Source organism: Nomascus leucogenys, unplaced genomic scaffold (assembly GCF_006542625.1).
Source record: "Nomascus leucogenys isolate Asia unplaced genomic scaffold, Asia_NLE_v1 Super-Scaffold_258, whole genome shotgun sequence".
NCBI classification, from domain to species: domain Eukaryota; kingdom Metazoa; phylum Chordata; class Mammalia; order Primates; family Hylobatidae; genus Nomascus; species Nomascus leucogenys.
The window spans coordinates 4,162,144-4,271,604 of NW_022095769.1; the positions used below are offsets into that span (position 1 = coordinate 4,162,144).

Sequence of the window (109,461 nt, forward strand, 5' to 3'; positions counted from 1 at the left end):
CTGGTACGCGCCTATAATCCCAGCTACTAGGGAGACTGAGGCAGGAGAATCACTTGAACCCAGCAGGCAGAGATTGCAGTGAGCCGAGATCATGCCACTGCACTCCAGCGGGGGTGACACAGCAAGACTCCGTCTCAAGAAAAAATAATAATAATAATAATTAACACCAATCCTACCCAAACTCTTTCAGAAAATAGAAAAGAACGTTGCTTAATCATTTTAAGAAGTATTTACTCTGACACCAAAACCAAAGGAAGCATACACAAAAAAGGAGAAAACTGCCAAACACTACCCATCATAAATAAAGATGCAAAATCCTTAACAAAATATTAGCAAATAGAATTAATCAACATATGAGAATTACACAACATGACGAAGTGGGGTTTATTCCAAGGATAAATAGCTGATTTTGTATTTGAAAATTAATCAATGTAGTCTACTGTAATAAAAGGCTAAAAGAAAAAAATGTCAATTTCAGAAAAAAGTATTTGACAAGATTCAACACCAACTCATAATAAAATTCAGATAAAATAGGTATAGGGGGCCAGGTGCAGTGGCTCACACCTGTAATCCCAGCACTTTGGGAGACCAAGGCGGGTGGATCACGAGGTCAGGAGTTCAAGACCAGCCTGGCCAAGATGGTGAAACCCTGCTCTACTAAAACTACAAAAGTTAGCCAGGCACGGCCGGGCGCAGTGGCTCATGCCTGTAATCCCAGCACTTTGGGAGGCTGAGGCAGGCAGATCGTGAGGTCAGGAGATCGAGACCATCCTGGCTAACACAGTGAAACCCCGTCTCTACTGAAAATACAAAAAAAAAATTAGCCGGGCTTGGTGGGGGGTGCCTGTAGTCTCAGCTACTCAGGAGGCTGAGGCAGGAGAATGGTGTGAACCCAGGAGGCGGAGCTTGCAGTGAGCCAAGATTGCGCCACTGCACTCCAGCCTGGGCTACAGAGTGAGACTCTGTCTCAAAAAAAAAAAAAAAAAAAAAAAAGCCAGGCACAGTGGCAGGCACCTGTAATCCCAGCTACTCGGGAGGCTGAGGCAGTAGAATTGCTTGAACCTGGGTGGCAGAAGTTGCTGTGAGCTGAGATTGTGCCACTGCACTCTAGCCTGGGCGACAGACCAAGACTTCATCTCAAAGAAAAAAAAAGTATGAAAGGTATATGGGGAGAATTTCCTCAATTTGATTAAAAAAAAAAAAAAACGCCAAAAAATTAGTTAACATTATAAAGTGCTGGGATTACAGGCATGAGCCACTGCACCCAGCAGTCTTTTGTTTTTGAGACAGAGTCTCAGTCTGCTGCCAGGATGGAACGCAGCAGCGCTGGAATGCTGAAGGGGGCCTGCCCCTCCACACCTGTGGGTATTTCTCGCAAGGTGGAGATGAGAGACTGAGAAAAGAAATAAGACACAGAGAAAGTATAGAGGAATAAAAGTGGGCCCAGTGGACCGGCGCTAAGCAAGCAAGGGCCTGCATGGGCACTGGTCTCTGAGTTCCCTCAGTATTTATTGATCACTATCTCTACCATCTCGGCGAGGGGGATGTGGCAGGACTATAGGGTAATCATGGGTAAGGGTCAGCAGGAAAACGTGAGCAAAAGACTGTGTCATAATAAGTTTAAGGAAAGGTGCTGTGCCTTGATGTGCACATAGGCCAGATTTACGTTTGGCTTCACACAAGCATCTCAGTGCAGTAAAGAGGAGCACTGCCGCCAGCATGTCTCACCTCCATCCATAAGGTGGTTTTCTCCTATCTCAGTAAATAGAATGTATGATCGGGTTTTACACTGAAACATTCCATTCCCAGGGATGAGCAGGAGACAGATGCCTTCCTCTCAACTGCAAAGAGGCCTTCCTTTTTCACTAATCATCCTCAGCACAGACCCTTTATGGGTGTCGGGCTGGGGGACGATCAGGTCTTTCCCTTCCCATGAGGCCATATCTCAGGCTGTCTCGGGGGAAACCTTGGACAATACCCAGGCTTTCTTGGGCAGAGGTCCCTGTGGCCTTCCGCAGTGCATTGTGTCTCTGGGTACTCAAGACTGGAGAATGGTGATGACTTTTACCAAGCACACTGCCTGCAGACAGATTTTTACCAAGGCACATCCTGCACAGCCCTAAATCCATTAAACCTTGAGTCAATATAGCACATGTTTCCGCAAGCACAGGGTTGAGGCTAGGGTTACAGATTAACAGCATCTCAAGGCTTTCGGGGGACCTGCCCCGATAATCACGTAGGTTCTTTTCTATTTTTCCTAAGCATCGGCCGGCTTGAGAAATAAAGGGACAGAGTACAAAAGAGAAATTTTAAAGCTGGGTGTCCGGGGGAGACATCACACGTTGGTAGGATCCATGATGACCGACAAGCCACAAAAACCAGCATTTTTATTAGGGATTTTCAAAAGGGGAGGGAGTGTGCGAATAGGTGTGGGTGACAGACATCAAGTACTTAACAGGGTAATAGAATATCACAAGGCAAGTGGAGGCAGGGCGAGATCACAGGACCACAGGACCGAGGCAAAATTAAAATTGCTAATGAAGTTTAGGGCACTATTGTCATTGATAACATCTTATCAGGAGACAGGGTTTTGAGATCAACCAGTCTGACCAAAATTTATTAGGTGGGAATTTCCTCTTCCTAATAAGCCTGGGAGCGCTATGGGAGACTGGAGTATATTTCATCTCTGCAGTTTCAACCATAAGAGACAGGTGCACCTGGGGGGACTGTTTATAAGCCTATACCTCCAGGCACGTATTCTCTTCCTCAGGGACGTTCCATGCTGAGAAAAAGAATTCAGCGATATTTCTCCCATTGCTTTTGAAAGAAGAGAAATAGGCTTTATTCTGCCCAGCTCACCAGCGGTCAGAGTTGAAGGTTATCTCTCTTGTTTCCTAAACATTGCTGTTATCTTGTTCTTTTTTCAAGGTGCTCAGATTTCATATTGTTTAAACACACATGTTCTACAATTTGTGCAGTTACTGCAATTATTACAGGGTCCTGAGACGACATACATCCTCCTCGATTGACAGGATTAAGAGATTAAAGACAGGTTGGTTGGGCGCGGTGGCTCATGCCTGTAATCCCAGCACTTTTGGAGGCCAAGGCGGGTGGATCACGAGGTCAGGAGATCGAGACCATCCTGGCGAACACGGTGAAACCCCATCTCTGCTAAAAATACAAAAAATTAGCTGGGCATGGTGGCGGGCGCTTGTAGTCCCAGCTACTCAGGAGGCTGAGGCAGGAGAATGGCCTGAACCCGGGAGGTGGAGCTTGCAGTGAGCCGAGATTGTGCCACTGCACTCCAGCCTGGGCGACAGAGTGAGACTCCCTCTCAAAAAAAACAACAAAAAAAAAATAAAAACACAAACAAAAAATAAAGACAGGCATAGGAAATCACAAGGGTATTGATTGGGGAAATGATAAGTGTCCTTGAAATCTTTACAATTTATGTTTAGAGATTGCAGTAAAGACAAGCATAAGAAATTACAAAAGTATTAATTTGGGGAACTAATAAATGTCCATAAAATCTTCACAATCCACGTTCTTCTGTCATGGCTTCAGCCGGTCCCTCCATTTGGGGTCCCTGACTTCCCACAACACAAGGCAGCAGAATTTTTCTTGGTACCGATCAAAATAGAGTTTCTTATGTCTTCCTCTTTCTACATAGACACGGTAACAGTCTGATCTCTATTTCTTTCCCCCACAGAATGCAGTGGCATGATCATGGCTCACTGCAACCTTGACCTCCGTGGGCTCAGGTGATCCTCCTATCTCAGCCTTCGGGTGCATGCCACTACCCTCAGCTAATTTTTTGTAGATATGGGGTTTCGCCATGTTGCCCAGGTTGGTTTCAAACTCCTGAGCTCAACTGATTTCTTCAGCCTCCCAAAGTGCTAGGATTACAGGCATGAGTCACCATGGCCAGTCCTTGAATGGTTTTAAAGTGTTATTCTTATCTGAATATTTGTTTTAAACAATAGTATTTAAACTTACAGGAAAGGCTAAATATAAACCTCTGCATGTTAACCCTATATACATTTTCTATGCTGTCACTTACATTTTTGAATGTACTGCTTTAAACTTCAAAACAAGCAGTCTCTCCCAGGTCTCCCATCACCTTCTGAAATCCTAACTTATATTAACTAATATAAAGCTACAAATTATGTTAGTTGGGTGGCTAGGAACAAAGAATGTGCCATAAAAATAAGGCAAATGTGAATGTGTACATCAGTTTGCTAAGTTTTTTGCCACTGTTCAGCCTCTTAAATTGTGGTAGCAGCTATTGTTCACATTGATTTGTATATATCTGTAGTACAAGGAAGCATTTCTAAAGGACCTTGCTCATTGTTTTGCACAAAATAGCCACTTAATATTTGTTGAATGAATTGCTGGCACTATCTCTGGTATTTTTTTATTTATTTATGTATTTATTTTTGATACAGAGTCTCATTCTGTCGCCCAGGCTGAAGTGCAGTGGCATGATCTTGGCTCACTGCCACCTCCCGGGTTCAAGCGATTCTCATGCCTCAGCTTCCCTAGTAGCTGGGACTACAGGCATGCCCCATCATGCCTGGCTAATTTATATATATATATATATATTTTTTTTTTTTTTAGCAGAGATGGGGTTTCACCAAGTTGGCCAGGCTGGTCTTGAACTCCTGACCTCAAATGATCCGCCCGCCTTGGCCTCCCAAAGTGTTGGGATTACAGGGGTGAGCCACCCTGCCCAGCCTATCTGTGGTATTTTTAGTGTGATGTCTAGAACTTCATATACTTTTTTGGATTACTTTAATTGTAAGGCTGTATCCAAACTGATGAAATGCTCTCAGAGGTAACTATCTGGAGAAGTGACTTAACTGATGCATTAAAAGAAATGACTGGCATGGAATAAGGATTAAAATATATTAATCCAAAACATTTAAAATTGCATTAATGTTTTAACAGCCTAAAGCAAAACTAATAAATCACATAAAAAAATCTCCCACGCTGTTGTTCTTAGTAGTTTACATTGTGCTACACTTTTGCATGCATATGCATGCAACTTCTATTCTGTTTTTAAACTTTGCATTATATATACATTCTTCCATATTATATGATCTTCATAAAACTTGTCAGTTAAATGGCTGCATAAAAAAGCACGCGGTTCAGGGACCATTATGCTGTTCCCTCATTCCTTTTGTTATTAATGGAATATAGCAAAGAACATCTTCTGTACTATTATTTATTTGTCAAGAATAGGGCCAGGCACAGTGGCTCAGGTCTGTAATCCCAGCACTTTGGGAGGCCGAGGCGGGCGGATCTCTTGAGGTCAGGAGTTCCTGACCAGCCTGGGCAACATGGCGAAACCTAAATGTCTCTACTAAACATGTCTCTACTAAAAATATAAAAATTAATGGGGCGTGGTGGTGCACACCTGTGGTCCCAGCTACTCCAGAGGCTCAGGTGAGAGTATCACCAGAGCCCAGGAAGTTGAGGCTGCAGTGAGCTGTGATCGCACTACTGCACTCCAGCCTGGGCAACAGAGGGAGACCCTGTGAAAAAAAAAAAAAAAAAAAAAAATTCCCAGGAGTACAGTTACAAGGTCAAAGGATAAGGTACACATTTAAAAACAAATTTTCTATCTTTCTTCTCCTGAGATAACAAAATACAGCAGGGTATGAATAACTCTTCATACATTACTCTCCAAGGTTGTTAATCCCTATCCTTGGCTGCACCTGAAAAGAGCAGGAGCTGGCAGGTAACCCGATCTCCTCCACCAGGTGAGTCCCCGATGGAGGTGTCAGCTACAAGACCAGGAGCAGAGCGATCCTCGGGCTTTGCTGGAACCATTGGCGTGGGAATGCTGTCTCTTCCCTCGCCCAAGAGACGCCAAATTCCCAGCGGGCAGCGGACTCGGTTCTAACCTTCCTCGCCCCAGCCTCTAGGAGCGCTCTGCACGCAGTAGGCGTCTAATAAATGCAATCGGCCCTGCTTAGACAAAAGCTCTCCTTAAGTGGACCGGACACTAAGCCCCTCCAGGTGCCAGCGTTGTCGCCCCCGCCGCCACTTTGCTCCCTGCCCGCTCCCTCCCCGCGTTCCGCGTGGGACCCTCAGCGGCACCGCACCCACTCCCTAACGGCCGGTGCCCGCCCGGGGCACCGTGGGTACCCTGCGCGCGCCCGCTGGCCCCGCCCGGCCCGGCCCCAACGGCCCCAACTCCTGTCTCCTCCCAGCCCCCCGGAGCCGAGCAGTGGCGGCAGCAGCCCCAAGTCCCGGTTCCCTCAGACAAAAGGGCGGGTGGAGGAGGAGTAGCCGAGCCCAGAGTCCTGCTCCGGCGCCGCCGAGCACCGCCCGCCTCAGCCGACCAGCCCCGTTGGCTACTGGGCCTAGCTGAGACGAGAGGAGGGAAAGGCCGCGGAGGCGGCGGGGGCGCAAGCGGCCGGCTACCGCCTAGTTGTGCTGCCCTGAGCAAGAAAGGAGAAGTGGGAGGAGCGGGGAGCTCGGTGTCCTGCGTCCTCCGCGGCTCAGGGCGACGACGCTCGCCACATCCGGGACCCTCCGGCCGTGGCGGTCGCAGCTCGGGCCTCAGCCCCTGCCGTTGTGGTGACTCCGCCGCGCCTCGCCGTCGCCCCTGTCCCCGTCCCGCCGGCCGCCCCGCCACCCCCGCCGCCAGGAACATGTCCAACCCGGGAAGCCGGAGGAACGGGCCAGTCAAACTGCGCCTGACAAGTGAGGGGGAGCGCCGGGCCGGGCTGGGCAGCCGCAGGGTGGGCGAGCTGGCGGGGGGGTACCTGTTGACTTGGGAAGGGCCAGGATCGCGATCAATGGTGAGTTGGCGGTCGGAGGAGTAGGAAGGCCTAGTTCAGGGAGAGTAATTGGAAAACCACTCCTCCGGTTTGGACATTCTTTAAAAAGCCGAGGATGACTTGGGGAGGGAGGCTGGTCTTTTGCGGAGCGGAGGATACACAGGTTCGCATTGCAGGCAGATTTCAGGCCGGAAAGTCTTGGTCAAGGAGCCCGACGCTGCCTCCCGGGGCTCGGGGAGCAGCCCCTGGGCTACCGCCCAGGTGGGCTCGTGAAGGGGATGAAGAGCTCCCGTGGCGAGGATTATTGAATCCGGTTGCTGACTGCGCGCAGTAAACACTCCTTAATAACGGGAGGGTGTGCGTGTGTGTTCCCGGGTTGTTACCTTGCACACCCACTTATGCCCGCGTGCAAAACCTTTACTCCCCGCCTCCGGTCACCGCTGCCGGGGCCGCACACCTTAAGCTCACGTCTCTCTGAGGAGAGGAGACTGAGGTTGACTTTTCCCGTGTGCCTGTCTGATCCGACGGCTCGGGCTCATTGTGCACTGTGTTTTGGAAGTGTCTGATTGTAGGGTGGCATGTTTGGGGTTGTACCTTGTAGGCCGCAGAACTTGTGTCGCTTCTAACTCCAGACCTGCTTTAAAAACACACTTTTGGGGGGGTAGGGGGTACTTTTCTAACTATGTGCTCATACAAACTTTAGAGCAAACTTTCTCTTACTCTACCCACCCTCCCCCTTCCTTTTTCTAGATGGAAAATAATGTCCGGAGGGGTTGCTAGATAGAAGACTACACTTACAAAGTGTTTATGATTCCAGGTGCATGAAATCTTTAACATTACAGGTACATTTTTTGCTTACAGTGCCATCTTTGGTATTCTTACATGGACACGTCACCCCCATTTTAGGAAAACTTGTATTTGGTTTGAAAAGGAATTGAAATCGACGTTATCCTACCTTCACCACTTACCCCTGATAAATTGTCCACGTTTATATTCGGATGAGTGGTGAGAAAGGTAATTTTCCGTAGAAGATTAGTGTGTGCGTGCACGTGTACGAATGAACTGTAATTATGTTTGCCCATACTAGACTTTGAGATTTATTTGGGCTAATTTTGTAGTTGAATGCCTGTGTGTCACATCCCAGTACAGCTAGATGAAAACTTGCAGTGAATTTGGTATTTGACAATTTAGCTTGAATGTATGTTGGCTGCAATTTAAATAATATATTACCTTCATGACAGTTTTGCTTTCCCTAGGGAAAAATGCAGGGAATCATTAACGGAGTGGTTCTTAATGGAAAACCTGGATTGGAGGATACGTGTATTTCCCCCCACTCCCCCCCATTCAATGTCCTTATATTGGGAGAAGTCAATGGAAACCTTTTGAGGGGATCTTTGTTGCTTTAGAGTTTATCTGTTGCTATCTGGAATCAGTGATCGTCGAAAGAACATGCGATCCCAGGTGTGCAGAAAGTATCAGAAATAAGCTGTTTTCATTTACTTCCCTCTAGGCTATGTAGAGAAAATGAGGGAAAAAATAGGGATTTTGATTTTCTGCAGATAAAATGAGTTGAGGTTTTTAGTATGACTCAGTAGATTTTAAAGTGTTTATCTGTGGTTTCCGTACTGCCTATGATACATTATAAAAATTTATAAGTAAAGTTTGTTAAGAGGAAAGATTATGCTTATATTTTAGGGGAAGAGGGAATATTGAACTACATTTGTAGAGTGATTTTGTTTCAGGTTTTTCTGAGGATTTTTTAAATACCCTGTGTCCACTTAATAGGAAAAACAGTTTGAGGTACTCTGAGTTTCTTACAACTGTTTGTCTCTGAATAGTTTTCTCTTAAAATTTGACAAGTGTTAAAAACATTGTCCTTCCTCCTTTGGTTACAGTGGAGTCTTCTGTTTTGCCAGGAAAGTGAACATTTTTTTTTCATTTTTGTTCATCATTTACAAATTAGATGGTATATATTTTAGCAAATAGATCTCAAGAGCTGGATTTAATTAGCAGCTTTTTAGGACATAAACATTAAAGGGTTAGATGGAAAAGATTGTTTTGACTGACTGGATAAATGACAGGGCTGTGTTTGATGTGCGTCCAGGAATTGGTCTGGAGCTGGTGCCCAACTTCTCAGTCCGTCTTGAGAAGCCAAATAAAATATTTAACCTAGCCCTCATTTTGTTTAAAAAAAAAAAAAAAAAGTTGATTCTTTGTAAAGACCTAGAAATGTTTGGCATACCTTTAGACTAAGTGTTTAACAGTTCATTTAGATCTGGGTTCCCTATTAGAGGAAAAAAAATCACTTAAAAAAAGACAGATCCCACAGTGAATTTGTATTTGGTTTGCAATACACTTGGGCTATAAGATGTTTTAAAATTATTGTTCTTTGCTTTAAGTTAGTACCATATCAGTATTTTAAATTTATAGAGTACCTTTGATTTCAAGATGCTGTATAAATTTTAGTTACTTGGTAATAACCTTATTGCGGAATTGCCCTTTTACTGAACGGTATAAACATTTCCTGCATGGTGACACACACACACACACACACACACACACACACACACACACAGTCTCACACACTCATACACTGTCTTTCTGAAGAAGAGGAAATATTTGAACCATGAGATCTCTGCCAACAATTGATATTAGACCTTTTCACATATTATTCTTAAAGCCAGAATCAGTGAATTGTTTGGTATTTGTCAATGCTAATAAGGTGGGACTAATTTAATCATTTGATCTCAAATTTTAGATTCCTCAGGCAATTGGGGGTTAGAACCCAATTTCATCCATCAAGCTACTTCTGTTCTTTGTGACACATTAACATATGATCGTTAAAATGGGCTGTATGGTAACACTATCAACTTCAATTAATATTTCTAGAACAAATTGATTATAAAATATATAATTTCTATATCATTATACCTATAGGACTGTCAGATACAGGCTTTTCTTACAATGACTTGGATAGAAAAATATTCTTTACAGTAAAACTTTAGGGTAAAATTTTTAGACCATTATTGTTTTTGAAAACCAAAGGCTGCAAAAAGCAGTTTAGTGTAATTTCTAATATTTTAAATTCTTAGGTATGGAGAAGTAGAATAAGATTACTCCTTCAGAACATTTATTTCAGACCTTTTTATAAATTTAATGTTTTTGTATGCTGCTTCTCATATTACTAATTTCAAAGCCCTTGGCAATAAGGAGGTTAACCTTGTCTATAATGTAAGGAAATTTAACTTTAAAAATTTCCCTTTAGATATGCTAGCGTCTTAATCTTGTTTCACTACATATTTTATTGATTCAAGGCCTTAAAAATTATAGCTTTATTCTATTACACAGGTTTTTAAGTATGCCTATACACCATAATGACATTATTTATTTATTTATTTATTTATTTATTTATTTATTTATTTGAGATGGAATTTCGCTCTTGGCTGGAGTGCAATGGTGCGATCTCAGCTCACTGCAACCTGTGCCTCACGGGTTCAAGTGATTCTCCTGTCTCAGCCTCCTGAGTTGCTGGGACTACATGCGCATGGCGCCATGCCCGGCTAATTTTTTGTATTTTTAGTAGAGATGGGTTTCACTGTGTTAGCCAGGATGGTCTCTATCTCCTGACCTCGTGATCCGCCAGCCTCCCAAAATGCTGGGATTACAGGCGTGAGCCACCACGCCCAGCCAAGAAAGTTTTTTAAATGCAAAGTTCTCTAGCCACTTTGTATTTACCGCTAGATGTCTCACTAACTTCAGGAAATCTGATAGCTTTTGACCACATTAGAGTAACTTGGCTCTCAATTAAATCTTTGTAGAATAATATAATCAGGTTAAATTCAAACCTATTTTTTAAATTAAGATATTGAACTTGTATTTTTGATTATTGTGTTATTTAACAGAAAGGAAACATAAAAGGCTGTGACTTTCCTACTTAATTAAGGATCTGGGAGCCACATTTTGTATGGAAAAAGTTTTTCTTTTATTTTTTTATTTCAGTAGGTTTTGAGGGAACAGATGGTATTTGATTACATGAATAAGCACTTTAGTGGTGATTTCTGAGATTTTGGTGGACGCATCACCCAAGCAGTGTACACAGTACCCAGTGTGTAGTCTTTTATCCCTCACTACCCCCACCCTTTCCCCCAGTCCCTGTAGTCCAGTGTATCATTCTTATGCCTTTGCATCCTCATAGCCTAGCTCCCACATGTGACTGAGAAAATACGATGTTAGGTTTTTCATTCTTGAGTTACTTCACTTAGAATAATGGTCTCCGATTTTATCCAGGTTGCTGTGAATGCCATTATTTCTTTTTATGGCTGAATAGTATTCCATGGTGTGTATATATATGTGTGTGTGTGTGTGTGTGTGTGTACATACCACATTTTCTTTATCCACTCATTGACTGATAGGTATTTGGGCTGGTTCCATATTTTTGCAATTGCAAATTGTGCTGCTATAAACATGCGTGTGCAAGTATCTTTTTTGTATAATGACTTCTTTTCCTCTGGGTAGGTACCCAGTAGTGGGATTGCTGGATCAAGTGGTAGATCTACTTTTAGTTCTTTAAGGAATCTCCACACTGTTTTCCTTAGTGGTTCTACTAGTTTACATTACCACCAGCAGTGTAAAAGTGTTCCCTTTTCACTGCATCCATGCCAACATCTGTTATTTTTTTATTTTTTGACTATGGCCATTCTTGCAGGAGTGAGGTGGCATCGCATTGTAGTTCTGATTTGCATTTCCCTGATACTTAGTGATGTTGAGCATTTTTCCATAAGCTTGTTGGCCTATCTTGGTTGGCATATCTTCTTTTGAGAATTGTCTATTCATATCCTTAACCCACTTTTTGATGGAATTGTTTGTTTGGTTTTTTTTCTTGCTGATTTGTTTGCTTACTTTGTAGATTCTGGATATTAGTCCTTTGTCAGATGTTTTTCTTAATCCTTAATTTTTTTTCCCCCCGAGATACGGTCTTGCTTTGTCAACCAGAGTGGAGTGCAGTGGCATGATCATGGCTCACTGCAGCCTCAGCCTCCCAGGCTCAAGTGATCCTCCCACCTCAGCCTCCTGAGTAGCTGAGACTACAGACTTATGCCACCACCCTTGGCTAACTTTTAAATTTTTTTGTAGAGGTGGGGTCTTACTATGTTGCCCAGGCTGGTCTCAAACTCCTGGGCTCAAGTGATCCTTTCGCCTCAGCCTCCCAAAGTGCTGGGATTACAGGCATGAGCCACTGTGCCTGGCTAATTTTTAATTCTTTTTATTTTAATTTTTTAAAAAAGCAAGAAACCAGCAGAGAGACTTAATTCTTCAACTAGTTTAATAACACCCAAAGGGAAAGTATAGAAATGTGATTTTTTGTTTTTGCTTATAAACATAAATTTATATGTTTAAGTAGTAGAGTAGAAATAACAAGATAGAGTAAATCCTTCCCAGGAGGAAATACTTCATGAATTGAGGGTGGAGGTAAAAACATTCTTCCATTGAACACGTTTATAAATGGTTAGGTGTTATTGAAATACTATGCATAGCACTCAGCTTCAAGAACAATATAGTCAAACAGATTTAATACCCTAACTTACCAAGTTTCTTTGAAACATAACCCTTAAGTTTTGGTCTTCCTTTATTATTTGAAGGTGATAGATCACAGAATCCTAGAATTGGGGAACTGATACGTGATTTGTCTGTCCTTGAAACTTGGCAAATTAGTATCTTAAAAAAATTAGCATTGATACCAACATGCAAAATTTCTCCAGTCACCAACACTTAACGCTGTTTTGTTCTAGTATTTTCAGCTGTCCACAGGAAATCTACTCTATCCTAATATGTTTAACATGTGAAGTGCCATTTTTGTCTAACATTTTTAGTTCTACCTTTTAAATTTTTGTCAAAAAAATCATTTTCATTATTGCTTTGGGCCGAAAACTGTATTGTCATCTTTGATACAAGTTTCTTATTGATTTGTATTAGATCTTTCAGAATAGCTCTCTTAATTTTCATTTCCTTTCCCTTTCCATATGACTTTCCTTGTTCAGGGTCTTTTCGTTCTACTGTTGGATGATTACAACAGCTTCATATATGGTCGCCTCTAATCTTTCTTTCTCCTAGTGGCCTTGAATACCACTGATAGAAAAATATGACTGTAATTACAGCCATGCTCAAGAACTTAAATGGCTCCCTGTTATCTACCTCAATCAGTCCAAGCCCTAGTGTGTGATTTCTAAGCTTCTCTTACTGGATCATTCATATTTCCAACAGTATTTACTTTTACACCTTAGCACAAGCTCTTTGGTTAGACTCTTCAGTCTTTTAAATAACTGTATTGTCATACCCTCCTTGGCGCTCTTCCTGTTGCTAGGGAAGTCCTCCTTCTCCTGTATGTTCTTTAAAGCAGCAGTCCCCAACCTTTTCGGCACAGGGACCAGTTTTGTGCAAGACAGTTTTTCCAAGGATGTGGGGAGCAGGGGATGTGTTGGGATGAAACTGTTCCATCTCAGACCATCAGGCATTAGATTCTTGTAAGGAGCGCACAACCTAGATCCCTTGCATGCACAGTTCACAATAGGGTTCCAGCTCCTATGAGCATCTAATGCTGCCACTGATCTGACAGAAGGTGGAGCTCAGGCTGTAATGCTTGCTCTCTTGCTGCTCACCTCCTGCTGTGTGGCACAGTTGTAACAGGCCACAAACCTGTACCGGCCCATGGTCCAGGGGTTGGAGACCCCTGCTTTAAAGCTCAGATGAGTTCCCCTCTCTCCTAAAGCCCTTTCTTTACTGTTCAGATTCACGTTGTTCTCCTGATTCTCTGAGCTCTTACTTGTACTCACTGTTGAACCACGTAGTAAATGAGAGGTGAAATACAGCATAGTGGTTAAGATCATGAAGTCGAGAGCCAGACGGGTTTAGCATCTATACTTTAGACCCTGGCTCTGCCACTTACTACTGTGTGACCTCGGGCTACTTAATTGACCCCCTTGTGCCTTAGTTTCCTCATCAGTAAAATAGGGAAAATAATAATATCTACCTTAGAGGGTTATTGTAAGGATTAAGGATGAATGTAAAGTATTTAGAATAGTACCTAACATAGTGATATAAGTGTTTGCATTATAATCAGTATCACTAAGCACTTGTTTATTCTCAGATATTTTTGTTTCTGGTTTTTTTTTTTTTTTTCTGTGTATAGTATTTTTTATGTTTCCACTTAGATAGTAAGCTCTTTTAAGGCAGAGTGTTACATCTTTTGTTTCGGTCTCATTTTTCCTGGCAGTTATTCAGCAAAACCCATTTGTTAATTTGATTTCTCTGTAGCCTGTGTTCCTGTATGAAAACCTTTAATAAGCTCTCCTTTAAATGAACTACTGAGGGAGACGTTTGGAAAGAAAAAGCCATGAATGGTTATAAGAATTCACCTTCCTAGGGTCAGAGGGCTGGTAACAAGTTACAAAACCTTCCACATTATGAAGTAATCTCTAGATTTTGGTAGTTTAAACTGGGAATATTTTGAGACACAAATGAGAAAAAATAAAGTTTTGGTGTTTTATATAGAAATAACTTTTAGTCTTTTTTTAAAAAATGGACTATTCATTTATAGCTGTTAAACTTTTTTTTAAATAATGGAATAATCTTTTGTAGCAAATGGAATGTTTGTATAATCTTCTATCTCACATGTCATATTATTAATTTTAAAAAATCTTTTTTCATAGGACTTCCTGATCCATTTGCTAAGGTGACAGTTGATGGATCTGGGCAATGCCATTCTACAGATACTGTGAAGAATATGCTCGATCCAAAGTGGAATCAGCATTATGACCTGTAGGTTTACACGATTAGCTTGAAATGAAACATACAATTAATATTACTTGATATAGTCTTTGAAAAGAATCGTGGGAAATGATCTGAGTTTCATCTATGGTATAATTTGGCCTTCACAAAAGGTAAAGAAAAGCCCAGTGGGAATGTGCTTTGGTTTATAGACAGATTTTGAAAGATGAGATATCCCTAAAATGCTATGAGGAAAAAAATGAAACTGGCTCACAGTAGAGCAGTCCCCCCCACTTTTTTCAATTAAATAAAGGTATTAATTCACCACTTTAGACCAATTATAAAACCAGAAATCAGAATTTGGTTTGCACTGAATAGACATTCTTTTTGCCTTTATGTAGATGGTTTCTTTCTTTTAAATTTTATTTTAATCATAGGAGTATATGCACCTTTTTAAAAAGGCAAATGATACTATAAAGGTTTTATGGAAAACAGCAAGGTCCCTGCTCTTTTCTCATTCCTGATTCCCATCCTCAAGGAAACTGCTTTAATAACTTTGGCTGTTTATTCTGGTATTTTCATCTGTTTCTAGATATGTTCCTTATTTTATACCATCACAGTTTTCTGTTTTTAGTTTTACGTAATTTTTTTTTTTCTTTGAGACAGAGTCTTGCACTGTCACCCAGGCTGGAGTGTAGTGGCACCATCTTGGCTCACTGCAATCTCTGCCTCTTGGGTTCAAGCAAGTCTCCTGCCTCAGCCTCCTGAGTAGCTGGGAATGCAGATGCCCACCACCATGCCCAGCTAATTTTTGTATTTTTAGTAGAGACAGAATTTCACCATGTTGGCTAGGCTCGTCTCGAACCCCTGACCTCAAGTGATCTGCCTGCCTCGGCCTCCGAAAGTGCTAGGATTACAGATGTGAGCCACTGCACCCAGCCTAGTTTTAGATATTTTCGAATTTCCTACATAGAAGATAATTCAGCTTTATTTTTTATTAAAAACTCTTTTAAAATTAGAGACAGTCTCACTCTGTTGCTCAGGCTGGAGTGCAGTGGCATAATCATAGCTCACTGCAGCCTCAAACTCCTGGACTCAACTGATCCTCCCACCTCACCCTCCTGAGTAGCTGTAACTACAGGTGCATACCACCATGCCGAACTAATTTTTTTTTTTTTTTTGGTAATTTTCTGTAGAGATGGGGTCTTGCTATGTCGCCCAGTCTGGTCTTGAATTCCTAGGCTCAAGTGATTCTCCCTCCTTCGCCTCCCAAAGTATTTGGATTACAGGCATGGGGTACGATGCCCAGCCCAGTGGTTCAGCTTTTAAAATTGGCATTTGTCATCCCCATTCCCATGACACTCACAAGCCCCTTCCTTTCTTTAGTCTTCCAATATAATTATAGGAACCTTTTTGGTTAAACCATTGTTTCATGTTTACATTATTATGATTATGTAAATATCCATAGTTGGGTCACATGGGTACAAGAATTATATTTTCTTTCTTGACAGCTTTTGTTTTTTCTGAAGTTAGTAGCTACTTTTCCCTTTTGTTTAGTTTTCTATTTATCTCCTAGCTAGAAATGAGAAAATACATGTCATAATCCTCAAGCTCTCCTACAGAACTAAAGATCTTTTCTCCATATATTCAGTTCTGTCAGTATTCCATTGGCTTTGTTTCTTCTTGGAGATACCCCTCCTGGGGGTCTGTGTTCTCTTTCTTCAGTCTGGTGTGATGGTTCTCTAAGACCTTCTGTGCAGTTGTTCTGGGACTTGCCTTTAATGTTATGTTGGCAATTTCCTTTGTCTCTTCTAGGTTTAGTGACTTCCTGTTTTTTGTTTACTCTCTTGATTTGGTGAACTCTATCTTCTGTTGTTATTTTGAGAAATAATACAAAGATGGGAAGAAAGTTGAGATCTTATCAGAAAATGTATTTTGGTTTCTTTTCTGTCGGTATGGTTTGAGTACAGGCTTCTAGATGAAATAGCACTTTATCTCCAAATGTTGAATGCATTGTTCCATTATCTTCTAGATTTAGATCCATACTGTTGAGTAGCAATATAATGTAAGCCACAAATGGGAGCTCATCTGTAATTTTAAATTTCCTAGTATCCACATTAAGATAAGTAAAAAGAAAGATGACATTAAGCATAATAAACTGGGCATGGTGGCTTGCACCTGTAATCCAGCTACTCGGGAGGCTGAGGTGGGAGGATAACTTGAGGCCAGGAGTTTGTGACCACACTGGGCAACATAGCGAGACCCATAATATAATATAGTTATATTATGCATAATAAGCATAATATATTTTATTTAATTCAATATATCAAACATATTTTCAACATGACAGTATAAAAATATTGAGCTACTTACATGTTTATGTATATATACATATTTACTATGTCTTTGAAAAATCAGTGGTTTTCTCATTTTATGTTAAGAAAAAATCAGTGGTTTCTTTTGCAGCTTGCCTCAATGTGGACTAGCCACATTTGAAGTACTCAAAGGTCCCATGTGGTTGGTGGATACCATTTTGGACAGTGTAGGTTCAGAGTATTGCTGATGGCATCCTGATTTTGATCTGTCATGACTGTTGTTTTCTACTGGAAGTTTCTTTATTCCTCTGTCACTTGTTATTTTCCTTTAAAAAAATTGTAGCCCCCCTAGTGGGTATGAAGTTGTACCTCGTCATGGTTTGGAAGTGCATTTCCCTCATGACTTATGATGTTGAACATCTTTGCATGTGTTTATTATGTTTTATCTTATGGTTAATATTAATTGGCTTCCTTCCTTCCTTCCCCCTCAAAAAGAATTTTTCTCTTTTCTTCCCTCTGTTGCCCAGGCTGGAGTGTACTCGGCTCGCTGCAAACTCCCTGCCTCTGGCTCCCATGATTCCCCTGCCTTGGCCTGCGAGCTGCCTGGGATTGCGGCCACGCGCCACCACCCCTGCCTGGTTTTTTGCCCTTTGGCTGGAAGCGGGGTTTCGCCATGCTGGCCAGGCTGGTCTCCAGCTCCTGACCTCGAGTGGTCTGCCCGCCTCGGCCTCCCGAGGTGCTGGGACTGCAGACGGAGTCTCGCTCACTCGGTGCTCGGTGTTGCCCGGGCTGGAGTGCGGTGGCGTGGTCTTGGCTCGCTGCAGCCTCCGCCTCCCAGCCGCCTGCCTTGGCCTCCCAGGGTGCTAGGATTGCAGCCTCTGCCTGGCCACCGCCCCATCTGGGAGGTGGGGAGCGTCTCTGTCTGTCCGCCCATCGTCTGGGAGGTGAGGAGCGCCTCTGCCCGCCTGCCCTGTCTGGGAAGTGAGGAGTGCCTCTGCCTGGCCGCCCCATCTGGGAAGTGAGGAGTGCCTCTGCCTGGCCGGGCAAGCCCCCCAGGTCTGGAGGCTGAGCTGAGGTTTCCTCCGTGGTTGGAGACAGTTTAACCTCTGTAGTAGGCTCTGTAGTTATGCTAAGCTCCGCCTCTGCCCGGCCGCCACCCCGACTGGGAAGTGAGGAGCGTCTCTGCCTGGCCGCCCATCATCTGGGATGAAGTGAGGAGCGCCTCTGCCTGGCCGCCCCGTCTGGGAAGTGAGGAGCGCCTCTGCCCGGCCGCCCCATCTGGGAAGCAGTGAGCGTCTCTGCCCAGCCGCCCTGTCTGGGAAGTGAGGAGCGTCTCTGCCCGGCCGCCCCGTATGGGAAGTGAGGAGCGCCTCTGCCCGGCCACCCCGTCTGGGATGTGAAGGGCGCCCCTGCCCAGCCACCACCCCATCTGGGAAGTGAGGAGTGCCTCTGCCCGGCTGCCCCGTCTGGGAAGAAGTGAGGAGCGCCTCTGCCCGCCTGCCCTGTCTGGGAAGTGAGGAGTGCCTCTGCCTGGCCGCCCCATCTGGGAAGTGAGGAGCGCCTCTGCCTGGCCGGGCAAGCCCCCCAGGTCTGGAGGCTGAGCTGAGGTTTCCTCCGTGGTTGGAGACAGTTTAACCTCTGTAGTAGGCTCTGTAGTTATGCTAAGCTCCAGGTCCAGAGGTTGAACTGTGGCTTCAGTCAGGTGTGAATACTGAGACTGACCCTTGTCTGAAGGTGGAAGTGTCACCTCAGGGTGTTCTGGAGAAAGAGCTGTAGTCATCAGGGCTGTAGAAGGTTCAACCTCTGTTGTGGATTCTGGAGTGATTTTAATCCTAGATCCAAAGGTTGAACTGTAGCTTCGGTCAGGTGTGAATGCTGAGTCTGAACCTGGTCTGGATGTGGAAGTGTCACCTTAAGATGATTTGGAGGAACTATAGTCCTCTTCAGGGGCGTAGAATGTTCAACCTCCATAGTGGGTTCTGGAGTGATGGTAAGTCCCAGGTCCAAAGGTTGAACTGTAATGCTGGCTGACATTGGATGCTGAGCTTGATCCTGACCTGGTGTTGAAATTGTTACCTCTTGATATACTTCAAGTTCGAGTACAACTTAGGAGGCTGAGTTGGGGTCTCCTGCATGGTTGGAGAAAGTTCAACCTCTGTCGTGGATTCTGGAATGATGGTAAGTCCCAGGTCCAAAGGTTGAACAGTGACACTGGGCAATGTTGAATGCTGAGCTGGATCCTGGCCTGGTGTTGGGACTGTCACCTCATAATGAGCTGGAGGTTGAGCAGCAAATTCCTTAGGTGGCTCTGGAAGCTGAACTGGGACCATTTGCTGCCTTGAAGGTTCTACCTCCTTAGGGGACTCTGGAGCCTGAACTGTGGCCTCCTGCTGGGTCAAAGAAGGTTCTGCCTCCATAGGGGGCTCTGGAATCTGAGCTGGAACCTCCTGCTGAGTTACAGGTGGTTCTACCCCCTGAGGGAACTCTGGAGGCAAAGATGGGGCCATCTGCTGGGTTGGAGAGGGTTCTATCACCATAGCGGGGTCTGAAGACTGAGCAGGGACCGCCTGCTGGACTGGAGAGGACTCTACCTCTTTAGGTGGCTTTAAAAGCCGAGTTGGGGCCTGCTGTAGGACTGGAGATGGTTTGACCTTCTCAGGTGGCTCTGATGGCTGAGCTGGTATCTCCCACTGTGGTGGAGGACTGACCTCTTCAGTGGACTTCCGAGGATGACCTGAGGCTTCCTGCTGGGTTGCAGATGGTTCAACCTCCTTAGGGGGCACTAGTGGCTCAGCTGGGAACCCTTGCTGGACTGGAGAAGGTTCTGCCTCCTTAGGGGGATCTAGAGTCTGAGCTGTGACCTCTTGGTGGACTGGAGATTCAGTCTTTTCAGGAGAATGCAGAGGTGGGGTAGGGAGATCAGGCTGGGCTAGAGAAAAGTCAGCCTGTTCAGTGGGAATAGGAGGGTTGTCCTGTTGGACTGGAGAAGGTTCTTCCCCCATAGTGACTGCTGTAGGTTTGGTAAGCTCCCTATCTAGATCTAGATATGACACATCTAGAGGTGAACCTATTGCTTTATCATTCAGTGAACTTCCAAAGTCTGAGGAGAGCTGAGTTGGAGGCTGAGTTGTGGGCTCTTTATGGACTGGAGGAAGTTCATAATTTTCAGGTCTACTTGGCTGCTGAATTATAATGTCTTGCTGGTCTTTCAAATGTTGAAACTGCTCAGGGGACATTAAGGGCTGAGCTGGGGCCTCCTGCTGGGTTAGAGAAGACTCACCCTCCTCAGCAGTCTGTGGATGCTCAGCTGCAGCCTCCTGCTGAGAGAGGTTCTCATTATTAATAGGTTCCAGAGATTGAACTGAAGTCTCCGATTGAATTGCTAAAGATCCAACTCTTCTGATCACTCTGGAGGCAGAGTTGGGCCCCCGTGCTGGATGGTGGGAGGTTCTACATTACCTGGACCTGAGAGCTGAGCTGTAGCCTCCTGGTGGACTGGAGAAGTTTCCACCTCTGCACTAGGCTCTGTTGCTATGGTGAGCTGTATGTCTGGAGGCTTAACAGAGACATTGGGAAAATCTGAATGCTGAGTCTGACGGTGACCTGGAGGTGAAACTGGGACTTCACGATGTTCTGGAGGCTGACCTGGGGCATCCTGCTGGACTGGAGAAGATTCAACCTCCCCAGAAGACTCAGAAGGCTGAGCTGGCTGCTCCTGCTCACTGGGAGAAAGTTCAGGCTCCATGGGAGGACCTGGTGGCTCAGTTGGGGCCTCCTCTTGGGTTGCAGAAGGTTCCACCTCCTCTGGAGGCTGAATTGGGGCCTCCTTCTGGGCTTGTGAAGATTCTGTCACATTTTTGGGCTCTGAAGTCATGGTGACCTCCACATCTGAAGGTTTAACTGTAATTTAGGGCATGTTATAATGAGCTATGGTACCTTTAGTTATGTCACCTTTATTAGGCTCTGATAGGTCCAGATCTGCTCCATGTTACCAGGGCAATCTTATAATCCCACCCAAGCACCCCTCCCCTCCCCTTAGTGAGGAAGGATTTGGGCTGCAGGCCGGGGTGGTCCCAGGACTCCAGTGGCCTGCTGTGGTGTGGTGGGGTGGGGTCAGGTGGGGGCGCGGCAGAGCTTCCCAAGGAAGTCACGGGACCTCGCCTTGGGATCTTCAGAAGTGCTAGTTCACTTCTGGCAGCCTGAATTCTTCCTCCTCCAAGGTGAAATCCAAGAATACTCTTCCTTCCAGGGAGAGAAACTGACCTTCAAAATGGGCACCAGTTAGGGTGGCAGGCAGGACGCACATTACAGTCATTTATTCCAAAATGTTGCCGTTTTCGCTAAACTGTTGCATGTTTGATAATTAATTCACCACCCTGTTAGGTAGGGGCTACCAGGGAATAAGCGAGGACTTCAAATTTTCTGTAGGAGGGGTGTTGGGGGTGGGCAATTCAGTCTGGGAAAGGTTTTAATCCGAGTGAAGAGCCCTTTTTTTTTTTTTTCGATCAAAGATTTTTATTGATTCTTCTGCCAAACACAACTGATTTCCATCTACAATTACTTTTTAAGGTAAGAGTCAACTGAACAAAGAGCTGGGGCTTTGGGCTCTGGAATGTGATTACACACTGAGAAATGCAGGACCTCAGGGTGGGGTCTAGTCAGGCTGGCCGCAGCAGGGCACGAACCTGCCTCACTGGGCCTTCTCCAAGAACGCTCTGCAGCACCTGACACACTGCTGGTACACCGTCTCAAAGTCAGTCATTCCCATAATAGGGATCTTTAATAATAAGTTATTTTTGTGGATCATAGCTCCCAAGTAGTTCAATTTTAGTTTTGCAGGTTTTAACTTGATTACTTTTTCTATTCAAATCTCTCAGATTGCTTTCATCCATACATAGTATATAATCAAACGTGGCAAAATCTTCTTTGGTAATCTGCTGGGCAACGTGGCTCATGGGAATGCCGTGCCTCTTCATGCAGCTCTGCCCTCGGTAGTCGGGGGGTTCCCTATCTCATACCCGGAAGTCGCCGCGCTGTCTACCCTCTAATTCTCTGAGATGTTTTGATCGGTTACAAGTTTTCTGAAAACTGCTTCTGCAATGGGTGATCGACAGATGTTACCCAGCCACACAAACAGCATGGATTTCGTAGCCTGTTCCGCCATCTTCCCGCGCGCAGAGGCGGTGAAGAGCCCTTTGCACTAGCCTGGGAGGAGGCTGAACTGTCATCCTGCCTTAACACAGCCATTACCCTAGAAGTTACAGTGCCACCCTTCAGAGATCTACCCTGTGTGCACACATGGAGAAGAGGCTTAGGTTGTTAAAGTCAGCATGTTAAATAATTTCCTGAAATGCGACTATAACTAGAACCCAGCTGACTTCCCCCACAGCCATTCTTACCTATTTTATTACTGTCTGGCACAATTATCAGCATGTAAACTCCAAGAAGGTGCTTCATCTTATCGCAGTGCCTAGCACAGGCATAGGGTGCATAGCGATGGTATTAAAATTGAAGGGGGGCTGTGCACAGTGGCTCACAATGACTCTTTAACAGCTGAAAACATACACTTTTATATTCAATAAAAACATTGCTTTTGAAAAGCAAAATAACATATCTCACAAAAACTATTAAATATTAAAGGTTTCACAGAATTCTACATGTGGTATTTAAATATATTTCTGTTATCTTCCTCAACTGATGATTGCGGGCACAATACCCATAATCAGCATCCCTAATCTGATATTAAGGTCTATTGGCAGGACATTTTTTTTTTCCTTAAAAAGCACCTCTGGCTGGGCATGGTGGCTCATGCCTGTAATCCCAGCACATTGGGAGGCCAAGGCAGGAGGATCACGAGGTCAGGAGTCAGAGACCAGCCTGCCCAACGTGGTGAAACCCCGTCTCTAATTAAAAATATAAAAAATTAGCAGGGCATGGTGAAGGGCACCTGCAATCCCAGCTACTCAGGAGGCGGAAACAGGAGAATAGCTTGAACCCAGGAGGCAGAGGTTGCAGTGAGCCAAGACCACACCACTGTACTTCTGCCTGGGTGACGAACGAAACTCGGTCTCAAAAAACAAAAACAGGGCTGGGTGCGGTGGCTCACGCCTGTAATCCCAGCACTTTGGGAGGCTGAGGCGGGTGGATCATGAGGTCAGGAGATCGAGACCATCCTGGCTAACACAGTGAAACCCCATCTCTATTAAAAATACAAAAAAATTAGCCTGGCGTGGTGGCGGGCACCTGTAGTCCCAGCTACTCGGGAGGCTGAGGCAGGAGAATGGCGTGAACCTGGGAGGCGGAGCTTGCAGTGAGCTGAGATTGCGCCACTATACTCCAGCCTGGGCGACTGAGCAAGACTTTGTCAAAAAAAAAAAAAAGAAAAGAAACCACCTCCTATGTCCTAAACAATTATAAAAGTAACTCCAAGTAATTATATGTCATTACCATGCTGTTTTAAGCACTCTGAGGTCAGAATGTGTTTTTTTGTTTTTGAGACAGATTCACTTTGGTGCCTAGGCTGGCGTGCAGTGGTGCAATCTCAGCTCACTGCAACCTCCACCTCCTGGGTTCAAGCAATTCTCATGCCTCAGCCTCCTGAGTAGCTGGGATTACAGGCACCCGCCACCACCCCCGACTGATTTTTTGTATTTTAGCAGAGACAGGGTTTCACCATATTGCCCAGGGTGGTCTCAAACTCCTGAGGCTCAGGCAATCTGCTCATCTCGGCCTCCAAAAGTGCTAGGATTACAGATATGAGTCACTGTGCCCGGCCCAGAGTGTGGTTTTAATTGGTGTTTGTATTCTCAGATCCCAGGTGTGAGCAGGCACTAAGTGTTGGTTTATCAGAAAGTAAGTTATACTTATTAAAATTATTTCAGGCCGGGCATGGCTCATGTCTGCAATCCCAGCACTTTGGGGGGCCGAGGTGGGCAGACTGCCTGAGGTCAGAAGTTTGAGACCAGCCTGGCTAACATGGTGAAACCCCATCTCTATGAAAAAAAAAATATATATATATATATATAAACTAGCCAGGCACAGTGGCACACGCCTGTAGTCCCAGCTACCTGGGAGGCTGAGGCAGGAGAATTGCTTGAACCCAGGAGGCAGGGGGTGCAGTGAGCTGAGGTTGCGCCACTGCACTCCAGCCTGGGCGACGGAGCAAGACTCTGTCTACAAAAAAAAAAATCATTTCAAATCTAAAAAGATAGTGACAAATGATTCTGGTATGTTTCCTTTCAGATATAAGAAGAAAAAAAGGTATATTTCCTTACATAATTAACAATTAGGTATAATTTGTATAGAACTTTTTCTTAGTTTCGATGCAACCTTTTACCTATTTCACTGGCTTCTGAGTATTCTGAGAAGTGCCCACACTACAGTTTACTTGCAAAACCTTTCCCCTGACACAAGCCGTTCCTTATTTTATTTATACTTTTTATTTTTTATAAGCGACAGGGTGTCACTGTGTTGCCCAGGCTGGTCTTGAACTCCTGGGCTTCAAGCAATCCACCCACCCTGGTCTCCCAAAGTGCTGGAATTACAGATGTCAGCCACTGCACCCGGCCCCATTTCTTATATCTCTTTAATCTGACCATTACTGTGACCTGCACACAATGAGGGTACATGAGTGGTCAAAGAGGACAACTTAAGCCTTCTGCCTTCTTTAAACAGGCAGATAAAGACATATGAGTGCTCTCTCAGGTCAAGGATAATGTACCTACTGGACAGATATAAAAATGACAGAACTTGGCCAGGCGCAGTGGCTCAAGCCTGTAGTCCCAGTACTTTGGGACGCTAAGGTAGGTAGATTACTTGAGCTCAGGAGTTTGAGACCAGCGTGGGTGACAGCAAAATCCCATCTCTACCAAAAAATACAAAAATTAACAGGGCATGGTGGCATGAGCCTATAGTCCCATCTATATGGAGGGCTAAGGTGGGAGGATCGCTTGAGCCTGGGAGGCGGTGGTTTCAGTGAGCTGAGATGGCACCACTGCACTCCAGCCAGGGTGACAGAGAGAGACCCTGTCTCAAAAAGTAAAATAAAAATGATAGAACACTGCAACTTGGGCCTTAAACTCAGCAGAAAGTTAACTCTATTTGTAAATGTTTTTTCTTCTTAAAAAACTGGCTGGGGGCGATGGCTCATGCCTGTAATCCCACCACTTTGGGAGGCCGAGATGGGTGGATCTCCTGAGGTCAGTAGTTTGAGACAAGCCTGGCCAACATGATGAAACCTTGTCTCTACTAAAAATACAAAAATTAGCCAGGCATGATGGTGCGTGCCTGTAATCTCAGCTACTCGGGAGGCTGAGGCAGGAGAATTGCTTGAAACCGGGAGGCGGAGGTTGTGCTGAGCCGAGACCACGCCACTGCACTGCAGCCTTGGTGCGGTGGCTCACACCTGTAATTCCCAGCACTTTGAGACGCCCAGGCGAGCGGATCACGACGTCAGGAGATCGAGACCATCCTGGCTAACACGGTGAAACCCCATCTCTACTAAAAACACAAAAAAATTAGTCTGGGCACAGTGGGTCACGCCTGTAATCTCAGCACTTTGGGAGGCCGAGGCAGGCAGATCATGAGGTCAGCAGATTGAGACTATCCTGGCTAACACGGTGAAACCCCATTTCTAATAAAAATACAAAAAAAAAAAAAAAAATTAGCCGGGCATGGTGGCCGGCACCTGTAGTCCCAGCTACTCGGGAGGCTGAGGCAGGAGATTGGCGTGAACCCAGGAGGTGGAGCTTGCAGTGAGCTGAGATCGCACCACTGCACTCCAGCCTGGGCGAGACAGTGAGACTCCATCTCAAAAAACAAAACAAAAAAACAGAAAAACTTATATGTGAGTTATAAAAAACATAGTTCCTGGGCTGGGCGTGGTGGCTCATGCCTATAATCCCAGCACTTTGGGAGGCCGAGGTGGGTGGATCATGAGGTCAGGAGATCGAGACCATCCTGGCTAACAAGGTGAAACCCCGTCTCTACTAAAAAAAAAAAAAAAAAATTAGCTGGTCGTGGTGGCGGGCGCCTGTAATCCCAGCTACTCAGGAGGCTGAGGCAAGAGAATGGCATGAACCAGGGAGACAGAGCTTGCAGTGAGCCAAGATTATGCCACTGCACTCCAGTCTGGGCAACAGAGTGAGACTCCGTCTCAAAAAACAAAACAAAACAAAACTTAGTTCCAAAGCTCTTTATAGTTGTGATTCCAAAATCTTAAAAGCTAATGTGAAAACCAATAGTTTTCTTGTAAGTTTCTGGCAAATTTGTTTAGTGGAAAAACTTGCCCTAAGTTACCATGAGGACCCCACTTCAAGATCTTATATATGATATCTATGCTATGTACCATATCATGCTTCTATAAAATTTTTTTTTTCAATTCAAATTTCTAGGCACACTTGGCACAAAGGTTCTGGATAAAGAATTTTTACTATTACTTCAACACAAAACTTTACACTTAATATAGGAGAACCCTAATTTACCATGATTCATAACTTACCTAATAAGCCAAATAATATTTCCAAAAGACTAATCACATAGGGGCCAGGAGAGGTGGCTCTCACCTGTAATCCCAGCACTCTGAGAGGCTGAGGTGGGCAGATCATGAGGTCAGAAGATGGAGATCATCCTGGCTAACATGGTGAAACCTCGTCTCTACTGTTTAAATTTACTGACTTATTTTTTTTGAGACAGAGTATTGCTCTGTTGCCCAGGCTGGAGTGCAGTGGCGCAATCTCGGCTGCAACTTCCGCCTCCCGGGTTCATGCCATTCTCGTGCCTCAGCCTCCCAAGTAGCTGGGACTACAGGTGCCCGCCACCACGCCCGGCTAAATTTTTTTTGTATTTTTAGTAGGGATGGGGTTTCACCGTGTTAGCCAGGATGGCCTCCATCTCCTGACCTTGTGATCCGCCCACCTGGGTCTCCCAAATGCTGGGATTACAGGTGTGAGCCACGGTACCCGGCCAACCCTGTCTCTACTAAAACTACAAAAAATTAGCCTGCAGTCACAGCTACTCGGGAGGCTGAGGCAGGAGAATCGTGTGAACCCACGAGGTAGAGGTTGCACTGAGCTGAAATCGTGCTACTGCACTCCTGCCTGGGCAACAGAGCAAGACTCCGTCTCAAAAAAAAAAAAAAAAAAAAAAAGAATCACATAAAGCAAAACACAAATGAATTAATCTAAAGCACAAGACCTAATTCTGCAAACCATTATTTTGATTGCAATGTTTTCTTACCAATAGTTTGAGTAGGTTTAACTGAACCAGGCTTGTTTTCCTGATGGAGACTCTCTGAATTTCTAATGACAAGAGGTTTGGCAGTGGGAGCTGTAGATTTATCATTGGTCTCTCCTGTCCAACGGAGAGTGAACTGCAACGTAGTTCCCTGAGAAAATGTTTTGAATGGAGGCAGGCTCTAAAAACTAAAAAATATGCAAAAACTGGAGACTCAGATAATGAATTCAAATAAATTGTAGAAATTTAAAAAAAAATTCATTATAAGTCAATGTGGATTTGCCTTAATAGATTTGTCTTGAAAATCCAAAAGCTGACTGAGATGGCTAGGCAAACAAAAGTATGGAAGAGACACTGTAGAACTTGAATTGGAGAGCACAGGCTGTCTAAAAGAGGCAACCACTGATCACCAACAGGTGAATTGTTGCCATGTAAAAACATTGGTCCAACACAGACAGATTTTCAGATTTTTCCAAATACGTCAGAAATCAAAGTTCTCACGGGAAAATTTCCCATTTAGGTTGTTGCTAACCAGTTCAAAATGTCTTTTTTTTTGAGATGGAGTTTCACTCTTGTCGCCCAGGCTGGTGTGCAACTGGTGTGGTCTCAGCTCACTGCAACCTCCCTCTCCCAGGTTCAAGTGATTGTCCTGTCTCAGCATCGAATGGAGATCGGGTAGGAGGCACCCGCGGCACTGGGCTCTAGCGGAAAGGTGATACACTCCCAGCTCCGGGGGCAGACAGCTCCTCTCCACCACATCTTGTTCTCATTCTGCGCCCCTGACATCAGCCGCCGCCGGAATCTCCTTGTTGTGCCTCCAACCCGCGAGGTGGGGGGCGAGGTGGGCCAGGACCTGGTCCCCGCCCCCGAACATCTCCCTCTGGGTCAGTAAAAATCTCAGCCTCAAGGACCAGGTGGGGGGAATCAGACCCTAGAATCCGCCCCAAACTTTGGGGCGGGGGAAGGAGGGAAGCCCAGGAGATTGCGGTCCCCCCTCCTCTGTCCCCGCAGCTTCCTCCCCACCCCCCCCCCCCCCCACCACCACCACCAAACTCGGAAACCAAACCCAGCTCGCTAACCGGCGCGGGCAGAGGACAGCAGCTCCCAGGCTCCCGAAGCTTCCCACATCTGGAGGATGACGACCCTCCCCTGCCCACATCTGGAGGGCGTCCAGCTGCGAGCCAGCGGGGCACAGCTCTCTTCTCCTGGCCTGGATCCCACCCCCCACCCAGGAGGACTGAGGTGTGTGTACGCAGGTGGGGTAAGCCCGGGTTACCGAGGAGACCTGCTCGCGTCTCTGCTCCCACTCTGGTGCCCCCCTCCCCTCCCTGGCAGCCCCCCTCTCATCCGCCCACCCTCCGGGCTCACTTCTCCGACTCACCTGGCGGTGGGTCCTCTTCCCCCCCGACCCTCGGCAATGCGGCCCGTCCCCCTTCCGACCCCGCGCCTGGCCGTCGTGCCCCGAAGGATATGGGTTACAGACCGTGCGGAGACACCAGCTCCGCGGGCGGCCGTCCTGGCTCAAGTAGAAGAAAACCACCGGGGCCAGCGCCGGGTACGGCAGCCCCTCCGCCTCGGAGTCCGCGCTGCCCGGGTCCTTTTCTGCTGACCCCGGCCCCGGCCGGCCCCCGGCCCCCGACAGGTCGTTGAGCCGCATGAAGCTCCGGGGCTGTCCCGACTCCTCGGCACCCGCTCCATCCTCCTCCTCGTCCATCCTCTGGCCAGCCGGGGCCCTGGGCGGTCCGGAGAGGGGCAAGCGGCGCCCCTCCGAGGAGGTGTCCTCACGCAAGCCGGGGGCCCCGGCGGGGGGACATCTGGGGGGCTCTAGGGCGCAAGCTGAGCCCCCAGGAGGGCCAGTTCAGCCCAGCTCCCCCTGCCCGCAGGGGCATGCTGCCCGCGGGGCGCCGGGGCGCAGGGAAACCCCGCCCGGCGCGAGTCCCGCTTCCCCTGCGCCCCTGGGGCTCCCCGGGCCAGCCGGCCGGCTCCCCCTCACTTTGTTCCGGCTTCTTTGCTTCGCGCCCAGGCTCCGGTTGCCGGATTCGGCGCTACCTTCGGCGAAACCGCCCCGAGAGGGCGAGCGAAAAGGGGGGCAGCGGCGGAGGGCGGGGGGTCCGGGGAGGGGCGCCCCCTCTTCCCGCGGCACAGCTGGAACCGGATCTAAGGGGTCAGCATCGTCCCGAATCCGCGCCAGGCGGAGGGGGAGGGGAGGAGGGATCTGTTTAGGGGTGGGCTTGGAGGGGGTGGGGGCGGCTCCTTCCCCCGCCCCGCGGCGGGCTCACTGTCCGGGAGGCGCGGGGAGACAGTGGGGGGCAGTCCCGGGCGGGAATGGAGGCGGAGGTGCCGCCGCCGCAGCCGCCGCGGTGGCTGCCGCTGCCGTAGCTGTCGCCGGCGCCACTGCTTCCTCCTCCGGCCGAGACGCAGAGCGAGCCAGCGAAAGCGGCTGCGAAGAGCGCGGCGCACACCACAGCTGGATCCCTCACCCCAACTTCAAGCCTCCGCCCCGCCCCCAGACAGCCCCTCAGCCAATCGCCGGACGCCGCCGGCCCCGGGCGAGCCGCGCGCCCATTGGCCCTTCGCCGTGGCAGTACGGGCGGGAGCGCAGGGAGAGAACCACAGCTGGAATCCGATTCCCACCCCAAAACCCAGGACCGCCCCTCTCCCCTCCTCTTGCCCCTGGGTCCGCTCCCCAAGGCTGAAGCCAATCAGACTGCTGCCCAGACCGAACCCACTTTCCTATTGGCCGTTGTGGTCTTTGGGACTCCCGTGGAGGGAGCCCGAAGAATCAGAGTATTCGGCGTGGGGTCCTGGCGTAGGGCTGCAGGCCCCAGGCATCCTTTGTCCACGACCCCTGATTTGGGCAGCAGCCGGAGGGCGGAGCTCAGCTCTGGGCGGGCTTGGGGAAGGAGACAGGCGGCACGGGGGTGAGGGTTGTGACCAGGGAGTCCCAGAGCGAAATCTCAGGTCTCCATCTAGTTAATCTCCCACCCTGGAGTTGAGCTTGGCTGCGGGACTGGGGAAGGGAAGGAGCGGAGCTGGATGTCCTGAGGGTGGGGCTTCAGGCTGGAGGGGCCCATTCTCGGAGAAACGGGCGGAGCTCGAGAAAGGCTAGGGTAGGCATGGTCTGGGCGTGGCCTCCACAAATCTCTTGGGCTTATTGGTCATGCTCCCTAGTCCAATTCAGAGACTTCGACCCTGACCTCGTAACCCTAACCCGCTGGACCTGACCTCACGTTGACGCTCCTGGGCTTCATCCCCTTGCACCTAGGGACCTTTTGAAGGGCGTGGACTCCACGCAGGGCCTTCGTGCTTGAACACGTGGCCCCAGGCAGGTCGCGCTGGACCGCAGAGCCGGGATCCCCAGGAGGGGCTGTGGAACAGAGCGAGGACCCCTAAGAAGGAACCTGTGGGGGTCTCGAGTGTGTGGGAGGGGGCGGAAGCACAGAGCTGGGCTTTATCGACTCGACCTTCAAAGTCCCCACCACCGCCACCCCCAACTTCGTGCCTCAGTTTCTCTTAAGTCCCTATGTGGCTTAGGGAAAGAGCGTCCGCGGAACTGGAACTTCGCGGGTCTGCCGCCTTCACTCACCTTCACCCTACCGGCAGCGGGCCCTCGTGGGTTTGTGTTTTCCACGCGCGCACACGCACGCGCAGACCCCGGCCCTTGCCCTGCCTACCTCCCCGAGTTCTGGGGCTCAGTCGGCTCTAGCTCTCTCCTGCCGCCGGCGCCACTCCAGAAAGCTGTGGGTACCCGGGAGCGGAGCGCCGCGGGTGTGCTGGGCGCCGGTGGAGGGGGGAACAGCGAGGATTAGACGCCAGGAAGCACTTCCCCAACATCTGCGAGAGGTAGACACGGCGGAACCCAGTGGGTCAGTCAGTTCCCTATCCGGAGATTTTGGGGCGCTTGCGCTACTGCGGAGAGCCGGAGGGATGGGCGGGATGACCTCCATCATCACCACCCCTCACGTTGCTGAGGCCATCACCCCTGGCCGTTGTTCACTCTCCTAAGACTGCGCCACCCACGCAGCCCCTGCGCACCTCCCGCCACCGCAGAAGGTTGGGGTCGTCTCAGTTCCCGCCCCGGCCAATGCGGGGAGGGGATGGGGGAAGTGGCAGAGTGGCTGCTGCGCCGTCGTCTCCCTGGTTGCCCTTTCGCCGAATCCATGCACCGAGTTGTGCAAACGAGGCCGGGCGGGCTCATTTGCATTTTATGCTAATGAGCAGATCCCCTAAGTGCCTTTTTTTCCTGGCGGGAGTCTCTGCTCTCATTCTGAGTATGCGGCGCCTGAGTCTTGAACCCCGTGCCGTCTTCTGGGAGAGGGGGGCTATTTATGGTTGTTCCGCGCGTCTGACACCTTCTTCCCTCTCCAGAGGCCGCAGTCTGCCGGGTCGGCCTGCCCTTCCCGCCAGGATAGAGGCCCTGGGGCTGGCGCGAGAAGTAGGGACACTTGTCACCCCTTCTTTGCAGAGGGGAAAATGAGGGCAGAGAGGCTGGCCCAGCCCAACGATCAGGTCCCCTGGTGGTCAGCAGGCCCCACACCCTCATCCATCATCTCGGCCACCCCTGGGCTCTGGACTGAACTCTGTTCTAGAACATGCCCTAAAGGAGGGCAGGCACAAACGCACCATCTGGATAAACTGAGATCCACATGCACTTCCCTGGGTTCAGGACCTAGGGGAGACTGGCCATGCAAGACAGGATCTGATCCGTGTACTCGGCATGTTGGGGCTGATGGCCAGTCGGAGATGCTTACCCTTAGCCTGAGTGCCAGAGAGGAGGCAGAGGCAGGACCCACAGGGAAGGCAAAGAAGACCTGAAACCATCTTTATTTAACTCCAGCCCTCCAAGCCTCAGCTCTGACATCACCTCCTCAGAGTGGCCTTCTTTCCAGCAAGTATTTCAATGTCACTTAAGTGCCAAGGTGCTTAGGATACAGCACTGAGCCAGACACAAGTCTGGAACTTCACAGCACTTAGCCCGGGCTGGGATTATATGTTTGTGTTTGCAGTAATGAAATGATCGTCTCCCCATCTAGGCTCTGTGTTCCCAGAGGGGCTATGTTCATTTTGCTCACTAGGGCCTTGTCTAGTGTCGGGCACAAAGTCGTTAAGTGAATGAATGACCTCAGGCAGGGAAAGGGAAACAAAGGGACAAGAAATTCCTTTCTTTGGGCCTCAGTTTCCCAACAAAGACAGTAAGCCTAACTAAGAGCTTTTGTGGGTTTGAGGAAGAACCCCCCCCATATATACCCTGCTCAGCCAGCCCCTCCAGCCCCCTCCAGCCCTGCCTTTACCCCTCCCTCACAGCCCATCTGGCTCCCTGCGGAGCTAAGATAATCTTCCCATCTGTGATACCCTTTGCTCAGGGATGATTATCCCATTTAGTCACCTTAACAGCCCTGAGAGCTGGGTGGGTGGCCCCCCACCTTTCAGATAAGGAAGGGGGGTGCTCAGAATGATGAAGTTACTTAAGTGGCTGCCCAAACAGTATGGCCCTGTCTCCAGTGACCCTGGCCCACAGGTGTTCCGCTGGTAGAACCGGGTGCACAATCAAGACGGACCAGCAAAGGGGAAAGGATGCTGCAGGAACTCTTATAATCCTGCTTCTGAGTGAGATTTATGTGGGACCCTGCCCCCTTTAGAAATTCAAGCACTCCTGGGAGAACTAACCCTTTAAGGAGGTAACTCCTTCTTCCCAACCCATTTACAGAATCCCATCATCTCATCCCAGGAGGGAGAGAGGAGCTGCCGAGCAGAAAGCAGACTGGCTGCAGGGACAGAACACACCAAGGGCACCCTCCCCCACAGCTGCGCCTGGACCTCCTGTGAGAAGAGGAAGACTTAGGGGTCTTTATTGTAACCTCAAGACCCCAGAGAGAACCAGAAGTGCTGAGGGGTCGCAGGCAGGTCTCTTACCCTCTCTGGGCCTCGAATATTTATCCATACGAGGCTGAAGGTAGCTGCCTCACAACTCATTCATGAGGGTCAACGGGACAACAGTGGCAAGAGGGCTTGGCACACTGCCCAGCCTGTTCCAAAGCCAGGGCTGGGGCTGCCAAAAAGGCCACCTGTGCTTCACCATGCTCCATCCTCCCTCCCTTCCACCTCCCCAGGCCAGGCTCCACTTGTCCAGCTCTCTGACTTCCTGGCAAGGTTGAGTGGGCTCCAGCTAGGAAGGGGCCAGCTGACCTTGTTGGCCGGAGCACTAATCCCCTCCAGATGGGCCGGTGGCTTGCACTGAGGGCCTGGCTGCCCAGACAGAGCTGACTCTGGCCCCAGTGACCATGTGTGGCTATGTGTGACCGTGTGAAGGGAGCAACTCCATCCAGTCTCCCGGTTCCTTCCTGCTTCACTCCTCCCCACTGCTGACATCCCCCACAAGCAGTGGCCCCATGAAGGCCTTCTTGTCTCCAGTAGCCTCTTTTGGCTCTCTGTGTTGCTTAGCTGGGGGGCTGAGGATGCCTGGCTCAGCCGATTCCCAAAGGCCTCAGAGGGACAGCTCCTCCCCCTGCTTCCCCCACCACCTGTCAGCCCCATCACTCTGCACCTGCCCTTCCCAAAGCATGTGTACCAGTCCCCATCTCTCAACCCAGTGAAGCTAGATGGGGTTTCTGGAGCCTGGGAAGATGTATGTGTCAAGGACAGGACTCAGGAGCATTTCCCAACATTTAGGGGAAAGGATGAGGTCACAGGAAGGCTTTCTCTGCAGCAAGAAGGACTCAGATAGATTTGGGGAAGGACTTCCAACCCAACAGATGTTCCAAACGAAAGAGAACTCTTTCTTTGGACCAGCTTGTATGAAAGCAGACGAATGGACAACATGACCTCCTGCAAGGAGGCCTTGCTTCCATCCTTTCGAGGCTGGGGCTAGATGGATACCCCAAAAGAAATGTCTTAGTCGTGACAGTAGCAGCTCCACAATGCACCAGGGCATATGCAAAGTCACCATTCTGTGAAATATAAAAGCTCATATAAAGCATCTCTGCCCCCTTTCCAGCTCAACACAAGGAGACAATGGGGAGGGGAGGGCAGGTTCCCTTCTTAACCTCTTTCTGAGGGCAAGGATTGGGCTTTCGCCCTCCTGGGCCAGTCCACACCCCCATGCCCACCCCTGGGCATCTTTACGTGGTTTTAGTCCCCTGACCTCAGTTCAGGGGACTAAATTCATTCAGGCTACAATGACCATGGAAGGGAGAGGGGCAGTCTGCTGACCCCTGGAAGATGAAGGAGAAATGGGAGAAGGCAGAGGGGTCAGGTGGGGGCTGCCAGAGGAAGCGGCCCTGAGCTGCTGGTTCCCAGGCTGAAGCCTGAAGCCCCTCCCTCATAAGCAAAGCTGAGGCCCTCAGGTTACCACGGGACACTGTTAAGTTTATTCTAGGGTGAGTGGGTGCCCAAGGGGGGCAGTGAGTATGGCCGAGGTCACCTGGTGGCGGGGTGCTCAGGGATGGCCACAGGTTCTATAGGGCCCTGCAGGGCCTGAGTCTCTAGTAGGTTGGGATGCTTCACCTTCTGCCCCAGCCCAAGGGGGTTGGGGCAGTCATGGATGTAGCAGTTTTCGTAATTCGCAGGGATCAGTGATGGGCATTGAGCAGGCTTGATTCTCACACACATATGCAGTGGCCTGGTCTTCCAACCGTCGGAGGGTACTCAGGAAAGGCAGCTGGCAGGACAGGAAGCTCAAGGGGTCCCCATCAGCCAGAATCAGCACCTAGAGCAGCAGCAGAGCAGGGAGAGTCACCTGCTGGGGTGGGGTCACCTGCCCATTGGCAAGGCCCACTGGGAAATTCCCACTTCCCAACATTCCAAGGGGAAGGAGATGTTGAGGAGCTGAGGATGGGAGGGGGCAGCTCTGGGGAGGTGGCAGGTTGGGCTCACAGGGACGGGTACCTTGTTAGGAATGTAGACAGAGTGGACGCACCGCACCAGAGCCTTGGTGTCCTTGGCCTGGCGGTCTCCACAGATCACGATCTGACCGGAATAGAAAGGTCACTCCGGTGTGTCAGGGGAGGGAGGGCTGAGCCCTAGACCACCAGGGCTTCCCCATCCTCCCTCCGCCCCACCCTATATCCCTAAGAAGGAACAGGGACTCATCTCAGCTGCCAGGATGAGTTAATGCTTGGCAAGTGGGAGCACACACACACTCACACATGAGAATACCGAAGTGGAAATGTCATACATATACACAATGTTACAGATACAAACACGGGGAGACACACACCCAGAAGACCCAGAGCACACAGAGACCCATCCAGACAGACACAGAGTAGTCGCACACGCACACACACACACACAGTAGATGCCCACACAGAGGCAGATACCACACACACAAACACCAGACACACACGCATGCAGGCAGACACAGAGGCAAACCTGCAGATGGGGCATCCACATGCAGACAGACAAACACACATAACGAACACTCACACCAGCATCCCCCTCAAAGGTAGGTGCATAGACACACACCTCCAGGGTCACACACACCCAGAAGTACACACACACCAATAACACAGTACGGACAGAAGCAATTACACTGACACCAAGACGTACAGAGAAACACTTCATCAGCCACCACGGACTCATGTTAACTTCTGCCTCCCTGTCTGACAGACGCCTCCACGCACCTGCACACACACAGACCTGAGCTCTGGGGACAGCCCAGGAACCCCACCCCCTGTTCCCATCTGCCATCGCAGCCCCAGCTTCCCTCCCACCTGAGGTCCCAGCCCAGATGCCCTCACCCCCCACCTGCTTGAGGGTCTGCTGCTGGGCTGAGAAGGCGTGGACCATCTCGGGCAATGCCACCGGGACACGGCGCATGTGCTCAGAGAAGGCGGTCAATAGGCACACACACTTGTCCATCCAGTCCTTGTGGCCCATGGAGCTGGAGCAGGTTGTGGGCTGACACGGAATTGGCGCTGGGCTCTGCGCCATCCTGGTCTGCAGCACACAGGGAGGCAGGGGGTAGGGGTAAGGGTGGGTCACTGAGTCCCAGGACCCTGCCCAGGACTGTATCCAGGGCCACTTGGGGGATGGGACAGAGAAAAGGCCCTGCCCATCCCACCCCTTCCCCACTCTGGGTGTGGATGCCGCTCCAGCAGTTATCAGTACTTTGCTCTCTTTTTTATGGCACCCTCCACTCTACCTGTCCTAGCCTCAACTGTTGGGTCTCCAGGCTCCCCCCTCGCTTCTGATACCTCTGTCCAGCCACCCAGCTGCTCAAGCTAGAGCGGCATCATCTTGTCCCCTTCCTCTCCCTCTCCCTCCACTTCTAATCCATCTGTGAGTCTTGCCAGGGCTGCGGCCAGAAGAGATCCAAATCCCACCATGTCTCCCCATCTCATACTTCCACATCCTCTGAGCCTTCACCAATGCCTGCCTGGACTAAACATGAGTAATGGCCTCCTAACTGGTCGCCTGTTTCCTTCACCCCCACTTCTCTCCACCAGTGGTCAGAGTGACCTCCTTAAACCCATACCAGAGCAGATCACAAACTACTTAAAACCTTCTTGCCAGCCGGGCATGGTGGCTCACACCTGTAGTCCCAGCACCTGGGAAGCTGAGGCACGAGGATCACCTGAGCCCAGGAGTTTGAGACCAGCCTTCATTTCTTAGGAAAAAAAAAAAAAAAAAAAAACGACTTCCGTGCCCTGCCGGCCTCAGCATTCTCCTCGGTGCCCTCCTGGAACACGCAGGCCCTGCCTGTCCTCCAGGATACAGGCTGCCCGCTCCAGGCCTGTCATGCGCTGCTCCCTATGCCTGAACTCTCTCCACAGCTTCTCCATGGCCACATGGCCCCTCTTTCCCTCCAGGCCTTGGTTAAATGACACCTGTCACAGTTGTCCTCTAATCTCTCCCTAGGCTGAGTTGGGCCTCCTCTGTGGTTCTCTCCCAAGGCCCTTTCATTCACTCAGTTAACATTTATTAAGCACTTACAATGTGCCAGAACCACACTAGACCCTGGGGATACAACACTGGCAGAAAGTCCTGATCTTTGAGGAGCTAAAATTTGAGTTTCGGGAAAGAAACCTTTAACCACAGACAAGGCACATGGGTCATAGGCAGCAGGTACACATAGAGCGTCCTACTTCTTCACCGGCGCGGGGCAGCAGAAGGACGCGGCCCAACCAGGCCCGCGCGCCCAGCATGGCTGCTCGGGGCCGTGGGCCCGGCCGCTAAGGACAGGAAGGGAGGGCAGGAGGCTGCGAGGGGCGGGCTGGGCACCTACGGAGCCGCGGGCGGATCTTCGCCCAGACTTGGGACAGTGTGGCTGGTCTCCGAGCGTCGCCCTGCGGCGGAGCGCAGAATTGCAGATCAGGCACCCCGGCCTTGGGAGGACCCATTCTGTGCATAAAATTGGGCCCTGCCCCTGCCTGCGGAGGACAGACCTTCTCAAGGGAATAGGGAGAGTTGTGGGTTCTAGGGCTGGGGGATGCTAGGGCCATGGGATGCCAGGGCCATGGGATGCCAGAGTTTCGGCTCATTTTGTCCAACCCCTGCCCATTTTACAAACGAGAAATGAGATCCAAGGCGAAGGAGTACCTTGGCCAGGTCCACCAGCTAACAAGCTTTGCTTTTTGCAGCCTCCTCGTCTCTAGGTCCTACTCAAATCCTACCCACTCCAGGAAGCCTTCCTTAAATAATACTGATGAGCTCATTTTATGTCTCATAGGTTACACATGGCCTCATTGGCTACATTCAGACAATATTTATTAAGTGTCTGCTGCCTGCCACTCTGCAAGGCACTGAGTATACAATGGTGGGCAGAGAGAAACAAGGCTTCTGCCCTCACATGGCTCACAGTCTGTTGAGAGCGGCAGATGGTAATTCGACAACCATACCGATAAACACCCACGTGACAAGTCCGTGAGGGCATAATGTAACAAGTGACCTGATCTGGTGGAAGGGGCAAAGGATGAAGGCTTCCCTGAGGAAATCACATTTGTGAAGCCATGGAGAACGAGAGGAAGGAACTTGGAGGGTGCTCAGGGGGAGTGCTGGGGAAGGAGGCAGAGGCACAGTTTGTGCAAAGGCCCTGTGGCTTGTCAGTGAGTCAGGGCTGAGCAACTGCAGAAAGAGGGAAGACAGGGAGTAGATGAGGGCAGAGGCAAGATCTTGGAGAGACTCGTGAACTGTGAGAAGGGGATTTTTATTTTTTGTGACAGAGTCTCGCTCTGTCACCCAGGCTGGAGTGCAGTGGTGTGATCTCGGCTCACTGCAACCTCCGCATCCTGGGTTCAAGGCTGGTCTCGAACTCCTGACCTCAGGTGATCCATCTGCCTTGGCCTCCCAAAGTGCTGGGATTACAGGCATGAGCCACCGTGCCCGACCCAATTTTTTTTTAGACAGAGTCTCGCTCTGTCGCCCAGGCTGGAGTGCAGTGGATCTTGGCTCTCTGCAACCTCCACCTCATAGGTGCAAGCGATTCTTGTGCCTCAGCCTTCCAAGTAGCTGGGACTACAGGCGCATGCCACCACGCCCAGCTAAGTTTTGCATTTTTAGTAGAGACGGGGTTTCGCCATGTTGTCTAGGCTGGTCTCAAACTCCTGACCTCAAGTGATCCATCTGCCTCAGCCTCCCAAGTGCTGGGATTACAATTGTGAGCCACCGTGCCTGGCCAGAGAAGGGGATTTTTGATGAGAGTAGAAGCAAGCTATTGAAAGGCTTTAGTCAGGAGGGTGACCTGGTTGGATCTGCGTTTTGGAAAGATCCCACCAGCTTCCCAGTGGAGAATGAACTGGAAAGCGGCAAGAGTGAAAGCAGGGGCAGATAGGAGGCTATAGCAGCACCCAGGGGGGAGATGGGGGAGCGGAGATGCAGAAAAGGGGATGGGCTGGAGGTCGGTCAAGGAGGAAACGTTGTCAGGATTGGCAGCAACAAAGAAGGCGGTGTCCAGGGTGACTTGCAAGGTGGGGCCGTTCCCTCAAGAGAGGGCATGGGGTGGGGGTGGGGGGACAACTCATGGGGTTCATTGTTGGACCTGCGGGTTTGAGATGTGCACATGGAGACAGAGATGACACTGCTTGGAGAACAGAGGAGAGGCTTCAGGAGAGAGGATTGGGGATCTTGACTGTTGAGACCATGTGGGTGTGGAGCTGATCCAGGGAGACTATGCAGCGGAGCAGAGAAGAGGGCTCAGGTCCAGGCTTGAGTGAGCCTGTGAAAGACACGGAGGCAGGGTGTGGTGGCTCACGCCTGTAATCCCAGCACTTTGGGAGGCCGAGGAGGGTGGATCACCTGAGGTCAGGGGTTTGAGGCCAACCTGACCAACATGGAGAAACCCCCATCTCTACTAAAAATACAAAATTAGCTGGGCACGGTGGCACATGCCTGTAATCCTTGCTACTCGGGAGGCTGAAGCAGGAGAATCGCTTGAACCCAGGAGGCGGAGGTTGCGGTGAGCCGAGATTTCACGATTGCACTCCAGCCTGGGCAACAAGAGCGAAACTCCATCTCAAAAAAAAAAAAAAAGAAAGAAAGAAAAAGAAAGACACAGAAGGGGAGCAGCCAGGGTGCAAAGGACAGCACCCCAGAGATGAAGGACAGAGTGCCTACATGTCAGACTCCTTAGGGGCCAGCCTGGCTGGGACAGAAAAATGTCCACTGGCTTCAGCAACATGGAGGCCATTGGTGTGCTTAGTGGGCATCGTTCTAGTGAAGTCAGGCTGAGAGCAGAAGTTGCCGAGTCGGCTGAGGAGGAAGAGGAAAGGGAGGGGAAACAGAGAGAGATGATGGGTGCTTGACATGAGGGCAAAGATGGGAAGACACTGTCAGGATGGATAGAGCTAATTAAGACACATTTCGATGGGAAGGATTCATTTGAGAGAAAGTGGTGGATGCCATCAAGGATAGAAGAGATGGTGGTCCTGGGTGACTCTGAGAATGTGGGGTGTGGCGGGTTGTTGGGAGGGTTGGCTAGCCGGAGGGTCCAGCGGGTGCCCCAAAGAACATGTTCTGGCTAGAAGGAACGAGGTTAAGCTCAGAGAGCTGGAGCCCTGCCTTGAATGTAGAGGAATTTGGGGTGATGAAAAACCTCCAAGTGTGACCATGGTGAGGGTCACTGAGAGGTGAAGGGGCCGTAGGGTCCTTGGATAATGGAGTGACTTGAAATTGAGGTAAGAGCTGGATGAGAAGACCATGAGCCAAGACCGAAGCATCCCAAAAATGAGGTGGAGTGGCAGCCCCAGGCAGGGAGGAGATAGAATGACCTATGGCACCAACCTCCTAGCAGGAGGGGTCTTGTAAGGAGGGAGGCAGGAAGCAAGGCTGCCAACTTCTTTGTGGGAGACAAAACAGCTCCCCTTGGGAGTCCTCAGGGGGATCCAGTTTAGAAGAAGAGAGCCTGGGTGGCAGGGCCACAAAAGGTGGGTCAGGGGCCAAGAAGGATGGAACATCCTGGGTTTGGGTGTAGCAGAAGATATTAATAGATGGGTGCTGGACTCTGGGTATTGCCTGGCAAAACCAGGAGTGAAAGGCATGACGGCTTCATGCCTCATGGTCAGTCTCTGAAGAGGGTGGACTCTGAGCTGAATGGACACTGGCCTGGGGACATCCACATAGTAACCTCATGAGGAAGAAACTTCTGATCCCATTTTACAAGTGAGGAAATGCAGGCACAGAGACATGGAGAGGGTAAGTAATTTACTCAAGGTCACAGAGCATAACCACTTATTACTAAGTGATTCTTGTTAGGGTCAAACCTTGGAGCAGAACCTTTGAACCCTGTCAGTCTGACTCCTGAGCAGGTGTTCTTGTCCATCCTGTTTGTAACTGCCATTGTGGGACTCCCTTCCCCTACCCCCACCTCAGGAAGGGGAGTGGCATTGTGCCCCTCCACTCACCGACTTTGGTGGAAGGCCATTTGTCCCTGAAAGGGGGATGGGGGCTGGCTGCAGGCTTCCTGCAGAGCCAGACCCCAAGCACTGAGGACACATCAGCGTCTAGTGGTCCAGTGATCAGGGAGCATTGAGAAGAAAAAGAGGCGAGGGTGGTCATAGGGGCCCCTCCTGGATTGAGTACCAGGCCTCACCACACCCTTGGTTTCCCAGACTCCACATAAACCCCCAGAAGGGGTCCAATTCCTCCTGTGTGGCTAAGACTGAGTTTCTCGCCAGCCTTGGCGAAGCAAGGGAGAGGGCAGAGTTACATTTAAGGTGACTCAGTAAAACAAAGGAGCCTGGGAGCTCCTGCACTTGGCTCCTGCCACAGCCGCATCACGTGCCCCTGGCTTGTCTACCCTGCTGCGCTCGAGCTCCTGGAGGTTGGATCCCTCCAAGGTGAGCCCAGCACTTTGTCCACAGCAGTCAGTCAATATTTGCTGAATTAAATCTGGGGCCCCGCCTGGGAGCTCCAGGCCTTGGAGCCAGACTGTCTGACTCTGAATTCCAGCCCCGCCCCATGCCAGCTTTGTGACTTTGAGCATGCCATTTAACCTCTCTGAGCCACGGTTTCCTTGCCTGAAAAATGGGAGTAGTGCCGGCTGCAAGGTGAGAGACCTGTGCAATCGCACTGCAGTGGGCTTTGCGCTTGGTTTCATGCTCTGTTGTCCCTGTTTTGAAATTCTTCACACGATTTTGAACAAGGAGCCCCTACATTTTTATTTTGTATTGAGCCCCACAGATTATGTAGCCGGAGTCCTGAACGGAATTAACAATATTGTCTACCTCAGACAGTCGTTGCAAGCATTAAATAAACTGATCTGCTTAGCACATAAGCAGTACCTAATAAATAGGAACAAAGGCCTATTGTCTCTTGCTGTTAGCTCAACCCCAGTGCGACTGTGCGACAAATGAATGAAATGACCGAACTGAGTGACAGCCTGGGAGCGTCTGGAAGCGAAGGTGCCTGGGTGACGGGGGATGGAGGTGAGGGTTGAGAGGAGCTGTAAAGGAAGCGGGGCAGTTTTGCACCCCACGTTGTGCAGCTGCAGTTTCCTAGACAGCCGGTGATCCACGCTGTGGTCGAGACCCGGTCGCCACACCCCGCAAAAAGTCCACTTGGTGAGAGCTGAGAACGAGGGTTCCAGTCTTTATTATGCGGGCGTTCAGTTTCTAGCTCCCGGGCCGTGGTCCGCGTCCAGCTTCCGGAGCCGCCGCGGGATCCCAGCCGCCACTGGCTCAGCGATCCACTAGCATCGGCGCCCCGTCCAGCCCCGGGTCCGGAGGCGGGGCCGAGGGGCGCCCGGCGCAGGCGCAGACGGGGGCCGCGGGGCGCCTCGCGCAGGCGCAGGCCGGCCTGGGACGGGGCGGTGCTCAGAGGAAGGGGTTGGTGCCGGTCTGCGGGGGCGGGGGCCGCCGCCAGGCTGAGCTCGGCGTGGGCAGCAGCGGCTGCGGCAGGCCAGCGCGGGGCGGTGCGAAGGCTCCGGCCTGCGGGAAGACGCTAACCGAGGCGGGGAGGGTCAAGCCGGCTGGCACGCTGCTGAGCGGGAGGGGCAGAGAGGCGCTGTAGGTCATGGAGCCCAGGGGCGCCCCCACAGGCCCGCCTGCCAGGCCCAGCGCCGGCGACCCGGTGCGCATCTGGTTTAGCGTCGGCCTGCCCGGCTCGCCCGCGCCAAACGGGTTGGTGGGGGACGGAGCGCTGAGACCTGCAGAACGAGAGTGGCTTTGAGTGACCCGGGGTTCAGAGCCCTACGCCGGGAGGTCTTGGAAGTTGGGAAGGAGAGTGGGCTCCTCTGGCCGAGGCTAGGCTCTGAAAGCAGGAGCCCCAGGGTTGAGGGACAAGGGGATGTCTTACCTGTCAGGAAGGGGTTCCGGGTTTTTACAGCCTGGGGTGCCTTGACCAACGAGTCAAGGTTGACCAAGGAAGAAGCCGAGGGGCCCAGGAAGGACTCGGGAGTCCGGCAAGCTCGGGCCTCTTTGCTTGGCTGGGTTAGTGCTTCCCCTAGTATACCCAGGTCCAGGGCATCTGGCTCCTTCGTGCCATTTTGCTTGGAACTGGGACTGGGGTCTCCAAACAGGTCTAGCTCTGGAATAGAAATGCTAGAGCTCATTGGTGGGGAAAGGGATTGGCGCCCGACGTGGGAGGAAGAGGACAGAGGCTGCCCGGAGTGGGCCCCTCGTTCCCCAGAGCCTCACCATCCCCTTGCCCTGCTCACCCGCAGGGCTGCTGGGCTTCCCAGAGGGCAGGGCCTGCTCCAGCCCCTCCTTGGTCTCTGTGGATTCTGGAGGTTTGGCAAATGGGTCAAAGGCCGAGGCACCACCTCGGAAGAGAGAGAGGAAGAGGAGATGGGTTGACAAAAAGGGCAGGTGTTGGTCTGACCCCTTTCCAGAGAAGCTGCCTTCCTAACACAGACAGTATCTGCTGCCCCTTGGCCCTGCCTGGAAGTCCCCCAGCCCCTCACTCACACTCTCTGGCCCTCTTCTTACCAGGTGTGTCGGAGGTCTCCAGGGAGGCTCCCCAAGGGTCAGCCCCAGTGCTGGGGAGTTTGTGGTGGGGGGAGTTCGGTGCCCCGGGGGTCTGTGGTGGGGGGCCCAGCAGGCAGCACTGGGGTCCTGCCCCAGGGCTCAGAGGAGGAGAGCATGGGAGTCAGATCCCAGGGCTGGCTCCGGGACAGGACGGTTCCTGAGGGGATCGGAGACCAGGGGTCTGCAGAAGGCCCCCAGGAGGAGCCGCTGGCCTCTGTGTTCGGCCTAAAACCTGAAATGGGAACAGCATAGACGTGATCCCAGGCCCACCCTTATCCCTCGCCCAGGGCCCTTCCCAGTTACCCAGCCCAAGTTGGGAGGCAGAAGATCCATGTCACAGATGGGCTGCGGCCTCAGGACCACCCAGCAGGCTGGAGCCCCTATTTGGCAAGTGACCCCAGGAGCTGGGACCTGCAGGTGTGGGCAACTCAGGCCACCTTCCCATGCGTGCTGAGCAAGTGAGTGCAGCGAGAGAACATTTGCTGCGTTTCCTAGGAGCTGGGCCCTTCAGACATTCTCCGTAGCCCTCACTACGAAAGCCTGTCCCACAGGCGGTGGAGGCTCAAGGTGGTGAGTGACTTGCCCGGTGACACTCAGATGTTGGGGGGAGGTGCTTGGCCCAGCAAGTGGCTGGGAAGGAGGGGGCTCTCGGGCCAGCCTGGAAGTCTCTTGCAGCCCTGCATGCCCACCTGGGATGTCCCATGGGTCAGCAGAGCAGTGTGTGGAGGGCGGGGCCAGGGCAGGTACGAAGATGTCAGCCAAGTCCAGGATGGAGGACTGTGGAGGGGAGAGGCAGCCGGGGCTCAGAAGTGGGTGGGGCCTGGAGGGAGGGCAGGCCCTGACCTGTCAGGCTAATGCCGGCTCATTCTCTTTATTCATTCCACAGATACCTATTCATGATTCCTCACCTCTGCACAGTGCTTTACAGTTTATAATGTTTCTTCATCCACAGAGTACCTGATTTTCATAACAACCCTGTGAGGTAGGTAGGGCAGGTGATGTACCCATTTTATGGATGAGCCAGCCAGCGCACAGAGGGTGGAATGGGTTTGCCTGAAGTCATACAGCCAGGGAGAGGCAGAGCTGGGATAGAATCCAGGCCAGCAGAAAGGGGCAGGAAGGCCAAAGGCAGATGTTTTTCAACCAGCCTACCTCCCTAGGTCAGTGTCCAAGAGAAACTGGCCACAGTGAACATGGACGGAAAGGAGACCACAGCACCCGGGCGTGGCATGGACAGCTTTGGAGGGCAGCCTTGCACTCAGCAGCTGCCCACTCCTCATGTGGAGAAAATATGTCCATGAGCCCGAGGTGTTTTCAGCACCATGTGCTTGGGCCCACCCTAGTCTTGATCGACAGTATCATATAATCCTAGCATGTCAGAGCTGGAACTATCCAATAAGCGCACCTGTGCAGAAGGGGAAACTGAGGCCATGACAGTGACATGCCCGAAGTCATAGAGTGAGTAAGTGGCAGCAAACCCAGAACCCAAACCCGGGGGTCTCTGATCAGGAGCCTTTTGCATCCCACTTTGCTTTTAACTCAGTCACCAGCCCATGCAATGTGGGACTAGGGCTGCTACACCCACACCCGTATTTCATTTAATAAACACGCCAGTGCTTACTATATGCCAAGCACTGCTCTGCTCTCTCTTTACAAATACTCAGTCCATCTCTTAGGCCCTGTCCCTCCCACGCACCCCAGCCCACTCCCTACCTGGCTGGTTTTTAGCTTCTCCTCCTCCTTTCTCTCTTCTCTCTCAGGCTCCCTGTCCCGCCGATGGTGGACCACAGCCCCTGCACCATTGGCCATGGGGGAGCCATCACCCCGCCAGGACCTCACCTCCTGCAGAAGGCACAGAAAGAGTTAGGAACATGAGCAGCCCAGGCTGGAATCTGGGGACCTGTGCACCCGAGGCTGGAGTCGAGAGAGTGCAGGGTGGGAGGCAGCTGAGAGGTTAGGAGCAGCAGGGCCACCGGGTACAGCGGGACGAGCCTGTTAGTGTCCTGAAGCACCTCCACCAGCAGCAGCAGCAGCAGCACCGGCAGCCCGGCGGGCTCGGCCCGCTACCTTCTCGTGCTCCTGCCGGCTCAGGCGCAGAGCCAGCTGCAGCTGCAGGTCCTCGTCCCTGTGGGAGGCTGGGGGGACAGGCTGAGGAGGAAGAGGGGTAAACTTGGCCCTGTACTCCCACCTTGGGACCGGAAGGGCAGTATAGGCCTGCCTGGGTCATGGGGATGGAGAGACAAATGCCCACCCTCAGTGTGCATGGGCCGTTTGCCCCTCAGTCAGCAGGGTGGGCATGGCCTTCTCCCTGCCTGCATCTGAAATGCACTTTGAAGATCAGGAAGACTGATCTTTCACTTCTGAATCCTCTGAGAGTTCCTCAGGTCCTCCAGTGTTTGGCCCAGCTGCTTCCTGCCTGGTCTTCCTGGATCCACAGAGGTAACGGCAAAGATGACGATATCGGGGGCCTGTCCTTGTCTCCCCAAAAGGATAGCTGGTGGGCGGGGGCGGGCAGCATATCCCAGTGTCTCCTAGGAGTATGTCTGAGTACACTCACCCACTCCACCATGAGGTGGTAGCAGGCGCCCCAAGACACAGCATGTGCCCCTAATTGTACACTCGCCACCCTTACCGGGCCCAGTGGAGAGGACTGGAGGCAGGGAGGCAGTCCCTGCCTGCGACAGACCGACAGAGATAGTGGGTCTTGTGCTGTCCTTGGGCACAGGACTGGGGCTTTGGGTGACAGAGCCTGAGTCACGGCCAAGGGGCTCCCAGGCACTCTCTAGCCCATCCCCTCCCCACCACAGCGGGGCTGTGTGGCCTCACCTTCTCTGCCTCCTCACGGCTCATGGCTAGGGCCAGCTGTAGCTGCAATTCCTCTTCCCCTGACGTCTGAGGCCGGGCCTGCTCCAGGTCGGAGGTATAGCGGGGTGACGAAGAGGAGGCTGCAATGACCATCATGTCTCTGTGACCACACGATTACCCATCGGCTCCCACACCCCTCTGCCTGCCAGGAAGCTGAGGCTCAAAGAAGAGAACTGAGAGGAGGGGAACAACGGCCGTGGAGGCCCCCATGGGCCAAGCAGTGTGCCAGGCACTCTGTAAGTTCCCCGTCCCAGCCCATCCCAGTGGGACGGCTCCAGTTCCTCCTTAGCAGATGCACAGGCAGCACTTAGGGCCCCTGACCAGGGTCCTGAAGCAGGACTTGAACCCAGGTGCCCTGACTCCAGCTCTTAGACTTCCAGATGGACCCCGTCCTGCTTGGGGGCAAGGGAAGTGCAAGGATAGGAGATTCTAGTCCAACGAGGTCACAGCCTCAAAGCCCTCAGCAAACTGTCAAGGGCTTTATGGAAGGCAGGCCATTCTGGGTATTCCTCAGATCCGAGAAGCCCCCACGACTGGGGGCAGGAGAGTCAGGGACTGTCTAGCAGCTGCCCTCAGGTAGAGGGATGAAGGGGAATGCCATGTGTCTGGGTGCGGGGTAGAGGACATTCCTGAACCTGGTCTCATTTCATTCTCAGATCAAACAATGAAGGTAGGTGAGCTTATCCCCATTGTACAGATGAGGAAACTGAGGTTCAGAGAACTGGTTGCTTAGGTCACACAGCTTGGAGGAAGCAGAATATAGAATGCTATCTGACTCCAAACCCATGCTTCCACCATCACGCCATCGTATCAGGCAGCTAACAAATGATAATGAATCTATAACAACATTATTATCTGAGCTAACGTGTTGAGCACCTGCTATGTGCCGGGTGTTTTGCCTTGCATGTTACATTCCTTATGTCTGAATCCTCATAACACCCCTCGGAGGTAGGTATTATGAACCATGGCTTGGATTGCAGAGCCAGGAATGGAAGTCAGGCCACCTCCCCATCCCAGCCACACGCCGGGGCTCACTCACAGTTGTAGGAGGACGAGAAGCCCCGGGAGCGGCTGTAGTCCTCGCCGTAGCGGTGGCTGAAGCCCAGCTGCCCACTGCCAATGCCGATGCCCTCCAGCACCATGGGCTCCTTGGTCTTGAGGGCGTGGGTTCGCTCTTGCCGCAGCCGCTCCTCGTCCTTGAGCAGGGCCATCACCTGCTTGACCTTCTCGCGCATGTTGACGCCCTGGTCCTTGCTGTCGCGGTCGATGTACTGGAAGTCTTTGAGTGTCTGGATGGTTTAGAGGTTCTCGCCGCACTGGTGGGCCACCCGCTCGGAGCCCGTCTTGAGCAGGTAGTCCAGCAATGTCAGAGCCTTGTACACATGCCGCCAGTTCTTGCCGCTGTCATTGATCCGCCACCACAGCATGCCCATGACCTCAGTGAAGGCCACCGTGTTGAAGGTCAGGTCAGCGATCTCGGACATGAGTGAACTAGGGGGGCCCCAGGGGTCATTGCTGGTGGCCTTGCGCACCTTGATTTCCGCCTCGGAGTAGTTGTGCTAGATGTTCTTCACCTGGCGCCGGAGTGCGGAGGTCGTCATGGCTGGAGACTTGGAGGTGGGTGGCCCTCGCCCCCGCCGGAAGTGGAGGGCTGAAGGCCACTGCGGCGAGGTCACGGTCTCGAAGGATCGGCTGCCGTGTTCTCAGCAGAGCAGCTGCGTCCTTGGGTTCCACATGGGGCTGAGGAAGAGAGGGCCAGGAACTCAGGGGCAGAGGCCTACCTCACGGGTCACTCAGCCACTGACCAACTAAATGAGGCCTGGCCAGAGCGTCCCTGCCTCCAGGGACAGCCTTCAGCGGCACACGTTCTTATTTCACTTATAATTCAGCAGGCACTTGGAGCTTTGCATGCTCATCTATCTATCTTCACAGTCACACCGCAAAGATGCTATTATCTCCATCCACAGATGGGAAAGGTGGGGCTCAGAGTATTAAATGGGCCCGGTGCAGTGGCTCACACCTATAATTCCAGGACTTCAGGAGGCTAAGGCAAGAGGATCACTTGAGGCCAGTAGTTGGAGGCTGCAGTGAGCCATGATCATGCCACTGGGCAACAGAGCGAGACCTCGTAATATTAAGTGGCTTGTCCGAGATCACAGAGCTGCTACTTGGGGGACCAAGATGACCCCAGGAAGCCCCACCTAAGAGTGCATGGCCTCATGGGGGAACGCTAACAGGATTCCAGGAATGCCCGCTTGCCTTGCTTCTGCTCGGCCACCGCCTCTGTTTCTGCTGAGATCTAGCTTAAGACCTATCCTTCCTAGCTCCTCAGCTCACTTTTCTCATATCGTTAATTTTTGTAGTTTGATGCATTCAACACCTATTTTCTGGAGGCCTTTTCTGAGCCAGGCACCGTGCCAGGCACAGAACACACGCCTTGGTCCACCCACGTTCAGTTGAGAGGGTACAGAAAATCACAGTCCAGTGTGGGAGTGCAGAGTCTCACAGGAAGACCCAAGCCAGGAAAATCAGGGGAGACTTCCTAGAGGAGGTGGTGGCAGAGCTGAGATCCAAGATCCAAGGGAAGAGTAAGGAGGAGTGAACCAGCAAGTCAGGGGAGGGCAGCTCAGAAAAAATGCCATGACCTGGGCCAGAAGGCAAGAGAGCAAGGATCATTTGAGGAAGACTGCCCCTCAGAGTTCTGGCCACTGCCAACACTCCTGCCTGCCACCCCCACGTACACATGAAAGTGTTGAGGCCAGAGAGGGGATGGGAACTGCCTGCATCGTAAGTGGCAGAGTCTCGACTACCATCCAGGTCTCCAGAAGACTAATCCAATCGTTATTGTCAGTGTTACCCAGTTTGGTCATTAATTCATCGGATTGCTTTACTGTCTCAGTCCCACCTTCTCAGCTAGAATGGAAGCTCCCTGAGAGTAGGAACAGTCTGGGTTCTCCAAAGCCCCAAAACCCTGGACACATGGTGGACCTCTGGTACCCCAGCAGGGAGAAGAGCTGGGCCAGCCCAATTCCCCCCTGATAGCCGCAGGTCCAGGCTGTCTGCTGAATACGACCCCAGGCCCAAGGTCCTCCCAAAGGCCCTTTCAGAAACCGAAAGAGGAATTCCCTGACCACCGCCATTGCTCCCACACTAGCACTGGTGTGTGCGTGCACACACACACTGGCTGGGCCTGCAGAGCCTCCACTTCACCCGTGAACTGTCCCTCACCCACCAAACACCTCTCGGCTCCACCCTCCATCCCAGCCCATGCCCCAGCTGGTCCCCATGCTGCCAGAAGCAGGAATCTGAAGGAGACTGTCCTCCCCAACCCGATTCCACGCTCCTTCCACCCTCGCCCCGCCAGTGCTGGGCTCAGTTCAAAGCAGCCCCACGCTTCGAAAACACGCCTTGGCAGGTTTCGTTGGGGGCCCAGAGAATAGGATACCATGGGAGCGGGCGAGGTGGAGAGTGCCTGGCCCACAGCGCAGCCTACCTTTTGTCTGCTGTCTGTCTTTCCTTCCAGCGGGTGGTGGGCCTTCTGTGGGGATGCCACAGCCACAACTTGTTTAACTCCTGCCGTCCCCCTTGCTAGTGACTCAGACCTGCCTTCACCTCCCCAACCCGTGGCTGGGGGTGGCAGAGTCAAGATGGGAAATAATGTGCACCAAAGCCCGCCCAGCGCACGCCCCTACCGGCTGGCCGCTGGAACTAGCAGAACCAGTCGGGCACTGTGACTGCACCAGAGCCCTACCTGGACTTGGCTGCCCTGGCCCTCTGGCCTGGCCTGGGTGGGGGCACCAGCCTCTGGGAAGGGACTCTCGGTGTGGGCCCAGCGGCCCTGCCTGGACCTTTCTCACAGAAGGTGGGCATTCTTGGCACACCTCTGCAGGGGCTGGGGGGAAGGGCGGGGCCAGAAACATGGGGAGGCACCTTGATTTTCCTTCTCTGGAGTTTGAGGGGACAAGGTGAGGCTGCCCAAGCACAGAGAAGGGAGGAGGAAAGGAAGGAACGCGGGAACGCGGAAGGGAGCTGCTGGCAGCGAGGCCAGCAGTGTTACGAGCAAAGGGTTTTATCGAACACGATATGCCCAGAAATAAAAGGGAGTGAAACAGAAACCCAGCGGCCGATAAGGCGGTGGCAGTAGCAGCAGCAGCCCTGGGCAGCTGGGTATGGAATTACTGCAGTGACCTTGAGCCAGACCCTGTCAGGTGGAGGGAAGGGCACAGAGAGGGCAGGGCCTGAGAATTCAAAGATGACGGAGAGGGCAGAGGAGGGAGGAGGCTGAGGGGATGGGAGCAGGGCCAGCAGGCGGTGGGATGGGCCACGAGGCACGGAGTATCAGCTCTCTCCCGCATACAGGGTCGCAATGAGAACTGCGCAGTAGGGAGTGGCTGCTCTTCTCAGGGCCTGCATGATGGGGGGATCTGGAGAGTTTCCCAAAAGTCAGGACCGAAAAATGCAGATCGCTCATCCCCAGCAAGGGGTTCAGAGAGACGGAAAGAACCCAGATCTGTCCAGTCACACATGCACGAGTTTGCGTAAAGTCTGTGCACCCACCAGCCCAGCCCACACCCCCTTCCCATCCTCTGCTAAGGTGGGCTCCAGCCCCTGCCTCCAAGTCAGATCCAGCCTGAGCAGTGGGGAATGACAGTGCCCTTCTTGATGCTGTAGGGACAGGGGGTGAGCTTGAACTCTAAGCTTCTGGCCAATGTAATAGCTGCATCCCGGGAGCATGGGAGATGGGGAGGGGGGGCTGCCCTGAGGCTAGAGGTGTGCATGAGGGGCTGAAGAAGAGGAAACAGCAGAGATGTGCAGAAGGAGTCTGTGGGGAATGCCACCGAAGATGCTAAGATGCCACCGAAGATGCTAAGATGCCACCAAAGATGCTAAGTCGCAGGATGGATGGGGAGGGGGCCCTGAGTCCCTTTCTGGGGGCTGCAGGGAGGGAGTGGTGGCAGGAAAGAAGCCTTTAGGTCCTCTACAGCTCAGCCTTCTCCCTCGCACCTGGAAAAGAGACTAAGCCCCAAGCCCACCGTTTGCTCCCCACCAACCCCCGCCTTCCATGCCGCCACTGCCAGGGAGGGGGCCAGGGAGGAAGCTTACCTCCAGCGCGGGCTCCCTTGGCCCCAGCCCTGGCCCGAGTAGCCTCTGCGGTGACCCTCCGACCTGTGCAGCAGGGGGACGGCACAGCCTCGGGCGCGTCTCCCGAGCCATCCAGTGTGGACCCTTGTCCCAGAGACCCACCTGCTCCCAGGAGGCGCAGACCCCTCAGAAGGGCAGTGGCAGGGTCCCTGGAATGGGTAGCAGAAGAAAAAATGGATGTGGGCACTAGGAGGGGTAAATTGTTTCTGAAGCATAGAAGAGGGGAAAATGACTTCAGTTTGGACCCAGGAAGATGTTACTAGAACAATCCCATTTGAATAGGACTTTGAAGGGCCATTGTGTAGCATCGGACAGACATCTTGGGGACAATATTCTAAACTTGCAAAAGGGAAATGGGAGAAGGGCAAAACACAGGAAAGTATTCGAGGAATGCCATGAGTACCTGAGATTACAAGGAGGGAGAGTAGGAAATTGGAGCCAGATCTTCTAGGGCTTTGAATGCCAAGCTGAGGAGCCATCATGGGGAACCGTGTTATCACAGCAGTGCTGTAAGATGGATCTGCATCACAGTCATTGAGAGGGCACGTTAGAACTCAGTTCTGGACTCCACCCTCATAGTTATTGATTCAGTTGGTCTAGAGTGGGACCAAGAATTTGCATCCTCAATAATTTCCCAGGAGGTGCTGGTCTTTGCAAGCCACTTCCAGAGAGTTTATATGATGACTGTGTGCAGGATAGTTTAGGAATGGAGAGACTAGAGATGGAGACATCAGCCAATGTTACACCATCCAGGTAAAGAGGGAGGGAAAAGCCCCATCACTGTATAACTGAAGAAATTGCTTTCATGAAATATTAAAGCAATATAAAACCAAAAATTAATTTCTATTAATACGATAGAAATTAATTGTATTAATATGATTTGAATATTAGTTCAAAGTTATGTATTAAGTAACTTCCTTTCAAATGCTGTGAAAGGATGTCTTTTATTTCTTCTGATACTGAAGTGGCATAGGAAAACAAACCTAAACTAGGAAGGTGTATAAATGTGAGGCTATTCGTTTTAATATTAGAAACTATATATAGAGATAAAAGCTTTGAGCTTATAATCTAAGATTTGATGAGACTATAAAAGGGCATCTAATCAAGTCTACTGCTCTCAGGAAAAATTAATTCCAAAGTCTATTAAGTTGTATATTTTATTTATTAAAAGTATGAAGGTGAGACTCTAGGAGAGGTACGGGCAGGGTTAGGGGCTCTGGAAAGTTCAAATACAGGTCCAAACGTTTAGAGTCGAGATGAAAAATGTGTATTTGATATTATTCTAAACTCTTGCTATTATTCATACTAGTCAACACTGATAACTTATCAAGGCAATATTTTCATTTTATTTTTCCTAGAGATTTATCCTGCAATACAATACAGTATATTGAAAGACGTACATTTGAATCACTACCATTTTTGCAGTATATGTAAGTTACAAATATAACTTCATTATATTTGGAATTTTTATAAAAATTATAAACCTCTTTGCTATTCATTTTGAAATATGATTAAAATTTGACCAGTAGAAAGGTACTAAAATTATATAGCAATTCCTTTTTGTCTCTAGCAAAGATTAGTGTGAGAATTATTACACATTTCATAGTGAGTCATCAGAGAACAGTGGTTCTCAACTGGTGTGATTTTGTACTCAGGTGACATTTGGTAATGTCCAGAGACAGTTTTGGTTGACAAAACTGTGGTTGTGGCTCCTGGCATCTGGTGGGCAGAGGCCAGAGATGCTGCTAAACATCCTGCAAAGTATAAGACAAACCCCCACGGCAAAGAGTTATATAGTCCAAAATGTCGATGGTACTGAAGTCGTGAAATCCTGTTCTAGAGAAATAAAGACCACTTAACACAGATACTTACTGAGCGTTCACTGTTTTGTAGCTAATGCACCACATGTGCAATGTTAAAGTATAAATCATAAGCCAGTATCTTCCACAGTGAGATTTCCTTAGTGCACAGAGAAAGGACTGAGGTTATGTTCCATCCTATATAAATTAGACTCACAGCAAATGATAAATGTTCTGAAATGATTTTTTTTCCTTTGGCTTATGTCTTTTTTTGTAGAAATCTGGGCTGCAATTTAATTACGGAACTGAGGCATGGAACATTTCAGGCCTGGCACAGAATGCAGTTTTTACACAACTTGTAAGTGAAATAGAAGATGAATACGTGTAAACAACTATTTTGTTTAAAAACTCATACAATTATTGGTCAGCTGGGTATAAGCCCATTATGAACTCTGAAAAGCGTGTCTTATAAGATTCATTCATTTTTCTCAAGTGGGGAAGCTAAGGTACAAAGAGGCCAAGAGACTTACGCAGCTTATATATGACCTACTCTGCTTGTCCTAGTTCTGACCTATGGCATGGGCAAGAAAAGGCATCAAACAAGTGACCCTCAAATTAGCCTTGTTGCTGGGCGGGGTGGCTCAGGCCTGTAATCCCAGAACTTTAGGAGCTGAGGGGGCGGATCACCTGAGGTCAGGAGTTCAACACCAGCTTGGCCAACATAGTGAATCCCCATCCTTACTAAAAATACAAAAAAATTAGCTGGGCGTAGTGGTGCAGTTTTTTGCTCCCTGGAGGACTTTGTGTTAAGCTTTCTTCCTTGCAGCTAAATGTTGCAGACATTTAAGCAGTTTGAAACTCTGCATATGAGCAGGAATCAAAGTTAAATCCAAAGTGTGGGGCTGGGCATAGTGGCTCATGCCTATAATCCCAGCACCTTGGGAGGCCGGGGTGGGAGGATCACTTGAGGTCAGGAGTTTGAGACCAGCCTGGCCAACATGGTGAAACCCCATCTCTACTAAAGATACAAAAATTAGCAGGTCGTGGTGGCAGGCGCCTGTGATCCCAGCTATCGGGAGGCTGAGGGTCGAGAATGGCTTGAACTCGGGAGGTGGAATTTGCAGTGAGCCGAGATTGTGCCACTGCACTCCAACCTCCCCTCCAGGCTGGTCTCGAACTCCTGTGACCTCAGGTGATCTGCCCACCTTAGCCTCCCAAAGTGCTGGGGTTACAGATGTGAGCCACCATGCCTGGCCAAAATGGTGTTTATGTTAAGCTATTGTGCAAAAAAAAATTTTGTGAAGAAAATACGTCGCTCTATTTTAATTCCATATACTTTCCTGACTACTCTTCTGCTGTAAGTGAAAAAATTCTATGATTTCTCTGTATAACATACCCAGCAAAGCAGAGTGGGTATATTCAATGGCCTGAAGGGGACTTTAGACTCAAGGTGAAGATTCTCCTCTACATCTGACTTTAGAAAATACTTTCCACCTTTCTTGTGGTTCAGAAATCTAGTTTCACACAGTTCATTTTGAGGTAGAGGGAGGTGTTCAGGATGTGTCTGGATTAGAGCAGCAGTTTCTGCAGATGCTCCTGTCTTCATTAATTTGCTGATGCTTAACTTAGGGAAGAGACACTGAGTGTCTGTTTTTCTTTTGCCCTCACACCAGAGAACAGGCTCATTAGGTCCCTCCACCAAGAGGTTTGGGTAGCATCAATACAAATGTCTTAAACTCACCACCTTTACTAAACACTTTATAACAGTGGGAGTCTCACATAAGAATCTGGCGGCCGGGAGCAGTGGCTCATGCCTGTAATTCCAGCACTTCTGAAGGCTGAGGTGGGTGGATGACCTGAAGTCAGGAGTTTGAGACCAGCCTGACCAACATGGTGAAACCCCGTCTCTACTAAAAATACAAAAATTAGCTGGGTGTGTTGGCGGGCACATGTAATCCTAGCTACTCAGGAGGCTGAGGCAGGAGAATCACTTGAACCCAAGAGGCGGAGGTTGCAGTGAGCCAAGGTCATGCCATTGCACTCAAGCCTGGGCGACAGAGCAAGGCTCTGACAGAGATGGGGTTTTACCACGTTGGTCAGGCTGGTCTGGAACTCCTGACCTCAGATGATCCACCTGCCTGGCTTCCCAAAGTGCTGGGATTATAGGCCTAAGCCACCAGGCCCAGCCAATAAATGGAAACTTTAACTCAAAAGAAGGAAGGAAGGAAGGGATGAAGGGAAGGAGGGGAGGGAAGGGAGGGAGGGAAGGGAGGGAAGGGAAAGAAGGAGGGAGGGAGGGAAATGAAGAAAGAAAGAAAAGAAAAAAATTGTAAAACCATAAGGTTAAAGTAAACCTTTTTTCTTCATACAGATTAAACACATGAGTTCAGATTACGGCTTTGCTTCTTCATAGCTTGGTGACCTAGGACAAGTTATGTAACCTCTCTGTGCCTCAGTTTCCTCATTTATAAAATAGGGCAATAATAATATCTACCACATAAGGTTATTCTGAGGATGAAATGTGAAATTCTGATCACAAATGCATAGCAGCCTAATAGATACTCACTGTAATAATTATTATTTTTGTAATTTCTGCAAAAGCACAGTGATGATTCTTGGGTTAACCTAAAGGGTGATTTTCTTTTATTTCTTCCTGTTTCTTTTCTTTCTCTTGTTCACTTTAAAGAATTAAAAAGAAAATAGATTCCAGCATTTTGGAATAAAAATTCACATCAAAATGAATTTATTCTTTTTATTGACGTATAAACAAAATGTGATTTGTTTATTCAATAAACACTTATTAAATCCCCAGTAAATTTCAGACATCATGCCAGGCACAGGGATGACAATGACAATAAGATGCGGGGATGGAGTCTTACTCTGTCACCCATGCTGGAGTGCTGTAATCCCAGCACTTTGGGAGGCCAAGGCAGGCAGATCACCTGAGGTCAGAAGTTCAAGATCAGCCTAGCCAGCATGGTGAAATCCTGTCTCTACTAAAAATACAAAAATTAGCTGGGCGTGGTGGTGCATGCCTGCAATCCCAGCTATTCAGGAGGTTGAGGCAGAAGAATCACTTGAACCTGGGAGGCAGAGGCTGCAGTGAGCTGAGATAGCGCCACTGCACTCCAGCCTGGGCGGCAGAGCGAGACTCTGCCTCAAAAAAAAAATAAATAAATAAATAAATAAAAATAAATAAATAAATAAATAAGACATTTATCAACTATTATGTGTCTCAGAGAGTTTCTACAGAAAGTCAACCCTTGAAAGTAAATCTTTTCCTTTTATTTTGGATGTTTAAAATTTTACAGGTGAAAAAAATTCTTTGAAATATAATTTCAGGCCGGGCACGGTGGCTTATGCCAGTAATCCCAGCACTTTGGGAGGCCGAGGTGGGTGGATCACTTGAGGTCACATGTTCGAGACCACCCTGACCAATGTGGCGAAACCCCATCTCCAGTAAAAAAAAATAGAAAATTAGCTGGGCGTGGTGGTGTGCACCTGTAATCCTAGCTACTCTGGAGGTTGAGGCAGAAGAATCGCTTGAACCTGGGAGGCAGAGGTTGCAGTGAGCCGAGATCACGCCACTGCACTCCAGCCTGGGCAACAAGAGCAAAACTCCATCTCAGAAAAAAAAAAGGAATATAATTTCATGTGGAACTATGTGTTGGTGCCTGTATTCAAATATGTGAAGAAATGGCCTTTTCTTCTAATGCAGCGAGTTTGCTACTTTGTACCAAATAGTTTTTTCCGCTTGGCTTTGAGAGAACTTTATGATTTTATTTTGAAACTACAAGCAATAAATTTTAGTAGGGGAAATGTGTACATTCTTATTAAACAACTTTTTACTGGTTTTATGTAACTATTCTAGTTATTAGAACTGAAATTCCAAGGGCTTAGGGATAGGTTGGAAAATAAGTTTCATTTTATACTGGCTTATTTTAGAAAGCTACTAGGCAAATAGCCACTTATCACTTAATATCAAAATAATTTTTTTTTTAAAGACAGTCTCACTCTGTCACTTAAGCTGGAGTGCAGTGGCACAATCATGGTTCATTACAGTCTTGACCTTTGGGCTCAAGCAATCATCCTGTCTCTGCCTCCTGAGTAGCTGCAATTACAGGTGTGTGGCACCATGCCCAGCTAATTTTTGCACTTTTTGTAGAGACAAGGTTTCACTGTGTTGCCTTTTGTAGAGACAAGGTTTCACTTTGTTGCCTAAACTGGTCTCAACCCAACCAGTCCCCCCAGAAGAGGCCAGGTGTGGTAGCTCATGCCTGTAATCCCAGCACTTTGGGAGGCTGAGGTGGGAGGATTGCTTGAGCCCAGGAGTTAAAGGCTGCAGTGAGCTACGATGGTGCCAGTGCCACTCCAGCCTGGGCAACAGAATGAGACCCTGTCTGGGCTTGGGGGAGAAGTTATTTACAATGTTTTGAAAATATCCTTTGGCCCAGGCATGGTGGCTTACACCTGTAATCCCAGCACTTTGGGAGGCCGAGGCAGGTGGATCACTTGAGGTCAGAAGTTCGAGACCAACCTGGCCAACATGGCAAAACCCTGTCTCTACTAAAAATACAAAAATTAGCCAGGCATAGTGATGCATGCCTGTAATCCCAGCTACTGGTGAACACTCCAGCCTGGTGACAAAACAAGACTTTGTCTCAAAAAAAAAAAAAAAAAAGAAAGGAAAAGAAAATGACGAAAATGACCCTCAGATATAATTCTAATATCACCAGTTGGCCTTTCTTGACATCTCTTTTAGTCTTCTCTCTTTTTCAGAAATGTGAGTTCTTTGCCAAATGTTTTGAATGAATTTTAGGTCATTAAATTGTGAGTTTTGGAGTATAGTGGAAGGGATATGTGAGTGTTTTAGATTAGTAAAATGACAATCATTTCATTTTCTTTAAGTATTTTCATCTTTTGTTTTAATCTTTGGTTAAATGAAAGTTTTGCATCCTGGATTGAATATCTGTGTGTAGACCACTGCTTCCCAGAGTATGATATTTGGACTCAGTTTGTTTCTGCTGATTACACCCGTGCCCAGGAGCTTGATGCCTTAGATAACAGCCATCCTATTGAAGTGAGCCATACTTTCTAACCATTAGCCTATGACTGCTCTCATTTACAATGAAATACGTAATTTGTTACATAGATACCTTGGACTTTGAAGAGAAAATAGCATGGGTGATTTTACTGGTTCATATTTCTAGTCTTGAAAAGCTAATAAGTCTAAGTTCTAATTAACATTTTAAGGTAGGCAGTAAAAAAAAATTGGTCTGGCCAGGCGCAGTGGCTCACGCCTGTAATCCTAGCATTTTGGGAGGCTGAGGCGGGCGGATCACCTGAGGTCGGGAGTTTGAGACCAGCCTGACCAACATGGAGAAACCCCGTCTCTACTAAAAATACAAAATTAGCCAGGCATGGTGGCGCATGCCTGTAATCCCAGCTACTCGGCAGGCTGAGGCAGGAGAATCGCTTGAACATGGGAGGCAGAGGTTGCGGTGAACTGAGGTCGTGCCATTGCACTCCAGCCTGGGCAACAAGAGCAAAAGACTCTGCCAAAAAAAAAGAAAAAGAATAGTATGGGAGAAATCATACCTATTGGGTAACACTATGGTTCCATTGTTTATGTCAAGGAAAATTCTGGACATATTTTATTGTCAGGGTCTGTTTTATGAATACTTTAATTCTGTTGACTTAGCCTATCCCTACTTCAGTTTATATATATAAATTTTGTATCTGAAGAACTAGAGTTATAATCCTACTTCAACATATTTAATTAGGCTCCCATATAATTGTAATTCATTACAATTAGTGCAAGAAATCTAATGTTCTTCACCTCCATATCTTCCTCATCACTCTTCTGCAACTACCCCAAAAATAAACAGAACCATAGTGGCTTCTCTCTCAGCAGAACAAAGCCAGGAATGGAACCCAGGCTGTAAGGGATGACAGGAATCATGTTCTATTCAACTTTATTATTATTAGTTACTGCATTTTTTTGAGGACCATCATTATACATTATGAATGAGTTAAAGGCAGAAAAATGTAAGTTAGAAGGGTTTTCCTAGAAAGCGTTTTATGTAATTCAGTATTACAGGCTATCTGCTTCCTGTCATAACCGTGAATCACACTGTCTGCCAGGTCAGTGTGGGCCATCCATCTGAGGTTGATGAGATATTTGATGCTATATCATATAGCAAAGGTGCATCTGTCATCCAAATGCTGCATGACTACATTGGGGATAAGGTAAAAAAAAAAAAATTTTAATATTTCATTCTTTTATGGTGAAATCATAGAGTTTTGCATGAAAAAAAGTATCACTTTATTTGGATTAAGTTCCCAAATAGTTTCTGGCTTGTCATTTTTTTTTAATGACCAAAAAGAATGAGAATTCAGTTACTTGAAGTTGACTACTGTGGTCTCTTAGATGAGTGATATGCAAGTATGTTTGGGAGTGGGAATGGGAGGCTGGTATAAAACTTAAGAGCAAGAATAGAAGGCATAGAGTATGCATTATTAAATAAAAGGCAGTAGGCATCAGAAGGATTATATGTGTTTCAGTGTATCTGATACTTGAGTATTTGAGTAAATTTGTTTTTGATTACTAATATACAAATATATTATAAATTCTGAGATCTGACTTCCCTGGATTTTAAAAATTGTGTTTTCTCGCCGGGCGCAGCGGCTCACGCTTGTAATCCCAGCATTTTGGGAGGCCGAGGCGGGCGGATCACGAGGTCAGGAGATCGAGACCACGGTGAAACCCCGTCTCTACTAAAAATACAAAAAATTAGCCGGGCGTGGTGGCAGGCGCCTGTAGTCCTAGCTACTCGGAGAGGCTGAGGCAGGAGAATGGCGTGGACCCGGGAGGCGGAGCTTGCAGTGAGCCGAGATCACGCCACTGGACTCCAGCCTGGGCGACAGAGCGAGACTCTGTCTCAAAAAAAAAAAAAAAAAAAAAAAAAAAAAAAAAAAAAAAAAAAAAAAAAATTGTGTTTTCTCAGGATTTTAAGAAAGGAATGTACATGTATTTAACCAAGTTCCAACAAAAGAATGCTGCCACAGGTAATCTTTAATAGCTTGAGATAGAAATGGAAAGTAATGTCACTCTATCCAGGCTGGGACATTTTATTTTTGTTCTGAATACTTAACTCAAGGTCAGGATCCATGTAATAAATAAATTAGCCTTATTTGAAGCTGTGTTCAGGTTGAATATCTCTAATCTGAAAATCTGAAATTTGAAATGCTCCAGAATCTGAAACTTTTTCTTTTCTTTCTTTTTTTTTTTTTTAATTAAAGTTCTAGGGTGCATGTGCACAACGTGCAGGTTTGTTACATCAGTATACATGTGCCATGTTAGTTTGCTGCACCCATTAACTCGTCATTTACATTAGGTATTTCTCCTAATGCTGTCCCTCCCCCAGCCCCCTACCCCATGACAGGCCCCGGTGTGTGATGTTCTCCGCCCTGTGTTCAAGTGTTCTCATTGTTCAATTCCCACCCAAAATCTGAAACTTTTTGAGGGCCAACATGATGCTCAAAGGAAGTGCTCATTGGAACATTTCAGATTTTGGATATTCCAATTATAGATGCTCAGCTAGTAAGTATAATGCAAATATTCCAAAATCCAAAAAAAAATATGAAATTCAAAACACTTCTGGTCCCAAGCATTTTGGATAAGGGATACTCAACCTGCAGTAAGTCATTGGGTCAACATGAATCAGGACTCATTATCCCTTTGGTCATCCTCCAGCATTCTGCTTTCCATAACTGAATATTTTGCCAATTTAAAGAGTCTGAGCTGGGTGTGGTGGCTCACGCCTGTAATCCTAGCACTTTGGGAGGCCAGGATGTGAGGACTGATTGAGCCCAGGAGTTCAAGACCAGCTTGCAACATAGCGAGACCCCACCTCTACAAAAAATACAAAAATATTAGCCGGGTGTGGTGGTATGTGCCTGTAGTCCCAGCTACTCAGGAGGCTGAAGTGGGAAGGGTCACTTGAGCCCAGGAGTTTGAGGTTACAGTGAGCAATCATGGCACCACTTCACTCCAGCCTGGGCAACAGAACAAGATCCTGTCTCTGAAAAAATAAAAAATAAAGGGAATACAGTCTTGTGTTGCTTAACAACAGGGCTCTGTTCTGAGAAATATGTTGTCAGGCAATTTCATCAATATGTGAACATCATAGAATGTACTTACATAAACCTACACAGTATGTCCTGGGCTATATACACCTAGCCTACATGGTATACCCTGTTGCTTCTAGGCTACAAAATACCTGTACAGCATGTTACTGTACTGAATACCATAGGCAATTACAACACGATGGTATTTGTATACCTGAACATTTCTAAATATAGAAAAGGTACAGTAAAAATATGATATTAAAGATGCTTCACCAGCTGGCTGATATGCCTGTAATCCCAGCGCTTTGGGAGGCTGAGGCAGGTGGATTGCTTGAGCCCAGGAGTTTGAGACCAGCCAGGGCACCATGCTGAAACCTCATCTCTATAAAAAGTACAAAAAGTAGCTGGGTGTGGTGGCATGTGCCTGTAGACCCAGCTACTTGGGAGGCTGAGGTAGGAGGATCACTTGAGCCTGGGAGGTCAAAGCTGCAGTGAGCTGTGACTGGGCCACTGCACTCCAGCCTAGGCAACAGCAAAACGCGGTCTCAAAAGAAAATAAGGTGCTACACCTAAATGTAGCTTATAGGACAACTTATAGAAGTTGTTCTAGTTGAGTTGAGTGGTGAGTGAATATGAAGGCCTAAGACATTACTGTACACTACTATAGATGTTATAAATACTTTACACTTAGGCTACACTAAATTTATAAAAATAATTTTTCTTTCTTGAATCATAAATTAACCCTAGCTTACTGTAACATTTTAAATTTACTTTTTAATTTTTTTAACTTTTTGATTCTTGTCAATTCTTTTTTTTTTTTTTGAGACAGAGTTTCGCTCTTGTTGCCTAGGCTGGAGTGCAATGGCACAGTCTTGGCTCACCACAACCTCCCGCTCCCGGGTCGAAGTGATTCTCCTGCCTCAGCCTCCTGAATAGCTGGGATTACAGGCATGTGCCACTACGGCCGGATAATTTTGTATTTTTTTTTTTTTAAGACAGGATCTTGCTCTGTCGCCCAGGCTGGAGTGCAGTGGTGCAATCTTGGCTTCATTGCAACCTCCACCTCCTGGGTTCAAGTGATTCTCCTGTCTCAGCCTCCCAAGTAGCTGGGATTACAGGTGTGTGCCACCATGCCTAGCTAATTTTTGTATTTTTAGTAGAGAAAGGGTTTCACCATGTTGGCCAGGCTGGTTTCGAACTCCTGACCTCAGGTGACGTGCCCACCTCAGCCTCCCAAAGTGCTGGGATTACAGGTGTGAGCCACCGCACCCAGCCTAATTTTGTATTTTTAGTAGAGATGGGGTTTCTCCATGTTGGTCAGGCCAGTCTTAAACTCCAGACCTCAGGTGATCTGCCCGCCTTGGCTTCCCAAAGTGCTGGGATTACAGGCGTGAGCCACCGCACCCAGCCTGGATATGTTTAAAGTGAGGTTAATTGAATGAGTATAACGGCCTTAAGTTTGTCAGTGATTGTTTAGTAGTGATCTTGAACATGTTTCAATTTCTTTGTTTCTCCTTAACTCATCTGTTTATCTTTTATTATAATTCGTAATTTTTCTTATAAATTAGAATGATTAAGTATATCTCAGAATAAAAGACCAGTTTTGGCCAGGTGTGATGACTCACACCTGTAATTCCAGCACCTTGGGAGGCGGATTTCTTGAGCCCGGGATTTTGAGACCAGCCTGGGCAACATGGTGAAACCCCATCTCTACAAAAATTGCAAGAAATTATGGGCCGGGTGCGGTGGCTCACGCCTATAATCCCAGCACTTTGGGAGGCCGAGGCAGTGGATCACCTGAGGTCAGGAGTTCAAGACCAACCTGGTCAACATGGTGAAACTCCATCTCTACTAAAAATACAAAAATTAGCTGGGTGTGGTGGCACATGCCTGTAATCCCAGCTACTCAGGTGCCTGAAGCAAGAGAATTGCTTGAACCTGGGAGGCAGAGGTTGCAGTGAGCTTAGATCATGCCACTGCACTCCAGCCTGGGCAACAGAGCAAGACTCCATCTCAAAAAAAAAAGAAGCCAGGTGTTGTGGTGTGCACCTGTAGTCCCGGCTACTCAGGAGGCTGAGGAGGGAAGATCACCTGAGTCTGGGAGGTCGAGGCTGCAGTGAGCTGTGATTATGCCACTGCACTCTAGCCTGGGTGACAAAGTAAGACCCTATCTCAAAAAATACCAGTTTTTATGATAGAATTTACTTAGTTGCAGAAGAGGGGTGGCAAGGGGAATGTTAATTTGGCTCACTGTTTCCTGAACCTGAAAGAACCAAAGAATTAGCAGTGTAGTGTCAAAATTTAAATAAAATTTCTTTTTTGTTTAGGAAAATAAAAATATAAACATTTTAGATTATCATTGTTTATCTTCTAGAGGATCTCTGGGAAAGTTTAGAAAATGCTAGTGGTAAACCTATAGCAGCTGTGATGAATACCTGGACCAAACAAATGGGATTTCCCCTCATTTATGTGGAAGCTGAACAGGTAAACATATAAAGTCTTTCCATTTGTCTGATACTGTATTAAATGAAATTCAGTACAGTGTATCAAGTTTGCTTCTCTGTACTTTAAGTTTTCTAGTGACATTTAAACCAGCCCTGTTACTCTTTTATCAGTAATTTTACAGCTTGCATCATTAAAATTATACATACTTAAGAGAGAAAACAAAATGTTACCTGCTTGTCTTGTCTCCAGGGAAAATACCGCAAAATTTGATATAATTCTAAAACCACCCAATATGGTTTATTCTAGAAATGCAAGGTTGGTTTAACATTTTTTTAAAAATTAGTCCGGGCGTGGTGGCTCACTCTTGTAATCCCAGCACTTTGGGAGGCCGCGGTGGGTGGATCACTTGAGGTCGGGAGTTTGAGACCAGCCCGGCCAATGTAGTAAAACCCTGTCTCTACTAAAAATACAGAAATTAACTGGGTGTGGTGGCACACACCTGTAATCCCAGCTACTCAGGAGACTTAAGCAGGAGAATTGCTTGAACCCAAGAGGCAGAAGTTGCAGTGAGCCGAGATCACGCCATTGCACTCCAGCCTGGGCAACAGAGCGAGACTCCGTCTCAAAAAAAAAAAAATCAGTGTATTGATTTATAATCACTACATTAACAGAATCAAATGCAAATAGCGCATAGTCACTGATTAGATGTAGAAAAAACATTTGGTAAAATTTCATACCCACTTATAATATCAATTGTGTAAAGTAGGTTTGTAATGTTGGTTGGATGGCAGTGTGATTTTGATTAGGATTGCAATTCATTAATTGAACTGTTATCTGAATTCAGAGAGGAGTACTTCTGTATGAGTTATACTTCAAAAGGACTGAGAATTACACATCATCCTTTAATGCCTACCAAAAAGTGATCTTAACTCAGTTTCATTAAATGAAATTGTTTTCTTCAATTTATTTGCCATAGTTTTGTGAGCTGCATGGGAATTAATTCCTGTTCATTTTTAGGGAAGTGGATTCATAGTTCTTTTTTAATATGTGTTTTTTCTTGTGGTCCTACATTGTCCACAGAGCTAAGTATTTTTTTATTATTATTTTTATATTTTTAAAAATTGAGACGAGGTCCCACTGTATTGCCCAGCCTGGTCTGGAACCCCTGGGCTCAAGTGATCCTTCCACCCCTGCCTCCCAAAAGTGCTGGGAATGCAGGTGTGAGCCACTGCACACCCGGCCAAAGCTAAGTATGTTTTACAAATAATTTTTCAATGTGGCAATCTAAGTTATAAATTTGCTTTTCTGCACTTTTGTATTCTAGGTGACATTTAAACCAATTCTTGCACTCTCAAAATGCTCCCAAATTTACATGGAACATTTTCATGTGTAAGCTTGCAGATTACCCTTTCAGAGCCAAATCTTAACTTTAAACATGATTGGATTTTACACTAAAGTGTGCACACTGGAGGACCTCTCAGTTAGATTGGCTGCAATAACTTGGAAAGGCAATTTAGGGAATGCAATTGATCATGTTTGGTGGAAAAGAAGACCTGTAAGTTTAGTGACCTACCACTGTGACCATTCTATTTCTTTGCAGTCTTTTTTCTGCACTTGGGACTAGTCTTGTTATAGGAGATGACTAATTGAATTTGATGTTGACACTGCATATAGACTGACTCTTTTAAGAATATTAACATACAAAAATTATTGTTACTTTTCACCTGGGCATTTCATTCCCTCAAAACTACTGAACTATTGGCTGGGCCAGGCACAGTGGCTCACGCCTGTACTTACAATACTGGGAGGCCAAGGTAGGAGGATTGCTTGAGCTCAGGAGTTCAAGACAAGCCTGGGCAACATAGTGAGACCTCGTCTCTACTAAAAGTAAGAAAAACTAGCTGGGCATGGTGGCACGTGCCTATAGTCCCAGCTACTTGGGAGGCTTAGTTGGAAGGATCGCTTGAGCACAGGAGGTGTTAAGGCTGCAGTGAGCTGTGATGGCAGCACTGCAGTTGATTCTGGGCAACAGAGCAAGACCATGTACTAAAAAACAAACAAATAATTGGCCAGGCACAGTGGCTCACATTTGTAATCCCAGCACTTTGGGAGGCCCACTTGTGTTCTGGAGTTTGAGACCAGGCTGGGTAACATGGCAAGACGCTGCCTCTACCAAAACAAAAAAACAAACCCAAAACTATTGAAATGTTAATGATTACACATAAAGCAGATTATTAAGCCGTAATTTTTTTCTTAAAGCAGAACACACTTTTAAGAAATAATAGTTTCAGTTAGAACAGAGAACAGTAATGCCACACTTCTCAGCGTTACTGAAACTCTTTCCATCCAAGGGCTTTCAAGGTCTTGCTTTCTTTGTTTTCTTTCTTGTCTACAGGCACAGTCAAACTCATCCTCCATTTTGCATTGTAATAAAAGGCCAATGGCCTGGTGCAGTGGCTCAAACTTATAATCCTAGCACTTTAGGAGGCTGAGGCAGGAGGATTGCTTGAACCTAGGAGTTCGAGATCATCCTGGGCAATATTATAGTGAGACCCTGTCTCTAAAAAAACTAAAAATAAATTAAAAATATATTAATGAAATTAAAGGCCTGTCTGTTGCTCTTAATTCTTTTAGGAATAGGAGAGCTGTGTAACATATCTTGATTATGATCTGTTTCTCACTTTACATTCCCCAAATTTAAATATTTTTGCTCTAATTCTGAATCAATGTAAAAGCTTTCAACTTTCTCAGGGAAATCTGTGTGATATATAACTGATTATATATATAATTAATATCTACTGTTAACGTTCGTTAATAGTTTCCCTATGGCATCAAAGTGGCCATTGCTTTCTCACTTAAATTCTTTCTTAGTTTTTCAATTCTATTTCTTGCAGTAAGTTTATCCGTGAAGCTCATTAGCCCAATTTTACATTTGATTTAGGTGATCTTAAGTCTGTTTTATCTTGTGTTACTTGAAATCTAGGATGTGGTGCCTACTAAATGACAAAAATGACTGCATATTGTTGAAGTATTTTGTAAACATATGTACTTACCATTGTTGCCTCTGGCTTTTTAGTTATTTGGACTTTTCTCTTTATTATTACCGTCTTCATCACAATTGCATTTTGTATACTCATGAGGCATTTGGTTGTGCTCGTTCCAGCATTTGTCACAGAAAGTTGTCTCCCTCCTTTTCAAAAACAAAAACAAAAACCCCAAATGGTGTCAGTACTATTATAGCCTTTGTTTTGCTTCTTTAGGTAGAAGAAGACAGATTATTGAGGTTGTCCCAAAAGAAGTTCTGTGCCGGTGGATCATATGTTGGTAAGTAAATGGCTGTAAGTGGGATATGATTGATGAATTTGGATATTAACTAATACGAGTAGTATTCCAACTAATAGGAAATTCTTCTTTTTTTTTTGAGAAGGAGTCTCACTCTGTCGCCAGGCTGGAGTGCCATAGCATGATCTTGGCTCACTGCAACCTCCACCTCCTGGGTTCAAGCAATTCTCCTGCCTCAGCCTCCTGAATAGCTGGGATTACAGGTGTCTGCCACCACGCCTGGGTAATTTTTGTATTTTAGTAGAGACAGGGTTTCACCATGTTGGTCAGGCTGGTCTTGAACTCCTGACCTGAAGTGATCCACCCACCTCAGCTTCCCAAAGTGCTGGGACTACAGGCGTGAGCCACCGTGCCCGGTTGAAAATTTTTAAGTTTTAATATAATTTAATAAAAGCAAGAAGATAAAAATAGAACAAAAAATGAAATTCAGGGCCGGGCACAGTGGCTCATGCCTATAATCCCAGCACTTTGGGAGGCGAGGCGGGCGGATCACTGGAGGTCAGGGTGACCAGCCTGGCCAACATGGTGAAACCCTGTCTCTATTAAAAATACAAAATTAACCAGGTGTGGTGGCACATGCCTGTAATCCCAGCTACTCGGGAGGCTGAGGGAGAATCGCTTGAACCCAGGAGGCAGAGGTTGCAGCGAGTCGGGATTGAGCCATTGCACTCCAGCCTGGGAAACAAGAGTGAAACTCTGTCTCAAAAAAAAAAAAAAAAAAAAAAAAATAGGAAACTTAGCTGGGCATAGTGGTGCACACCTGTAGTCCTAGGTATTTGGGAGGCTGAGGGAAGCAGATTACTGGAGCCCAGGAGTTCAAGGCTGCAGTGAGCCATGATTGTGGCACTACACTCCAGCCTGGGTGATAGAGTGAGACCTTGTCTCAAAATAAAAATAAGAAAAAAATTCAGGAAATAAAAAAGGACATTCACAAGGTATTTGTAGTATTTAGTCACTTTCTTAGTTTTTGAAATTCCATGTTTCTGTGTGTTATTGGAGGCTATGATGAATGAAGAAAGCTAGTAATACCCAGGAAGTGACGTCTCTAGCCTTAATCTCCTAAAAGAGGACTTACTGTGTGTGTCAGGGGTGAGGGGTAGGTGGGGGGAGTAGGTAATTCTTTTTTTTAATGCTTGGGCATAGTAAGTAAATAAGTGAGTAAAGTCCAGTGATTATTTAGATTTATTATGTACCAGTCATTGTGCTAAGTACTATAACTGGCTCTTATTTTATATTCTCAGCTTCCTTATAAGGTAGGTCACATTATTTCTACTTTACAGATGAGGATGCTGCAGCATAGCTAAATTAGTTAAATTGCTCAAGGTCACCTATCTAAGAAGGTAAAGAGTGGGAATTCAAAATAGTTGGACTCCATGAATTTATGCTCTTAATTGCCATTTTCATATATTTCCATATGTCATTAGATTATCTTTACCCATAAAATTTTACCCAGGAAATTGAGATTAGTTGAAAAAATCAAGAAGTAAAGTGTTTATCTATACCTTTCTTGCTTCCTTTAAAGCAACAGTTCTCAACAAAGGGGAGGTATATATGAGAATCATCAATGCCTTGTCATGTTCCACTCACTAAAAATCTGATACATTCAACTCAGTTAAGACGTATGGCCTTCTGCCCTTAACCTTCCTTAGCAGTTAGAATTAGTCTTTTTTTTTTTTTTTTTTTTTTTTGAGACACAGTCTCGCTCTGTCATTCAGGCTGGAGTTCAGTGGCACGATCTCAGCTCACTGCAACCTCTGCCTCCCAGGTTCAAGCGATTCTCTGCCTCAGCCTCCTGAGTAGCTGGGAGTACAGGCGCCCACCACTACGCCCAGCTAATTTTTCTATTTTTAGTAGAGATGGGGTTTCACCATCTTGGCCAGGCTGATTTTGAACTCCTGACCTCATGATCCACCCGCCTCGGCCTCCCAAAGTGCTGAGATTACAGGCGTGAGCCACCTTGCCTGGCCTGATTTTTTTTTTTTTTTGTGAGACAGCTACTCATGTCTCGCTTTGTCGCCCTGGCTGGAGTCTGGAGTGCAGTGGTACAACCTCGGCTCACTACAACCTCCGCCTCCCAGGTTCAAGCAATTCTCCTGCCTCAGCCTCCTGAGTAGCTGGGATTACAGGCGCATGCCACACTGCCCAGCTCATTTTTGTATTTTTAATAGAGACAGGGTTTTGCCACGTTGGCCAGGCTGGTCTCGAACTCATGACCTCTGGTGATCCGCCTGCCTTGGCCTCCTCCCAAAGTGCTGGGATTATAGGCGTGAGCCACCACGCCCAGCCTAGAATTACTTTTTTTTTTTTTTGAGACTGAGTCTTGCCCTGTCACCTAGGCTAGAGTGCAATGGCATGATCTCGGCTCACTGCAACCTCCGCCTCCTGGGTTGAAGCAGTTCTCCTGCCTCAGCCTCCCAAGTAGCTGGGATTAACAGGAACATGCCACCATGCTCAGCTAATTTTTTGTATCTTCAGTAGAGACAGGGTTTCACCATGTTGCCCAGGCTGGTCTTGAACTCCTGACCTCGAGATCCGCCCGCCTCAGCCTCCCAAAGTGTTGGTATTACAGGTGTGAGTCACTGTGCCCAGCCATAGAATTACTCTTTTAATGAATATATCTAACAAAGCTGGGCACAGTGGTTCACACCTGTAGTCCCAGTACATTGGGAGGCCAAGGTCGGCAGATTGCTTGAGCCCAGGGGTTTGAGACCAGCCTGGGCAACATGGCAAAACCTCATCTCAAAAAAATAAATAAAATTAGCTTGGCATGGTGGCATGCATCTGCAGTCCCTGCTACTTGGGAGCCTGAGTTGGAGAATCTCTTGAGCCCATGAGATCGAGGCTGCAGTGAGCCATGATCGTGCCATTGCATTCTAGCCTGGGTGTCACGGCGAGACCCTGTCTGGGGGAAAAAAAATATCTAACAAGTCAGATGACAGTTTTATTACCCAAATAAATCTGTACGTGTCACAGTTGCCATTTTCTGCCTCTTACCTGTAATCTACATTGTAGTACTGACAGGCTTTTCTAATACTCTGTGAGCAATAGAGGCAACATTAAAACTTGCAGTATCCCAATATCGGAGAAATTTTACTTTGTGGTTTAACCTGGTAGCATAAAGCTATGTAATTTATTTATTTATTTTATTTATTTATTTTTTTTTGGAGACGGAGTCTTGCTCTGTCGCCCAGGCTGGAGTGCAGTGGCGCAATCTCGGCTCACTGCAAGCTCCGCCTCCTGGGTTCACGCCATTCTCCTGCCTCAGCCTCTCCGAGTAGCTGGGACTACAGGCGCCCGCCACTACGCCCGGCTAATTTTTTTTTGTATTTTTAGTAGAGATGGGGTTTCACCGCGGTCTCGATCACCTGACCTCGTGATCTGCCCGCCTCGGCCTCCCAAAGTGCTGGGATTACAAGCGTGAGCCACCGCGCCCGGCCTAAAGCGATGTAGTTTATTAAAGTAGCTCCATTTCCATGAATGTACTGGGCAAGGACTCTTTTTTTGTTTGGCATCTTAATGCCAAATCTGTTTTGCTGTCTGATATATAAGACAGTGTTTCTGCCTTACAAAACCGTTGGCTTATAGATATGACTCCTCTGTGACGGAACATAACAGCTTCCAGGTTGTATCCTGTCTATCACAACAATAAATATTAACCCTTCGATATTTCAGCAGTGTGTATACCTGTTAAGGACTGCACCTTAGAATTTGTTTTTAAATGATATATGAAGGCTAGGCGCAGTGGCTCATACCTGTAATCCCAGCACTTTGGGAGGCCGAGGCGGGTGGATCCCTTGAGGCCAGGAGTTCGAGACCAGCCTGGCCAATATGGCAAAACCCCATCTCTACTAATAAAGTACAAAAAAAAAATTGTGTATTTTTGGGTATGGTGGCACACACCTGTAGTCCCAGCTACTCAGGAAGCTGAGGCACAAGAACCTCTTGAACCCGGGAGGTAGAGGTTGCAGTGAGCTGAGATCCCACCACCACACTCCAGCCTGGGCGACACAGCAAAACTCTGTCTCCAAAAAAAAATACACACATATATATACATATATATGTATATATATGTATATATATGTATATATATATTTTAATTTAACAGTAAAATTGCTGTCTTTGCTCTGTAAGGGGAAAATGATAATTAAGTTTAAGTCATTGCATTTGTGATTCTACAAGTGAGTTAACTGCTTTCTTTTTTTAGACAACATGTGATTTTGTTCATAAATTATCCCTTCCTTGGCACTGATACTATTCAGGTTATCTGGAAGAGGTCATGTACCACTAAGAATGAACTATTGACTTAACAGTTAGGCTTGGGCTCCTGGCTAGAACACCACCACTCCTCTCTCCACCTTACCTTCTGTTTGTCCCAGTGCAAAATTTGTTTGTTCTTCTCTTGCTTAGGTGAAGATTGTCCCCAGTGGATGGTCCCTATCACAATCTCTACTAGTGAAGACCCCAACCAGGCCAAACTAAAAATTCTAATGGACAGGCCAGAGATGAATGTGGTTTTGAAAAATGTCAAACCAGACCAGTGGGTGAAGGTGAGTTCGGAATCTTACCTAAACAGATTTCTCTCATTTATACATTTTATGGCCGGCTTTAAATTCTGCTTCAGTTTAGTAGTTTCAAAGAAAAAAAAAACCTAAACTTTTCTTTGTGAGATTTAGGACGAATTTTCATATAGTATTGTCCAAACATTTGTCCTTATGTTAGGGAAGGTAGTGGTAGAGAAGCAGATCCAAAGGCATAGGACTAAGGAGGAGAAGAAAAAAAAAGTAGATTGAGTGTAAGCTTATATGAACCAAAATATTTGTAGTCTCACACCTTCAAACTCCCCTGTTATTGTAATGAAAGGTTAACTTCAATGATGTGTTGTCACCATATCTGTACTGTTGTAATCTAGTGAGAGCAGACATATATAATAATCGGTTCGTGTCACTGAAATGTAAAATTCCTTAGCTGGTATTTCAAAACCATTTCACAAAAATACCAGTAGGTAAGAATTATTTTTCATTATTCTGTACTCTGTGCCTTTCATAATGAAAGTATTTACTACAAACTCTTAATTGTGTGTTCCTAATAGGAATTACACATTTTATCAGACATTTGTGCTTTTTAAAAAAGAAAGCCCGCCGGGCGCCACGGTAGCACTTTGGGAGTAATCCCAGCACTTTGGGAGGCCGAGGCAGGCAGGTCACTTTGGGAGGCCGAGGCAGGCAGATCACAAGGTCAGGAGTTGAAGAACAGTCCCACCAACATGGTGAAACCCTGTCTTTACTAAAGATATGAAAAAAAAATTAGTCGTGATGGCGTGCACCTGTAATCCTAGCTACTCAGGAGGCTGAGGCAGGAGAATCGCTTGAACCCAGGAGGCGGAGGTTGCAGTGAGCCGAGATCGCGCCATTGCACTCCAGCCTGGGTGACAGGGTGAGACTCCATCTGAAAAAAAAAAAAAAAAAAAAAAAAAAAAAAAGCCATGTTCCTGTTTATCAACTTTTTTTTTTTTTCGAGTTGGGGGTCTCACTATGTTGCTTAGGCTGGATTCAAACTCCTAGGCTCATGCGATCCTCCCACCTCAGGCTCCAGAGTAGCTAGGATTATAGCCATGAGCCACCATGCCTGGCATTGTTTTACTTTTTTAAATATATATTTAAAATATACTCACTGGAATATTACCATTTAAAATTATCTGGAAGATTATCTTGTAGCAACATGAAAAATTTCTGATAAATGAGAAAAAGTTATGTACACTACAATTTTGATTAGGTTAAATAAAGGGAATCAATAAAGTGATAGTTGAGTTAAAATTGTAGGGGTGGTTTTAAAAATATTTACATATAAATAGTAAAATATTTATATCTTACTGTTTTACCATTTAACTATTTTGAATATAAATGTTCTCAAAAATATTTTTTGGCTATTGGTAAATAGCCCATAGAGAATAATGCAGTTGCCAGGCGCAGTGGCTCATGCCTGTAATCCCAGGGAGGCTGAGGCGTGGCGGATCACCTGAGGTCAGGGGTTCGAGACCAGCCTGGCCAACATGGTGAAACCCTGTCTCTCCTAAAAATACAAAATTAGCTGGGTGTGGTGGTGGGTACCTGTAATCCCAGCTGCTTGGGAGGGTGAGGCAGGAGAATCACTTGAACCTGGGAGGTGGAAGTTGCAGTGAGCTGAGATCATGCCACTCCCCTCCGGCCTGGGCGACAGAGCGAGACTCCATCTCAAAAAAAAAAAAAAAAAAAAGAATAATGCAGTCAGTAATTACCTCACGCCAAAAATCTTATGAAATTGCCTTTTAGGTCCATGTAATTCTTTAAAATTGGGATCTGAAAATTGTTAATCCGTTCAGTCTCTGTGCTTATAAGATCAATGTTTGTAAAGGCCTAAGCTTTCTTAGAGATTCTACTGTCCAGGTGTTTTCATATATATTAAGTATTTTCTGTAAACCTAAAATTGAGGTTAGAAATAGAAACTTACCCACATTATTTTGTCCCTTCCATGTTCTTTCTACTGTCCCTCACTTTGGCCCCCACAATTTCAAGTTTCCCTTTTCTTTTGTCTGTGCATTCATTCTATCTTGATGTGTTGTCTTGTTTTAATCCATTAGTTGGCATAGATGGTCTTAATTGTTTTTCATCCAGATATATCTAAAACCAGAACTCCTTTTAAACATACAAAAGGTTGATTTTAAAAATTAATGGAGCTGTTTAATAGTACTTACTGGATATCTTTGCAGTTAAACTTAGGAACAGTGGGGTTTTATCGGACCCAGTACAGCTCTGCCATGCTGGAAAGTTTATTACCAGGCATTCGTGACCTTTCTCTGCCCCCTGTGGATCGACTTGGATTACAGAATGACCTCTTCTCCTTGGTGAGCATCTGTGACTTAAGTAATATGATGGATTTTGCTGATTAAAAGATTTTATTTTTCCTGGAGTGTCTGAAACATAATTAGAAGAATATGGGTCTTCTTGATGGTTAAAAACACCTTTGGGACTAGAGCAAATGACTATTTTTAATATGACAAGATTGAGGCTATATAATTTAAATCCCATTTCACTACTCCTAAGCCAGCTTTCTGAAACTCTTAATTAAACTATCCTTTGTAAGGCAAAAAATTCCTTTCTTTTCAGTAGAAATAAATATGAGCCTTGAAGAAATGACCCTACTGATAGGTTTTTAAAATAATTAAGTCAGAGTGATTTTTTTTTTTTTTTTTTTTTTTTTTTTTTTTTTTTGAGACGGAGTCTTGCTCTGTCACCCAGGCTGGAGTGCAGTGACGCAATCTTGGCTCACTGCAAGCTCTGCCTCCCAGGTTCACGTCATTCTCCTGCCTCAGCCTCCTGAGTAGCTGGGACTACAGGCGCCTGCCACCATGCCCGGCTAATTTTTCGTATTTTTTAGTAGAGACGGAGTTTCACCATGTTAGCCAGGATGGTCTCCATCTCCTGACCTCGTGATCTGCCCAGCTCGGCCTCCCAAAGTGCTGGGATTACAGGCATGAGCCACCGTGCCCGGCCGATTTTATGTTTTTCTAAATAGTGGTTGTACTTTGCTGGGAAAGCCAGAATTTTTAAACATCGTGTTCTTATTTCAAATTATATCCCATTAGCTTTAGAATTATATTTATATTTGGCTTTCTTCCAGAAAGGATTTAAAGCAGCAATGAGTATTATTTTCTTTATGACTTCAGCGTAGGTTAGGTAATTTCCAGATGTCTTTATGATAAAATTGTCGTATTCCTCCTAGTATTCCTTTAAATTGGACTGGAAATTTTCCCTCCCCTCTGCAGTCACTGGTTTTGGATTCCGCCTTTGTATAAACACAGATTAGCATTGATGCACAAAACCTCACATCTGCTGATCTAATTGCTGAGAGAGACCTGTCCCAGGAGAGTGAGCTGTTTGTGCAGTTGGCTGCTATAACAGAAGTTCTTTTTCTTAACTCTGTTAGTTCTGAAAGGACTTTGAATTTGTAGTGCCTTCTAGTTTATGTTCTTTTAGAAATGAGTAAAGGAGAGGCTTAAGTTGACACAGTTTGCAGGTCTGGCTTTGAAAGAATGTCTGTCAAAAACCAAAGCTCAAACTACTTTTGCAATTTTTCTGAAAGTATGAAAAATTTCAAAACAGTAACAAGGCCAAGCCTCCAGAAACTGAGTAGAAATAGAAGTTAACTGGTTTGTTGTTGTTCTCAAATTGTTGGGACTTTTAGTGTAATTTTTAAAAGTAGTTCTTGTATAAATAGCAAATAATTCATTCTAATTTTTCTGTAAAAAGAGAGAAAAAATAACAAAGGAGTAAAAAAGGAATGTTATCTGAATAGGATTTTTATTCTAACAGTGTTCTGAGCTTATACAGTCCCATTTCCTTAAACCAAAGAAATTGCTAGCAGTAGATAATGCCAAAAATGCATGCTTATGTTTTTTGGTTATGTTTGAAGACTAGGTTAATTTACGTTTTTTCCTATCCCAGGCTCGAGCTGGAAACATTAGCACTGTAGAGGTTTTAAAAGTCATGGAGGCTTTTGTGAATGAGCCCAATTATACTGTATGGAGCGACCTGAGCTGTAACCTGGGGATTCTCTCAACTCTCTTGTCCCACACAGACTTCTATGAGGAAATCCAGGAGTTTGTGAAAGATGTCTTTTCACCTATAGGGGAGAGACTGGGCTGGGATCCCAAACCTGGAGAAGGTAATGGATATACTAAATGGAGAAAGAATTAGGCAGAAGTTGGTACTTTTTTATGTGGTTAACAATATAATTAATATCATCTTTGTATCTACTGGATGTTACTGTATATTCAGCAAGCCAGAAATTAAGACTTGAGTCTTTTAAGTCTACTGGTGAAGTTACATGGGTCAACAACACAGAAACAGTAGTGGTTATGTGTGTTCGATGCTAAATATAATTTGTGCACATGGTGGAAATAAAAGTCTTTTGCAGAATTCCAGAGGCCTATTTTTAGTCAAGAAAAGCTAAAGGGAATTTCAGGTTGTTTTGTTTTATTTATTTATTTATTTATTTAATTTTATTTTTTTGAGACGGAGTTTCACTCTTGTTACCTAGGCTGGAGTGCAATGGTGCGATCTCGGCTCACCGCAACCTCCGCTTCCCGGGTTCAAGTGATTCTCCTGCCTTAGCCTCCCGAGTAGCTGGGATTACAGGCATGTGTCACCACGCCCGGCTACTTTTATATCTATAGTAAAGACGTGGTTTCACCATGCTGGTCAGGCTGGTCTCGAACCCCGACCTCAGGTGATCCGCCTGCCTCGGCCTCCCAAGTTTTATTTATTATTGCCATAAATACCAGGCACATTTATGTATAACTTGTAAAGGTGCTGAGAGACACAGGGGTCAGCTTTTTTAATTAAGGAAATTATTTGCTTTCTACATGTGTTCTCTGCTCTGTGATTATTTCTATAAGCATATATTTACTCTTTTTGCTCTCATTTAAAAATTGGGAATGACTAAAGGTTTTACATATCATTATTTTTTATCATCTGCTAATAACTAAAGGTGGTGTTTCCTCCTGACCAGTCTTGATCCAGAAGTCTTTTGTAATAAAAATAGTAGCAATACCTAGAGCTCTATGTCTTGTCTTTTTTTTTTTTTTGAGATGGAATTTCACTCTTGTCACCCAGGCTGGAACGCAATGGTGCCATCTCGGCTCACTGCAACCTCTGCCTCTCGGGTTCAAGCGATTCTCCTGCCTCAGCCTCCCAAATAGCATACCACCACGCCTGGCTAATTTTTGTATTTTTAGTAGAGACGAGGTTTCGCCATGTTGGCCAGGCTGGTCTTGAACTCTGGGCCTCAAGCGATCTGCCCATCTCGGCCGCCCAAAGTGCTGTATTACAGGCATGAGCCACTACAGCTGGTCCCAGCTTCTATGTCTTTTCTTCATTGATTCAACAAATATTTATGTAGCTAGTAAATGCCATATACTATTCTAAGAGCTGGTGATACAGCAGCAACCCAAATATTGCCTTATATGGCTTACATTCTAATGGGAGACACAGCAAATAATTAAATGCATAATGGTCTAGGTGGCAGGAAGTATCATTAAGAAAAATAAAGTTGCCGGGGGTGGTGGCTCACACCTGTAATCCCAGCACTTTGGGAGGCTGAGGCGGGTGGATCACAAGGTCAAGAGTTCAAGACCAGCCTGGCCAAGATGGTGAAACCCTGTCTCTATTAAAAATACAAAAATTAGCCAGGCGTGGTGGCGGGTGCCTCTAATCTCAGCTACTCGGGAGGCTGAGGCAGAGAATTGCTTGAACCCAGGAGGCAGAGGTTGCAGTGAGCTGAGATGGGGCCACTGCACTCCAGCCTGGGTGACAGGGCAAGACTTTGTCTCAAAAAAGAAAAAAGAAAAAGAAAGTCGTCGGATAATAAGGAGTGCTGGGCCACTATTTTCTAGAGAGTGTTTGGGGAAACTGTCTCTAATAAGGTGATACTGAGCATAAACTGAGACATGGAGAGAGTTATGAGATACCTAGAAGAAAAGTGGTTCAGAGGAAACAGCAAGTACAAAAGACCTGAGATGGGAGCATGCTTAGGGTATTCGAGGAATAACAAGAAAGCTGCTGAGTTCAGGACAGGAATGAGTGGGAGAGGGCAATGGGAGACCTTTCTGATCCTATAGAACCTGTTTGCTACAGTGAGAAGTTTTTTGACTTTCACATTTAGTGATATGACATGCTAATTAGAGAGTTTTGGGCAGGGGAACTTGATTTGATTTACTTGGCTTTCTGAAGAACAGACTAAAAGAAGACGAGAGGAGGCAGGGAGACCATTCAGAAGGCTATTTTAGCAATCCAATTGAGATGCTGGTTGCAACTAGAACTTACAGGTGGTAAAGTCTGTGTATATTTCAAAGGTGGAACTGAAACTATTTGGTGAAGGATGGACTGTGTGGTGGAAAGAAAGAGAAGTGTCATCAAATTTTGGCCTGCAGAACTGGAAGAATGAAGTTGCCATGTACAGGGATAGGGAAGACTGCTGTAGAAACATTTTTTTCTTTTAAAGATACAGAGTCTTGCTCTGTTGCCAAGGCTGGAGTGCAGTGGTGCAGTCATAGCTCACTGCAGCCTCGAATTCTGGGTTCAAGCTATCCTCCCACCTCAGCCTCCTGAGTATTTGGGACTACAGGCATGCACCATACCCAGCTATGTTTTTTTTGTTTTGTTTTGTTTTGTTTTGTTTTGTAGAGACAGGATTTCACTATGTTGCCTAGGCTGGTCTTGAACTCCTGGACTCCAGAAATTCCCCCGCCTCAGCATCCCAAAGTGCTGGGATTGCAGCCATGAGCCACTGTGCCTGGCATAGAAGCATATTTGGGTGTAAAAGGGAATCGGGCCAGGTGTGGTAGCTCACACCTGTAATCCCAGCACTTTGGGAGGTTGAGGTGGGTGGAACACCTGAGGTCAGGAGTTTGAGACAAGCCTGGCCAACATGGTGAAACCCCAGCTCTACTAAAAATATAAAATTAGCTGGGCGTGGTGGCACATGCCTGTAGTTCCAGCTACTCAGGAGGCTGAGGCAGGAAACTCACTTGAACTGGGAGGCAGAGGTTGCAGTGAGCCGAGATCATGCCATTGCACTCCAGCCTGGGCAACAGAGCGAGACTCCGTCTCAAAAAAAAAAAAAAAAATGAGGGGGTGGGAATCATGTCACACATGTGGCTCACACCTGTAATCCAGCTACTCAGGAGGCTGAGACAGGAGAATTGGTTGAGTCCTGGAGTTCAAGCCCAGCATGGGCAACATAGTGAGACCTCATGTCTTTAAAAAACAAAACAAAACTGGATGAGATCAACCAGTGACTGAGTGTAAGTGGAAAAAAGAGGTCTGAGTTCAGGATTTAGAGATTGTGTGGAAGAGGAAGAATCAGCAAAAGAGACAGACTGGCCAGTGAGGTAGAAGGAGAGTCAGGAGAGAGAGGGGGTATCCCAGAATTTAAATAAACAGCAGATGAAAAGAAACAGATGAAGGCAGAGGGAATGTGATCAGCTGTGTCAGATGCTACTATACTAAGTCAAACAGAATGATGAAGGCTAATTCAATATTACATTTAACAAGTTTTGTGGAGTAGTGGGGAACAATAATGAATTCTCCACTTATGGAGCAGGTTCTTTAGAATAGGAGGAGAGGAAATGGAGACAACACACTTAGACAACTTTTTAAAGGAGTTTTGCTGAGAAGATCAGAGAAAAGGGGTAGACAAGAGAGAGGTGGGGTAAAGGAAGGAATTTTTAAGTTGGGAGATTTTATATTGCATTTTCTGCAACTATTTGAACATATGCAGTAATAATGGAAAAATTCATGTTTTGTGAGAGAGAGGGGTTATTGCTGAATAATCAAGAGGAGTTGAGATCCAGTGCAAAGTTTAGGAGTTGGTTTTAGGAGCACAGATGAATAGTGACAGGATAGGAGTACATGGACACAGATGCATGTAAATTAATGGATGTTGCACTTTTCTTTCATGATGATAACGTGACACTTTTTGACTTCAAAACCATCTTTACAATATAGGGAAAGTGCCTTCAATTTCCTAGCTATACAGATGGGAGAATGAAACACGGCAAAATAATAAAATGTTACCTTGCATCACACAGCGTGTTAGTACCAGAGCCAGAATATAAATTACTTCTTGTAAGAATCATCACAATAATGTGTAGTTATCTATTGATCTGTGATGGTTTTCTTAAAATTATTTTTGGTTAAATTCTGATTTAAATATAGCAAAATGAATAATCTAAATGTTACAGTTCATGACTTTCAGCAAACACGTACCACATTTCCATCACCCAGAAAGCTGCTTGGGCTCCTTCCTAATTGGTCCCTGCTACTTGAGCCTCCCCTGCCTACCCCACACAGGCACATGCCATTCTGATTTCTTTCACCTAGATTAATATTTATCTCTTCTATTTTATATACATAGGATCATATAATGTGTGTTCTGTTCTTATACCTGGCCTCTCTCACTAAGCATAATGTTTCTGAGATAATCCGGGTTGTTCATTGCTTTTTATTGCTGAGTAGTATTTCATCATATGAATATACTACATTTTATTTGTCCATTGTACTGCTGCAGTTCATCAGATTTGTGTGCTGTTAACTGTTTTTTTTCTCAATCATTTGTTTCCTGGATGTTAACTTTTTTTGAGATATAATTCACATACCATAAAATTCACCTTTTTAAAGTATACAATTCAGTATTTGTTAGTATGTTCACAAGATTGTGCAACTATCACCTCCATATTTCCAGAACAATTTCTTCACCGTCCCCACTCTCGGTCCCCCACCCCCCGCAAAAAAAAAGCCTTGTATCCACTGGCAGTCACTCTCCATTTCCTGGCAACCACCAATTTACTTTCTATTTCATGGATTTACCTATTCTGAACATTTCATATACATAGAATCATAAAATACTTGGCCTTTTATATCTGCTTCTTTCACTTAGCATAATATTTTCAAGGTTCATCTATGTTGTAGCATGTATCAGTCCTTCCTTTTATTTTTTTTTTTGGTAACGGAGTCTCACTCTGTTGCCAGGTTGGAGTGCAGTGGTGTGATCTCGGCTCACTGCAACCTCCGCCTCCTGGGTTCAAGCAATTCTCCTGCCTCAGCCTCCCCAATAGCTGGGGCTACAGATGCAGGCCACCATGCCCAGCTAATTTTTGTATTATTAGTAGAGATGGGGTTTCACCATGTTGGCCAGGATGGTCTCGAGCTCTTGACCTCGTGATCCTCCTGCCTCAGCCTCCCAAAGTGCTGGGATTACAGGCGTGAACCACCACACCCAGACCCCCGGGTCTCTTTTATAAGGGCACTATTCCCATTCATGAGGGCTCCAGTTTTCGGCTATTATGAATTCTGTTATGCACATTTGTATACAAGTTTTTGTGCAGACGTGCTTTCATTTATTTTCGAGATACCTAAGAGTGAAATTGCTGAGTCATATGATGACTCTGTTTTTTTTTTTTTTTTTTGAGATGGAGTCTCACTGTGTCTCCAGGCTGGAGTGCAGTGGGCATGATCTCAGCTCACTGCAACCTCCGCCTCCCGGGTTCAAGTGATTCCCCTGCCTCAGCCTTCTGAGTAGCTGGGATTACAGGTCCATGCCACTACACCTGGCTAATTTTTTGTATTCTAGTAGAGACAGGGTTTCACCATGTTGGCCAGGATGGTCTCGATCTCCTGACCTCATGATCCGCCTGCCTCAGCCTCCTAAAGTGCTGAGATTACAGGCGTGAGCCACCGCGCCCGTCCTTTTGTTTTTTTAAGAGACAGGGTCGGCTGGGTGGCAGTGGCTCAGGCTTGTAATCCCAACACTTTGGGAGGCCAAGGCAGGTGGATCACCTGAGGTCAGGAGTTCGAGACCAGCCTGGCCAACATGGCGAAACCCTGTCTCTATAAAAATGCAAAAATTAGCCGGGCGTGGTGGTGCAACCCTGTATTCCCAGCTACTCAGAAGACTGAGGTGGAGAATTGCTTGAACCTGGGAGGCGGAGGCTGCAGTGAGCTGAGGTCATGCCACTGCACTCCAGCTTGGGCAACAGAGTGAGACCACATCTCAAAAAAAAAAAAAAAAAAAAAAAAAAAGACAAGGTCTTGCTCTGTGCCCAGGCTGGAGTACAGTAGTGTGATCATAGCTCACCGCAGCTTCAACCTCCTGGGCTCAAGTGATCCTCCCTCCCCAGCCTCCTGTGTAACTGGGCCTACAGACATATGCTACCATGCTTGGTTAATTATTAAGTTTTTTGTAGAAACAGGGTCTTGCTGTGTTGCTCAGGCTGGTCTTGAACTCCTGGGCTCAAGCAATCCTCTTGCCTTGGCATCCCAAAGTGCTGGGATTATAGGCATGAGCTGCTGTGCCTGGCCATAACTGTATGTTTAACCTTTTGAGGGACTGCCAGACTGATTTTCTAAGTGGCTTCACCATACTGTGTTCCCACCAGCAGTGTTTGAGGGTTTCAATTTCTTTTTTTCTTTTTGAGACGGAGTCTCGCTCTGTCGCCCAGGCTGGAGTGCAGTGGCACCATCTCGGCTCACTGCAAGCTCTGCCTCCCGGGTTCACCCCATTCTCCTGCCTCAGCCTCCCGAGTAGCTGGGATTACAGGCGCGTGCCATCATGCCTGGCTAATTTTTTGTGTTTTTTAGTAGAGACGGGGTTTCACCATGTTAGCCAGGATGGTCTCGATCTCCTGACCTCATGAGCCACCCCGCCTGGCCGAGGGTTTCAATTTCTCCACATCCTTGCCAACACTTGCTATTATCTTTTTTATTATAGCCATCATAGTGGGTATGAATTGGTATCTCATTGTGGTTTTGATTTGCATTCTCCTAGTGATTAATTATGTTAAACATCTTTTTATGTGCTTATTGGCTATTTGTGTGTCTTGGAGGAATGGACCCATCAGATTTTGATTTTTAAAATCTAAGATTTCAATTTATTATACATAGAGCATACTAGTTCCATATGTGATCTTTCTTTGAACCTTGGGTCGAAACTGCATGATGTAAGCCTGTTCTTTTCACACATAATCCTTAGCAGAGTAGTTAACTAGACTGAGTAAACATTTAGTAAATTCAGATAGTTGGCATTCGTGACTGTAGATAAAGTCAGCAAGTTTATTTGCTTGTCTAATCTATTTAGCATATCACTCTTATGATTTGATAAATGTAAAACAAGTATTCTCTCAGGTATTAAGTTAATTGAGTGTGTTTGTTCAAGACCGTAGAATTGGTATAGCACAATTATAAGATATCCAGATGGCAAACTTACAAAAATAGGCTTTTTAAGTAGTCTTATGTCTCTTTTACTTCTCAAATCAGGTCATCTCGATGCACTCCTGAGGGGCTTGGTTCTAGGAAAACTAGGAAAAGCAGGACATAAGGCAACGTTAGAAGAAGCCCGTCGTCGGTTTAAGGACCACGTGGAAGGAAAACAGATTCTCTCCGCTGATCTGAGGAGTCCTGTAGGTTTTCACGATAAATTCCCTTGACATATAGGTAACTACATCATTTTGTGAAGCACGGAACTTTTTTTTTTTTTTTTTTTTTTTGAGATGGAGTCTTGCTCTGTCGCCCAGGCTGGAGTACAGTGGCGTGATCTCGGCTCATTGCAGCCTCTGTCCCCTGAGTTCCAGTGATTCTCCTGCCTCAGCCTCCTGGCTAGCTGGGATTACAGGCGCTGCCACCACACCCAGCTAATTTTTGTATTTTCATTAGAGATGAGGTTTCGCCATGTTGGCCAGGCTGGTCTCGAACTCCTGACCTCAGGTGACCCACCTGCCTTGGCCTCCCAAAGTGCTGGGATTACAGGCGTGAGCTACCATGCCCAGCCTGGTACTTTTTTTAATAGCCAAAACTGACCTAAGAACTGACCCACAAACCACGTCTACCTCTATTTTAATATATACTATTTAAGTGGTTTATAGTCATCTTCTTATTTGTTTAAAGTTTCTCAGTCAGTGTTGCAGTGCTGAAAGGTGATTAGCTGTGCACATTCCCCTGAAAGCTGCTGTGCTCTGCTGGTACAACATGCCATTTACCTTTGTGGTTGCTCACAGGCACTGCTAGCTCCTTAACTACAGTTTGTAATATCCACATTTATAATATTTACTTTTTTTTTTTTTTGAGATGGAGTCTCACTCTGTTACCTAGGCTGGAGTGCAGTGGTGTGATCTCGGCTCACTGTAGCCCCCGCCTCCTGGGTTCAAGCAGTTCTCCGTGCCTCAGCCTCCTGAGTAGCTGGGATTACAGGCACCTGCTACCACGCCCAGCTAATTTTTGTATTTTTAGTAGAGACAGGGTTTCGCCATGTTGACCAGGCTGGCCTGGAACTGCTGACCTCCGGTGATCTGCCTGCCTCGGCCTCCCAAAGTGCAGGGATTACAGGCGTGAGTCACCGCAGCCGGCCAACATTTACAATATTGTTTACTTGCTTTCTGTCTTTTCTTAGTATTAGAATACTTGAAACAAGGTACATTTAATCAAATGACTTATTTTTTGTCCCTGTATTCTCTTGTAGGTCTATCTGACTGTTTTGAAGCATGGTGATGGCACTACTTTAGACATTATGTTAAAAGTAAGTATATTTGAGAAGGCTCCCATTTCCTGCTTTTGAGCTTGGATAGACACACAGTACACCTCTAAATGGTTAAAAAAAAAAAAGTCCTAGAAAAGAAAGATGCATATTGTAGACATGCAAGTATTTTAAAACTGTGAGAGAATTATATGTCTATCCATATATGTTATTAGATCAGTATTATCAGTATGATGCCAAAGACGTCTTATTTTCCCCACCTTTTTTTACTCACTTTATGCATCTGAAATCTTTTTTTTTTTTTTGAGACAAGCTCTCACTCTGTCACCTAGGCTAAAGTGACATAATCATGGATCACTGCAGCATCAACCTCCCAGGCTCAAGTGATCCTCCTGCGTCAGCCTTCCAAGTAGCTGGAATTATAGGAGTGTGATAACCGCACCCAGCTAATTTTTGTGTTTTTTGTAGAGACAAGGTTTCACCATGCCCAGGCTGGTCTCAAACTCCTGGGGTCAAGTGATACACCCACCTCAGCCTCCCAAAGTGCTGGGGTTACAGGCATGAGCTACTGTGCCCAGCTGAAATTTTAACACTGAAATAAATGTTTGTTTTGATTAACAAGTCACTTTCTTTAAATTTTATCTTCAGTGTAAACTTACTTGGGGTTCTGCCCATTTTAAGCAAAACGTTTGTTTCTGTGCTTAGGTTCTGTGCTTAGAAGGTTTGTTTTTGTGCTTAGAAAAGGGATAGACAGATGATGATCAAGTGTCTCAAGCATTTGAGCTATGGCAGGGTCCTTTATTAATAGGAAATTAATTCACCTGCCTTCATAGTCTCTCTAGTTTTCCCAGGGTAATTGGCATATAATTAAGCTCTGACTTAGATAAAATATAGATAAAACTTTCCATGTCCTCATAATGGCAGCAATGTTTGAAATTTTCAATCAATAGTAGTACTGTGAAGCAAATGCCATCTCCAGTCCCTATTCATACAGTTCCGGTCTATAAGGAAATGGCTTGAGTGCACTGGCTACATTAGAGGTGGAGGTAGCCAAATCTACTTTTTAATCATTAAATAAAATGTGCAAAATGTGCCTAAAAACCCATTTGTTAAAAGATCCACGCTTAGGACAGGAGTGGAATGTGCTCTACTGTCTCTACCTTTCATGGATTAACAACACTCTTCTGACTTCAAGGGAGTTCATGATAATCAGCTTCACTGTAGAAATAGCTCTAATGATCATAATTGCAGATCTAAATTCTGATATTTTGGTTTTAAACAAATCCTCTGAAAAATGGTTAGGATGTCTGAAAATAGAAACTTTAAGAAAGTTTCTCAAAATGTACTGCTTTACTCCTGTTGTAATAGGTTTACTTTCTTTTTTTTTTTTTTTTTTTTGAGACAGAGTCTTACTCTGTCACCCAGGCTGGAGTGTAGTGGCACGATCTTGGCTCACTGCAACCTCTGCCTCCCGGGTTCACGTGATTCTCCTGCCTCAGCCTCCCAAGTAGCTGGGACTACAGGCGCCTGCCACCACACCCAGCTAATTTTTGCATGTTTAGTAGAGACGGGGTTTCACCATATTGGTCAGGCAGGCCTCGAACTCCTGACCTTGTGATCCGCCCGCCTCGGCCTCCCAAAGTGCTGGGATTATAGGCAGGTGCCACCATGCCTGGCCTGCTTTCTAAGAATATAAAAGTTATATTTGGGAGAGCTGGGCATGGTGGCATGCACCTGTAGTTCCAGCTTCTCAGGAGGCTGAGGCAGGAGGAGCGCTTGAGCCCAGGAGTTCAAGGCTGCAGTGAGCTATGATTGTGCCACTGCACTCCAGCCTGGGTGACAGAGCAAGACCCTATCTTTAAAAAGACCCTAAAAAAAGTTAAATTTGGGTTTACCTTCCACCTGAACATTAAGGTCCCTTCTCAGTCTTAATATTCTGTGAACCTATATACTATAAATGATATGTATGAAATGGGATATTTGATTTTTTTTCATCTAGTCCATGATGATATGGAAAAAAAATAGGGATTCTGAAAATTTCATGGCAGATACATTGACATTTTCATGTCATGGCACTTTTAAGATTTTCCACAAGTATGTGTATTTATTAAGAGTTTGCACTTATTTAACCCAAGGGAGTTCACGATAATCAGCTTCACTATGGAAATAGCTCTAATGAAGGCGGAATCATGGTTCTTCAAGAAGCCATTTGGTAAGAGATGAAGAAGGTTGTCTTATGATGGTAATTTAGGAATAATATAGCAGGGTTAAAAAACATTAATTCACAGTATATTTGAAATGTGGTGTTAGAGTGCCATCTAGTGGACTAGAATAGCAGGTTCTCTTTGGAGGAAAATGCTTCCTGAAAGCCAGAGGTTCAGACCTTGAATATTGGAGCTGAAAAGGGCCTTAGAAATTATCTGTCCACTCATCTCATTTTACACATAGGGAAACTGAGACCCAGAGGGATGAAGGACTTAGTCAAGATCATACAGCTAGTTAGAGGCAAAACTGGGACTAGAACCCAGATCTCCCAAGGTCCTATCTATTTTACTGCACTGCTGCTCAGAGTCCAAAGGGGTCAGGCATGGTGGTTCATGCCTGTATTCCCAGCCCTTTGGGATTACAAGTGATGGGAGGATCACTTGAGGCCAGGAGTTCGAGACCAGCCTGGGCAACATGGAGAAACTCCGGCTCTACTAAAAATAGAAAAATTAGCTAGGCATGGTTGTAGTGAGCTAACACCATTGCACTCCAGCATGGGCAACAGAGCGAGACTGTATCTCAAAAAAAAAAAAAAAAAAAAAAAAATAGGGAGACCAGCCTGGTCAACATAGCAAGACCCTATCTCTGCTTCTTATAAATTAAAATTGTTTATTGAAAAAAAAAAGTGTCAAAAGGAAGAGGAAACTGAGAGCTTTGATGAGGTCTCCAGACACTCTGGTCAGTGTTAAATCTTAAGGGGTAGAAAAGATCAAAAGAGTCTTGGAGACATAGCTCTTATACATTTATAGTTCTAATTTTTAAGAATTACAACATTTTGTTTCTGATTATGAAAAAAGATTATATATATATATATACTATGGAAGATTTAGAGACTAGAAAAGTATAAAGAGGAAAATAAAACTTACCTATAGTTTAAAAAGCAGGTAGCAAAAACAGCATGTATAACATGCTCTCTTTCCAGATTTGATAATGTACATATAGTAGTAATTTTATTTTTTCTTTATGCTTCTCTGTCTTTCAGATATTCTGCATTCAGTATGTGCTGCTTTTGCAGTTAAAAAGTGTGAAGATGCATAATCCCACTGATCAGAAGCCATCATTAATTAATACTACCATTTTGATGTATTTCCAGGGGTTCTCCCCCACCCCTTTTTTTTGGAAACACCGTCTTGCTCTTTTGTCCAGACTGGAGTGCAGTGGTACGATATGGGCTCACTGCAACCTCCACCTCAGCCTTCCAAAGTGCTAGGATTGCAGGCGTGAACCACTGCGCCCAGCCATATATATATATATATTTTTTTTAATTTAGGATCATTCTGCTTCATCTACTTTCTTCACTTAAATACAAGAACATGTTTATGAGATATTTTTAAAATATAACTTTCAATAATGCATTTTTATAAGTAATTACAGTATTCATTTTCAATTTTTCACTATTATAAATTAATTTGATGATTTGGTATAAGATTACTAATGATTAGTTTGTTCTTCTAACACAGAACATTAGCCAGATATCAATAATGTAAAGAATTTGGCTATGATAGATTTTACCTCTTAGATCTTGATGTTAAACTGGTCTGAACTAATGACAGGCTGTTCATCTGGTAGCATTTACATCTAGTGATTTACTTACTGTAACAGCAGATGACAAATTTAGTGCCAAAGCATATTTTTTTCTTTTTTTTTTTGAGACAGAGTCTCGCTCTCTTGCCCAGGCTGGAGTGCAGTGGCATGATCTCAGCTCACTGCAACCTCCCAGGTTCAAGCGATTCTCCTGCCTCGGCCTCCCAAGTAGCTGGGATTACAGGTGGGCACCACCACACCTGGCTATTTTTTTTTTTGTATTTTTAGTAGAAACGGGGTTTCACCATGTTGGCCAGGCTGATCTCGAGCTCTTGACCTCAGGTGATCCGTCCGCCTCGGCCTCCCAAAGTGCTGGGATTACAGGTGTAAACCACCGCACCTGGCCCAAAGCACCTTGAAAAGTATTCTCTTTCGTTAGAGAGAGAGAGAATGGCCCTGCCATTCTTACCTAGTGAGAATATAGAACTTAAGTTTTACCTTATTGGGGAAGAAAGCATATAATCATATGCAGAACATCCAAGGGAGAGTTAACTATTCCTATCTTTATCTTTTTTCCTGTAGCTTCATAAACAAGCAGATACGCAAGAAGAGAAAAACCGAATCGAAAGAGTCCTTGGCGCTACTCTCTTGCCTGACCTGATTCAAAAAGTCCTCACGTTTGCACTTTCAGTAAGTTACGGTGAAAACTGCATTTAGAAGTGAATCGTTACCCATCTGTGACGAGTGTCTCTGATTCAGCTCTGATCCTCTTGAGCTGCCTTAACCCTAACTAAAGCTTCCTTTTCCAGAGAAACTGGCTTGAGTTTTTGTTACTGACTTCTGTTTTTCTCCCACTAGTGGCGAGAATCATAATAGTTGGGAGAGTAAACAAATTGTCTCTCCAGAATGGAAACTATGAGGACAGGGACTCTTGAAAACTGGGAAACTGGCTTATGCCTTTGCTTACTTTGTGTCTCTTCCTTTCTTAAACCTATAGGCTCCTAAGCAAGTATCTGTTGAGCAGTCTGTCTGAACCTGTCTCAGTACCTCGTTCTCATTTTGGTTGATCTTTAGGTTAAACATTATCTTCTTTGCTGAGAACTGCTGGTTCCAGTTATTCCTAAAACAAGGAATAAGTGTCTTCAGTGTGATTACTTCAGTGTCAACAGTATGTTGCACTTTCTGGTACCAGAATATGTTTTTGATACACTAGACTTTTAGCTCTCTTTGGTTTTTCAGGAAGAGGTACGTCCGCAGGACACTGTATCGGTAATTGTTGGAGTAGCTGGAGGCAGCAAGCATGGAAGGAAAGCTGCTTGGAAATTCATAAAGGACAACTGGGAAGAACTTTATAACCGATACCAGGGAGGATTCTTAATATCCAGACTAATAAAGGTATGTGAAAAATTTTGAGTAGCTTGCTAATCATGGATATTATTGAGTGACATCCATGATTCACTACACCCACACATTGTGGTCTTTGCTCTTTAAATGTTTCCTATGGCCAGGCGCAGTGGCTCACGCCTGTAATCCCAGCACTTTGGGAGGCCGAGGTGGGCAGATCACCTGAGGTCGGGAGTTTGAGACTATCCTGGCCAACATGGTGAAACCCTGTCCCTACTAAAAATACAAAAATTAGCTGAGCGTGGTGGTGTGTGCCTGTAATCCCAGCTACTTGGGAGGCTGAGGCAGGAGAATCGCTTGAACCCGGGAGGCAGAGGTTGTGGTGAGCCGAGATGAGGCCATTGCACTCCAGCCTGGGCAACAAGTATGAAACTCCGTCTCAAAAAAAAAAAAAGTTTCCTTAAATAGTTACTGGCTTTGTCTAAGGACTTCTCCATCTCCCATCACAAATCCTTTATAACAGACTGAAGTTGGCAGAGAACAGAATGATTTGTTTTTAGGGTAAATGGAAGTTTGTTCCCAGCCTCTTTTAGTTTCACTTACTGTTTAAAACCATTGTTTTGCAGCTATCAGTTGAGGGATTTGCAGTTGATAAAATGGCTGGAGAGGTTAAGGTAAGGAAAATACTCTTTACTCTTCACTTTTCAATCTAGTAAGTAAAAACAATAACCTGGTTGTAATTATAGTATTGGGATAATGTACTGTAGCATCTCTTGTGTTTTTGTTTAGAGAAAGAGATCATGCAGGGCTGTAGAGGCCATATTAAGAATTTCCTAAAAATGGCCGGGCATGGCAGCTCACATCTGTAATCTCAGCACTTTGGGAGGCCGAGGCAGGTGGATCACCTGAGGTCAGGAGTTCAAGACCAGCCTGGGCAACATGGTGAAACCCCAAATTAGCTGGACATGGTGGTGCACGCCTCTAATCCCAGCTACTCGGGAGGCTGAGGCAGGAGAATTGCTTGAGCCCAGGAGGTGGAGGTTGCAGTGAGCTGAGATCGTGCCATTGCACTCCAGCCTGGGTGACAGAGCAAGACTCCGTCTCCAAAAAAAAAAAAAAATTTCCTAAAAATGGAAAGCCTTCGAATGGTTTATAAACAAGGCAGTGCAATGGCTCCATCTTGGCTCACTGCAACCTCCACCTCCTGGGTTCAAGCAATTCTCTTGCCTCAGCCTCCTGAGTAGCTGGGATTACAGGTGCCCACCACCACGCCCAGCTAATTTTTGTATTTTTAGCAGAGACAGGGTTTCATCATGTTGGACAGGCTGGTCTCCAACTCCTAACCTCGGGTGATCCACCCCCCTCGGCCTACCAAAGTGTTAGGATTACAGGCGTGAGATACTGCGCCTGACTGCTTGCCTTTCATCTTTATAAAGTTTTGTAAATTTATGGTTTAATTTGCACAGTTAAGGAAAAAAAAAGGACCAATTCTTTTGCTTTATAGCCAAAGAAAAAGGGATAAATCTAAGAGGAGGAACTGGTCAAAACCATATTCCCATCACATACTCCCACTTGTCTTCTTGTATGACATCACAGCCTTTCTTACACTGCATGTAACCACCTATCTACTTGTCAGTCTCCTGGACTACCAGCTCCTTGAGGGCAGAGACCACATTGTATTGTCATTGTCATCCCTGTGCCTGGCATGATGTCTGAAATTTACTAGGGATTTAATAAATGTTCATTGAATAAACAAATGACATTTTGTTTATATGTCAATAAAAAGAATAAATTCATTTTGATGTGAATTTTTATTCCAAAATGCTGGAATCTATTTTCTTTTTAATTCTTTAAAGTGAACAAGAAAAAGAAAAGAAACAGGAAGAAGTAAAAATCACCCTTTAGGTTAACCCAAGAATCATCACTGTACTTTTGCAGAAATTATAAAAATAATAATTATTACAGTGACTATCTATTAGGCTGCTATGTATTTGTGATCAGAATTTCACATTTCATCCTCACAATAACTTTATGTGGTAGATATTATTGCCCTATTTTATAAATGAGGAAACTGAGGCACAGAGCGGTTACATAACTTGTCCTAGGTCACCAAGCTATGAAGAAGCAAAGCTGTAATCTGAACTCATGTGTTTAATCGGTATGAAGAAAAAAGGTTTACTTTAACCTTATGGTTTTAAAATTTTTTCTTTTCTTTCTTTCTTTCTTTCTCTTTCTTCATTTCCCTCCCTCCTTCTTTCCCTTCCCTCCTTTCCCTCCCTCCCCTCTCTCCCTTCATCCCTTCCTTCCTTCCCTCCTTCTTTTGAGTTAAAGTTTCCATTTATTGGCTAGGCCTGGTGGCTTAGGCCTATAATCCCAGCACTTTGGGAAGCCAGGCAGGTGGATCATCTGAGGTCAGGAGTTCCAGACCAACCTGACCAATGTGGTAAAACCCCATCTCTGTTGGACCCTAGTTCTGCCGCCCAGGCTTGAGTGCAATGGCATGACCTTGGCTCACTGCAACCTCTGCCTCCTGGGTTGAAGTGATTCTCCTGCCTCAGCCTCCTGAGTAGCTAGGATTACATGTGCCCGCCAACACACCCAGCTAATTTTTGTATTTTTCATAGAGACAGGGTTTCACGATGTTGGTCAGGCTGGTCTCAAACTCCTGACTTCAGGTCATCCACCCACCTCAGCCTTCAGAAGTGCTGGAATTACAGGCATGAGCCACCGCTCCCAGCCGCCAGATTCTTATGTGGGACTCCCACTGTTATAAAGTGCTTAGTAAAGGTGGTGAGTTTAAGACATTTGTATTGATGCTACCCAAACCTCTTGGTGGAGGAACCTAATGAGCCTGTTCTCTGCTGTGAGGGCAAAAGAAAAACAGACCCTCAGTGTCTCTTCCCTAAGTTAAGCATCAGCAAATTAATGAAGACAAAGAGGAGCATCTGCAGAAACTGCTGCTCTAATCCAGACACATCCTGAACACCTCCCTCTACCTCAAAATGAACTGTGTGAAACTAGATTTCTGAACCACAAGAAAGAAAGGTGGAAAGTATTTTCTAAAGTCAGATGTAGAGGAGAATCTTCACCTTGAGTCTAAAGTCCCCTTCAGGCCATTGAATATACCCACTCTGCTTTGCTGGGTATGTTATACAGAGAAATCATAGAATTTTTTCACTTATGGCAGAAAAGTAGTCAGGAAAGTATATGGAATTAAAATACAGCGACGTATTTTCTTTACAAAAATTTTTTTTGCACAATAGCTTAACATAAACACCATTTTGGCCAGGCATGGTGGCTCACACCTGTAACCCCAAGCACTTTGGGAGGCTAAGGTGGGCAGATCACCTGAGGTCACAGGAGTTCGAGACCAGCCTGGAGGGGAGGTTGGAGTGCAGTGGCACAATCTCGGCTCACTGCAACTTCCACCCCCCGAGTTCAAGCCATTCTTGACCCTCAGCCTCCCGATAGCTGGGATCACAGGCGCCTGCCACCACAACCTGCTAATTTTTGTATCTTTAGTAGATAGAGATGGGGTTTCACCATGTTGGCCAGGCTGGTCTCAAACTCCTGACCTCAAGTGATCCTCCCACCCTGGCCTCCCAAGGTGCTGGGATTATAGGCATGAGCCACTATGCCCAGCCCCACACTTTGGATTTAACTTTGATTCCTGCTCATATGCAGAGTTTCAAACTGCTTAAATGTCTGCAACATTTAGCTGCAAGGAAGAAAGCTTAACACAAAGTCCTCCAGGGAGCAAAAAACTGCACCACTACGCCCAGCTAATTTTTTTGTATTTTTAGTAGGGATGGGGATTCACTATGTTGCCCAAGTTGGTGTTGAACTCCTGACCTCAGGTGATCCGCCCCACTCAGCTCCTAAAGTTCTGGGATTACAGGCCTGAGCCACCCCACCCAGGAACAAGGCTAATTTGAGGGTCACTTGTTTGATGCCTTTTCTTGCCCATGCCATAGGTCAGAACTAGGACAAGGAGAGTAGCTCATATATAAGCTGCGTAAGTCTCTTGGCCTCTTTGTACCTTAGCTTCCCCATTTGAGAAAAATGAATGAATCTTATAAGACACGCTTTTCAGAGTTCATAATGGGCTTATACCCAGCTGACCAATAATTGTATGAGTTTTTATACAAAATAGTTGTTTACACGTATTCATCTTCTATTTCACTTACAAGTTGTGTAAAAACTGCATTCCGTGCCAGGCCTGAAATGTTCCGTGGCTCAGTTCTGTAATTAAATTGCAGCCCAGATTTCTAAAAAAAAGACACAAGCCAAAGGAAAAAAAATTATTTCAGAACATTTATCATTTGCTGTGAGTCTAATTTATATAGGTTGGAACATAACCTCAATCCTTTCTCTGTGCACTAAGGAAATCTCACTGTGGAAGATACTGGCTTATGATTTATACTTTAACATTGCACATGTGGTGCATTAGCTACAAAACAGTGAACGCTCAGTAAGTACCTGTGTTAAGTGATCTTTATTTCTCTAGAACAGGATTTCACGACTTCAGTACCATCGACATTTTGGACTATATAACTCTTTGCCATGGGGGTTTGTCTTATACTTTGCAGGATGTTTAGCAGCATCTCTGGCCTCTGCCCACCAGATGCCAGGAGCCACAACCACAGTTTTGTCAACCAAAACTGTCTCTGGACATTAGCAAATGTCACCTGAGTACAAAATCACACCAGTTGAGAACCACTGCTCTCTGATGATTCAGTATGATCTGTGTAATAATTCTCACACCAATCTTTGCTAGAGACAAAAAGGACTTGCTATATAATTTTAGTACCTTTCTACTTCTCAAATTTTAATCATATTTCAAAATGAATAGCAGAGGTTTATAATTAAGTTTTGTAAAAATTCCAAATATAATAAAGTTATATTTGTAATTTACATATACTGCAAAAATGGCAGTGATTCAAATGTACGTCTTTCAATATACTGTATTTTATTGCAGGATAAATCTCTAGGAAAAATAAAATCAAAATATTGACTTATAAGTTATCAGCGTTGATAACTTAGTATGAATAATAGCAAGAGTTTAGAATAATATTGAATACACATTTTTCATCTCGACTCTAAACGTTTGGACCTGTATTTGAACTTTCCAGAGACCCTAACCCTGCCCATACCTCTCCTAGACTCTCACCTTCATACTTTTAATAAATGAAATAAACAACTTAATAGACTTTGGAATTAATTTTTCCTGAGAGCAGTAGACTTGATTAGATGCCTTTTTGTAGTCTCATCAAATCCTAGATTATAAGCTCAAAGCTTTTATCTCTATATATATTTTCTAATATTAAAACGAATAGCCTCACATTTATACACTTTCCTAGTTTAGGTTTGTATTCCTAAGCCACTTCAGTATCAGAAGAAATAAAAGACATCCTTTCACAGCATTTGAAAGGAAGTTACTTAATACATAACTTTGAACTAATATTCAAATCATATTAATACAATTAATTTCTATCGTATTAATAGAAATTAATTTTTGGTTTTATATTGCTTTAATATTTCATGAAAGCAATTTCTTCAGTTATACAGTGATGGGGCTTTTCCCTCCCTCTTTACCTGGATGGTGTAACATTGTCTGGCTGATGTCTCCATGTCTAGTCTCTCCATTCCTAAACTATCCTGCACACAGTCATCATATAAACGCTCTAGAAGTGGCTTGCAAAGACCAGCACCTCCTGGGAAATTATTGAGGATGCAAATTCTTGGTCCCACTCTAGACCAACTGAATCAATAACTATGAGGGTGGAGTCCAGAACTGAGTTCTAACGTGCCCTCTCAATGATTGTGATGCAGATCCATCTTAGAGCACTGCTGTGATAACACGGTTCCCCATGATGGCTCCTCAGCTTGGCATTCAAAGCCCTAGAAGATCTGGCTCCAATTTCCTACTCTCCCTCCTTGTAATCTACAGGTACTCATGGCATTCCTCGAATACTTTCCTGTGTTTTACCCTTCTCCCATTTCCCTTTTGCAAGTTTAGAATATTGTCCCCAAGATGTCTGTCTGATGCTACACAATGGCCCTTCAAAGTCCTATTCAAATGGGATTGTTCTAGTAACATCTTCCTGGGTCCAAACTGAAGTCATTTTCCCCTCTTCTATGCTCCAGAAACAATTTATCCCTCCTAGTGCCCACATCCATTTCTTCTTCTTTTTTTTTTTTTTTTTTTTTTTTGAGATAGAGTCTCTCTCTGTCGCCCAGTCTGGAGTGCAGTGGTGCAATCTCGGCTCACTGCAAGCTCCGCCTCCCGGGTTCACGCCATTCTCCTGCCTCAGCCTCTCCGAGTAGCTGGGACTACAGGCGCCCGCCACCACGACGGCTAATTTTTTGTATTTTTAGTAGAGACAGGGTTTCACCATGGTCTCGATCTCCTAACCTCGTGATCCGCCCGCCTCGGCCTCCCAAAGTGCTGGGATTACAAGCGTGAGAATGTAGTTATTTTTCATTCCATTTTTTCTGAGCATAAACTCCTTGAAAGCATGCACTAGGCAATGTTCATCTGCATTGCCCACCATGTTTAAAACTGACACATGGAAATAAAGTAAATTCAAATATTTGTAAAACAAATGAATAACTGGCCAGGCGTGGTGGCTCATGCCTGTAATCCCAGCACTTTGGGAGGCTGAGGCGGGTGGATTACAAGGTCAGGATATCGAGACCATCCTGGCTAACTAGGTGAAACCCCGTCTCTACTAAAAATACAATAAATTAGCTGGGCGTGGCGGCATGTGCCTGTAGTCCCAGCTACTCAGGAGGCTGAGGCAGGAGAATGGAGTGAACCCGGGAGGCAGAGCTTGCGGTGAGCCGAGATCGCGCCACAGCACTGCAGCCTGGGTGACAGAGTGAGACGCCGTCTCAAATAAATAAATAAATAAATAAATATATAAATAGCTGGGGGAGTGAGTAGAAGGAAAATGATTATTTTAAAGCAAATGTAGTTTTATTACTTCATGGCCTCTGTAGCACTTTGGCATCCACTTGAGGGTCTTTTCACCCACTTTCCTTAAGCCTTTCACATTTGAAAGAATCTGTTTGCAAAAGAGCATCACTAATAAGGATTAATGACATACACACCTCTATGGACAGAGGATAAGAATCAAGCTTTCATAGCAATTGAACATAGTATCTTCTTGTCTCTAAACAGGCAGAAATACTATGCAGGTATCCCTTTCTTGGTAACAGGGCTCGGGAGATAGTTACTGTATAATTAGTGAAGAGTTAGGGGCATTTCTGCTATGCTTCTTAGTGTAAACATTTCTAGCTCTACCACTTAACCATCAAACAACTGTTTTAATATAACGATTCCCGAAATGAAATCCTTAATACTAGTCTATTTTCTTGGTAGCTTAATATTCTTGATAATATTATTTCTATAATTCAGCTGATTTCAAATATTTAAATGTTAATTTAATTCCGATTAAATTACTAAAAATTTCTGGATTAATGATGTTCAAATGAATGTAGGTGGTCTATATTTTCTTCTCCTTTAGGCAACAATCTGAAGTTAACTTTAATTCCTTTCATCCTACTAAACCAACTTTTTCAAATGTTTTTTTGTGAAGGTCAGACAGTAAATATTTTAAGGCTTTGTGGGCCACATATGATCTCTCTCGCATATTTCTCTTTCTTTTTTCTTTCACAGTCCTTTAAAAATGCAAAAACCATTCTTAACTTAATAGGCCATTAAAAAATAAACCCTAAGTTAGATTTGATCTATTGGCTGTAGATTGAATAGAAGAAGATGATATGTAAATCCTTATAAAACAAGGTTTATATGGGTGTCAGTCACTGCTCAGATCTTCTTACCATGTGAAATTTTTTGTCTGTATTTTGTCTATACAATTTAAAAACTGAAAATGCATAGGACGTAGCTAATGCTAGAGATGGGCTGACGTAGCTAATGCTAGAGATGGGCTGAGACCCCATACAAACTTACAGACTTCCAGAATTTTATTGCTGAAAGAAATCTTAGAGATTATCTAATTTGAACCCCTTATTCGTTTTAAAAATAATATGACTAAAAACTGAAAAATATGATTAACTAACTTACAAATACTGGAGGGATAGCAGGCCTTCAAATGAATCGTTATGTAATTCAGTCAAATAATTTTCACTGAGAATTCTGGAAAATGAAAAAGTTATTTCTAGATTAAAATACAAACTACAACTATTTGCTACACAGGACTATCTCCTGCATGTGGAAGAAAGCTGGGTCATGGTCATTTCCAGATGGTGGTATCTGCTCTGCTTTCATTCAAACCTTTTCTTACATTTTCCTTTTTGTGTCCATCTCTCTCCACCACCACCACCATACACAGGCAAGCACATACACACATGCAAGCGCACACACATACGCAAGCACACACACACATACGCAAGCACACACACACATGCAAGCACACACACACATGCAAGCACACACACACCAGCACACCGCTCCATTCTTCCCACCAAATTGTATCTTTAATGACTCCTCTCTAGATCATAATATACCTTTCAGAATCCAACTCTGGGTGGCACCAAGATCAGCAGAACCTCCATTTCCTCCTCTCTTTTTCCCAAACCTTATTATGAAAGCCCCACATGGGACCACGTCAGGGCTGCAAGTGAAGCCATTCAACTTTTTTCTCCCATCAAAAAAATGTGAGAACTACAAAGTGCATAAAGTGCACATAACATAAATGTTGTTTATATTTAATTTAATTTAATTTAATTTAATTTCTGAGACAGGGTCTCATTCTGTTACCCACACTGGTCTCAGACTCCTGGCTCAAGTGATCCTCCTGTCTCTGCCTCCCAAAGTCTTGGGACTGCAGACATGAGCCACCTCACCTGGCCAAATACTCAGTTTAATAATTGTAAAGCAGATACCCATGTAAACATTGTTACAAAAGATTATTGCTAGCATCCCAGAAGCCCCAGCGTGCCCCTTTCCAATCATATTCCTCTCTCTAACCCTAATAGGTAACCACTACCCTGACTTTCATAATGATTTTCTTGCTTTTAAAACGTAGTCCTGGCCTGGCGTGGTGGCTCATGCCTGTAATCCCAGCATTCTGGAAAGCCAAGGCACATGAATCACCTGAGGTCATGAGCTCGAGACCAGCCTGTCCAACATGGTGAAACCCTGTCTCTACTAAAAATATAAAAATTAGCTGGTCATGGTGGCGGGCACCTGTAATTCCAGCTACCCAGGAGGCTGAGGCAGGAGAATCCCTTGAACCCAGGAGGTGGAACTTGCAGTGAGCCAAGATCGCACCATTGAACCCCAGCCTGGGCAACAAGAACAAAATTCCGTCTCAAAAAATAAAGCAATTCTCCTGCCTCAGCTTCCCAAGTAGATGGGATTATAGGCACCCACCACCATGTCTGGCTAATTTTTGTATTTTCAGTACAGATGGGGTTTCGCCATATTGGCCAGGCTGGTCTCAAACTCCTGACCTCAGGTGATCCACCTGCCTCGACCTCCCGAGGTGCTGGGGCTACACGTGTGAGCCACTGTACCTAGCATGTGTTTTATTTTTAATTTAGAACTTATGTATGTCTTGTCTATATAAGCCAAACTAATGATGTGACACAAACTGTTGTGAAAAATGTTACTTTGAATGTAAGCATTTTTTCCAAAATCATTTATGTGTCTAAACTAATTCCTTCTATAAATCAAGAAGAAAACGATAAAACAATTCAACAGGAAAATGAACAAAGGACAGAAAATTCAGAGAAGAAACACAAATGTTCAATAAACATATTAAGATATTTAATTAAATTCATGAGTGATCAGAAAAATTCGAATTTGGATGGAATCCCTTTTATTCATCCATAACTTCAACAAAAAGTTGGCAAATACCCAGCAGTGAAAAGGTGTGGGGAAATGAATGCTGTCACATTCTGCTGACAATATAGTCAGTTGGCACAACATTTTTGAGGACAATTAAAATTTTGTATCTACACAGTCTTCACCCCAACTCTTCCATTTCTAGATATCTATGCTACAGGAATACTTGCCCACTAAGCATAATCTAAACATTCATCAATGGGGAAATTATTAAATAAACTATGATGCATCCATATTACGGATTATGCAAATATCATATAAGTGATACCATGAAGTGAAAGAATCAAGTTGCAAGATGTTACCCTTTATGTAAAGAAAAAAGATTTTAAAAACCACACAACAAATCTATTTTGCCTTATGTAAATATATATGTAGGAAAATGGGGAAAAGTCTGGAAGCATGTATACTAAACAGAGTAGCATAACCTCAGGAATGAGGGAGTAGGGCAAAAGGAGGGTTTTTGTTATACCTGTTATTGCATTTTTATACATTAAAAATAGAATCATGGGCTGGGGGTGGTGGCTTATGCCTATATGAGCACTTTAGGAGGCCAAGGTGGGAGGATCACTTGAGCCCAGGAGCTCAAGACCAGCCTAAGCAGCATAGGAAGACCCTGTCTCTACAAAAAATACAAAATTAGGTGGGCATGGTGGCATGCACCTCTGGTCCCAGCTACTTGGGAGGCTGAGGTGGGAGGATCACTTGTGCCTGGGAGGTGAAGGCTGCAGTGAGATGTGATTGTGCCACTGCACTCCAGCCCAGGGCACAAAGTAAGACCCTGTCTCTGAAAAAAAAAAAAGAGGAAAAAAAGAATATAACCATGTATTATTTGTATGATAAAAAATTTAAATTGCCTCTTATTTTAGAGAGAGCCTACCAAATTTAATTTTAAAATAACCATAGGATTGCAATCCACAGATGGCAATCCACAGAGGTTGATTTGGGGTATGGAGGGGAAATATCTTTTCTCAGAGGTATGCACCTCAAAATTCTGGACCAAGAAGGATCTTACAATGCAGTTAGTTTTTTGTCATATTTGGAGAGAATATACTCACAGTTTCTTAGTCCAACTGTATGCTTTCCATACATTTCCATCAATGTATGAAATATAGTTTCCTTGGAAATTTCTGTGAAGAAAGACAGTTTATATCCTTGAATAGGCAGGAAAAGAATGAACAGAATAAATAAAAGAATCATGGCAACATTGTCGGGGATATTCAGAAACAGAAAATAACACCTGCTTTCTCATTTCCAGAGCTATCAGCTTCCCAGTTTGCACAATTCATCAAGAAATAATGCGGGGCCACTGGCACAAATGATGAGGCATCTCCCGGAAGCTTAACTTCCTATCCATCCCATCTCTTGGACAGACGATGCCAGTTAATTACTTTGAATGTAAGCATTTTATCCAAAAGCACTTATGTGTCTAAACAAACTCCTACAAATCAACACAAAAATGGTAAATAATTCAACAGAAAAATGGGCATAAGCTTATCTTTATTGATAAATAAGTAGAAAGAAACCCTATGCCAGGTAACACCAAAGCTTTGCCCTCTGTTGAAACATCCTAGGCTTTTTCTTTCCACTCTTATTACAACTGATCTGATTTAGCCCCTTCACACTTTACTCCTACATTTTGCTAGACCTTTCTATTTTGTCTCCCTGAAATAAGCTTTTCCTTTTGGGCACTCTACATACGGATTCTAAAATAATCCTTTGCGTGTCTATACTTGAACATAAAGCAAAAAAGCAAAATAAAATAAAATAATCTTCCTGTTTTCATCATTTAATCTCTCTTGCTTGGAAACTTTCAATGGCTTTCCATACCTCATTGTGTACTCCTTAAGACCCAAGTAAACTTTTAGCTTACCCATGTAGCTTTCCCTGATCTCCACACCTCAAGGACCACAGATTCTGGTAAATTCTAGCAATGATGGCATGCATTATCTTTTAGTAATTAATTATATATACCTTCCTTTTTATGCCTATTCTCTTTCTTCCCTCCGATCATTTTCATGTTCTGCAGACAATAGCATACTTGGTCCTGGGTTTGACACAAAATGAGTGCTACATATAAAAAGCCAGGGACAAAGATGAGTTCTGGACATAACTAAAGGACTGAGTAATCATGTTAACAGCCAACACTCCTACATATGCTAGGCACTGATGAAGTGTTTCATATATTCACTCACCTAAATTTCACAACAATCCTATGAAGTGGTAACTAGCATAATCCCGTTTAAAGGTGAGGAAATTGAGTCACAGAGCAGAATAACTTGCTCTGGATCACCAAGCTAATAAACAGACCTGGGTTCAAACCCAGGTAGCCTGGCTCCAGAATCAACTCTTAACCACTTAGAGCATCATCACTGAGATCGGGAGAGTGACAGGCTGCTGCTGTGAAGAGGGTGAAGCGGGCCAGGCGCGGTGGCTGACGCCTGTAATCCCAGCACTTTGGGAGGCTAAGGTGGGTGGATCACCTGAGGTCAGGAGTTCAAGTCCAGCCTGACCAACATGGAGAAACCCCATCTCTACTAAAAACACAAAAAATTAGCCAGGTGTGGTGGCGCACGCCTGCAATCCCAGCAACTCAGGAGGTTGAGGCAGGAGAATCACTTGAACCCAGGAGATGGAGGTTGCGGTGAGCCAAGATCGTGCCATTGCACTCCAGCCTGTGCAAGAGTGAAACTCTGTCTAAAAAAAAAAAAAAAAAAAAAAAAAAAAAAAAAAAAAAAGAGGGTGAAGCGAAAATAGGAGCAGAGCAGCGGTTAAGCAATGATGTGATGGGGCTAAATAAGAATGGATAAGAAAATGAGTAAGAGTAAAAGACTGGGGTAAAAGTAAAAGACTGGAGAATGGGTCTAACATTAAAGGAGAATGAGGAGAAGGGAGAGTTGACAAGCAAAGGTGAAAGCAGAAAGTCAGTTGTCAGTATGGCTTAGGGAGATAAGGAAGGCCCAGGAAGGCCTACAGGAAAAGGCTGCCATGTCAGGCAAGACACAGAGGATGATTGAGGAAAGGTGATTCTTACAAGGTGGTGAAGATGCCATTGTAGGTGTTGGGCTCTGGCACAGGCACTTGGTGGAGCCTCTGCTTTGGGCTGAGATCAACACATGACAGAGTCTCATCTCCGCAGGTACAGACCTCACATATGTTAGTGCTTGTGGAGGCCTTCTGTTCCTCTGGTGCAGTTTCAGACTGCACCAATGAATCCTGCGAAGATTCTAACTTTGTAGGTGGACCTGTGACCTCGGTCAGGCTTCGATGCAGAGTCTGAACCTGGTCTGGACTAGGAGCTGTAGTCTTCTCCAGGACTGTGGAATGTCCAATCTCTGTAGTGGGTTCTGGAGTTATGGCAAGCCCCGGGTCTGGAGGCTGAGCTGAGGTTTCCTCCGTGGTTGGAGACAGTTTAACCTCTGTAGTAGGCTCTGTAGTTATGCTAAGCTCCAGGTCCAGAGGTTGAGCTGTGGCTTCAGTCAGGCGTGAATGCTGAGCCTGACCCTTATCTGAAGGTGGAAGTGTCACGTCAGGGTGTTCTGGAGGAGGAGCTGTAGTCGTCAGGGCTGTAGAAGATTCAACCTCTGTTGTGGATTCTGGAGTGATGGTAAGCCCCAGATCCAAAGGTTGAACTGTGGCTTCAGTCAGGTGTGAATGCTGAGTCTGAACCTGGTCTGGATGTGGAAGTCTCACCTTAAGATGCTTTGGAGGAACTATAGTCCTCTTCAGGGGTGTAGAATGTTCAACATCCATAGTGGGTTCTGGAGTGACGGTAAGTCCCAGGTCCAAAGGTTGAACGGTTATGCTGGGTGACATTGGATGCTGAGCTCGATCCTGACCTGGTGTTGGAATTGTTACCTCTTGATATACTTCAAGTTGGGGTACAACTTTCTTAGGAGGCTGAGTTGGGGTCTCCTGCATGGTTGGAGAATGTTCAACCTCTGTCGTGGATTCTGGAATGATGGTAAGTCCCAGGTCCAAAGGTTGAACAGTGACACTGGGCACTGTTGAATGCTGAGCTGGATCCTCGCCTGGTGTTGGGACTGTCACCTCATAATGAGCTGGAGGTCGAGCAGCAAATTCCTTAGGTGGTTCTGGAAGCTGAACTGGGACCATTTGCTGCCTTGAAGGTTCTACCTCCTTAGGGGACTCTGGAGCCTGAACTGTGGCCTCCTGCTGGGCCAGAGAAGGTTCTGCCTCCAAAGGGGCTCTGGAATCTGAGCTGGAACCTCCTGCTGAGTTACAGATGGTTCTACCTCCTGAGGGAACTCTGGAGGCAAAGATGGGGCCATCTGCTGGGTCAGAGAGGGTTCTATCACCATAGCGGGGTCTGAAGACTGAGCAGGGACTGCCTGCTGGACTGGAGAGGATTCTACCTCTTTAGGTGGCTTTAAAAGCCGAGTTGGGGCCTGCTGTAGGACTGGAGATGGTTTGACCTTCTCAGGTGGCTCTGATGGCTGAGCTGGTATCTCCCACTGTGGTAGAGGACTGACCTCTTCAGTGGACTTCCGAGGATGACCTGAGGCTTCCTGCTGGGTTGCAGATGGTTCAACCTCCTTAGGGGGCTCTGGTGGCTCAGCTAGGAACCCTTGCTGGACTGGAGAAGGTTCTGCCTCCTTAGGGGGATCTACAGTCTGAGCTGCGGCCTCTTGGTGGACTGGAGATTCAATCTTTTCAGGAGAATGCAGAGGCGGGGAAGGGAGATCAGGCTGGGATAGAGAAAAGTCAGCCTGTTCAATGGGAATAGGAAGGTTGTCCTGCTGGACTGGAGAAGGTTCTACCCCCATAGTGACTGCTGTAGGTTTGGTAAGCTCCCTATCTAGATCTAGATATGACACATCTAGAGGTGAACCTATTGCTTCATCATTCAGTGAACTTCCAAAGTCTGAGGAGAGCTGAGGTGGAGGCTGAGTTGTGGTCTCTTTATGGACTGGAGGAAGTTCATAATTTTCAGGTCTACTTAGCTGCTGAATTATAATGTCTTGCTGGTCTTTCAAACGTTGAAACTGCTCAGGGGACATTAAGGGCTGAGCTGGGGCCTCCTGCTGGGCTGGAGAAGATTCAACCTCCCCAGAAGACTCAGAAGGCTGAGCTGGCTGCTCTTGCTCACTGGGGGAAAGTTCAGGCTCCATGGGAGGACCTGGTGGCTCAGTTGGGGCCTCCTGTTGGGTTGCAAAAGGTTCCACCTCCTCTGGAGGCTGAATTGGGGCCTCCTTCTGGGCTTGGGAAGATTCTGTCTCATTTTTGGGCTCTGATGTCATGGTAACCTCCACATCTGCAGGTTTAACTGTAATGTTGGGCAAGTTATAATGAGCTTGATCCTCACCTGGAGGTTGAACTGTCACTTCATGATTCAGTGGAGTTTGAGCTAGACTCTCCATAGAGGACTCTGGAAGCATAGCTGGGGACTCCTGCTGGGTTGAAGGTTCTACCTCCTGAGGGAGCTGTGGAAGCTGCGCTGAGGCTTCTTCCTGGAGTGAAGAGGACTGGATGTCTTCCAGGGTCTCTGGATTTTGAGTTTTGGGCTCTAGATGGAATTGAGAAAGTGCAACTTGCTCAGGTGGCCCTGGAGGCTCATCTGCGTTCACCTGGAGTTCTGGAGGCAGGCTGCCGGGATACAGTGTGTCCATACTCGAATATTCATCCTGCAAAGTCTGTTTCTGATGCTGAGGTTTGGATAATTGATGTGGAATCCCAATAATCTCAGCAAGGCTCCAACGCTCAGCTAGGTCTTTCTTCAGGTTCTTGGGCGAAACAAATTTGGCTGGTTTTGAAACCTCACTGTGTAGTGGAACAAGTATATCATCTGCCTGATGACCTGCAGCCCGATCTAGATCTGCAGTTTGAACCTTATTTTTGAGGCGAGGAAGCTGAACTGGGGTCTGGTTCTGATCCCCATCCAACAGTGGAACCACCTCTGGGAGCCTTTCTTGCGGAGTCAGCTTGTCATTTAAATCCTGGTGGGCAGCTGAGAACTGCTCTGGCCCCAGGGGCAGCTCTCCAGCTGAATCCGTGTCCAGGAATGGAGCCAAATTTTCAGTCAATTCCTGGGGCAGGGCTGACATCTGCAAAGAAGAAGAGGGCCCCAGGTAATCAAAGTCACCTGGGGCTGCTAGGGGAGCAGGTGCATGGGGAGATTCCCACGGGAGATGGGAGGAGCGGGAAGACCAGGGCTCAGGTGGCCCCACGGGGTTAGAGGTCAGCTGGAGCGGGTCCTTGACCCACACCAGAGGCTGAGCCTCCTTCACTAGCAGACACAATAGTTGCCACGTGAGGGGCCATGGGCCCCAGAAACGCAGCCAAGACATGACACACGCTGGTGCTGCGCACTCAACGGGAGCCATTCTGGCAGCCCGGAGATGCTCATGCCCTTTATGAGCGTGCACCCCGCCCTGTCTTTATGACACCTTTAGTTATGTCACCTTTATTAGGCTGGGGTCCAGATCTGCTCCATGTTACCAGAGCAATCTTATGTCACAATCCCACCCAAGCACCCCTTCCCACCCTGCCCGGCCGGAACACCCCTCCCCTCCCCTTAGTGAGGAAGGATTTGGGCCGCAGGCTGGGGTGGTCCCAGGAATCCAGTGGCCTGCTGTGGTGTGGTGGGGTGGGGTTGGGTGGGGGCGCGGCAGAGCTTCCCAAGGAAGTCACGGGATCTCGCCTTGGGATCTTCAGAAGTGCTAGTTCACAGGCCAGGCACAGTGGCTCACGCTTGTAATCCCAGCAATTTGGGAGGCCGAGGCGGGCGGATCACGAGGTCAGGAGATCGAGACCACGATGAAACCCCGTCTCTACTAAAAATACAAAAATTAGCCGGGCGTGGTGGCGGGCGCTGGGTACTCCTCTGAGACAAAACTTCCAGAGGAACTATCAGACAGCTGAATTTGTGGTCTCACGAAAATCCGCTGTTCTGCAGCCACTGCTGCTGACACCCAGCCAAACAGTGTCTGGAGTGGACCTCTAGTAAACTCCAACAGACCTGCAGCCGAGGGTCCTGTCTGGTAGAAGGAAAACTAACAAACAGAGAGGACATCCACACCAAAAACCCATCTGTACATCACCATCATCAAAGACCAAAAGTAGATAAAACCACAAAGATGGGGAAAAAACAGAGCAGAAAAACTGGAAACTCTAAAAAGCAGAGCACCTCTCCTCCTCCAAAGGAACGCAGTTCCTCACCAGCAACGGAACAAAGCTGGATGGAGGATGACTTTGACGAGTTGAGAGAAGAAGGCTTCAGACGATCAAACTACTCTGAGCTACGGGAGGAAATTCAAAACAATAGCAAAGAAGTTAAAAACTTTGAAAAAAAATTAGAAGAATGGATAACTAGAATAACAAATGGAGAGAAGGGCTTAAAGGAGCTGATGGAGCTGAAAGCCAAGTTTCGAGAACTACGCGAAGATTGCAGAAGCCTCAGTAGCAGATGCGATCAACTGGAAGAAAGGGTATCGCTGATGGAAGATGAAATGAATGAAATGAAGCGAGAAGGGAAGTTTAGAGAAAAAAGAATAAAAAGAAATGAACAAAGCCTCCAAGAAATTTGGGACTATGTGAAAAGACCAAACCTACGTCTGATTGGTGTGCCTGAAAATGACGGGGAGAATGGAACCAAGTTGGAAAACACTCTGCAAGACATTATCCAGGAGAACTTCCCCAATCTAGCAAGGCAGGCCAACATTCAGATTCAGGAAATACAGAGAACGCCACAAAGATACTCCTCGAGAAGAGCAACTCCAAGACACATAATTGTCAGATTCACCAAAGTTGAAATGAAGGAAAAAATGTTAAGGGCAGCCAGAGAGAAAGGTCGGGTTACCCACAAAGGGAAGCCCATCAGACTAACAGCTGATCTCTCGGTAGAAACTCTACAAGCCAGAAGAGAGTGGGGGCCAATATTCAACATTCTTAAAGAAAAGAATTTTCAACCCAGAATTTCATATCCAGCCAAACTAAGCTTCATAAGCGAAGGAGAAATAAAATACTTTACAGACAAGCAAACGCTGAGTGATTTTGTCACCACCAGGCCTGCCCTGAAAGAGCTCCTGAAGGAAGCACTAAACATGGAAAGGAACAACCGGTACCAGCCACTGCAAAAACATGCCAAATTGTAAAGACCATCGAGGCTAGGAAGAAACTGCATCAACTAACGAGCAAAATAACCAACTAACATCATAATGACAGGATCAGATTCACACATAACAATATTAACATTAAATGTAAGTGGGCTAAATGCTCCAATTAAAAGACACAGACCTGCAAACTAGATAAGGACTCAGGACCCGTCAGTGTGCTGTATTCAGGAAACCCATCTCACGTGCAGAGACACACATAGACTCAAAATAAAGGGATGGAGGAAGATCTATCAAGCAAATGGAAAACAAAAAAAGGCAGGGGTTGCAATCCTAGTCTGATAAAATAGACTTTAAACCAACAAAGATCAAAAGAGACAAGGCCATTACATAATGGTAAAGGGATCAATTCAACAAGAGCTAAATATCCTAAATATATATGCACCCAACACAGGAGCACCCAGATTCATAAAGCAAGTCCTGAGTGACCTACAAAGGGACTTAAACTCCCACACAATAATAATGGGAGATTTTAACACCTCACTGTCAACATTAGACAGATCAACGAGACAGAAAGTTAACAAGGATATCCAGGAATTGAACTCAGCTCTGCACAAAGTGGACCTGATAGATATGTACAGAACTCTCCACCCCAAATCAGCAGAATATACATTTTTTTCAGCACCACACCACACCTATTCCAAAATTGACCACATAGTTGGAAGTCAAGCTCTCCTCAGCAAATGTAAAAGAACAGAAATTATAACAAACTTGTCTCTCAGACCACAGTGCAATCAAACTAGAACTCAGGATTAAGAAATTCACTCAAAACCGCACAACTACATGGAAACTGAACAACCTGCTCCTGAATGACTATTGGGTACATAATGAAATGAAGGCAGAAATAAAGATGTTCTTTGAAACCAATGAGAACAACGACACAACATACCAGAATCTCTGGGACATGTTCAAAGCAGTGTGTAGAGGGAAATTTACAGCACGAAATGCCCACAAGAGAAAGCAGGAAAGATCCAAAATGGACACCCTAACATCACAATTAAAAGAACTAGAAAAGCAAGAGCAAACACATTCAAAAGCTAGCAGAAGGCTAGAAATAACTAAAATCAGAGCAGAACTGAAGGAAATAGAGACACAAAAAACCCTTCAAAAAATTAATGAATCCAGGAGCTGGTTTTTTGAAAAGATCAACAAAATTGATAGACCACTAGCAAGACTAATAAAGAAGAGAGAAGAATCAAATACATGCAATAAAAAATGAAAAAGGGGATATCACCACCGATCCCAAAGAAATACAATCTACCATCAGAGAATACTACAAACACCTCTATGCAAATAAACTAGAAAATCTAGAAGAAATGGATAAATTCCTCGACAAATACACCCTCCCAAGACTAAACCAGGAAGAAGTTGAATCTCTGAATAGACCAATAACAGGTTCTGAAATTGTGGCAATAATCAATAGCTTACCAACCAAAAAGAGTCCAGGACCTGATGGATTCACAGCCGAATTCTACCAGAGGTACAAGGAGGAACTGGTACCATTGCTTCTGAAACGATTCCAATCAATAGAAAAAGAGGGAATCCTCCCTAACACATTTTATGAAGCCAGCATCGTCCTGATACCAAAGCCTGGCAGAGACATAACCAAAAAAAAGAATTTCAGACCAATATCCTTGATGAACATTGATGCAAAAATCCTCAATAAAATACTGGCAAACCGAATCCAGCAGCACATCAAAAAGCTTATCCACCATAATCAAGTGGGCTTCATCCCTGGGATGCAAGGCTGGTTCAACATATGCAAATCAATAAATGTAATCCAGCATATAAACAGAACCAAAGACAAAAACCACATGATTATCTCAATAGATGCAGAAAAGGCCTTTGACAAAATTCAACAACCCTTCATGCTAAAAACTCTCAATAAATTAGGTATTGATGGGACGTATCTCAAAATAATAAGAGCTATCTATGACAAACCCACAGCCAATATCATACTGAATGGGCAAAAACTGGAAGCATTCCCTTTGAAAACTGGCACAAGACAGGGATGCCCTCTCTCACCGCTCCTATTCAACATAGT

At 46.2% G+C, this 109,461-nt stretch overlaps 3 protein-coding genes and 2 pseudogenes across 4 annotated transcripts; 1 reads left to right on the plus strand and 4 right to left on the minus strand.

The window, feature by feature from the left end:
• Positions 1-6,007: 6,007 nt before the first annotated feature.
• LOC115833564 (leucine-rich repeat-containing protein 37A2-like) lies at positions 6,008-21,173 on the minus strand. Its single transcript, XM_030807959.1, is given in 11 exon segments — positions 6,008-6,446; positions 6,669-6,839; positions 6,948-7,038; positions 7,185-7,262; positions 8,019-8,040; positions 17,975-18,006; positions 18,455-18,694; positions 18,697-18,972; positions 18,975-19,278; positions 20,490-20,803; positions 21,131-21,173. Coding segments are annotated over 11 exon segments (2,010 nt in total).
• A 384-nt stretch (positions 21,174-21,557) lies between these two features.
• Positions 21,558-22,031, minus strand: LOC115833565 (annotated as a pseudogene).
• A 20,314-nt stretch (positions 22,032-42,345) lies between these two features.
• Positions 42,346-47,963, minus strand: LOC115833575 (annotated as a pseudogene). The gene is made up of 9 exons (XR_004028961.1): positions 47,402-47,963; positions 46,324-46,442; positions 45,565-45,645; positions 45,211-45,339; positions 44,187-44,274; positions 43,459-43,729; positions 43,188-43,292; positions 42,827-43,057; positions 42,346-42,677 (listed from the first exon to the last, which is right to left on the minus strand). The product of XR_004028961.1 is annotated as an epsin-3-like (transcript).
• Positions 47,964-58,236: 10,273 nt separating this feature from the next.
• On the plus strand, positions 58,237-92,380 carry LOC100584360 (puromycin-sensitive aminopeptidase-like). The gene is made up of 14 exons (XM_030807960.1): positions 58,237-58,383; positions 59,448-59,552; positions 60,311-60,371; positions 63,808-63,917; positions 67,139-67,202; positions 71,628-71,767; positions 73,966-74,100; positions 75,701-75,920; positions 83,069-83,211; positions 84,267-84,323; positions 88,653-88,760; positions 89,310-89,465; positions 90,041-90,088; positions 92,327-92,380. Exons 2-14 carry the CDS (start codon positions 59,526-59,528, stop codon positions 92,378-92,380), a joined length of 1,323 nt encoding a protein of 440 aa, XP_030663820.1. The 5' UTR covers positions 58,237-58,383; positions 59,448-59,525.
• Positions 92,381-93,502: 1,122 nt separating this feature from the next.
• On the minus strand, positions 93,503-105,629 carry LOC100587234 (leucine-rich repeat-containing protein 37B). Its single transcript, XM_030808035.1, has 6 exons — positions 104,460-105,629; positions 102,320-102,867; positions 100,344-100,415; positions 97,504-97,575; positions 94,330-94,401; positions 93,503-93,682 (listed from the first exon to the last, which is right to left on the minus strand). Exons 1-6 carry the CDS (start codon positions 105,627-105,629, stop codon positions 93,598-93,600), a joined length of 2,019 nt encoding a protein of 672 aa, XP_030663895.1. The 3' UTR covers positions 93,503-93,597.
• Positions 105,630-109,461: the final 3,832 nt, after the last annotated feature.

What these genes read in the sequence shown, in the direction of transcription:
- LOC100584360 (XM_030807960.1), top strand. Translation starts at nt 59,526, where the DNA reads ATGCTGCATGACTACATTGGGGATAAG. An exon ending in TAATATCCAGACTAATAAAG is followed by an intron (nt 89,466 to 90,040) that starts GTATGTGAAAAA and finishes ATTGTTTTGCAG; the next exon opens with CTATCAGTTGAGGGATTTGC. An exon ending in AAATGGCTGGAGAGGTTAAG is followed by an intron (nt 90,089 to 92,326) that starts GTAAGGAAAATA and finishes CCCTAAGTTAAG; the next exon opens with CATCAGCAAATTAATGAAGA.
- LOC100587234 (XM_030808035.1), bottom strand. Translation starts at nt 105,629, where the DNA reads ATGGCTCCCGTTGAGTGCGCAGCACCAGCGTGTGTCATGTCTTGGCTG. An exon ending in AATGGCATCTTCACCACCTT is followed by an intron (nt 100,416 to 102,319) that starts GTAAGAATCACC and finishes CTTTCTTCACAG; the next exon opens with AAATTTCCAAGGAAACTATA. An exon ending in CTGCTATCCCTCCAGTATTT is followed by an intron (nt 94,402 to 97,503) that starts GTAAGTTAGTTA and finishes TATTTTTCCTAG; the next exon opens with AGATTTATCCTGCAATAAAA.